Here is a 122,190-nt window from a genome sequence, read left to right on the forward strand (position 1 = left end):
TCCACCCTCCCAGCCCATCTGTAACTCAAGAATACACATGCTGTCCTGGCAGTATATACAGACACACACACACTATACACAGGATACAACACACACCTTACACAAACAGACTACACACAACACACACATTAAACAACAGCGGCCAGCTGCATAACACATATTACATCTCCTCCTTAGTTTGTCCCTTAAGTGCTCCTTGAGTTTAAGGGTGTTGCAGAGAGCAGCTCAACACATTAACTCTAAAAGGCAGAGTAAAAGCTTTACTTACTGTTCCCATTCAAGTCCCAAAACACACACTCCACGGATTCATTGTACTGAGAAAATAAATAACAAAATAAAGATGTCACAGTGTCAGCACCAACATGCAGAAAAAAACTGTGTTCTCGGTTCCAGGCACGCGTACAGTACGTGTCTAGCCTTGAAATACAGCAGCAATTCTAAAAGTGCTCAGGTTACTGTAGGACCTACTGCTGCAGTTGCAGGACGAATGCACTGCTCTCTGACTTTCTGAAGTGCCACAGTAATGTAAATGACATACCATTAACCAAGTGTATCAATGTGGTTTAGGGCTTAGGGTTAGGGGTTAGGGGTTAGGGGTATGTGCATTTAACAGAGGTGTGTGTGGTTGGATAATCTCTCCCAAACTAGATGAAACAGTAGCATATGAAGAATAATATAAGTCCACCTATACTTTACTTTTCTATACTCCAGTGTATTAGTGAGATACAGTGAAATGCTAAATACAAATGTAGTTATTTACAATAATCAAAACAAACAATAACACCAGTCTACTATAGCAAATGGATTATTTAAACACACGGCGAAAGAGAAGGTACTTTAGATGGACTGTTTTTTCTTTTTTTGTTTTAGCCCAGCCTGCACCTGAAACAACATTAGAGTCTTTTGAAGCCCACAACCCCCAGCTCTAACCTGGTCACACTATACCTGAGACCCAGTGCAAGAGGGACTGGCTGTGCCTGGTCACACTGTACCTGAGACCCAGTGCAAGAGGGACTGGCTGTGCCTGGTCACACTGTACCTGAGACCCAGTGCAAGAGGGACTGGCTGGGCCTGGTCACACTGTACCTGAGACCCAGTGCAAGAGGGACTGGCTGTGCCTGGTCATATTGTACCTGAGACCCAGTGCAAGAGGGACTGGCTGGGCCTGGTCACACTGTAACCCAGTGCAAGAGGGACTGGCTGGGCCTGGTCACACTGTAACCCAGTGCAAGAGGGACTGGCTGGGCCTGGTCACACTGTACCTGAGACCCAGTGCAAGAGGGACTGGCTGTGCCTGGTCACACTGTACCTGAGACCCAGTGCAAGAGGGACTGGCTGTGCCTGGTCACACTGTACCTGAGACCCAGTGCAAGAGGGACTGGCTGGGCCTGGTCACACTGTACCTGAGACCCAGTGCAAGAGGGACTGGCTGTGCCTGGTCATATTGTACCTGAGACCCAGTGCAAGAGGGACTGGCTGGGCCTGGTCACACTGTAACCCAGTGCAAGAGGGACTGGCTGGGCCTGGTCACACTGTAACCCAGTGCAAGAGGGACTGGCTGGGCCTGGTCACACTGTACCTGATTAGGCTTTAAGTGCTGGAGAGTTATGGTTACTGGGTCTGTCAGATCACGAATGGTGACGTTGGTCACGCTGGCAGAAACAACGTACGTGTTCAGGATTCTGTCTCTCAGTACTGAGTCCTGAAAAACAACAGAGAAATGCAATTAACACCATGCAATTAACACAAATCAATTAACACCATGCAATTAACAACAATCCATTCAAAGAAAATAAATAAGACCAGCTGCTAAAATTGTTATTTTCAAATGAGTTTTTCCTTTTACCCTGGTTACTCACCTGGAAGAGTACAGTTTTCCCGTAGAAAGTGAACTGGACCCGAGCCATGGTTCTGTTGCGCTGTTGAAAAAGGTGTTTTTCCAGAGAGCGAGGCAGGGAAATGTACGCCACGGTGTCATCAAACGGGTCCTGATTGATGAAAGTCTGGTTCGGGAGATAAGGGTTCAGGAAGGTAAGCAATACACTGAGACTGCTGAAGACGGAGAAGCAGGGGCATGGCTAGTAACAAGCAGGTTCCAAGCAAGAGCGTGTGTGTCCTGCAGCTAAAACCTGAACTGCTTTCTTTCTTCATCTGGTAAAGGAATTATACATGACCATGAAACTGAACTTGACGGTGGGACCCTGGGAAAGCCAGAGAGCCCTAACCATTCTTCAGATCATTACCTGGAGGTCGTGGCCTTGGATGAAGGACGTCACTCCGAAGGCAAGTCCATCGAATTGGGAGGAGTTGATGTTTAAGACCGTCAGGGCCAGCATGGGGGACGTGATGCTGACCGACTCTCCGTCGAAGCTCATCGTGTTTCCAATGCTCTCTGTGATCTCCAGGATTCTGCAGGGGAAGGAGGGCACGGGGTTAAGAGATCAGTGGCTATTGCTGACCGCTTGCTTGCATTCACTTGTGCACATCAAACATATTTGTGAGCTAAAGGAATGCTGTATCACACCTGAATATATCCCATGATATGAGTACTTAATTATTAAAATTTACCCCTTCAGACCGAGGTCTCATCGCAACATACAAATAACAATTACAGTGTACAAACAACACAATAAAAACATGTGCGGTTCAGACTTAATCAGCAGTGTACAGAGATCAAAGAACAGCATAAATAAGACATGTATCTATTTGTTGATGTGGATTGAAGGAGGAGAAGCAGTGGCAGGTTCTAAGCAATTCCCTCCATGCCCATTCCTCCTGCCCCCCCTCCATGCCCACACCCCTGCTCCAACTCACTGGTTGGCAACAGGCTGCAGGTTGCTCTCCGTCTCCATGATGTTTGTGACGATGTCGACGATGGTCAGTCCGAGGGAAGGAGTGACCTCCCCGATCTTCATGACCTCCACCACCTTGCTGACCACGATCTCCACTTCCTGAAGGTTCATCTTAGGGGAGTCGCTCGTCAGGTTATTAATCAGCTCAGCGACCACCAGGGCGTTGTCTGTCAACACACAAACGCGCACGTGCACGCACACACATGCGTTATAACATCCCGCCAGCTCCCTCTCCCTCTCCTCTTTCACTCCTTCCTCTCTCTCTTCTTTCTCTCTAATTCGCTTTCCTTCCTTTCATTCCTCTCTCCCACTTTCTCTTTCTCTCCTCCTCTTTACTGCTCCTCTCTCCTCCATCCCCTTTCCTTCTATCCAGATCACCCTCCCTGCAGCAGCCTGACCCCTGTGGGACTGACCGGTGGTGACATCGACTTTCGCCAGATCTACGATATTGTCTGGGAGGCTGGACAATGTGGGGCAGGATTCCAGCATCGGATTGGCCCACGTGGCTCGGTCAGTCTCCCCGTTCACATCACTGCAGACAGCGAGAGGGAGAGAGAGAGAGAGAGAGAGAGAGAGAGAGAGAGAGAGAGAGAGAGAGAGAGAGAGCAAGAGAGAGAGATACGCTCTTGAGTTACAGCAACTAATTTCCAAGAGTGTCCCAGAGACATCAAACAGAAGAATCGGTCCCAGCAATGATCTCTCCACACAAACAGCATATACACTGCTGTCCTGTGCACACAGACGAAGAAAGAGCACCCCAGGACCACCAACACTGACATGGTAATCCTGCTAATCCCTGAATCAGAGGGTTTCACTGGGATTATATGAACCTGGCTGTATGAGGAAAAAGAAGAGCGAGCCTGGAAAAAGTATCAACAGCAATGTAATAAGCGAACTGGTGGGAATGTTGCTGTGCAAAGTGTTTGCATATTATTACCTCGCAGCTTTATTACCCCCCAGGAAAACCTGGTTAAAACGTGCCAATATTGACACACCTGCCTCTAATTTAAAATCCGTGCCAGCATCAGAACTTTCATTAAGAGCTTCCGAATATGACTTATTGCTCTTAATATCTACTGAATGTCCACATCATTTATGACTGGTAGATTAGAGCTTTATAACCCACTGTGACATGACAATTACATTTTAACTGCATAATTAACAGCTTGAACTTTAAAGAAAATGACAGAGTGGAACCGCTGTCGTTTTCAACAAATAAATACATAAATAAATGAAAGGGAATTTCAGAAGAAGAAATGTTTTACTCTGTGGCACAGCACAGCGCCAGCATCCATTCATGGTGCATTCATGGTTAAGGAGCTTTCAAACTCGTCACATAGCACTGCCTGGTACACATGCATGAAAGACGGCAGAGGGTGACTTCGGTGATGATTCAAGCTCAACTCCAATCTCATTCCTGACAAATAAAGACCAAACTAGACATAGTCTTGTGCTTGACCTCAGATCATCAGGAACTACAGTCATTTTTAAAGTGTAGATATTTTACATTTATATCCAGTTCCCGTTCTGATGGAACTGAAAGCATTCCCATGATTAAATGTGTATATTATGTTTGTAAAGTGACTTTTCCTACCATTTTCTCATGGCAAAGTGATTGGGGTTCCCCGTGCAGCACAGCGAGGCAGTGTGCCCCGCTTTGATCTCGGGCCAGGTGTAGTTCCCCTTGGAGAATGAGTGGGTCACCTCAGCAGGGCAGGCACCTGGGTCTGGGACAAGACGAGGATTAGTTATTTATTAAGGGAGTCTTCTTCACAGTGCACTGGCCCGAATGCATAGCTGCAGTGAAAACGAATAGAAGCAATACCAATGAGCTGGATGTGGATACTCGTGGGATCAGCCCTCATGGAAATCGACCCATCTGTGTAGTTGCTGTTCTGTATCAGCACCTGCTTGATCAGTTCCTTTGTCTCGGCTTCGTTGGCCTCTGAAGTCACCTGCAGGAGAATCTTACAGCCATAACTGCCGGGTGGAAAACATAGATAAAAGAACGTCAAAATTAAAATTCGAATACAGATCTGCTCTGTTTTGTTCAATTTAAACCGAAATGTAGTTTTTTTTCCCCGCAGTGAAATATAAAGAATCTGTAGTAAAGGATGGTGGGGAGCTGCAGGTATATAGGCTGTTAGACTGGATAGCCAGGTGTCAGGACAGAGCTCTCGAGAGCTTGCTGTTTAGTCTCTTCCCTCGAACCTATTTCATTGTGAATACCTGCTCCTGTAATAGATGTGTTCAACCTGCTGGGCAAATAATAGCACCTGCTTCAATTCTGCACTTTGGAAATACATTTTGAAAACTACACAACGTTGTCCTGGCTGTTTTACATCCTGCACCAATCCTGGCTGGTAAGACTACCTTGAGGAAGAACCCCACGGTTCAGGGATGGATTTACTGAATTATCCTACCTGGCTGTGGTCGACAGAGTCTGTCTTCTCCTCTGTAAGGGAAAAACAAACATGGAAAGCAATGTCAGCGTGTCTCCTGTCCAGTGGAGTCTGGTGAGGGGATCTTAGAGAGAGGTCAGTGAATCGGAGAGAATGGTCTCCCAGGGAAGTTTCAGCTCTCTTGCAGGTGTGTGGCAGGCAGCTATCATGGCGCCCCCTGTCTGATCTTGAAAGCATGTGTCTTTAATGAGCAAGTTCACCCAGGAAGCACGTTTATTAACATGCTTTACCATACCTCGCTACTCTTTACAATGCTTACCTGTGCTTTGCCATGCTTTCACTGTGCTTTATTACACTAGGGTTTTACTGTGGTAAGCTTTTGTAAGGGATGGTCAGTGAAGTGCAGAATAACAATAACCTGCTACTCACTCTGTGGTCCCTGAGACTCCTCCCGGCAGGATCAGTCCCATACGGAGACGGCATTCGACTAGAAAAAATACTGGAATCAGGATTCAAGGACCATTCATCCATCTCCTTCACACAGACCAGCCAATCCTACTGTTGCACATAAAACTGTTGCCGTTCCGCTTAGCCTTTTTCAACCTATAATTGAAGCCACCAGTAAGCATGCCCTCTCTCCTGACTTTGCAATCAAAGTCTGTCAGAAACTTCAAACAGGGTTTGCTTAGTTCCAAAAAAAGTTTTACAAATACAGGAAACAAGTCTAATCTAACGTTTGCTCTGATGCCACTAACAAATATAATGTCTAATGCGCTGCGGTCTGCTTCAGAAGTAACTCTAAAGACAACATAATGTACAGACAAAGCCAATCCATCACAGACAGGCTATGTAGAAAGCACAGCGTCGGCTCCATGTGATTTGGTGTACAGTACCTTACTGAATTGTTGGATACAATCAGATGAGACACAGTCATCTTATCCTCAGGAAAAATCCAGTTGAGCTGTTACCAAGCAAAGAAAATAAATTAGCGAATAAATAATGAACACATTAATTAATTAATTAATTAATTAATTAATTAATACAAGGTGTAAACCCTTACCCAGATGATAATTTTCTCTGTTACAAATGCAAGGTCTGTCACTGCATTGCTGACCAGGACATTCATTCCAATTCTATAGAAATTAACTGTAACAGATAAAAACACAGATAGATAACAAAAAATACATACATACATACACACATATATATACATACATACATACATACATACATACTGTAACACAGCAGGGAGGGGGTTAAAGCCTCCCTGAGTGGAAAACATGTGCAGAATGCACATTTGTTTAGTTTAATTGTTTTGGTTTATTGTTTCATTGATTTGTTAATTGTTTTATTATTAATTATCCCCTGCACCTGGTAGCTATTGTTAAATTAAAACCAGGTGCAGGGTATTTAAGAGAGGCAGCTAGTCTGCTCATGGCTGCTAAGGAGAAGGAGACAGAAGAGGTGCTCTGTCTCAGAGTAGCCAAAGTAAATAAAAAGTAAGTGTGGTATTTAACCGGTGTTTTGGTGTAAGGACGGGGAAACAGCTTAGCTGTCCCGTGGTAGTCAGGGTGTACTTGTTTGTTTAGTTAGTGCTCGTAAAGAGCTAGGTGTTTATTTTGTGTTTGTATTTTGTTTTGGTGTATTAAAAATAGCGCACCAGCGCTTAAAAAATCCATTCCAGTGTGTTGGGTCTATTTTTAAAGGGGCAACGAACCGTGTGAGTTGCAATTCTATTACAATACATACATACATACATACATACATACATACACATATATACATGGATGCTGGTCCCACTGTACTAAAGGACATATCTATTTGAGTAGTTTACAGTCTATCTTATATTACCAGCAGGGGTCAACAGAACCCATAATAGCAGCGTGCCACATGACACAGGTCTGAGAATGCTACTTTCAGAACACTGTTCTTCCCAGACCAAAAACTGGGCCAAATTAAAATCTTTTGAAAGCATAAATAAATAAATAAATACTTCTTGCTAGATGTGGCAATGTGCCCCGCCGTTGTGTGCATATTATGTGTTGTATGGTGCGTGCGTGTGTTAATGTTGGTGTATAGATTGGTACACGGGATATAAACGGGTCTGTGTTTCACGTGTGATTTAAAAAGGTAGATTTGTATTTAGGCACGAGGAGGGCACAAATCACTTCACGTGCTGGTTAAATGTAATATGTGAGCACGGGGTTGCACAGAATTAATTCACGTGCTGGGATTCAAGTGAATAATTAATTAGTAATTGAATCCCAGCACAACAGTATATATAGATGCACATTTCATTCAGTCGGGGTTGGGTGTTCGGTGAGTGGAGAACGGGATTGGAGACGGAGGTATTTGTGGAAAGTAATAATAGTTAAATCTGCTCACCGTGTTTTGTTCATCTGTCTGTGCACTGTTTAGTTCGTTTTGTTTGTCTTTTTATTTTGGCGTATAGTGCCGTGTCCTGTTTTTGTGTTTAAAACCTTTTATTTTCTGTTCTGTTTAATTATTAAATGCTGAGCGCGATCACGCGCTCAGCTTCACCAAACCTCCAAGTCTTTGTTTATTTATTTCCTGCTTCTGGTCTGAGTCCTGGAGGCGCTGTAGATCCCACTTCTGACACCACGTGTCACAAAGACGGCCGGAGTGGGTGGCGTCAGACCAGAAGCAGGAAATAAATAAACAAAGACTTGGAGGTTTGGTGAAGCTGAGCGCGTGATCGCGCTCAGCATTTAATAATTAAACAGAACAGAACAGAAAATAAAAGGTGATCTAAACTCACACTTGAAAAAGTTAAGTATACATTGTAAATGGATCTGTGAGTTCAGGTTTAATTTGAAGTTGCAAACTATTTCTGGATTACAAGCAACACTGGAAGGTGAAGTGAAAAGATACCTTGAAGAGTGGGGCTGGGGCCTGATATTGTGATATTGTCAATCAAACTGTGAGGAAAAAACTATCAAAACTAGATTTGGGTAATTGGTTTAAATGGAATTTGTGGCTATTGCTCCACCCTACCTGTGGTGGCACTGTTTGTATTCTGAGCAGTCGTGGTCACAGCTTTTGTGGTTGCTGTTGTGTCCGTGGTTGAGGTCGTGGTTGAGGTCGTGGCTGAAGTCGTGGCTGAGGTCATGGTTGAGGTCCTGGCTGAGGTCGTGGTTGAGGTCGTGGCTGAGGTTGTGGTTGAAGTCATCGTTGGGGTCTTTGCTGAGGTCAGCTTTGTTGCTGTAAACACTGAGGCCATTGAGGTAGCTAAGAAAAAAGAGAAACTAGACGTGACTGGTAATCTTTGGTAAATAAAGGAATGAATAATCCAAAACACAGAACTATAAAGGAGGGTGAAATTACAACAAGCATTCTCATGCCAGTTGAAAGCATTTATCTTGTTTGGGCTCATGGCTTCAGTACAGCTAGTCTACTGGTAGATTTGAGTCATAATTAAAACTCATATTTTATGACATGTTTGGAGCAGAACCTGTCTGACTGGCTCCCTCTGACCTGGGTTCAGTTCCAGTGTTCTCAAACCTCACCAGACCGCCGTAGGGTACAGAGCTCTCCTCAGCCCTGGTTGTGTGGCCCATAGGGGTCGCTGTTGAACACAAACCTGTAGCAGAGCTCGTCCTCCCTGGAGTGGTGGTTTCCGTAACAGTCGACACACGGGTTGTAGTTACCGTGGTTACAGGGCAAGGGAGGCCTGGAGTTTTAGGAACAACAACATTTTTTTATTTAATTAATGTATCTGTTGATTTACTAAAAAGTAAGTCTGCATTTAGTAAGTCAGTGATGCCAATTAGCTTCACTGCTTTAATCAGTGTACTGGTTTGAGGACAGCGAATTCTGTTGCTGGTTTGATTTAGTTTTTGCAGTCCCTGCTGTGTCGCCAGGCTGCGAAACACTTTCTCCACCATTCGTAATTCAAACACTCCTAATCAAAAGATCTTGATAAACGCGAAAAGAAAACAGGTAAACGGCTCCAGCTGTTTGCGATCTTCTACACAAATACTCACTTTGTTTGTTCCCGAAAAAATATCGCGCTGTTTGGGGGCTAGTTTGAATGCTAGCATATCTAGGCCTACAGGCTCACAGAAAGCTCTATGTAATCTGCTGATTAAAGAAGAGAGTTTAACCCCCGTTGGGATGTCATTGTTACCACTGCAGCAGCATCTAGTGCTTTGCCCTCGAAGATCCTTTGGCACGGATACACACCTGGGACTGCAATAGTCTGCCCTGTGGTGGCCGTGGTGAAAGGCAGGGTGAAGATTGTTACCGGAGTTACCTGCCCGGTAGTGGAGGCACCTCTATGCCTCTTGGCTGGGGTACAAGGGAAGAAAAGAATAAATAAGGAAATACACAGTGCAGCAACTCCGAAATAAAACTCAATTGTATACCTGTCATAGGTGTTTCTGTTTCAGTCAAGGGGGAGGGGGTTGGCAGTTACACTTACATTCACAGCCTGTTTGCAATGTCTGACAGGTGGCACTGAAAAAGCCCCCCCCCCCCCTTCCCCGCCCCTCTCTTCCCTAGGGCACCCTTGTAAAGGAGATGGCTCAGCAGCAGTGGCTTGGCTGTTCGTACCGATAGGCTGGATCCTGATGCTGCCTGGCTTGGCTGCCACAGTGTAGATCCCTTCGGTGTAGTTGTGGCTCTCCAGAAGCTGTAGGATCTGTTCCTGGGTTTGAGTTTCATTAGCTTCAGTGTCCACTATCAGCTCAGCTCCACAGCCCAAACTGTCAGGAAACAAACAGATGGAAGAGTGAAAAGAAGAGGTACAGTAGCACCCCACTTGAACTGGTAGAAAGCACAAGCACTGGCTGTGTCGTGTACACGCTCACGATTCTGTTCGATTGGCTGCTTCAAGAGTTCTAACTCGTCCGGGAGAATGATCTTTTCATATCAACTCCCGGGGAGACGTGGAACTGTTTCCATCACAGTATGAAGATGGAATCTGATCATCTCTCCTTCTCTGGTTTTAAACATCGTGTTTGGGAATTGCTTAGAAGCTCCTGCCAATGCTTCTCCTTCAGTCCTTACATTCTTAGTTTACAGTGCTCTGAAATCATTAATTTGCCATTTCATTTCCGCAAACAGGCCCTTCAGCCACATGTATGGATATTGTAATTGCATTACAATAACTGCACTGCAGTGCTGTGTGCAATTACGTTGCGAATAATGGCACCTGAATCACTGTGAGATTAGCTGGTCTACCTGAATTGTATTGGGGATGACCTGCCATGAACTTCCCTCCAATCCTGTTGGGAACAAAACATAGAAAAAGTTCAGTTTTATCTTTCCCCTGCTGCAGAATTTACTACCCATGTTATTATTAATATTTCCTGAGGGCTAACGTTTAAATTGCTGTAATTATCAAACCATTATAAACGTTATAAATAAACCATTTCCATAGCTATGCCCCTGTCAAACACTTGTAGTTAAAAGGAATGATAGGTACACACAAGCCAGTATTAAACAAAGCATATTAAGGGTGGATGTAGGTTTTTTCAGTTACTCACTATTTCAGTGCCTTCCCCAACAGAATCAGCCCTCCTGCTTTAAACAACGAGACAGAAAGTCACATGACTTGGTCCAAATACACAACGACACACTGTACATAAAATAGACACTGTTCCACTCATTGAGTTTCTTACCTCGGAAGTTGAAAAGAGACACTGATGTTCAGCAAAAACATCTCATAGGGAAGAATCTGACAGAGCTGTTAAAAAAAAAGCTAAAGTTAAAGAAATGTATGTATAAATATAAATGACTTAGTATGATTGAAGTATAAATCTTACCCATTTAATAACAAGGCTTGCAACTACATCTAAATCAATATTCCCTTGACCATCCACTCTGGTCATCCAAATGGTCATTTCTATTTGATAGAAAGTCCCAGCTGAAAAAAAGAAAGGAAGAAAGAAAGAAAGAAAGAAAGAAACTATTAACAATCCTGTTACCTCCTGTTACCAAATTGCGTATTGAAAAAACATTGCATATTCATGATAAGAAATGATACTACTACTACTACTACTACTACTAATAATAATAATAATAATAATAATAATAATAATAATAATAATAATAATACAAACCTGAAGGCAGCTGAGCAGGCGTTGTCACTGCAGAAAAAATAAAATCTGTTATCAATCTCCATTTGTATTAACTCCTTTACAATATTAACATACTGGAGCCCTCTTGAGCCAACTAAAGCACTATACGTGTCTCAGAGTACTTTACTACAAAGCAAAGTAGAGAGTTTGCTGCGGTATGCTGTGCTGTGGTAAAAGCACAGCAACATGCAGAAGAGCATAAAGCACAGTGAAAGCAATACAAAAAGCATGGCGCTCTTGGAAAATGCACAGTATATTCATGGTAAATCATAGGGACCCAAGATTGTGTAGCCACAGCAAGACTCTCACCACCCACCCGCGCCCCCCTCCCCCCTCCCCCTTAACCCCTTAACCCCTAACCCCTAACCCCTTAACTCCAATAGAGAGACAGACGGCTGTGAACTGCTGCTCTAGCTAACAGGGATTCAGTTTTAACCTGCTTACAAGCAGCGCACAGGCGGCTCTAAATTCATTAAACTGTGCGCAAGGGAATACTCCTGCACTGCAGCGGGACTGCAACTGTACAAACCTGAGAACAGGACAAAAGCACAGCTCAGTATCCAAGCAGGATAGAAGAGGCTGTGGGGAGCCTTGGTGCAGCATATTGGAGCCCTGATTCTGTTCATGTTCAGTCTGAGAAAGGAAATGGCAAACGGGTTATGCGAAGATTAAACAGCATTTTAAATACACTGGATTTAGGTTCAATATTCTTTCGCTGTATCTAAGGGGGGGGGGGTAGCAGGGAAAACAAAAAAACGAGAAAGGGGGCAAAGGCTAAATAAATCTTTTTTTATATATAGCACTTTCCAAGTAGATGCTATACTTCCTCAATTATATTACGGTTGTCAAAAAGAAAAGTTATTTATAGTATGCAATTCGCAGAATGTTTCCCCATTTCAGCGCTGAAATAACTTTCTGTACAGCAGCAGTGTGTAGAGTACTTTATAATCTGAGAGATGGGTTTTACGTGTTTAAATTGGCCAGTGTTGGACCACTCAGTACAGTGATGATTCCTGTAACCATTACAAATACATCATTGTGTTACTTTCATTTCCAACCTACAGGAAGCCTATTGTACCCTTTGGGGGATATAGACAAACTAGACTGTCAACAAGGTATACTTTGTGATAAAGAGTGAGACTGAGGGGCAATCTCGTAAACAGAATGATTCAGACTGAAGTTTAAATCGAACATGATTGTGGAACATTGGACTGCAGCTTTAAGTAGACTAATTTAGTGTGGTGTGGGTTGACATATTTCTTAAATTGCCATTTACAATGTGTTTATAATTACGAAACCAGTTCTTGTGCTATTAACATAAACTGTGTGTGTGTGTGTGTGTGTGTGTGTGTGTGTGTGTGTGTGTGTGTGTGTGTGTGTGTGTGTGTGTGTGAAACATACAGTAGACTCGTTATATTAAAATAAATGATCAAATAAAAATGTGTATTAGGTATTAAAAAAAACTACTATTTTTTCTTCTTTTTTTACCGCATTATAAAATAAACATTCAGATAAAATAAGCTATACAATGAACATTAAAAAGGAAACTTACCTGGCAGTGTTGTATTCATGTGGAAATCTTTGTATTATTAAAACAGCCGACTATTAATCTCTTCTAACATACAGTGGCGCAGCATTTATCTCGGGTGGAACATTTCTTTTGAAGCCTCTTAGCCGTTCTTACTCTTTGTCACGGTTGTTGCATACAAAAAAAAAAAAAAAGTAAAGCTCTCTCCTTGTCGTGTCCGCGAGCCCGGTCTCGTGTCTTGGTCTCGAATTGAAAATGATCTTTGAAGTGACCTCATCGCTCCATTCCATAAGCGCGCAGTTGTTGTTCACACAGGTAAATACCACGTCAGACACACACCTTGAAAACTCGAGCTATATATAACACATCCTTTCAATTTCTCAATTTGCCTCAGAGTTAGACATCAATAGACTCAGGTTCATATATATATATATGTCTTCCAAGGCTATTTTTTTTTTTTTTTTTTTTTTTTGCAAACAGAAATGTCTACTAACGTTATACCAAAGTAACGCTGAGACAATAACCTTGCTGTGGTACTTCAAAATATCCTCTATAATTATACACACTGCCAGTGCATACAGAAGTGTCTAGACAGACATAGCTAGGTATAGGGCCTATACATCTAGACACTCGGCACATATTGCACACCATTAGTCGTTTGCACTAAATTAAAAGTGACAATGCTGCCAAACTAGTAAAAACAAAACAAGACGTGCATTTACTTCACTCTCCCAGGTGTTACAAAGCGTTATATCGTGCTTTCTCCACAGTATAGCGCAGTAAACCATTATAAGGGGTTTGTATATGCTTATTATTAAGCAATAATATATTTATTTTACCCAAACCAAGATGCTATGCAAAAGTATTCTTTTTTGTTAATATGTTGTAAGATTGTCATATAAAAATGCTTAGTTGTTTTTCTTAGTATGCCTGGTAGCCAAACACACAGAAGCATTTACCTACAGAGTTCAATATGATTTTGATCATTTTTTTAGCTCCTGTTAAATAGAAGATTCATATGAGACCATGCAGCTTCAATCAGTTCAAAATCCAATGTGTTTTACAAAGCTGTTAACTGCATTGATCAGTAGTCCATAGTTCACTTAGAGACTGGCCTGCAAAGTCAGCTATAATTTGACTTGTGTGCAAAATGGCTGCCAAACACAGTATTTTCACTTTTCTTGGAACCCAATAGTACTGGTATCTGGTGTAAGGTCTGCATGGGCCTGAAGCAAAATGTGACACAGCCTACTGTGTGTGTTGTCTCAGCCAATGCAACAGCTGGCACTGTGTGTAAACCCTGAGAGCTTACCTGTGCTGACAGCACGCACACACTCACTAAAGCTTAAATAGCCCAGAAGATGTCTTTATTGGTATTGCATGATAAACACAGACTTAATTAAGAACTCTGTGCCAGGGAAAGGGCAGTGTCTCACCGTCTGTGATGTCACGATGGAAGAGTTCTGTTGCTCATAGCGTCTGGGTGTTGCAGTTAAGCAATACAAGTTCTTTTGCAGTAACCAGATTCTGGCTGGCTGGCTGGAATCACAGTTCTTTTTCCCTTTCTGCCAGAGAAAGTCCAACCCAAAGTTTGCTGGTATGATGAGACTGAGTTCCGCTTTCCTGCTTAGGCACAGTATTGAAAGCTTCACTACACTGTTAAAACCAATGCAGTGTCATGGTTTTTTTTTGTAAATGTCTGGACAATCTATACATTTGCAGAAAAACATATTCCAAATATCTGAAAGGAAAAATCCAATTACAAATCTAAAAGGAATAAGAAACGGTTGCACACTGCCCACAAGGACCTCTCTGAGTTGCTTACTTCTGGTTTAGTAACTTTTTGGGGTTCGTGTTTAAAATCTGACAAAGTTTATTCGGAACATTGAGAAGTCTGTGTGAGTGACACCTGAGCAAGGGTGTCCAATCACAGTCCTATGTGAGTGACACCTGAGCAGGAGTGTCCAATCACAGTCCTACGTGAGTGACACCTGAGCAGGAGTGTCCAATCACAGCCCTGAGAGCCATTCCTGTTCAGGTTTAACAAATACCATGAAGTACATCAGGGTCTGGATGGAGGTTTGATTCAATTAAACCATTTAGAACAGGGCTGGGACAAAGACCTGGACTGGAAGGACCAACCCTGGCCACCCCTGTGCTAGAGTGTCTGTAAATATTTTGACCTGGTTAAAATGAGTTTAGGTAACCATAGGAACAGGAAAAAACAGTTGTTCTGTATTAAATATCGGGCCCAACATGATTAGGAGCTTTATGGTGTTCTGGGAAAATAAACATCCTGCATTGATTAGCGGTTGACATAATCCAAGGCTTATGGAACAAAGAAATCGAACTCCTCCATAGATCTCACTTGGAGAAAGCTGATCTTTGCTCGCTGACCTCTGCATACTGAGTTTTACTGCCTGATTCAATAAGTAACACATTCATTGAACAGAGATACTTCTGCATGATGTGTGCGTTTGAGGCCCTCTCTGGGGACCGAGAGACAGTCCAGCCGCACTCTTCCTCAAAGGATATGAAAGACAGTACTGGGTGAGTTATTGAGTTATCCAGGACTTTAAACACTCACTCGTTCCATGAACCACACACTCACCAAGCCAGGCTCCTCTGCACATTAGAGAGCTTCTCAGGTGCAGTACTCAGCACTGCTTGATAAAGGCTTCTCATCTAAACGAGCTGGCTGGTTGGACTCATTGCGGGCCTGGCTATAAGAACTTGAGAAAGTTTACGTACAAGAGAAAGCCATGCAAAGCCATCACTGCTGGTCCGGGAGCTGGAGGGAGTTTATATGGAGTTTGCATGGGAACACTTTGCAGAGCTGCTGAGAGAAAAACAAGAAACAGGAGAGCAAAGAAACTGAGCAGGAGGAGGCACACAACTCAAAGGCAGCAAGACCACAGAAACAGCAGTGTGGATCATGCATGGCATCCAGCGCCTGTACGTCTCATTGCATGAGCTGTTTCATATGCAACCATTCCTCCATCTGGATCACATTGAAAACATCAGGAGGCTGCATTTCAAAAGCAAGCACAGCACTTTCTAATCCCCTCATAAGAGAAGGCCACAGTGTGTTTGCACAGCTTCTTAGAGCTTAGCCGTGTTTTTTTTTTCCCACGCTTGTACTGCACACTTGCTGTTCTGTACCATGGTTAACCATAATTCCTAGTGATTCCATGCTTTACCATGCTTTTACTGTGCAACTTGCAAATCTTTATACTTTTACCACGGTCTAGTGCAGTAAGCTTTTCTAAGGTAAAGCTCCTGTATCAATAAACACAAGACATGCTATGCCCACAAACACACACACACACTGACACACACACACACACACACACGTACACTGACACACACACACACTCTTCACACACACACTGACACACGCACACACACACACACTCTTCACACACACACGCACACTGACACACACACACTCTTCACACACACACGCACACGCACACACACTCTTCACACACACACTGACACATGCACACACACACACTCTTCACACACACACACGCACACTGACACACACACACTCTTCACACACACACTGATACACACACACACACACTGACACACACACACTCTTCACACACACACGCACACACACACACACTTCATACACACACTGACACACGCACACACACTCTTCACACACACACACACACACACACACTCTTCACACACACTGACAGTCTTCACACACACACGCACACACACGCACACACACACTCGACACACACACACACACGCACACTGACACACACACACACTCTTCACACACACACTGACACACGCACACACGCACACTGACACACACACACTCTTCACACACACACGCACACACACACACACTCTTCACACACACACTGACACATGCACACACACACACTCTTCACACACACACACGCACACTGACACACACACACTCTTCACACACACACTGATACACACACACACACACTGACACACACACTCTTCACACACACGCACACACACACACACTCTTCACACACACACTGACACACACACACACACACACACTGACGCACACACACACACTGACACACTGACACACACACACACACTGACACACGCACACACACACACACTCTTCACACAGCCCTTCCCTCTTTCCTGGGGGCGGCTCTCTCAGCAGCTCTCTTCCTTCTCGTTCTCTCAGACCACACAGATCCCAGGGGGTTGTGCAAAGACAGTGAACTTCAGTCATCACCACACAGAGAGAGCCAAGAAGCAGCCGCACCCAGCCCCCCGGCCCCGACCCGACTCTGCACCTGCCTTCAGCCTGGCAGCAGTTCATATTCCTCAGGTTAAAGAGGGGCTCTGTTCAAGCTTCTTCACTGTATCCAAGAACATTGGGATAATTCTCATTCTGCAACAGCACAGCATGTCATCACTGAACTGCAGTGTCGGAGAACATTTCTTCTACCAGGAACAAATATTTGGACCCTCCAGGAACCATTATTTGGGAATACTGGTTCCCATTCCGAATATTTGTACCTCCTTATTTTTTATGTCTAACAAAGTAATCTTTTTTTGCAAATAAGTCTATATCCATGCACTTTCAACTATAACCTTCATTTCAAGACTTACCTAACCCTGACCCTAACCCTAAACTAGTACCATCCAGGTCCAGTCTCACCGGCACACAGAAATGATACGAAGCTACTGCCCCATGAATTTTTTACCTTTATTTTATTATTTTATTTTATGATCATGTATTCTGGCCACCCGTCATGTGTGTGTATTTTTTTTTCTTTTTCTGGTCACACACTGATAGCTAATCCACTGGGTTCTCTGTCTCCTTATCCATTGTGAATCACCAAAAAGGCTTATCTGACAGATACCTGCTTTTATGAAGCCACTGTGCAAACAGAGATGATCCCCCGATGACGCCAGCTTTGAGTTTATTTAACGTTTTAACTTTTTCATTTTTGGTGTTTGGGGTTTGTGGTGGTTCTTCATAGGGGCTGGAGCCTGAAATCCTTTAGATTGACACTCATGAACGTTGTGGGTGGAAAGCCAGTCTCCTCTGAAGAATACCTTTTGAGATCAGTACTTCAGTTACAGTGTTAAGAAAAATGTTTTTTTTAATGGCGTTCTTGCAATCATCAAGGGGTCACTTGACGATCTCAAAGTGTGATCCGGTTTACAAGGAATAAGTAACTCATCTAAACAGGCTGCTCCAGAACCATGAACCAGGAAGCCAATGTAGTGACCTTCAAACTGAGGAAATACGACAAACAGACTTGCGTGTGCAGTAAGATCCCACCACTTTAAAGGGCAATTGTTTTCAGTGGCTGTGCGGTTCAACTGCAGTCAAGCTACATACACACACACAGCTGATTCTTCCACTAGGGGGCTAGCGCTGCAGTTCAGAGCACTCTCTAACACCAAAACTCATGAACAGCAACCTGGTGGCTTGCTTTCCAAATCGTTTGTCTAGAAATCTCTCTTGGCGTACACGATTACTTTGGCATCTGTTTAATCTCCTTTAGGCTTCAATGACGGACTCTGGACATCCAGAGCTGATTAAACACAGCCCTCCCCTTGGCATTCAAATCAGCTTGGCAAGCTCTCAGCTGCAACGAACTGCCACTGGCAAAGCATAGGGGTAAAGCGTGGAAAAATACGGGAGTCTCGTTAATGTTACCGTGGCAAATTTGCATAGTGTTTGACCCAGCTTTACCTCAATTACTGTAAGTTCTCAAGTTTTCAAATCTAGAGTTCAATTCTAAATGGATCAAAATAAATGCAGGAGTTGATGCATTACCCTCCCAAATTATGAAAAGAGTTATGAGATCTGTTTGCTCATTGCTCATTGTGGGTACAGTGCCAGAGATATGGAAAGTTTCAAACAGCAGAGATAACGTCAGCTTTATGAATTGTAATCCCCGTAATGATTTAATTACGAGCAAAGCAAACAGGAAACTAGATACACTGTCCACCATTTTCCAGAGTGAAGAATCATAAAGCGATTGCAAGTCAGCTATTAGCAGTGATTTATAACAGCAGACATCACCCGAAATAAACTCGATGGCCTCGGGAGAAGAAATCCCTCGATTACTATTCACTCTCTATAAATGAACACACTTTCCTTTAACCGCAGAGTCCATAATAAACCTGAAGCTTAGGCACCCTTATTAAAGTTTACCACAGTAAAAGCGTAGCAAGGTGGCTAATATATGTCAGTGATCAGCCTGATGTTTTAAATTGGACCCCTGCAAGGTCTGTGCTCTGTCATCACAACACAAGACATAGCATTGCTTTTCCTCTGAGGCTGTAAAAGGTTTTTTCAAAGGGGCGTCATTTTTGATCACATGGCATCCTGGGGAAAATGTTAGCATTCAGCAGAACTCCATGGTACAGATCCAACATGGTGCCCAACAAAACCATTTAGAATGCTCATGGAGAAGCTTCCAAACATTCTCATTCTATAAACCTTGGGTGCCAAGGTTAGGGTTAGGGTTAGGGTTAGGGTTAGGGTTAGGGTTTTGAATTTTGAAGCCAAGAGGACTAAGAGCTAGGGTTGCCACCTCTAAGGTACAAAAAACAGGGACCTCCGAATGGGAAGGAGGTGGTGTTAAAAGTTTAAACTGTCTTTAAAAATCTTCTATTCATCCAATAAGAAACACTGATAATATCACCACCATAGTATTGACAACCAATTCATATTGTGCGTCTGTTGCAGGAATATTGTATCCTGATGTATCTACATTGTGCTCAATTTAGTGTCCCGGGAAGGCATATCGAATTCCTAGGACACCTTCCTCAAAACCGGGACGATCCAGGGAAATCAGGGACAGGTGTGAACCCTACTGAGAACAATGGTAACAGTTTAAACTTGCAGCCTGCAGACCACATTGATGTTCGGAGTAATTGCTGTTTTATACAGTTACTCCATTGTACTCCTCTCTCAATATTTGCCTTTCCTTTACACTTGCTTCAAAAGCAGAGCCTGCATCACTTCCCTTCAGACACAGCTGCAAGCCTCCCAGCCTCCAGGCAGTAGAGAACCACACAGTGCCTTTCTCTTACTGTACCCCCCATTGTTAATCAGCAATAATAATACTATGAGATCCTATTCTCCTTAATCAGTGCAGAGCTATTCCAATATTGAGACTGTGATTGGAACTTCCGATAGGGTTTCCATGCAGGTTGCCAGGGAACAGCGAGTATTGCACCCATCAGCCACCAAGTTGGATGTTGCATGCTGGTACCATATATAATGTGTGTAAATATTTATATGCAGTGTGTGCACATTGTCCGTTTCACTGTTCTTGTGCGCTTGTGTAATGTAACTTGTATACTGCATAGAGCTTGGATGAGTGATCAAAGCATTTTCATACCATTTACAAAAGGGTTAATCTTTTAATGCGCATGACATCCTGTCTCATCTACAGTAAGGGGCACGCCGACAGTAGCTTCTTTCTTTAAGAGTTATGCTGTTGTGATCTGCCATCGTGTCTAATCTATACGTTTGCAAGCATTGTAAATTAAGAAAAGCTGTCGCCCTCTTGTGGTGGAGATCCAATACTGCAGCAGGGAGTTCTGAGCAGCAGGCAGGTGTGGGCATCTCTCAGGGAAGAAGGTTTGTTTGGACCCGGAGTCGTGTAGTTTCGATTTCCAGTCTTGAAGCGTTTACTGTACATTTGTTTTTGTATGAGAAAAATAATGGTCCAATTTTGCACTGAAAAACGCTGGCCAAATTCACAAGCATGAGATTTTAAAAATAAATAAATAAATAAATAAAACGTTCAAACTTCACAAAGTCCTATAAAGTTAATATGCAACCTCCATAGCTGAGTATAAGCAGGAGTCTCTAGTGATGCACAAAAAAAACAAAAATAACATTTCTGAGAAATGGGCCTTTTACCCCCCACATGCCACTCCAATATATGTTCACTCAAAAACACACGTCACTCAAACGTTTTAACAATTCAGAATGATCTTTTATCAACAGCATTTTAATTCATATAACACCATCAAGAAGGGCTCTTTTTCAACATTCCTGCGTATATGATGACGCTCTGATGGGTTTTCTGGTGTGCGTTCGAGGCATAGTGCTGAATCTGGAGGAGAAACACAAATAAAATCAACGAGGAACAGTATAGCTTCTGAGAGCTACCATTGAGACTCTACTGTGACTGTGAATTAAGAGTCTTTCATCATCCAGCCGACATGTGCGACAGTTTGAAATGCTGCTTTTTTCTAAAGAAAGTCAAAAGGTATAGATTTTAATCTTGGAGACTAAACTACCTAGATCAGGCATGGAAATAATAATAATAATAATAATAATAATAATAATAATAATAATAATAATAATAATAATAATAATAATAATAATAATAATCTAGGCTATTTAGTATTGAACAATCTCATTTAATGTAACTTTAACTTTGTCATTTTGCACTGTACACACTTTTTCAGTCAAACTACAACACAAGCGAAGACTGTGCTATAGCTGCCCTTGACAAACTTACATTAGGGCCGAGCTAGATAGTCCCTGTAGAATCTGAGGAGGCTAAATAATATTCTCCTAGTAATACCATACAAAGTGTCATATTTGTGTTAAAAAAAAACCTTCCTAGCTTGCAATTTATATCATAAGGGAGTAATTGGCCTCCCATAGGCCTCTTACCCCACCCTACCCTACCTTTGGGGAACTCTTGAAACTATGAAGCTGTGTTGGCATTAATCATCGTTAACAGTGAATATAATTGAGAAGGAGGAACTGAAAGCGCAGTTCATCGTGAAGGAGCCCATTGTGAAGGAGGTGATGAGGTCCTGAAATCAGCTGATGTGACGGACTGATCAGCCAGCTTGCCAGCGGGTAGAAGAGAGCCACAATCCCCCCGTGTATCCCTCCCTGCAACACCAGCACATGGACAAGGAAGTCGTGTGTGTAGCTAAAGGACTGGAAAAAGGGGAAGCTTTTCAAGGCTGTCTCACTTCTTTTTTTTTTTTTTTTTTGGCACAATTAGCTTACCTGTCCGCGCCAGGTGGACATGAAATGCCGTTAGAGCGCTCACAACAAGGAAGCCTGAGTGACTCCAAGCGTGCGTTTATTATTTGCATAGTGGAGTGCGCAGTTGTTTTTGTGTTTAATTCTTTTTTAATCTGACAGTTCTTTGTAAACCCACAACGCCATGCGCCCCACCCACGCCTCTGGTTAGATATAATTCACAAAGCTGCATTGTATCATCTACCCCGCTGCTTTCTGAACACTTCAGAGCTGTGCACATGCGTGTACACCTGCTATGAATCAGTCTCTTTCAGCACACGGTTTGGTTGCTTTTTAAAATGAAATTGATTGTAAAAAGCTATAGAAATGTCTTAGGATAATAATAATAATAATAATAATAATAATAATAATAATAATAATAATAATAATAATAATAATAATAATGAGCTTGCTATCTGAATGTTGGATAGTGAGTCGTATCCTCACAAGCATTGACTTCAAGGGAAATACAGTGTTTGTTTTGTAAAGCAAACAAAAGAAAATGACCATGTACAGCACTTACATTGATAAAGAATGTATCGATAAAGATTATCAAGCAGCTGTGTACACAGTATTTCTTTAGCTTCAGAGCCTACCTAAAAGCCACTGAGTTTAAACTGCCAGTGCAGCGCTTCCCAGCCTTTTTCAATGCAGGCTCCACCTTGGTGTTTGGACCACTAGCATTTTTAAACTAATGTATGTGTATATGTAGAAAGTGCCGTATTTATATAACGTACCTAGCTTAACGAGATCCCGGGGCTCGACTCTTGGTTGCCAGTTCATCAAGGAATGTTTTAATTTTGCGCATGGTTGATAAATAAATTAATTGCGTCTCAATTTTGCAAGTTTAAGTTTGGTTTGACAAAAACTGACACATAACGCACTGCGGCTTTGGGTCGTCCTCGGATCCATGTAAATCACAGCGCCGGTCCCGCAACATTTCAAACGCAACTCGCCATGTGCGTATACAAAACACACCGGAATACGAAGACGATGTAGAAGCAATGAGAACACTTAAAAAATGATTGGACAGTGTTTCCTGAAGTAGTGTTGACCGAATTTCCTTTATACATGTAGTCTTGGGAGATATTAAACCTGGCTGAATAAACCCATATAATAACATGGAGCTGAAATCGATCATTCCAACTACGGTACAGTTCACAAGTCAAGCTACAAATACAGCCTCCTTATGTTTCACGTTACTATTTTGTTGTGGTTTAATAAATATTATGTTTAACCGTCAAATGTTGTGAAATAACATGTTTGTGTGGGGTGGGGCCCAGAGGGATACTTCTTAAAGTAGCCTGATGTACATAGAAAACGTTAACAGTGGTGCAAGCGAGCGAGCGTGCACATGTTTCTTTTGTGAAAAAGTGAGGCAGCTTCCCACGCACACGCACACACACACGCACACGCACACACACACGCACACGCACACGCACACACACACACACTTTTAGGCGCCCCTGTCCACAGCCTCATAGGGATTTCCAAGAAGCTCCGATGCGATACATTTTAGTGATGTAGGAGGAACAGTCACTTAATAGAAAATGACGCACAGTGAATGAATTGGTGATGCGTGCAGGCTCTTTGATTGAGTGTGTTTGAGCGCAAAGCAGTGTGTGATCTTATTTCAGAAGAGCGGAGGCCTCTCTCACTCAGACAAACAGCCTCAGTCTGGGTAGAACACACTGAGGTAAGAGATGACGACAGTGTTGTGTCATGACTGGAAGATGGGAATGTGAGACGCCTCGACCGCACAGCTCGACATCCCTGAAACGCTGCCATTCATTGAAAAAAGTACAACTAATACGTTTCAGAGCTTCAGTTCTTTTGGAGTTCTTGGCGAAATGCAAAAACCGCAGCCTCTGTATACAGACCGATACCTTTTCCCGCAGCAATGCCCCCATTCAGAGGTCAAGCACAGGCATCAAAGCAGTCTTGATGTGGTCAGCCGGGATTGGACTTGTTTAATCAGCTAGCTGCTTCAGAAACGGGTCCCTGAACGTTGCCTGGTGTTTCATTGGCCCAACAGAGAGTGGTGTCAGTTGTGAGCTGCTCTTTATATGGAACTGGTCACAAGACAGGAGTTTACTGTGCAGGGTTTGCAGGGCGAGGTGGATTCTGCATGCAAACTTGGTGCAAGTTGGGGGTAGGATTTGAATGATCTCATTCTTACCTGTGGTACCTAACTTCTGCACAGACGATAGAGCTAAAGAGAGTTTTAACATGCTTGCTAACTTCACCACCCACACACCTACACACCCACCTACACAAATACCTACACACATCTACACACACGCACACACACACACAGCCACACACCTACACACACACACCCACCTACACACACGCACACGCACACACACACCCACACACCTACACACCCACCTACACACACCCACCTACACACACACACCACACACACCCACCTACACACACACACACACACAGATAGACGCTCTCCAGCGTCACTGGCACTCGGTGACATGCAGCGACACATGCAGGTAATGAGAAGGTCAGGTAACTGTGAGTGTTTCCAAGCATGACAGCAGATATACAGCTCCCAGTTTGTAAAGCATCCAGGAGTGTAAATATTACATTTCACTTACAATTCTGCCCTAATAAGATACCAGTTGCAAATGTTTCAGAGCAGTTAGTAACTGATTGTATGAAATGGACAGAAAATATCCCACAGTGTGAAGCTTCCCTAATTCCTAGATGCAAAGGAGCATGGCGCTCCTCTTCGCTTTGGGGACTCTGCTGTGCTAGGACAGACAGCTGAACTTGTTCTTCCACTTGTTTGAGACTGGCAGCTGGCACAATTAGCAGTTGAAAGGGGAACTCCCTTTTGTGTGGGTCATGTGGCTGACTTTAGTTCACCAAACCACTCTCGCCAGGGTGATATAGAGTGGATCCTGCTCTCTATGGCATGCTGAGTGCAGCTGTGTTTTCTACATAGACTGTGTCGACTTGCTTAGTGCTTTTGACCAGTCTGCTGTATAATATGCATAACACTGGCTGCACTCACAAAACTACCAAGCAAAAACTACAGTCGGACGGTTTTAATATTGGCATCGTGACTTGTCATACTGGAAACCCCTCAGCCTCAGAATTAGTCCCTAGAGATTTTAGTTAGGAAGGTGAAACTGTAAGAAAGCTTACTGTACGCAGGCTGCCCCCTGTTTTAAGGGTCAGGGTTAAGCAGGGTGCAGAAGGAAATCCTGCACTGGGACAGAACAGGCACGCCTAGCATACATACAGTACACAGAAACACAATAACCCAACATCACTGCATTTGGATCTGAAAGGTGAAAGCGCACTTCTTCATTTTAATTCTCTTTTTTTTTTAAGACACAATGGTCCCTTATGGAAGCTCAGTATCGAACGCTCTCTGTTTTCAACTCGGTGGCCTTGACTCTGACTCCCCTCTTTGTTCAAGTTCAGGGGCTTGTCAGGGGAATTCCGAAGACACCTGTTGTGTGGGCGGAGACTTGAGCTGCAGCCAGCCAATCCGATCAAAGAGTGCCTCCACTAGCCCCTCTCCTCCTGTTTAAAACAGTATTTCCAGACTTGTCTGGAGAGAGGAGAGTGACAATGTGTGTGAACCAGTTCCTTGCTGCACGCTTGACTGTCTGGGAAGCAGAGACCAGAGACTGCACATGTGTTAGCCTTGCAATTCTTCCACAAGGTAAGACATTTTTAAACTCATGAACTGAACTTGTACTTTTAAATATTTGCATTTAGAAAGGTAAGCACATACACTGATATTAAAACGCAGTGCATTCTTCACCTTATATAAACAACTGTAGTTATAAGTATACAGTAAGTACAAATAGGTTGTTATTACAGTGACTGTAGTTACAATGTAATGCTGTTGTAAACTGAAGTGTAGTTTAACTGCAATGCTCTGAGAAAATGACGAAAAACGAAAAACACTGTGAACGGTTCTTTCCTTTAAGACACCAGAGAGCAGTTCTGCATATGAAATTCAAAGAGGGTTCTGATGAATGCCTGTGGAGTTCTGGGAAGGGTTTGGTCAATTCAGATGGAATCTGGTTAAAATCAACAAAGGCGGCATGCAGAACCGACACCTGCAATGTTCATGTGTAACCAGTGGAGGGCGCAGTCTGGCTCTTCACTGAATACCTCTACACAGTGCGTGTTTGAATTCTCATCATTCCCGGATGGAAAAACACTCTCACTTGAGATACAGTCAATACACAGATTTGTATATGGGTGTTAATTGGATGTTTAGGGCACTGTTTTAGGATGTTGTAACTGATACGTTTTTCAAGCCGATTAAAAGGGGAAGTTGAATGTTATTTCTTGCAGAGCCCCAGCTGCTCAGATCGCAGTGAGAGCCGGTGCAATGGACCTCTCTGAACACACAATATCCCTGCTGGTAAGTCAGACTCTAACCTGAGCTTCATGAGCAGGACATCTCCAGCATTACAGCCTTCCCACACACCATGCAGGGTTAGGGCTTTCAAACTGCAATGTAAAGACACATGGACACGCAATATCATTAGCAATCACATGTTCTAGATATTTTCAAGCAGAGACGTTGCACTGTAGCTGTTGTTTTTTTCTGCAGGTGTGATGCTTGGTGACATTTTATCAAATGAACTGGGGAGCTCGATGGCACGTTTCTAAGTGTTTGCTGTCTGCCTCTAATCCAGCTGTTAGTGTATTTACCGCGGACGCTTTGCTGTGTCCGGTTATACAAAGAGAGTAAGAGAAAGAACACTCAGCTTGGTTATGAGAACGCCACGGAACACTTAGAAACATAGGTTAACTAGTCATTACATTTAAATTAAAAAAAATACTTCATCTGTTTTTATAGAACCTGTTGTGGTTTAAACGTGTAGAATGCTTTGCGAGATCTCCGCGTGGATCAGCGATAGCAACTGCTGCTGGTAATAGTTTCCAGTATTACAGGGGGGACCCCACAACCCCAACACTAAACACAACGTCTGATATAAACGAGGATCCCTCCCACAGTAAAAACGCCTGCCTGTACATATTAGCTTCCATTATACAGCACCGCGCTGTACTGCACTGTGCAATATTGAACGGTGTCCGTGTACCTGTCCGTCTCCAGGTGTGGTGTGTGCTCTGCGGCTCCTGCTCCAGCTGCAGTGATACGCAGTACCGCGCCTCTGACGGGAGCTGTAAGGAGTGCCAGCCGTGTCCCGCGGGTGAAGAGCCCCAGGAGGTAAGATCCTGGAGAAGGGTGTGCGTGTAGCAAGGAGGGCAGGATTGTACCGCTGCATTTAAAACTGAATAAACCGGACAAGCGTGGCATTCCTGAGCTTGGCCAAAACTCTGGAAGAATGTGAACCTGAGCGTGTGAACGTGCAACCACAGCCTTGAAACATGCTTTTATAATCAATTCCATTGCCTCTTATTGGCATTGCAATATGTATGATAGACAGCGGAGTGTTTTCCCCTCTCCCCTCCAGGACTGCGGAATTGACTCTGGGTGGCCGGTACAATGCGTGCCCTGTGAGGACGGCCGGTACAGCGCTGACCGGGGCTTGAACCCGTGCTGGTCCTGCACACAGTGCCACGTTCAGAACCGGGAGGAGCTCTCCCCATGCCAGCACACCGCCAACGCCAAGTGTGGCCGCTGTTTAAAAGGGTAGGTGCTCCAACTCCTGCGGGGGAGGCTTCAAACAAAATTTTCCCTGCGCTGTGATTGAATCTACCCTATTTGCGCAGCGGGACGCACACCTGTAACAAAGTGCACTCCCTGCACCTCAGCGCCCCCTGCTGGTGTGACCCTGCCCCTCTTCCCTTTCCTAGGTTCTTTGAGCTCAAACGCACAGACGGGGGGTCGGAGCTGGTCTGCATCCCCTGTGCCGGCACCGACGTGACGAGCCGCAAGGAGTGCCAAGGTACCCATCACTGAGGGGCACGTTTCTGGGGTGATAAGGCATGGCTTTTTAGTAAGCTCAGAGAAGTATTCTATAGTCCCTTTCCAGGATTGCACCTGTTTCATGTTGCATGATAGAAGTATGGGATATTTCACTTAAATGAAGGACCGTTTTCAATATTAAATATGATGAAGTGGAAAACCCAGGCCTGAGCAACAAGCAGAGAAACCCGGACGAAGCAGACACACAGGCACTGGGAACCTGACAGCAAGTTTAACCCTATCCTGCATTGAGTTCAGTACACTGGACATTGAATTCGGAGGTGCAGCCATGTCATTTATGAGGTTCAAATCTTTGCCTGCATGCATGCATGCATTTGTGTGTGCATTGGGTTCAGCTGAGACAGCAGGGGGCACTTTAGCCATATAATAATACAGGTGTGGAATAGCTGCCGTAGATTAGTAGCTCAAACACTCAGTGAAATACTGCCCTGGGGCTGGCGCTGTGCAGAACGTCGCGGTGTGCTGGACAAGCTTCTCAGGTTCCTAAGAGCTGTTGTGTGCCCCCAGTGACGGAACCCCCTGCGACCTCCATGGCTGTGATCGGCATGGTCTCAGCTGCCTCCACCTTCGCACTGGTGCTGCTGCTCTGGATCCTCGTGTTCATCACCAAGCAGATCAGTGAGTAACAGCCTGGCCAGACACAGAGACACTGCCCAGCACAGACAGCTTGAAAGCAGATCAGAGACACAGAGACACTGCCCAGCACAGATCAGAGACACAGAGACACTGCCCAGCACAGATCAGAGACACAGACACTGCCCAACACAGACAGGTTGAAAGCAGATCAGAGACACAGAGACACTGCCCAGCACAGACAGCTTGAAAGCAGATCAGAGACACAGAGACACTGCCCAGCACAGACAGGTTGAAAGCAGATCAGAGACACAGAGACACTGACCAACACAGACAGGTTGAAAGCAGATCAGAGACACAGAGACACTGCCCAGCACAGACAGCTTGAAAGCAGATCAGAGACACAGAGACACTGCCCAGCACAGACAGGTTGAAAGCAGATCAGAGACACAGAGACACTGCCCAGCACAGATCAGAGACACAGAGACACTGCCCAGCACAGATCAGAGACACAGACACTGCCCAACACAGACAGGTTGAAAGCAGATCAGAGACACAGAGACACTGCCCAGCACAGACAGGTTGAAAGCAGATCAGAGACACAGAGACACTGCCCAGCACAGACAGGTTGAAAGCAGATCAGAGACACAGAGACACTGACCAACACAGACAGGTTGAAAGCAGATCAGAGACACAGAGACACTGCCCAGCACAGACAGCTTGAAAGCAGATCAGAGACACAGAGACACTGCCCAGCACAGACAGGTTGAAAGCAGATCAGAGACACAGAGACACTGCCCAGCACAGACAGGTTGAAAGCTGGGTTGTTATGAATACTGATATTAGTATAGTACGGGTTCAATGTGACCTCAAAGGACGTGGAGCAGGGCTGTCAGTTTGTATAGTACTGTAGGTGTGTTGCTGAATTTCACTCCCGAAGCCTCCCTGGAGACAGGAGTTAATCTTAAACACTGAAACACTTTGTAGACTAGTGCCAGTGAATCTGTGCCTTCGTGGCTGCCCATTGACAGTGTTAAAAAAACAAGTGCATTAGAGAACCATTGACCTGCCTGTTTCTGACCTGTGCTCCTGTGCTCGTTGCGTGCAGGACGAGGGTACAAGGGCTCCCTCCAGCCCAGCAGACTCCCGGACCCTCTGACTGACCTCATCACTCAGTACTCGCCAAAGGAAGTACAGCCTCTCCGACAGGAAGTGACCCCGAAGGACCTGGAGCAGGGCTGTCACTGTCCGGATGACTCCCCCAGGTAGACCCTCGCAACCTCTCTGCCTCCTCCTCCTCCTCCTCCTCGCTCAGATTAGATTATATGTTTAAGTGCTGCAGTGTACTAGGGTAAAAGCTCAGCAAACTGTTCAGCATAGTGCAAGCATGGTATGCACGCAAAAGTATTACTGGGCAAACTGTTTCTGACTTTTCTATACATGGCTACAGAATCCTACTTGTTTTATAACTGCACTGCTTCTCTCTATATATATATTATATATCTGTATCTCTCCGCTCAGATCACTGAGCTCGCTGATTCCAGAGAAGGAGACCCCACCCCATTCAATTGTCATCAACGTCACCACCAATATCAAGCCCCCCTCTGAAGGGGAGGAGCAAGAGTGGGGGGAGGGGCCGGGTGACACCGCCCTGTTACAGGAGGAGGTGAGTGGACAGCCAAGTCTCACCTGACTTTCTTTCAACACCGGGTGGCGCTGTATGCCATCCACAGAAGTGAAGACATTTGCCAAAGAGCAGTAAATTGGGACAAACAACACCAGAGTAAATATCGCTCACAGTATTATTATTATTATTTATTTCTTAGCAGACGCCCTTATCCAGGGCGACTTACAATCGTAAGCAAATACATTTCAAGTGTTACAATACAAGTAATACAATAAGAGCAAGAAATACAATAACTTTTGTTCAAGTGTGACAAACCACAATTCAATAATACAGCAGATAATAGTGATAGTTACATCAGGGTATGATTAAATAGTGATAGTTACATCAGGATATGATTAAATACAAAATACTACAGGTTAAACACTTGGCAGATTACAGTATTCTGAAGTACAGGATTAAATGCAGTAAAATAGGGGGCAGATAAGAGCAAAATAAAGCACATTTAAATGAAGGGTGATAGTGTCCCAGGATACAAACAGAGGAGTTTTACAGGTGCTGTTTGAAGAGGTGAGTATAGACTGTAAACACATTGTAACTGCAATATCAGATGAAAGAGCTAGTACAGATGTAGCAATAACGTAGGTAAACTGACAGCATTATTATATTTGATATACATATATAAATTTGTTTTATTAACGGTTCCCATGCCCTACTTTCCACTAGGCAGGAAGTCTACCAGACAGGAAGGTGATTTCAGGCCTCCCTTCTAAACCCTGCCCATTTATGTTCACGTGGAGGCTCTTGGTCACCATGGAAACAGTCACCCTGCAGAGAGAGGAAAAACACGGACAGGGTTCCGAAGGGAGGTGAGGCATCACCTTCCTGCTTTAAAGGCAAGCCCACAGTACGATGAAATGAGCCCAGCTCTACCCTTTACAGAACGAGAAGGCAGCACACTAGTGTATTGTACCCTAAAGGTATATTTCATATACTGACACACTCTTGTGTTCCCCACAGCAGATGGAACACCAGCTGGAGGAGATCTGCAGATTAGCTGAGGGTATGTTTCCATATACAGGGCAACACAAATCTCTAGCTGTCTCTGCAGAAACCCCAGTGCATTCTAGCAGTGTGCTGTTGATTCACAGTTTCTGAATGGAGAGAGGCTGCTCTGTCAAACCAGTCTGTTGACTGACAGAACTGCTGGAGAGGGTAACAGAGCATATTGAGGAAAGGTTACAAAAGTGCATCCTCCTGGGCAAAATCAGTGGCACTTCTCAGTGTGAATTAGCAGTTCTGAAAACGCTGAGCTGACACAGCCCTGTGCCTCACCCAGTCCTGTCAATGCAATCCACTTCTTTTACCAGAATACAAACAGCCATTGAAATGCAGATCTAGCTTACAAAGGGAGCCCTGGGAGAAAGCAGCACAAAATGACATACAACAAAAAAAAAAGTTTTGAGAGAGTTGAATAACTTTTTCATATTCAACGCTATTGTGTGAATATTGTATTTTCCCTTGATCTTATTTTGGAATTGATCTTGCATTCTTTCAAATCCAGCGACAGAACGACCGGGAGTATTGTGCTGTTCCAAATTACACAGCATTGCATTGCATTGCAAAGTCATTCTCTAAAATGATCTGCTTAATTGACGTTTCCCATATGTTGTGCTAGTTATATAAAAATAAATAAACCTTAGTGGAGTGTTATAGCAATCAAATACATACACATACACTGCCATCAAAATAGTACTGGAAGATCCTGGACTGTATTAAATAATAGCTTTAATTGAGGCACCTGTGTCCCATTGCTGTCCCATTACTCGTAATTGGGTAGTGGATATAGTGCCCCTATATGCTCAGCATTGAGCATGAAAAGAACACTGATCCTAAAGCGAGGCTGTATGATTGAATCCTGCCCTAAGAATCTGAGTGAATGGCTTGAGATGATAGTAAGCGAATGCTCTTTCCTCACCGCAGGACAGAGCCTGGAGCAGCTGGACTATGACAGTGTGCATGAGCTGTCTCTGCTGGTGGACTCTGGGGGGAGCCGGGCTCTGCGCAGGCTGGGCTGGGCTCTGGGGGTCCGGCCTGACATCCTCAATAACCTACACGGGTTCCAGGAGCTCTTCGAATACCTGCGCACCTCCACCTACATTCAGCTGCCAGAGCTGGCCCGCGCCGCTGCACGCATCCACAGGGCAGACCTGGTCGACAGGCTGCACCAGGGCCTGGCCGCCACGGAGAGGGCCCCCGGGAGCTAGGGCCCGCCCCCTCCCACTCCTCCCTCTCCTCCTGCACACAGACAGGTGCTGGTGTCTAAGTGTGGAAGTTACACAGCTTCTCAGGAAGCAGCCCCATGTGACAGAGCTCTGCATTTTATTAAGACAGACTGTGAAAGGAGAAGCAGTTATTCAACCCTTCATACAGAAAGAAAAGACACTGATGTGCAATTTAACACCTTTCTTAAGATAATGCATGTTGATGATACAGGTGTCCTTAACTCGTTATTATTTCCCTCTACTTCATGTTCTGTTTCTTGTCTTGATGCTTTCACTGTAGCCATAGAAAGCACCCTGACTCAGGAATGGAAGGGTACGTTGACTTAAAAGAGGTATGACGTCAGCTTCCTGTCTGAAAAGCAAGCACACTTCAATTTGAATTCATCACTTCCTTTATTTATTTTAGGCAGAACTAGAAGTGGATCTTGGAATGCACTGGAAGTTCTGTCCAAGCGTTTAAAGTTCTAGAATAATCTTGAGACTGCATGCGTTTTTATTTATTTAAGGTTTGCACTGGAACTTCGTTGAAGAGTTCATAAACCATTGCATAAAAGACTTGCTTTTGAATCTGATTGTGTCAAACATTTCACTGATTTTGAGAAGAGTCATTTTTTCCTAATATATCCGCTGGTGTTTAAAAGCCTTAGTGAAACAAAAAAAAACTTTGAACTTTGAGGGTTACTTTGTGAGCTCTTAGGAGCTTAGTTGTTTATTGCTAGTTTTGTAAAATTAGCAAATTGTTGTAAAATGTGCAAGTAAAGCACTGAAGTAAATGGTTTGTAAGAAACAGTGAACACTGTGGGAATGGGAGTCAACCAGTTACCAATAGACATAATAACTACCTGTTTAAAGATAGAGAACAAAATGGAGACCTAAGTTCAAGAAGTCTCTAAATATAGGTTTACTGTGCTGGGAAAATTGCACATAGGATAATTGCTAATGTAAGACTAAGGAAAGGACCGTGTCTCCTAATGTGTTGATCTTCTGAGTTCACACCTTACTGTTGTTGCTTGGTTCTGAGCATTGTCAGGAAAGAGTTTCAGTTTAATGGTTTTTGTAGTGAATTTGTACAGATGTTTGTTTTTTCTTAAAGGCAGCTCTTTTTCATTGTTCCCAAGCCCCTACAGCCACACCTAAAGCCTAAAGAGAAAGATATGGGGTAATTGGGTCATACAATTTAAAGCAGCAGTACCCCATATTACACAGAAAGGTTATTCGCTGATGCACGTTTACCACAGTCTTCCATGGTTTAACCTTCATTGGGTTTAGAAAGCGGTCCTTGCTGTCCAGTTTGTTTACATTGTGTTTGTTTACATTCCCCAGTCAAAGAGTGTTTTGGCAGTCAGGGCAGAGTATTGGAAAACAATTTTCTTGAATTCAAGGTCTCACAAAGTTTTATAGAGTTTTAGACTAGCTCATAAAAAGGCCTGCGTGCTCTCTGAGCCTCTATCCCGTCTGCCTGCCTGCCTGCCTGTCTGAGTGTTAAGTAACACAGTGCTCCTGAATATTTCAAACCCTGGGTAACTGAGCCCCGAGTTCAGCGTGTATTCCCTTATCTCCCATGAAAAATGAATGAGGCAGCTACAGCCTTAATGTGCTGTAATGGAGAGGATGGGGAAGGGGGGAGATGGTGGTGGTGGTGTGGGGGTGGGTATCAATGCTGGTGCATTGCAGGCCTGGAGAGAGGTCCCATCAGCACAACCATCCAAGACCTCCACTGCATCGAAACTGTACTGGCACCAACAGCGGCAGAGTTCAGCTCTGGGGATACTCAATAGTTTAACTACTGCAAGATAACTGTAATCACACTGCCACTGCAATCTGAGATGCTATGATAATGTTGCCAGCTTATTCTGCACACTTTGTCCACTGTACTGCAATTTAGCTGCACTTCATAGCTGCAATTTCAGATTCATTTGTACAATAAGAATAGTGACAGCAGCTAACAAGATTGCTGTTAGGCTGCAGTATAACTACAGTGCTGCAACTGCAGTCTAATGCTGGGGATCCTTGTTTCTATCTTTTTCTGTCTTGGTCCTTTTTGTACATGTTTTTTGGTCAGATGATTTATTGTACAGCAGCATTTTGTATCTGTGTATTGTGATGACATGCCTCCTGCAAACTGAACTTGTGAAGAAACTGTTACTTATTGTGAATAAAATGTACATGTTTCCTTTGTAAATCAATTGTAATAAAAAAGTGTGTAGTCAGTGTAGTCAGATTAATAAACAGACACGACACACAGGATATCCCTCTCGCAGGCACATCGGAGCGTCATCTAATACTTGGGTGAAATATGTGAATTTCCCTTTGATAGAAGTATTTCTCATCTCAGCCTCACATTGCAGGTCATTTGAATAGAACTGTTGTTTCCCGTTCCCCTTTAATTCAATCACTATCTTTGTGGTAATATGTTTATTAAAGGTGTGCATTTGTCTGAAAGACATGAGAGGCTCTTCGCGCATGGTCCTGCTGCTGGGCTGCCCACGTCACCTTGCCCACTCAGACTCTCATTTCAATACGAATGAAACATGAAAGGAAGCACAAACAAAGAATCAGACCCTTTTTGTTTGCCCACAGCTAGCTTAAAAACAAATGGAAATTCTGGAAAAGCTCTATATTTTTACATCGATAATGAGTGATTTCCATTACAATACAAAATGATCCCAGTTCAATTATTACATTTTTAATGCACAGTGAAGGAGTTAATTTAAAACTTGATTTGGATATTCCTTATGGAAAGTAGCCCACGCCCATTATACTCTGTGTTCCTCCTCGCTGTTATTTTAAACAGTTGTTCTGCAAGACGGGCAGGCCCACAAAGGCTACCTGTTTCACAATATATGAGCAATTAGGCATCCTGAGTCATCAAACCACCGAATGTACACAAATGAAAAAATATAGATTGTGCTTTCTTTCCAATCTCTCCTTCTCCTGTCCATAGCAGCCCCGATATAGAATTTTACAAAGAGAACAAGGGAAATGAATTTAGACCATGCTAGGGGAAAGTCAAAAGGGTGAACGTCCATAAAGAGTAAAAGATGGATTACTTTGTTATTTAAAACAGGATAAGCCGTGCTGGTCCATATACCAATATTACCTTCAGTGTGCACCTGAAGAAGAGACCTTGGTGATTGGAAAGTTCATGTTATAAAACTTATCACCAAAAATATAATATGCTGTTTGTCTTTGTATAATAAAGATTGGGTAGTTTTTCAACCTAAACTCATAAAAGAACAGCTATAGATAGATGATAGATAGATAGATAGATAGATAGATAGATAGATAGATAGATAGATAGATATTGTGAAATGCTGTTCTATTCTTGCAGTATTTTAGTACTGTAGTGTTGTAAGATTTCTATAAGATATCCAGTAAAACAATTCACAGTTTAGATTAGATCTGATGTATGGGACGCAATTTGTAACAGAGTATGCATGTACGTTGAGGAGAGTATTTTGGTTAATTATACTGCCATTTATTGAGCAGAGGTGAACGCTCTACTGTTTACAAGGCCTGGTTATGAGGAGGGCTCTGAGCACCCTCGTTGCCATGGCTGCAGGTACTCATCAGCTGCGAATGGCACATACAGTCTCTGAATTAAAAAGGTGCTGCTTAACGGTTTGAGATAACATGCAAATATAGGAGATAAACGCACTTCATATTCAATATTAACAGACCCGATACTTTGTATTGCTATGCATCCCAACTCAGTACATTCAGGTTACAGTGGGTTGGAGGGTTAATTTATTTCTTACCCTTTACTAAAGTACTATCGCTTTGGTGTTTTCGTTGTGTTAAATTGATGTTTTTACAACCCCCCCAGAAAGGACTGCAAACTCACCTGCTACCCGCACATAACCAGTTGGCGGCGCTCTCCCCCGGCCTCTTCTCGAGTTAACCCCGTGCTCGCGCAGTGCGCGCTCCCGGTCAGTCGGCGGAAAATCAGCTGAAAAGATGGCGGAGGGCGCGACGTCTCTGAAGGGACTGCGAGCACAAATGGGTAAGAAATATAATCACGACAAACAAATATTAAGTTAATTGTATCTCTTGAACCCAAGCGACACGCTCAGACCCGACTTTTTCTTTAAACAAAGCGAGGGTTTAAAGTTTAAGCGAGATTTGAAAAGTCGCTGTTGTTTTGTTTTTTTTTTCGACAGAGAGGGGGTGGCTGTAGCCGGGTAGAATGTATAGAGCAAATAAAAAGTTTATTAAATCGATATACTTGAATTGTAGTCTTTTCTTTACCGATCGATGTACTGTTTGTAAACACTTGGCAGGGCATTAGAAGGGAAGTTGGGGGTACAGAGGTAATTTGGTATATTTTTGATGTCAGTGACAGTTACATTTAATTTTGGTGGCACAGTTGACAGCCGGCGTCTGGCGCCAGGCTCGTGATGGAGATTTATGCAGAGATATTACAAGGGTGGTGTTGTAAATAAATAAATCCATATTAGTAACCAATTAAGAAAATAGCATTAAGATTCATCTGTTCCTGTTTTGCTGGCAGTGACACAGTCGATTTCCAAGCGATTCAGGGACTGAAGCAAAACTTAGAAGGTTGCATCTGCTAAAATCTGAATTGTATACTGTATTGAATGTAATGTAAATACTACTGTGTCAGACCGACAGTAGCCTAAGTTCAGTCCCGTAAAGCCTTCTTCATACAGTCACATTGCAATTGGAAGTATTGCTTTGTGGTTGATGCCTTTACGAATTGTTCTTTTTATACACATTACATTTGATTAAACTCTTCCGATTTTAATATTGTGCATGATTACCTACGGGTGGTAGAGTGTGTGGACTTCGCACAGTTTTTTTTATACTGCGATTTCTGTTTTTACAAGGTTTTCATTTTCATGGCAGTCGAATTGTCAGCCCCCAAGCAATAACACGGGGCTGCTGACTCTACCTAACACAATAATTTCATATTTTTAATCATATATGACATTGTAGTTGGTAAATACTGCCGCGTGAATGCATGTGAAACATTAGAGGGATGTATTAAACCATTGACTGCGGGCCTTGCAGTTCAGCTATAACAAAAAAACACATTTATGTGATCATATTTCTTCTGTAGAATATATATTTTTGTTGTTTATACCGCTCGAGAATAGAATACATAGGCAGGGCATTCAGGTGTGTGCATGGTTTAATAATTTCAAGAAATAAAAACAACTGGTTTAACAAACTTATTTTTGTTAAATACCTTCAGTTTGAAGCAGAGCTTTATGATTGTACTGTCTTGCCACTCATTCAAAGACAGGCAGACATGCAAGTGTCTGGAAAGCAGACTCCCAGTTTTAAACTGCACATTAACAATTTTAATTGATCTCTGGGGTCTTCCTTGCATAATGCTAATAAGATTACAATGATGTGCTAGTGTAATCCCCAGTGTGTCACCAATATATACTTTATTGAAAAAGTAGCATCATGAAACCAGGCCTGACTTAATAGCTTAATATGTAAGAAGTCCTGCTTTGAAATTCTGTGTCGTACTCTTTGAGATTGGACTGTCTCGTTGTGGGCATATGTGAGTTGTTGAGAAGCTATCTCAGTTATGCAGTTCCTGTAAATCTGAAGATCAAAAGCTTATCTATAAAGCAAAAGTTTGGGTGTGTTATTGCTATCGGAGCGTAGCAGTTTCGCTCCTAAAATAAAAACTGGGAAGTGACAGAATGTTACCAGCGGTTCACAGGAAGTGGAGGGGATCTGTAGTGCTGGAGGCCTTTATAAAACTGCAGTCTGGAGCCAAGAACAGTGCTGCTTAGATTTTTTTTTTTTTTTTTAAGTCTGTCTGTCTGGAAAGTGTATACTGGCTGTTTTCTAGCCCTGAACAGACCAGCCCTGACAAACTAACAAGTGCAAAATGAAAACAAAAACAAGTTCAATGTGCCTGCAATTGGGGGTGATGGTGTAGATTCATAACAAGCTCATGCAGTTCTACAAATATAAACCGGTCTAATGAACATGCTTTGCCATCAGCCTGGATGTAGGCTAGCTTAGTCATCTGGTGAACACGTTGCTGTTTGCTAGATCTGAGGCATTATTTTAATCTCAAAAGATTTCATTTACATACATAATTTTATAAACGGTGGCATGTAATTTGCTGTACATGCAAACAGGGCTGTTTCAGAAATGTTGTTTTTTGAGTTTTCAAAATGATTAGGCTTGTTCATGTTTAGGGTGTTTATGGTAATGTTAATCGCCGTCATCAAAGTTCTATGTTAACAGCATCAATGATGACATCTGACACTGCCATTACAATGCAGTGTTTTACACTTCTTAGCTGGATACCAATACATTTATTTATACTGTAGCAATACATTGTCGGCTTCAGGTGGAGCATATTGCAGAGACATTTTGCATTATCATTTGCTCCTTGGAGTAAAAGTGGATTAATGCTAGACTTCTACTTCTAATGCTGTCACAAGTGAACATATTTTGGTGATCTCATCATATTTTGGTTTTATGTGAACAGTTGTCTGCAAGAGGTTGAGTGTAGTGTAATCACACAGACTTTTTATGACAATCTGTTGGTATTAGTTTGGAAAAAAAAGTACCAGGGAGCTGGTAGGGAAATTATTCATGGAAAATTGTACTCTTGCACACACCTGAGCTTAATCAGACACGCCATGCATCTTATGCAGAGACTTTAAAGTTTCATTTTCAACCTTCTGGTTTCCTGTTTGTTCTTTTTATCTTTTTTAAGTGCATTGAGATTTAGTTGTCGGTCAGTATGATATAAGAAAGTTAGTGTGACTGTATGTGTGATGTAAAGGAATATAACCAGTTTTGATCTCCCAAGTCCGAACCTCACTACGGCACTTACGTACACAATAATAAATGACTGCTTCCTGCTGTTAGTCACGTATGATCATCTCCACTGTGCTGTAAATAGCACTGGCTTACCACTGAGTGAATGTGTCCCCAGTAATCCTGTACAAATCTGTATTGTGTGTGAGCTGCTGAGCACCGTGCTCGCTGTGGGCGGCAGCTGCTGGGTTAAAGGCTGCATTGTTGGAGCACAGGCGCATTCACAGAGGCAGCTGCATTACGCGACTTCCTGCTGGATAAATCAAGTCAAAGTTTCTGCAGGAAGGTCCTCAGTGGATGAAAAGAAGTGCCTTTAGGCGCGCAAACACATCTCTGGGTTTGAAACATTGGATTCATAATGGATGTTCAGATGCCCATGAATATGTTCTTCAGAGTTTTACTTATTTCTTAGTTGAGTTGGTTTATTATCAGATTGAAATATTGACACTGAGTGTCAGTTCTCTTTGGAGGCCTGTATTTTGCTTTGTCATCTTAGTCTTTTGTGGTAACACATGTAAATATTCTCATGTAAATAAGTTAGTATCATTGGAACAGGATCACTGGCTGCCACTAACCCCTTGTTTGAATGTATGCAGTATTTTGTCCCTTACGCTTATTGACCTAGCTACACCACAGACATGGTTAATGCAGCATGTGAATATACACACCTGTTTAAAATACTTTATAATAGTTTCATAAAATACTTTGCATTCTCACTTTGAGTACCAATGTTCAATTAATTAAGCATATTATTATTATTATTATTATTATTATTATTATTATTATTATTATTATTATTATTATTATTATTATTTAATTTTTCGCTCTGACATTTGTTTTAACAAACAGTATCCAATAGTTGTTAATGCCATGGTGATAGCTTGCCTGGGTGCAGTTTTTCTGTTCTCTGTTTTGGCATTGAAAGGACAGAAGGTACAACATGTATCTGGTTTTGCTGGCAGGTTTTGTAGAACCCTGTATTCCTTTTTCACTGTGTGTTTCTGTCTCCTATGTCAGTAAAATCTCTTTCTGCATGAACTGCAAGCAGGGAAATATTGACTCCAATTTGCACATGATTGAGTAGTGTTGGCTTGTAGCTAGTTTTTGTATGGAGGCTATTTCTGTACTGTCTGCCCTGGTTGGACCCGGGGCCTTTTTGGTAATATACAGCTGTCATAAGTATTTAGGCTGTGTGTGTTATAATCTGCACTAAGGTAAATTGTCCAACACTTGCAGAAAATGTCATTGCTGTTGCTGCGACCCCATTTACACTAGCATTATGGAAAGTGTGTGTTCTTTCCTTGCCCCTAGCATGTGTGTTTGTACTGCTGCATACCTAACTAAGAGTCTAGCTAAACTCCTGCTGATTCTGGGTGTGTCACTACAGAAGTAAGTGGGGTTTTTTTTTTCATTTAAAAGATGCAAAATGCCAGATAAACTATTAGATTGTGCTGGTAATAAATATTTTGTTATCCCGTCGTTGTTGTTGTTGTTGTTGTTGTTTATTATTATTATTATTATTATTATTATTATTATTATTATTATTATTATTTTGTTGAAATTTGAACCTATTGCAGTTATAGCTTTGGTTGTGATTTAAAGTATGTTTGTCAGTTGTGTTAAGCAGCAGTGTGTTGGTGCAGGAAAGGTCGCTCTGCTCTAAAACAGGATCTGTCTTAAACAGCAGCTTCTACAGTCTGCACAAATAATACCATTGGTCATGGCAACAGTTGCTATGCAGATATTCGGAAAGCAGTGTTGTGGGTGAACTTTGCGAGTTTGTCTCTAAGCCGTAACACGTGATGATGAGAGTCAAAAGAGTCATTCTTTTTTTCTTTGTTTATTGAACTTTGGGAAAACAGAACAAAATGTGTGAAATGGAGAACCATGTTGCAGCATTAAAAATACATGTCTATAAAACCAGCTATATAATTCTTCGTGGGCATGTTAACACTTTTGTAAAGTAAAAGGGCTGAAAGCAGTGGTGTCTCATGCTTTATATCTATTAATCAGGTATTGTGGTCTGTACTGTATTTGGCTTCTGTCAAACGCACGCACATTAATCATGTGCTTCTACCTGTCAGAGTGAGAGCCCAACACCAGGCCTGAAACCACTGTCCTGGTCTGTGCCATGGAAAAGAAGACTCCTGTTGCATAGCAGTGTTCCATTCATTCCAGCTTTTACTATGACCCTAAATCCACAGTGTAGGGCCTAATAGATAATGCATTTGCATGTGTCTAATTGCCATGCTTGAAGATGGATTGGCTCAAGATGTTTTTTTAAGGTCCCTTTTCCTTGTCTGTCCTTGTTCCTGTGGGACAGTAATGCAGCTGACATTTTCTCATGCAATTTCTCTGGGAACAAGCAGATCGCAGTGGTCCACATGACCCTCTGGCATCTTGCATGTTGTGTCTTGAAATTTGAAGTAAGCCCCTCTGCATTATAAATGAACAGGCATAATACTTACCAAGCTGTACTTTGAACACCAAAAGCTATTATTGCATACACTTACAATGTTAAATATCTAATAGTATTTATCTTGCTAGGGGGCTGGTTGATGGGGTATGTTCCTATTAGCGCCACCCCCCTTTCCCATAATGCACACTGCCTGTTCTGGTACTGTAGGTGGAGCTGGTCTGGGTCTGGTTCTGGAGGAGATTGCCTTCTCAACTTCCCACATGTTCCTAAATGCTTTGACTTTCAAACATCAAAAGGGATCAACCATTAAAAAAATCCAGCAGCAAGTTGGTGGCCAGGGGCTAGGGCTCTCGTCTCCGTGTAAATAGCTGTGTAATTTCTCCCCGGCAAATGAAAATAGAAAATCAATGTGTGTTTCGCTGGTAATCAAAGGGCCATTTCATCCGTTTATTGTGCTTTGGTTAACAGCTAAAGTATTTGACCTGCAGCAACTTCCGTGTGATTCAAGCCTTGTTGTTCAAGTGATCCGCAGAAGCTTTTAAAAGATGCAGTTCCTTAGTCAAAATTGGTATGTTTTAAGATTTGTTTTTGTTTTGTTTTTGAGTTTTATTTGAAGACTTGTTTATTTAATAAAAAAATGTTATTCGTTAAGCAGTAATTACCACAAGCAATATAGTCATGAAAGCTGTGAATTCTACATACAGTGGATAACAATGCACATTTAATATGAATATTGTGGTCCTAGTTTAAACCTTGACCATTTACAGCCCATATTGAAAGATATGCAGTAAGTATTCAGCCAGGTCTGGGGGGGTTTGTTCATGGATTGATTTTGTGGCCATGCTGGACCAGTTCAGACTCCAGAGTTACCACTGCTGCTCTTCTGAAGTAGAGATTGACATGTGATCTTAAATGTACACATTATGTACAGTATCTTCCTAAAGAGGAGATTGTTCATCTCGCATATTAAATGTTATGTAAATTAGCACAAAAAAAAACATTCCCAATATTTCCACTTAAACACATAAAGACACTACACAGCATATAACATATATTTACATGCATGCACTCTTCTACAGTACTGAGATAAAGAAAGCTGTCGCAAGCAGTTTAAAAAACCCAGGGTTTGTTGTTTGGCTGAGGTATTTGATTCATCTACTTCTAACTATAAAGAAATGAACTGCTACCATGCACTGTGGAGTTTTCTGTTTTAATCACAAGCGTACAGTTCTGGGAAATGGCTCACTGATCTATAGGGGGGGAATGCAGCATTACCAAATTGATCCGAGGTGGTTCGATAGAAACTTGCTTTACAGATTTTGTTTTCAAAGCTGAAAATGAATTTGATTATTATGTCCAGCTTCTCAAAACGTGTCTTGGTTAAACATGTTTCCAGTTTGACTTCTTATTAAATTCATAAATGGTTTCAGTGCATAAATAATTGGTGATCTGTAAGTTACTGTAGCAGTCTGAACATTTTGTTATTGTCAATTATATGGGAACCCTAATCCCCAGATGGTGTACATTTTCAGAGTAGTTGCTCTATTGAAGGATATAACAAGTAATTGCTCCATTGAAGGATATCATTTGGAACCACTTGAATAAATCTGATTAAAATTGTCACGATGACACAAGAGTCATGGTGACCTACTGTTTAAAGCACATAACAAAATAACTCCTATAAATCTTACCTAATACAACGTCAGACTGGTTTTGTATTTATAACAATGCTTATATTATGATAAGCAAGTATTTGATTTCCCATAGCTGTTATCCCTGTGCGTGTGCTTTAGGTACACAAGGGATACCTCCCTAGTGTTACTTGTCAGCCCCTCATTTATTACCACTGGAAATGAGGACAATGACCTTGCTTGCAGAAATTATTATTAACGTTTGGGGTGACCTCCTCAAAGAGAGCCTCCTGCTGTGGTTAGCAATTATAAAATGACACACTGTGACTTTAACTGTTTTTCTCTTATTGTTATGATTTTGGTTGAGGCCAGGTGGAATACAGAACGACTATTTTAGGGGGAAACGCATCCTTTTCGTGCTGCTGAATTAATCCGAGGTATTGAGCCTAGCTGCAGAAAGTGACGGGTGAGGAGAGCATTGTTTCCAGGCACTGTGTTACTGAAACCAGGGTCCCCTGGAGTCAGCTCAGATCTGCTGAAGCAGCATTGTGCTGCTCAGCAGTTTAGAGCTCCTGGCATGATCACATGAGGCAAGACGGCGTGACTGAGCTTCATGTCCAGGGACACAAGCCAGAGGAAAGGATTGTTGCTAAGACTGAAACGGTTGCCATAGAGATTTTGCTTTTCGTCCTTCCTTCATACTTCCTTCCTCTCTCTCTCTCTCTCTTCAAAACACTTGGGGGATCGAGCTAGACACTCGGTTCATTTGTTTGTTTTAATCAGTAGAAAACCCATTAAGGTAAAACCTTGTAGAAGAGAATTCAGTTTTCTTCAGATTTTCAATTGAAAGCAAACGGGGCAGAATCAAATGGTTCCAGAAAGGTAATGTTTTCCTTAATAATTTTGAACGGTGTGGAAAATGCAAACCCAGCTTATCTGCCATTTTTAATTTGCTGAAAAAGACGCACATTCACTTTTAATTCATAGTAATTATTACAATGGTAGATAATAAAATGAAATAACTTTTCAGCAATGTCCTGTCCTCCTAGGGAGGTCTTGTATTCAGATGCATGAAATGGCCATCCCTGCATGGCTTGAGAGAACCAACCAGATCACAGTCCAAGGCGCTGTGGGTCCAAGCCAGATATGAACAGACCCATTTATTGTGCAGTTCAGATCTGGTAGTTTATCAAAGCCCTTGACAGAATTCAGTCGCAGCTGCACACTAAAGTCAGAGCTTCTTTACGTTTTCAATGCCTCTGTCTTTTGCTCTAAGTTTGTTGTGTTTATTTATTTCTCCCTTGTTTGGTGCTGTTTGCAGTTGCTGCAGCCGAAGCCCAAGCCGAGGAGAGGCGGGGCCAGACTGGAACCAGTCCTCTTCCAGCAGCGTCACCGACAGGAAGCAACACTAGGACAGGCGCCAAGCCAGGTATTCATTGTATTCATTTATTTAAAATGCATCGTGAAATGATAACATCTGTTGTTCCTCCGTAACTCCAAACACTACATTATGAACTCAAATAGTTTGGGCTAATGCCTTTAGCGTAAGCCGGGTTGCAATAGAGATGACCAATGAAGCCCCACTGGTAAGAACAGTTTACGTTATCGACAAAGTGAGTCTGGTAATTTGTTCTTGCAGTACTCGATGGAGCAACACTAAGGATAGACGACAGGCTGAGGGTGGCTAAGGAGAGAAGGGAGGAACAGCACAAGCAACACGGTAACTCCCGTTTTACATAATATGCTGCAGAATGGTGACAATACTTTTGTGTGTTTTTTTTCTCTTTTGTGTTGGATTGCTATTCACAGGGACGGGTTATAAGAATTAGACTGAGCTTCCATTTGAACACAGGGTCTCCTGGCTCTTTAATTAACATATCCACATTGCCCATTGCCCATTGTCATATATTTTTTGGGGGGGAAATCCTGCAATTCTAAACTAGACTTCAATTTGGGATACATTTCTTAGTCAACTTGGGATCAATTTCCTTTCCCAACTGGTGACCCTTACCCCACGTGTTGCACAGTGTGGAGTGCAGAGCATGCAAACAGATGGGGGTCATTAACAAACACGTTGATTAATTGGCTGCCTTGGTGTGTGTTTCGTTTCCCTGTCTAGCTGCTAGAGAAACCCAAATACTTGAACGAGAGAAAAAGGCAAAGTTGCTGTATGAGAAACAGATGGAGGAGAGACAAAGAAAGCTGGAAGAACAGCGGAAGAAGGAGGAGCAGCGGAGGTCTGCAGTGGAAGAAAAGAGAAAGCAGAAAATGGTGGAGGAGAAGGTAGGAAGTCTTCGGATCCAGCATTACCCTCCCTGCCTAGCCATTTCTATTGAAGAAAGATCAGTGTACTGTATGCTTAAACATCAAATGGACATTCGGTAATGAAGGATAGTGAAAGATCGAGAAACTGGTTTTAAATCACCATTACCATGCAGATTTCATGTCTGTTTTAGAATCTAAGAATCAAAGTGTGTTCATTGGTGCTGTATGTTCCAGTTCTCTCTAGTGTTTTGTTAGGCAGGAAATTGGGAAATGTTATGATTTACATAGAACAGGTCGATCTCATTTCTCAACTAGAATATAACATATTTATTTTAATAAGATATATAAGTAAGGATGGGGGTTGCTTGTTTGAATAAGTTATTTGCAATGGCTTAGTCTTTGCATTTTGTTATCAGGATTAAAGTTAAATTAAAATGATTTCCTTCCTGTCAGGCATGCAAAGTATGATCGGTGTCTAGCAGTGTATCATGTCTACATTTGAACATTTAGTGCTTAGTTTAGCTTTTTGGGGCTTGAATAACATCTGAGAGATTAAATGCATATTTGAATTTGTAAATCATGACTAAAGAACTCAAAGACAATAGTTGATCACTTGACATTCAACGCAGATAGCAGGATGAGGTAAAACAGCTACAGGGAAGAAAATAATTAAAACTCACTATTGGAGGAACAGAATTGAAAAAAAATTACAAACTGTGGCAAAGGGGGACACACATTAAAATGGCTTTTGAAGCTGCTTAATTATTAAGGTCCATGTACATCCTGGGGCGGAGCAGTGACACAAGCCATCTATTGCTTTTTACTAGTGTTGTTTGATCTGTTAACCACAAAGCAAACAGACCATACGTCATTTTTCATTATGAATCTCTCTCTATAGATGGTTAGAAATGACCTGGGCCAGAATCCAGATTACAAAAGCCAGTGTTCTGGAAAGAATAAGCTCGCTCAGCCACCAAGAGCTCCCTTCCTGCCCCGTCCATCTCAATCTCTCTCTACACTCCCACAATCACCCTTGTGGCACAGCAGACTTTTGAGGTAGCGTTCTGAATGCAGCTCTCTGTAACTGCTTCTTGGCATCTGTAGGAGCACTACGAAGCAGTGATGCTGCGCAGTTTGGAACGCAGCCAGCGACTGGAGCAGAGGCAGAAGAGATGGTCCTGGGGTGGAGCTGTGACTGTGGAATCTGACAGTAGAACTGGTAAGGAATACAAGTATTACATTTATTTTATCATTTCTTAACCTTTTATCCTGTTTTATACTGGTATATACAGAAAGAGACTGTTGAGAGATGTGCAATGGCATGCAAATGTTTCATTGACTGTGTACCTGTGTATATATATATATATATATATATATATATATATATATATATATATATATATATATATATATGTCAGTTCTTCAGGAATTGTACCTAAATCCAAGGGTTGCTTATGCTTTCAGGAATAATTTGCTCGGTTCTAGTGATCTATTACCAGTAAATACGGCAGAAAGCAATTCAAACTGTAGCATATTGTGCTCGGTTGTTTTTCTGCTGGGTGCAGAAATGTGACATTAATCTGAAAGTATTGCAACGTTCTGGCCAAATAGCAGCCTAACCCACGGAAGCCTGATTTGAATTGTTCATTGAAAAGCTCTTGAAAGTAGGCTATTAATATTAGCAAGTTGAATTTGTAATTGGAGTCTGAATTTGTGAGGTGATTATTTGAACATGTCACAGGGCTGTTGAGTAACTGCGTAGTTACATCATAGGGCTGGTGCAGTGCAATCGCACATCAGATTAAAACAGAAGGCTCTCCACCTCCATTCAGCCCTCCTGGTGTGTGTGTGTGTGGACAGAAAACAGGTTTATATTATAAAAAAGGCATGGGCTTTTTTACTGTTGAGATTATCTACAGAGTTGAGTGCACAGTTTTGTTTTTCAACAGTATAATGTCACAATACAATGCAGTCTTTAGCAGTACTGGACTTGCTTTTACATGATCGTGCAACTTTCATAACTTAAAATAATTAGAACTTATAATACTATTTAAACTGTCCATTTCAGGCATTTCTAGGCTTTTGAAAACACAATCTATCAAACCATTAATAAAGTGTCCCAGTGCATCAATAGAATGCATATTGGTTCTAGGTTATTGATCAGTCTCCTCCACTCGTGAGTAAAGGACTCTATAACTAGATCATGGCTCTGCCACTAGTTAATATCAGGCCTTCCCTCATGGCTCTGGCAAGCCTGACAGGGCTCTGTGCACTGACTGACTTGTGATTAATGTTCTTGTTCGTGACACTGATTTAGTTTGTAGCTTTTCTTTTTTTTTCCCCCCCTCTGTCTTTCTCCTGTCTAATTTCTCTTTTGTCCAGGTGATCAAGGAACAGACCCGACACATCCTGTAGATTTAATTGACTCTTCCTCTCCTGCAGAGCCTCAGACCGTGCAAGAAGGTGGTTCTGATGGTTTATCAAATAATCTCACAGATGGCTGATAACCTGCTGCCTGCTCTCACACTAACTCTCAACTAACTTGTTTATTATATTTTGAGTTTTTATCATAAGCAGTCCTTCAAGCTGTCCAGTCAATGAGCACTTAACAAAGGCCACTTTTAAGTATCAAATGCACTCACTTGATCTTGTTTTATTTTGGATGGCTTGTTTTGCATGGATATATGTATGTGTGTCTATATATATAATTTTTAACTGCTCACATCATCAGCTTTTCACAGGTTTGGTTTTATTTACAAACTAACGCACTTTGCTCTTATTAACACAAATGAATTGCAGAATATAATCCAGGATATCATTAGACTGATTTGACACCTCGAAAAAAAAAATGAATTTGCAATGTCTGAGTGGTTTTAAGCTTTATTTTATTTTTTTTACTGCTGACAAACAAATCTATTTTTATATATAAAACTGCATATAAAACATAGAAATGTGCAATACTATATTATTTAAGGACTCCAGGATCCAGTTTTACTTTATATCATTTGTACTACTGTAAAAGTCAAAACACTGTCCTGAGTGGAGCAGTGCAATACACGCCTCTTTGGACAAAAATATTAAACAAACATATTAACCAGCTGGAAACTCCAGAGGAATCTGATGATCTTTCCAGGGTAAAATTAGCCTCAATGCATGCCCAGCTGATGGGCTGTATTATTTAAATTCAGTGAGCCTCTTAAATAAATGTAAGTTTGTAAGGACATTCCCTGAGAATTTTTTTCTCTGACCAATAACAACCACTAAGAAACTTTCTTTCTCTTGCATCCAGTTGACAAACGCTCTGCATCCACAATGAACCTGAAACAGACAGATTCTGTTATCAACAAACGTCTTTCCTCATCGTCTGCTACCCTCATGAATTCCCCCGACAAAAGTAAGTAACTTTGGTACAGGCCGCTCATCATGAGCACAAGCACACAGACTTCTTTTCACAGAGCCTTTGAATTCCAGTGTTCTTTAATCTATCTTGTTAATGTTTAGGTTGTGCAAGGTTTAATTCCAGTTTATCACGGACAGTGCACCGTTCTGCGAAGAAAAGATGCCCAGAAAACCTGGTAAAAAAAAAAAAACAAACAGCTGTCCTGCTGCAGTATTTCTTGTGTGCTGCTCTGGATCATACACAAAGACTGTCCTTGATCACAGTCCTCCAGCGTGGCTGATTATGAGCCTGCATGCCTCTTCGGATCAAAAGATAGCGTTGTTATCATTCATGCTTCACAGATTGATTCTATATTTTACTAAAATGAAAAGAGCTGTGGCTATACTATATATTACTTCAGTGAATTTTGAAATCAGGAGTTTGATACCCTACGGAAGTCTACAGTGTATCGTGGGTTGCTAGAGGTAACAGTTTATTGTAAGGTGCTCTTTAATGAACACAGAATGCTGTTTGTCTTTCATATATCTACTGTATATGTGTATCGAGTGATATTTGTTATAATAAACAAATCAGACAAGCTATAAATGTGATGTTTCATAGGTGCTAGACCTCAGTTAATTTAATAATTAACCATGGTGTCAATTAACTTTATATAGCTACTGATAAAATAGCCCCCAGTATTTAAAACCATGTACTGTATTCACAGGAAATAGAGCTTTGCTGATTCTTGTCATCATTCTTTAACAAACATGTTCGTGACCCTTAGAATGTCTGCTTCGGTACAGCAGAGGGCTCTTGAAGGTCATACACAGTTTATCTATTACCTGTCAAACTAATTTACTACTGCCAAGAGAGAAACATTGACAAGGTTGGGCTTTATCTAAGTGAATGACTTTAACACAATAAAATATGTTCCTCAGCATACTGCTAGATTAATAGCCACTTGTTTAGCAACTGTGAAAGCTAAAACCAAAATCCTGTTACTGTGAATTTGTCAGATTCACTGATTATGACTAAAAATCATCAAAAGTTTTGAAAATTCATTCAAAAATTCATTCATGACCTATAGGTGCCCATCCAGAGCACCTGAACTATGTACCTCTCTCTTCCTCTTCCATTCAGGTAGTAATCATGGTTACGGGTTCTTGCATGGCCGCTAATGAGTTTATTAATGTTGGTATTGGATGCTGTTTCTCCTTCCATTGTCAGGATACAAAAGAACATGGGCCAGCACAAGAGATTATGAGATTGTCTTTGATATATTATTGTACAATCTTTCAAGGGACATGCAGTACCATTTTTTAAAGCGACATAGTTTTCTTTACCCTTTTTGTTTCAGAATGTAACAAAACTTGCTGTTTATTCTCAGGTGCCCAAAGGAGGAGTTCTTCCCTTAACAGATTGGCTAATAAGGCCACCCAGCCCCCTAAGGAGCCCCAAAAACTATCTCAGAGGGAGCAGACAGGTGCAGGAACCCATTTCATATAGATTATTATTATTTATTATTATTATTATTATTATTATTATTATTATTATTATTATTATTATTATTATTAATTTACTACTTTTTTGTTTGCCTCGGATGGAAAGATAGCCCCCTTTGCATAACAGTTTGAGCAATTTAATGTTTTACTTTGAACTGTTAGGCGTGAAAGAAACTAACAAATAGTAAAGAAAAAACATTTAACTATATAACTTAACCAGCATCTTTGCAAGACATTTCAGTCAATTGTGGACAGTTATTCTGGACCCTTTTTAAAGCAGTTCAACTCATAACCACATACTGTGCAGCCCTGTGTAGCGTGTGTGTGCTTATAAAATATAGGATAGATAAGCAGGTTATGTGCCTGGTGAGATTACACTCATATCTAATAATCTGTCATTCAGCTGTTAAAACAATGTACCTTTCATCCAGTATCTTCTATAACACTTTACTATGTGTGTTCTTAACCAGGAAGTTTGATTGAGAGCACGCTTATCATAAAACATGACCAGATTAAGAGCGAAAGGTGACAGTCATTTACATAGACGAAACAGGATAGAAATAGAACTGTTAAAGATACAGGCTTTTGATTATGGTCTGTTTGTTTTAGTGTTTAAATATATATATACATATACACACACACAACTGTCGCATAGTAGGTGGTGAACAGCTTACGTCACTAGAAGACAGTTTACGACTATTTATAAATACTATCCCTTTTATAATGCCTTTTGTGTACAACCTTATAATGAAGCCATGACCATCCCATTTTATAAAGGGCCTCCTTATAACGAGGTAGCTCTGTACAGTACACAGATACATTTAAGTAACTGTACTATCATCAGTAACATTGTCACCCTTGGTTACTTATTTGTAGGCTCTGTCCTGAAGAAGAGGAGCTCTTCATTAAGTAGACTGGGAAGTAAATCCCAGGCCTCTCCAATGCTAGAGAAAGGGACAAAGGAGGAAGAAAAAGGTGCTAGCAGCAATCGCTCACGCTTCCTATGCATATTAACAGCTATAAAATAAAAAAAGAAACCTATGTGGCAGCATTAACTTTACCATGACATAGGAGCCAAGAATAACTGGCTTACATGCTAAATGCTTAAGCTGCAGAGAAGTGCTGAGGCCAACACACTGTGGAGCATTTTTATCCCCACATAGGCTTGCTTGGGACCCACGTTCCCTTTGTGCTTTCTATGGCTTGCTGATGTGCTTCTTGTGACTGGTGCTTCAAGGCACAGTATTGGTCTGTACGTCTGCAGACACTAACAACAAACTAACAAATGCGCTTTATTTATTCTTGAACAGGAGGAGCTTCTGTGGTTAATTAGCACGCCACATTCTTTAACACAGCTTGTGTGTGTTTGTGTTTACTTTGACATGGTTCAGCTAAATCGTGCAGGTTTTATTTCTTCTTAATTGCTTGCTACAAAACAAGTGTCTACATCCTGCTTAATTCAAAATCAGCAATTGCTGCCTGTTCTATAAACTGTAACTAACAAGCTTTTTACAGAGGCATTCCCCAGGTATCAAATTACCACGCTCAGGAGTTGTTTGAGATTTTGTATCACAACATCAGCTGTGAATTAAACATTTTACAAGTATTAACATAAATAATGCCATGTACAAATAAAACTTCTTTAACTCAAGTCTGAAGGAAACAGAAAAAAAAAAAAAAATTGTAACACAGAACTTCTAATTCATCGGTTACAGCATGCATTTATATGTGTGAAATCAGTGAATAAAGTTTTATTAACTGCAACATCAAGTTATATTTCCGGTTTAAAAGATAATTAACATTAAATACATAGTGGGGTAGGGAAGGGATTTGTAGTTATTTTGTTAGTTTTGAGTTGAAGAAGTTTATTGTAATAATTTCAAAGATTTTGTTTTAATTTTATTTATTTAATAAGGTACAGGGTATGCATAAACTCAACTCTGAATACTGCCGAGTAATGTATAATCATCTCCGAACACTAGGCTTTCACTTTGAGAATTTAATTAAACCAGACCCTCATCAAATTCCAAACCATCTCGGTCATGTGATTGTCCTATTGCAGCTTCTCTGCAATGGATCTGACTGCAGCCATTTTAAGAAATGTGTTTTGCAGATGTTTGTTTTTATTTGTTTTAGTAGTCCCCTGTTCTGAAAACCTGTTTGCTAAGCAATGTTTTTGGTGCAATCTAATCTCCTGCTCTTCCCCAAGGATAAAGAGCATTTCAGAAAAAGACTGCAGCTAACATTTGCTGCAGATTTTTGTTTCCCCTTTGTCTTAACCTGGTGTTTTTACACTTTTTATTCTGGGCTTTTATTAACACCACTACTGCAAAGAAAGCATTTACATTTTTATTTAAATGTTGTTTCTGCAGAAAGAGCATATCACAGATTGGTTTAATCCTTTTCCCTACATTACAAACCTGCTCTTCATCTTTTGATTTCTTTGGGTTTGGTTTAATTGGCATGTGTTGAATGCAATGCACCTGAACCTAACACTACCTTAATTATCACAATGCACTGGTTTCTGTTTGTTTATTTTTTATTTGTTAATTTATTTTTTCCATTTCTCCTGCTTGGTTTATTCACGTGGACTCCTCTGTTTCCCCCCTGTTTGTTTGTTTGTTTGTTTGTTTGTTTTCTTTGGTTCGGTACTTGGGTTTAGCTCGTCGTTCTCACGCCAGTGCCCTGGATAGCGGTTTCATCAGTCGCCTGCTCACTCCCACACAGGCCTCCTTAGCTAGGAGCAAGAGTACAGCTGCCTTGTCGGCAGAAGGATCAGTTCCCCCAGGTAATGGGCACCACGCATAGAGAAAGAAGCCAGCAGGTTCCTGGCCAGCGCTTGTGTTGTGTTGTGTGTGCATACAACTGCATTGTAGTGATATATACAAGTTAACAGCCTGCTGTTCTATGCAGAGCATCCAAAGTGAAGCACCCAAAATGAAGCTGCTATTCCTCTCGTAGTCGTTGGTCTTGAGTGAGTATTAACTCCCCAGTTCATCGATGAAACGTAGATCAAAGCTTAAGCACTTTTATAGTATTAGCATGTCATTATCTCTCTTGACACCCTTTACTTTCCAAGGTCCTGTGGGTGCAACTCAAGTGAACTCATTTTCTGTAAGCAATAAAGTTTATTTATTTTTTTTCCTTGAGGTGCGAATTTGGATTAAAACAACAGTCACAACTTCAGATTAAGCACTCTGGTGATTTGTACAATATAATAGTATCATGCAGTTATATACCAGTTTATTTAAAAACAAAAGAGAATTTAAAGTACAACATAGCAGCCTCTGCGTAGGGTAGTAAATGAAATACTACCCTATCCACACTACCTAAATAATACCATGAGATTGCCATTCACTTCATTCACAGTCCTGTTTTCAACACACGATGCTTGTGCGTTATTTCGATAGATATTAGTCCTAGCTGGATGGATTTTAAATGTTCATATTGAGAAGATCTACTGAGAATTCTATTCATTCAAAGTTTTAATGTAGTTTAGTACTGTGTGCATTTAAATGTAATTATCAGTTTGTATTGTTGGTGTGCAGCAGATGTGGCTGGATATGTGAACTAAGGCGAAGGCTATATGAGCAAGTGGATTAATGTGTAATTCCCTGAATCTAGTGTACCAACTCTCCCTAGTTTATTTTATAGAAAGGTTATACAGGATTGAAAGTTTAATTTAATTAGAAATGCAATCAATGGAAATCAGTGTGCATTCTGATTGAGTTTCAGCTCTTTCTCCGGTTTAAAGGACAGCCTGGCATGCACTGTGCTGCTGCTGCTCACATGCTAACTGTGTTTGTGATTTTGTGGGTGGGGTGCTGTTTTGTGCTGTGTGAGCTATTGTTTTTCTCCGCCATCAGCTATATTTTCCTTGAATTTGTTAAAAGCGTATGTGGTCTAACGTGCCCAATCTTGTTTTGTATTTTTCTTCCCCTCTCCCCCCCGCTTGCTTGCTGTCTTTCTCTCTGCGCTTGTCTCTTTTTCCGTTTGGCTTTTCTCCAATGCCCTAACTTTATCAGAGTCTCACCTCTGTCCTCGTTCAGCCTCTGCCAGCTCCATTCACCCCCCCAAAGGACCCCTGCGCAGCCGTAGCATCGACCGGCAGAAAGGAGGCCCCCCCTCCACAGCCTCCTCCGATGGAGCCCCTGAGAATACACAGGTGAGTCCAGGGGATAGCGTGCAATGTGTCTGGATACATAACCTGGGTCCCTACTCCTTTGTCATGTAGCTGGGTGTAGCGGCCGGTGCTTTGCATATGTTTATCGGATTATCTAGCTGCAGCACAGATTTATATTAAAATAATACACATTAGGTCATTGAACTTTGTGTTTATCTGTCGCAGTTATATAATGATAATGAACTAAAAAGATGATATGGTTATCAGTATTTTTTCAATGTGATTTTAGTAATTGATACTAAAATAATTGATCATAATCTATTTTGAGCCCAACTCTGGTGCATTGTATACTTGCTATCTTTAGTTTCAAACTGCAATTTGGTCTTGTTTGTGCATGCCAGATATTATCTGTTCATATGCGTCTGTGTTATTCTTTGTACATGCAAGCATGTGTGGGTATCCGTGGGGATATATAATAATAGTCAAGGGTATAAAAAAAAAACTAGATAATGCCTACATATATATGTGGCCATGGCAACAGCTTCTGCACAGATCCACCCCTTGTACTGCAGTCTCTGTAACACAGTGACAAGGCCATTTCACATGAGATGGCTGAATAAATGAGGTCTGTAATCTGTAGGAAATTATTTTAACACCACATGTACGACCCATTTCCGAACACCATAAATAAATGCGGTTCTGTGCCTGCAAGAACTTGGGCCTGGATTCTTCCACAGTTCCACTGTGTAAATCAAGCCCTAATACATATGCAAAAGATACTCCAAACATTACAGTTAAAGAGTAAGTAGCGGGGTTCACACAAATATAGCGTTACACGTCCCCACATGTTGCTACATCTGTTTAAATCACGTACCTGTCATTTTGTTTTTCATTGTTAACATCTTGACAACTTTTTACACTTATAACTTTAAAGTCTGTTTCAAACCTCTTTAAAATGGCCTCTCCAGTGCACTGGGGTTTGAGATTGTAGAAAAGAAAAGAAAAAAAAACAGAACAGGTGCTCTGGCTTTTCTGTTCCGTACCACACCATGGATCGTTATTGCTGTGTTACCTGTTTGACAATGTGGGCAATAATCCTTACACTATCAGGTGGTTGTATTTTTATTGTACGGTGCCTTTCACATGAAAGTCATCAATCTATAAATACATTAGAGACCCTGTTCTCAAACAAAATCATTGCCAGCTCAGACATTAGTAGCAATTTAATTATTGTTTGTTTTTAACATTTTCCACAATCCTGGCATTTATAGTCATACTTTCTGATAGGTCATGAAATATTGTATGTCAGGCGATGAGATCAATGCTTTTTTTTTTATTCTTCTTTAAAACTCAGAAACCAGAAAAGCAAAGGCGTCCTCCTTCTCCAGCAGGGAAGAGGCCCCCCTCCCCTTCCAACCTGCCAGGGCGGCGCCGATCTCCCTCTCCCTCTCCGTCCCCAGCCACCACAGCCAAGAGACCGCCTTCCCCTTCCACAGCCAAGTAAGATGCTGATTTGTATTTTATAAAGCTCAAGTTCTTGTAGTAGATAAATTACTGTGCTTTCTGATTCGATTGATATAAACAGGTGATATTTTGCATGCATGTGTTACACAGTTTCATTACAGAATTCACTTAACAGCATGCACTCCAGAATGTCAAAGCCATGCAGGTCAGACACACAGATCTAAAAGGCTTGCTTATCTTCTCTAACTCCTGCTTTGGCCTTCTGCAGGCCAAGCCCCCGGAATCGCCCCCCGTCCCCCAGCGGGGTGAAGCAGCGCCCCTCTTCTCCGCAGCCTGCTGCGAAGCCAGTCCCCATCCAGCGACCCGCTCTCACCCCCACGGGACCCCCCACCCTCCGGAAGAGGGAGCCCAAACCAAAGGAGAGCCCTGCAGTGGCGCCCGAGTCGCCCCAGTCCCCCGAGCCTGCAGTGGCCGCCAGCAGCAAGACCAAAGAGGGTGAGCGACTGCTTCAGTCCCGTTTACAGTTGCTTACAGTTTGCCATGTTAAAAAAATTTTTGTTCTGGGAATCACGCCAGATTTGAGGTCTTCAAGTACGACATTTTATAAGCTTGGTGTTTTAGACAAGGTTTTTTTTTTTTTTTATAAAATAAGTTTTATTAAAAAAATGTAAAAATACTGAGCTGAGTGATGGAGAATTGTGGCCTTGCACTAGAACAGAGCTCCAAGGGTTAACTTGACGGTCTATCTTTACTGATAATAAAAAAACAGTTCTGTCTTTTGTCAACCTACTGTAAAATAAAAATCTAGGTAGCTCCATCTTGTGGTCAGAATTAGGTTTTTGCAACCTCCATCTCACTGCTGAAATAATGGAGAAAAGCCATCTAAAAGCACATGCTAGAAATTATAAAGATCGGTTTGCCTTTACCTTTTATTCTGTTTTATTATTTGTATTTTAAGTCTCTTTTTTTATTGGAACTTCACATTGTATGTCTAATCTGGTGCTTCCTTGCTATACTGTACATCTTGTCATGTGTTATTACTATTCATTATCTGCCTGCTCTTACATTGTGCCCCGCATGTGTGTCGTGCTTGAGAATAGATATTTAACATTCTCTCTCTGCTCACGTAGATCGCTGGCTCACGGCACACTGCAGATGTTATCTAGGGAAACAAAGAACCATTGATGATCGATGCAGTTTACTGATACTGTTTTAAGAGGCCAGCAGCTTTCATATAAAGACTTGATACAGCACAGACTAGCCCATTTTGGTATTTTTTTCTTCTATAAATGAATCAATTGAAGAGGTTATCTGCAAAACCAGCCACCTCACTAGAAAAACTGTGAAATGATCTGTTGGCATATTCTTACAGATTCGATGGATATAAAGCATTGTCCGCTGGGCAATATCTTCAAATTGCGATATCTCAGTTAAGAGAGAAAAATTGGTTGATAAATGCATCTTGACTTGAAATTTTGTGTTCTGACAATTTGCCAACTGTTAGAATTCGGCTGCCTAAGGGTGTAACTAGAATGAATTATTATACCTAACATGACCACTGGGTAGCCATTCAGCTGTAGAATTCATTTTTAATATTCTTCTCATCTCATGAAGCTGCAAAGCCTTAGGTGATATTATAAACATGAGCTGCTGTCAGTCTGCAGCACTCAGTCCTGCCTCTCACCTATGAAGGTTGTTCTTTTCTTTGCCTTTAAAATAAAAATGATATTCTCTTGCTGTAAACAATTAAACAATGGTCTCTTTCTTACAGAATTATCCATTTAACTAGAAATACTAATTAATGTATGCACATTTTTGGTTGTGTGTCTAAAGTTATGTATTAGATAAACAATTCTATTAATGTGTTTGTTGTTGTTGTTGTTGTTATGTATTATTAATATGCTGCTTGTTGTTGTCTAGATCCGAGCGCCAAAAATATTGCAGGGACCACGTCTGCTGAAGAGGCAGCTAAAATCCTGTCTGAGAATCGTCGCTTGGCTCGAGAGCAGAAAGAACGAGAGGAGCTGGAGAGGGTGCAGAGGCAAGAGGAGGAGAGGTAAGCATCGAGCAGGTCTGCAGCCAGACCGCCTTGCACTCTGATCTCAGAAGCTAAGCAAGGATGGGCCTGGTCACTGCATGAGTGTGAGTCCTCCAAGGAACACTAGCGTTGCTTCTGGGCTGCAACTCTTCATGGTGTTTGAAGGACACGTTGCTGCTGGAGATGGCACTTTTAAATTCAATTTGCTATCTAATATGCGGACTCTATGGCATTGTTAAGAGAGAAAAAAAAGACATCTCCTCAAGTCTTTTTAAAATGTAATTTAAAAGCTTTAAATTCCCCTAACCCAATTTTAATTGTGACCGGTTACCCTGGAAATAAGAGGCCAAATTCTGGTTGCTAAAATATAAAAAAATTGTAAATTCAATTCTGCTTTTTACTGTGAGCTTAATATTGTGAACACTGTGCAGAGATCACAGAGAAGACACATTGTAAAATGTGGTGTATCTGGAGCTGCTGGGCAGTGAGAGTCGTATTCCCCACCCTGGATGTTAACACTCCCCTTTGACTTCGCAGGATAAGGAAAGAGGAGCAGCAGCTGCGTGAGGAGGAGGATAGGGCCAGACGGGAAGAAGAGCAGCGCAGACTGGAGGAGGAGCGGAAGGAGGAGGAGGAAGAGAGAGAGCGCCTGGAGGAAGTGGAGAGAGCCAGGCTTGCGAGAGAGGAGCTGGAGAAGCAGGCTGAGCTGCAGCTGCAGGTGAGTGGAGCAGGGTGTGTGGCTGCGTCAATGTGTCTGAGTCTGTCCTTGTGACGTTCTCTCAGTCACTGCACATTTCTGCATGCCTGTTCCTGAGTCTGTCTCGTCTCTTGGGTTCTCACAGAGAGAAGAAGCCGATGCTCTTGCTCTGAAGGAGGCTGAGAAACAGAGGCTGGAAAGAGAGAGGGTAATGCAGAAGAACCAGCAGGAGCGTATTGCGAGGAAGAAGGTGGGGATCACAGAATGGTGTGGGGTTGGGTTGTGGTGCTATACAGAGAGAGAAACAGATTTTACATTCCCTGTACAATATACAACCAGCAGGTGGCAGCATGAGACATACAGCTGTGGGGCAAAAGTTTTGCATCTCCCTATAGAATTAACTAATTTTACTTCATGAAGTCAAATGAATCCTGCTGAATAATGTTATATTAAATTACATACCGCTTTTGTACTTTTCCATATACTTAGAAAAACTGACAAAAAATTGAAAAATGTGACATTTTGAAATCTTAACATGAAATACTGTACTACTGTTATGGCTTCCTGTAGACTTGCAATATCATGTTGTAGTTTCTTTGATTACATGATGTTAAATAAAATATCTAAATTATATTCACATAGTTGTTTTTTAACTTTTATTGTCTCAATCCTAAAATTTTAGGTGATGCAAAACTTCTGGAATAAAGCAGGTGTTACAATGCAACAACATTTTGTGATTTGTGCTTTGTAAAAACATGCCATACCATAATGGACTACAGTAAAAAAAAACACACATAGTGTAACTGTAAGAACTCAGAGTATGTATGATATACTTTCTGTTTTTTCATAACTTTTGTAACAGAGGATTGAAGAAATAATGAAGAGAACAAGAAAGGGGGAGCAAAACGATTCAAAGGTATGTTTTCTTCTATGATACAGTATTTTGTATGAATATTTATATTATGAACAACGTTTGAACTTACAAGTTATTTAAAGAGCAAATATCAAACTTGATCTAATCCTGGAAAACAGAGAACATGTACTGTGTTACAGCATTTGCCAAAAACCACAGAGACAAAAGGTTCCCTGTATACTGAATATTGTGTGGGAATTAGAACCGTTCCAGTTAGCGTTCATTATGAAGGCCTACATTGTAAATAGAAGCATAAATGACCCCTGTTATGTTAAAGCAGCATACCCATTTCAGATATTCTTGCTACTTTGTGTTCGTCCAGCAGCTGTTCATCATAAGTTAAAATAGTTTTATTTTTCTACAGAGAGATGAGAAGTCTGATAACCAGGGCTCTGATGATAATGATGAGGACAAGATGTCAAATACTGAGAGTGATGACAAGGGTAAAGAGTAAACCTCTCTTCCTCTTCCCATGATTACCTGGAATCTGGCCCACTGTTAACTGTGTATCTTTACTCACACACTTATTAAGTAGACATTATTAAGTGTGCACAGTCAGTTAGTTATTTCCTGGAGAACAAGAAGAAAGGTTTGTTACAAGGAAAAATGTGCAAATGTCAGTGTAGCTTCTGCCTTTTTATGGAAGAGTCCTAGCAAAGTGCTTTAACAGATGAGGTAGTTTGTAGTGCTGTCCTGAAATGTGTCTTGTAACAGATGGAGAGGAGAACGAGACAGACGACTTTGAAGAAACAGACGCCCTTGAGGAAAGTGAGACTGAAGTTGTGAGCATGCCAACAGAATCGGAGACTGAAACTCAGGGTCTTCCTGAAGCAGAGAGTGTGACTCAAGATAAGGAGGCTGTGCCTGAAGAGGGAAAGGGAGCTCCAGAGGAAGCGGAAGCGAAGGTTGTATCTCCTGATGAGGGTGTGGTGACTGGGAGTGTGAACGGAGGGATGGAGGTTGAAGACAAAGAGAACAACAATGGGAGATATTTAGAGACCGTCCAGCCTGTAGCAGTCAGGTTTGTAAACTGCTATTCCTGTGATGTTTTTTTTTTTTTTTTTACATATATAACTGAGTTGAAATATAAGTAAGTGATTAGAAGGTTTAGCTTTTTTTTTTGTATAGAATCCTTTTAAGTGGGCTAGTTGTGCAAGTTTAGTGATCCTCTAGACATATTAAACACATTTACTCATATGTGAAAGAAACTGGACACTTGCAGAGTTTTCCAGATTGATAGTTGGCAGAGTATACAGGTCCAGGATGTATCTGAACTTGTGTTTTAATCGGATAGCTCAATAATCTTTATCGCTTCTACTTACTTGATGTGAGAGCTGTACTTGGATGGATTCAGTGCAGTTAGTTTTATGTTCTTCACTGTCATTTTGCTCTTTGATTTTCAGCCTAACCCCCAAATCCAAACTGGTGGAATCCTCCGAATTCCTGCATGTGAACGAGGATGACAAAGTGGGACATTTGTCGAACCTGAACGGGAAGTCAGGCTCTTGGACCTTTGAGGAACTGATAGATCTTGGAGTTCATTCCAAGACGGCCGTAATAACTGTAGACAGCATGAACCAAAACCTGATCGACGCTGCAGGCATTCCTGAGGGCCCCAAAGTTGCTTTTGAAGATAAGACTGTGATGGCGATGAGCAAACCCATGGAAGCTGTGTCAGGTAGGGTCTCTTCAGTCTGTTCTGCTAGTGACATTGTTTTCTGTTTAAATCAGAAATGAACATAAAAGAACTTCAGTTTTGCGTTCTCTTTTTAGTTTTGTAGTCTTTCCGAGCAAAAGTCATGGAATCGACTCCTACTCTTAAGCAAACATTTTTCCTTGGGCAAATATACTTTCTATCCCAATTACTACATTTTTTTTTCTGTCTTTTTTTTTTATCAGAAATGTAATTGCTGCCGGCCCGGAAGGTCTGTGATCGTTGCACTCCAAGAATCCTGTCTTTTACTGAGTACTGGAGACCTTTGATAAGAAAAAACTAAAAACGATGCTGCTTTGAGGAAGAGAATGAGAGAGAGATAACCGGGTAGCATCAAGATTGAAACCATGGCCAGGAAGCCCGCGTTGAAGAGCAGCAATGTGGATTGCTCATTTTGCACCTCGATATACATATAAAACATGCTTCAGGGAATTCATTCCTTTACTGTGCTGTGCTTCTTTCTCTTAGATTTCAACTTAACATGATTTTTCTTTTCTTTTTTTTTTTTAGGGGGAGCAGGGGGGTTCATCATAATTTATTCAGCCAGTTTCGTAACATACATTTTTTGGTTTTAGTCCATAAAATGTGTACAGTAATATTCTCTTGATTTTTGCAATGTAAAAATAGGCAGAGATCAATAACAGCAAAATAAAAAAATAAAAGTAAAATTCTCCTTTTTTAGATATTTTTGGTTTTATTGGCCAGTTTTCCTCTATTGCAATCCCCAAACCTCATTACCCCTTACCCCCAGCCTCATACCACTGCCTGAAAAACTCCCCAAGGAAAAGTGGGATATTAGCTTAAAAAGGCTTCCGCACATGTGCTCTGTTAGTGCCTGTTTCTGGAAAGCACAAGCTGAAGCGGTGATCCGGAAGGGGTACTTTGATGTGTTTGCTCCCTGCATATTCACTTCTAAATACATAGCAAGTTCACGAAGTTTCTGGGTGCCTAAACGCAGTATGTGTTCTAAATAGTGTCTGGAGGCTATGGCTATTGTATATGTTGCCTTGCTGGTATAAAGACTTTCATTTTTATTAGTTGTGTTCAGGAGACAGGCCACTGCATCTTGCTTAGTACTTTACCGGCTGCCGCAGAGTGAATGCAGCTTAGCCTTACCAGAGGCCAATGACTTGTGCTTAGAGCTGTGAGGTCTGCTGTCTGAGCCGTGTGCTGTTGCCATGTCTTGGTGTTTTAGGTTGAATGTCTTGTATACTGTACAGTACTAACAAACATTTCACAGAAAAGATGGGTAGGTAGGTTCTGCCTTCGGGCACTGCTAGAGTGTAAACCGTGACGGTAAAAAGGGCAACCAGGAAGCACATGCTGTCATTTTTCGGTCCTGGACCAGCTGTTGTGTTTTTTTGTTTTTTAAAATTACGTGAAGAAACGTCTTGTGTTTCTCTTGGTAAACTTAGCAGCTGGCGATATTCTGCATGATTTTGAGCTCTTTTCAAGCTCTTTGATAGAACAGTACTTCAATGTTAATATTGCATACAGTCTTGTAGTAATTGTACAATTGTGTTTCCCAAAGTTCAGTGTCTGGAGCTAGTAATGAGAGACGGTTTCTGAAGGGCCACAAACACACACAGGAGGGGCTGAGCTTCAAATGCCGGTGGCCTGTTTTGAATGAAAGGTTAATTGTTGTTGTATGTGTAAGTCTTTTCAATGTTATGTTCTTTTAAGTAGTATTATTGCAATATTACTGCACTAATAAAGACTAGGATAAACTCAGTACTTTGCCGCTTACCATTTAAATATTGACTTATTTTTAAATAAATATAATTTTGCTTATCATTTATATGTATTTAAGTATATTTCTACATATTTTACGTGTGTGTGTGTGTGTTATTGTATTGTGTGTACATAAACAGTATTAGGCCATGAAGCCATTTTGTTGCTGGTGATACTGTATTTTTTTTAACTGCTTCCTAGTCCTGCATCATTTCAGTTTCGCCTTGTTGGACTTGAACCTTTTGTTTTGTTTTGTTACTTAATTGTTCAAGAAAAAACACGTCAATTGTACTTTAATAGAATATTTTGTATGTAAACGTGTGTTTGCACGGGTTCAAAATATATCAGCTATTGCAAGTTCTTTGGATAAAAATGCTTAATGCTCTGGCTTGCGTAATTCCAGCTGGTTCCTGCTTGCAATACCGCATGTGAAGTTTCTGTGTCTGCAGCAAGAATTATACGGATCAAGCCAACACTGCTGTGAGATTTATTTATATTGATGCCGTAAAACAGTGCGGATTTAAAACATTTTCCTTCCCCTTTGGGAAAGGAAAAAAAAGCCCTGGTTGCAATCATCCCCATTCTCTTACAGGAGAGCCATTTCAATGGCTAAAATACCATTTTTTTTCTGTGTCCTCTCCCCTCTGTTTGATTCTGAGTTGAGCTTATACTCCTGGGGATACCCATTATCTCTGAGCAGGAGATATGTAGTATCCAAGCAACTAGTTCTGCAGAGTTTCTGTAGAGTTTTATACTGTACCACAAATGTAGGGTACAGCCTAGGAACTTTGGGGCAGCTAGCTGACTGCCTCAGAGCGCTGCTGGTACTTCTGTGCCTCTCAATTTAAACTTGTTGCATGCATGAACCTATTACTAAAATAGCCCTACATCTGGCTAAATAGCATATGTACTACCTTTGTAATTTAGATGCCTTACTACATGAGTTAATGACTTGCCTGTGTTCTGTTGGGAAGCCATTTGTATATAATGCAATACTAAAATATGAAAGTTGTCAACATTGTTTTCAACCATAGAGATGAATGCCCCCAATTTCCTCTCTGAGAATGTAATGCTTAGAAAAAATACATATATTGCAGTCTTGTTAAAGTGTTTGTATCCTTAACCCCCCCCCACCCCGCTATTGACGAAACATTGCTTTCACATATAATAAATAAACAAACACAAACGTAGTGAAGTGTATATATAAAAAGTAATAACCTTTCTTGGGCTTTGAAAGCATGCACCATTAGACCTATATGTGTGTGTGTGTGTAAAAACAATATATAAAAGAACTTGACTACGTTTGTTTATTTTGTTTTGTGTGCTTTCAATGTTACATAAAATCCTCAGACAGGAGAGACGCTGCTTAAAAAAAGCACAGATTTGTCTTGTTGGAAACCCTTTTTGTCTTTTACAAACAATAATAATAAAACCCCATTCTGGTTGCAATGTTTTAGACTAGAGCAGTGCCTTAGACAAGAATCGGTTGTGTATTTTTGTAAAATAGCTTACCCTGGACATGACAATCATTTTGCAAGCGGTCTCTGAAGATGTCTCTTGCTGTGCAGATGTTGTTGAATGCTCTGTTCACAGCTCTATGTAAATAGATCTTAAATGTACTGATAAAATATGAAACGTTTAAATAAAGTTTTGCAAAATTAAAAAAAGGATGAACATATTTGTGTGGAGTATTTGATCAGCTGCTGCCTAGATTGTAAATAAATACACAGCTGCATGTGCATCATTTTCACCCAGTTTATTCTTGCATTTAATTGCCATTTCACTGGAAAATGTAATGTTACTCATTTCGAATATTCATGATTACAGCAAGTCATTAATATGTGTGGTTAGAGTATTGACACAATGTTTCACCATGCTCACCTGCCCTATTGTAAGATTACTGTTTGCTGCATTAGGTGTTTCCATATACTTAATATGTTGTATAAGCTCAAGGTGCTCCAGCAATGCATTTGATGCTTTATCTGCATAACAACTATGTTCCACTAACTTCTGCGAAGCGGCCGTGACAAACAGTCATGGAAACTGGTTTTTATAGTAGCTGGCAAAGCTACACACGAACACTTGGCCATTTTAAAAGATAAAATACACAGCAACACACATTTTCTTGAAATGCAGAAGAAGAAAAATAAAATATATATTTTTATATCCCTAAATGTTAGCTAATATATGTGCTTACATAAAGTAGTTGCTTACTGTTATTTAGCTAACTGTCATAAATCACCCTTACAAATGCTTAAAGCTGTATTAATGCTGCTTTCAAGAAAATCCATACTACTGTCAGAGCAAAAGCATTCCAGAAAAAAGGCTATTAATCATAAATGCAATTCAAAACCTTAGCAAAGATCCATAAAGTAATTGGTTATCATGCATGCTTACAAAGTCTGAAACAGTGAATTACTTCAATAGATAAATGCTGATTTCTTGGGGAGGAAGCAGTAAAAAATAAAATCATTTCAAGCCTGCATAGTGAGCCATCACTTTGACACAGCCACTTGATTGCTGATGCTTTTGGTTTGTATTCCATTACATCTGCAGCTGACTCAGTTCTAGTAATGCAGGTGCCTGTCTAACTATAATCATGCAAGGGGCGTGCTAGTGCAACTTGAATTACAATATAGGCCCACTATACTGAACTTGTTTCAAATCGTTTCTTCTCCCCTCTCGAGGTGTACAGGCCTGTACCCCTGCTGCTTGATGCTGCTGTTCACAGCTTCTTGGCGCAGTCCGGGCAGTAGATGGCTTCACTGTGGGTGACGAAGTGCTTGTTGGCTAGCGAGAGGGAGCACTTCTTGCAGGTGAAGCAGTACTCATGCCAGGATTGTCCCTCGTAATTCACCACATTGGTCCCTTTCCCAAATCCTTGAAAATGAAGAAAGACATTTTTTTATATACATTAGTTAGCTTGCCTAATGCTTTCTCTTTTAAACCCTGTGGATTGTCTTCGTTCGCATTCCGCTTTCCAGTTTCTAAGCTGGCGTCTATCGCTGGGGATAATGACTGCTAAGCTTCTAGTCTTGGAACTGTAATAGGTTTTGTATTAAGCATCCTAAACACATTAAACATAATTCACCTGAAAATTGTAACACACTGGGCTTTCCTGCAAGATAATGAATCCTTGGGATGTGTAACTGTGGCCATGGTCAATTATCTATCTTGTATTGCTAACGGAGTGTCACTCCTTAAATACTGCAGTGCTGTGACGTGGCTTGAGATCACGTAGCCTCTCAGAGGCATGCCCAGGAGATGGATTTTGGTTCAAAAGCTACAGAAGGTTTTGTGACAAGACTGAGGGCTATTTGTAATGGGATTGAAGGGGTCTGGTGTTTCGGACTCTTAGATCGGGTCTGGACCCGAATCACGGAAATGGAACCGGAACACCGAGTGAAGAGCGACTCACCGGTGATGGGGTTGTCGCAGCCGGAGCACTTCTTGGCCACGGTGGTCTTGTAGCAGTCCACGCAGTACAGGTGGTCCTCGTGGGCAGTGAAGCGCTGCCCAGCCAGGGGTTTCTTGCAGGTGTTGCAGACGAAGCACTCAGAGTGCCAGGGCTGGTCCTGGTAGCTGACCCCACCAGAAGTAATGGCCTGTGAGCAACGACAAACATGACCACATGCCGGCTCAGACAACAGGGCCCCCTCCCTCTCAGAACTACATTTAAACCGCATTCATTTCTTACGATAGGTTCTAGTTTAGCAGCTCTGTATCGGTATAAAAATTGCTGCTGTGTAACTTTTTTTCTCTCTCGGGCCGCTGACACATGCAATACACTGCTAGCCGTTGATGAGAACACCCCTGTACCTACACGGTCCAGTTTGAAACGGAGGTGCCCGAACACACACAGATTACCAGCTGAATCTAGCCAGGTTTGTCAGCTGGGAGAGGGGAGAGGGGAGAGCGTTACCTTCTTGCAGTGGACGCAGATCTTGGCAAACTTCTTCTCGTGGCAGGAGGTACAGTAAGTGTCCTCTCCCTTGGTCAGGAAGCTCTGTGATCCGATGGGCAGCTTGCACTGGAAGCAGGTGAAGCACTCCTCGTGCCAGGTGTTGCCCTTGTACGCCACACTCTGAGTTCCTGCACAGACCATGTGTTTTTACATTGGTTAGTTAGTAACGTTTTCTGAACAATCAGGTACAACAGTCGTCCTTTTACTCGTTGCACACACACACACACACACACACACAAAACAACATCTTGAGAAATCAGCAACACAGGCATGCCTAGAGGGGTCAGCACTGGTAACACATAGGATGCACAACAGCAGGAGCCAGCACTTGATATGTGGGTGCTCTTGCAGGCGTGTTACCTGGCAGAACGGGTTTGTAGCAGCCGTGGCAGCGGGCAGAGTCCTCCCGGGAGCTGCACTTGTTGCACAGGATCTTGTCATCCTTGGCGGAGAAGGGCTCGTTGCCCAGGGGCTTGTAGCACTTAGCGCAGCGGAAACAATCCTCGTGCCAGTACCGGTTCTTATGGTGCAGCTCCTGCAGAGACAGAGGAGCAGGGCACGGATTGAGACAGCCGTAACACTGCGTTAATAAACCCTACCATGGATCGCACAATTGATATGGGTTTTTTTTTAATGCTGTTTTGGGGATCAGTTGATTCCACACACAGATGCAAGCAGGGAGAAATTGTGTAAAACTGGGTCCTGTTTTATCATACTCTTAACACCCAAAGCATCGGAAGCGTTACACTTTTAATAAACTTCCATTTAATTATTGAAAAAGGAAACGTATGCCCAGACCCTAACACGAGCCAGTTTGTTGGGATCCTGCCCCCACCTTGGCGTCTGATCCGATGGGGCGCCGGCACTCTGCGCAGGTGTTGGCGCAGAACTTGTCGAAGCAGCGCAGGCAGCAGTGCTTCTCGTCCTTCTTGATGTACTTCTTGCCGTACAGAGAGTCGTGGCAGTAATGGCAGTCGAAGCGGTCCGTCATGGTGTTGATCGTGTAGCTGCGCGGACCTGCGTGAACAATGGAAACGGCCGTACACACTCACTACAGTAGCATTGTGATCATCGCCCTGTTCATTCTCTCGCTCTAGAATGCTTGTGTCAAATAGCTGCTTACTAGTTTCTAGTATTCATACATATTCTACCAGTTACAGACCTACTATACAAGGATTACATTATTACCAATATGTTTCATAATGTCTTTATAGATTTCCTCAACCTTGGTAAAATCTTTACAAAGGTAAACAATAACACCTTAAGTTGGAAGTGCTTGTAACTCCTGAAATGAATAGAAGTAAAACATAATGTTAAAATCCTGGGAATTAAAGTACATGACCTTACAGGGCCTCCCATTTAGTGCATGTTAATAACCGTCCATCCTTAAATACCACGTTTATAGACGTCTTATAAATTTATCTTTGGATTGCAGCGCATTCACAGGTTTCCCCCTTGTCCTGCAGTTGTACATTGCAGTACCAGCATTTCACCAGCGAGAGGCGCCAGAGTTCAACTCAGCTGGACGCTGCCTTGCAGAGTGAAGCTGCTCTGTTTTCAAAAGGGTCCAGTGCAAACCACTCCCAACAGAAGCCTGCACTGATCTTACACAGTAAGCTTAGCAACAATCAAAAGAGGGAGCCGAACCCTTCCAGTGGTACGAGACTCGCACAGAACTTCAACGGCTGCTCTGGATAGCCCAGGGCTGGTGAATCTCTACGGAGCAACATTTCTTAACAGTTGTGCAGTTTATACTACCAGCCAGGCGGATTAAAAGACCAGCACACCCACACTTTACTTTCTTATGTTTATAAATCATGTCCCCGTTTGTCATTAGTGGAGCCTTGGTACTAAAATAATCTGTCTGCGTCTTGCCATGACATTTCTAAAGAAATCTAACAGATGGCACAGTTTCTTTTTTTCTGAAAGCTCTCTGGTAGTGTGCAGGGCAAGGCCTGTAACGCTGTCTAGCGAATGTCACCTTTACACTGTCCACCTCCCCCAACAGGTTTGAATGTGACAGGGGGTGCCCATTAAACCCTCTCTCCAGTCTCTTTATTGCAGTCCTGTGAAATTATAAAATCCTATTGTTTTTCATTGAATCTGTTTAATTAACCTGATGTTGGCGTATAAAATCTCTGATGGAACAACAATTATGATAACATGTTGTTAGCCTGTAGTTCTTCAGCAAATCCCAGCTTGTTCCTTGAAATCGAAGTCAAGCAGACCAGCGTTTCAGCTTGTGTCTTTGTTCAGTGTACATGAGCCGGATGTGTAGCATTTCAAAAGATATTAAAAGAGGTGCCTTTTAAAAAGACGCTACTGAAGCCAGAAAATACCAAGCTGAATTTGAGACAGCAGGCGGCTTCACTGCTCCAAACTGCCTTCTTTCTTCTGTCTGCCTGATGCCAGTGAAATGCAGCCGAACGACATTAGGTCATAGCACAGTAAAACTCTGTGCATAGCTTATAACTGCACACATAATTACCAACAGATGCTGTAACTGCCCACGTAATTACAAACAGATGTCCATAAATCAGAGGGTTTCAGCATTGAGCCATACAGAACAAGTTTCTAATAACACGTTTCCATGGGGGGGGCATCATTGTATTTATAGAAAACATAGATCACCCCTTTCATGCTGCCAACATATCATTATCACCATCATAAATCACAGAGTCCCTTTCAACCAATAAAGAACCTCACCCACGAGCATTCCATGTTCCAAGTTCCAAGCACAAGCAGCCAGCCAGCCTCGCACACTGCAGCCTTTCTCATTGAGCAGTGACACATACAGCAGCATTAACCATCCTTGGCTTGAGTTTCACGTGTTGAAGGTTAAGACCCCTAGTGCCCTGTATTCAAGGTACCGAGTCAGAGACAGAACGAGTGAACTCAGATCACACACAGGCCTTCGTGTTGAAAACCTGACTGTGAATGAAGTGGAATGGCAGACTCCTGGTTTCAATGCATGGCTCGTTGTTCAGGCAGCGTGGACAGGCTCTCACGATACAGCTCTGCACTGGAGCAGAAGCTTCACCCACACCCAGGTCGTGTGCACTTTGTTAGACCCCCAGCTGGGTTCTTCCCATTCTACTGAAAAAGCTTTTGGACGACCTGTTCTCCTCCAGCCCTGAATCCAGGGAATGATTTCAGTGTCAAAATATGAATTCCCGAGTGGATAACGACTACAGCTGTGCAGTAGGGATCACTTGCAAGTCCAGTATTAGTCATCCTAAATCCTAGTGCTGGGGGGGGCAGACAGTGCCAGATTCTGCTGTGAAGTGCCCACCTGCCACCATGTCAACACTGAAGAGCATTAAATGCCACGCAGGCTTTAGAGGGGATCTAGCAGTGCCAGAGACAAATACAGAGAATTGACAACACAGAGCCAAGAAATGCAATTGAGTATAGCATAGAGAGCTCAGGACTGGGGATCTGAGAGCAACCAAATTCAATACAAGAGAACTCCGTACTGGGGATCTGAGAGCCAGCTAATTCAGTACAAGAGAACTCCGTACTGGGGATCTGAGACACAGCAAACCCAATACAATACAGAGAACTCTGAACTGGGGATCTGAGACACAGCAAACCCAATACAATACAGAGAACTCTGAACTGGGGGATCTGAGACACAGCAAACCCAACACAATACAGAGAACTCTGAACTGGGGGATTTGAGACACAGCAAACCCAACACAATACAGAGAACTCTGAACTGAGGGATCTGAGACACAGCAAACCCAACACAATACAGAGAACTCTGAACTGGAGGATCTGAGACACAGCAAACCCAACACAATACAGAGAACTCTGAACTGGGGGATCTGAGACACAGCAAACCCAACACAATACAGAGAACTCTGAACTGGGGGATCTGAGACACAGCAAACCCAACACAATACAGAGAACTCTGAACTGGGGGATCTGAGACACAGCAAACCCAACACAATACAGAGAACTCTGAACTGAGGGATCTGAGACACAGCAAACCCAACACAATACAGAGAACTCTGAACTGGAGGATCTGAGACACAGCAAACCCAACACAATACAGAGAACTCTGAACTGAGGGATCTGAGACACAGCAAACCCAACACAATACAGAGAACTCTGAACTGGGGGATCTGAGACACAGCAAACCCAACACAATACAGAGAACTCTGAACTGGGGATCTGAGACACAGCAAGCCCAACACAATACAGAGAACATTGAACTGGGGGATCTGAGACACAGCAAACCCAACACAATACAGAGAACTCTGAACTGAGGGATCTGAGACACAGCAAACCCAACACAATACAGAGAACTCTGAACTGGGGGATCTGAGACACAGCAAACCCAACACAATACAGAGAACTCTGAACTGAGGGATCTGAGACACAGCAAACCCAACACAATACAGAGAACTCTGAACTGGGGATCTGAGACACAGCAAGCCCAACACAATACAGAGAACATTGAACTGGGGGATCTGAGACACAGCAAACCCAACACAATACAGAGAACTCTGAACTGAGGGATCTGAGACACAGCAAACCCAACACAATACAGAGAACTCTGAACTGGGGGATCTGAGACACAGCAAACCCAATACAATACAGAGAACTCTGAACTGAGGATCTGAGACACAGCAAACCCAACACAATACAGAGAACTCTGAACTGGGGATCCCAGCCTGCAAGTCGAACAGAAAAGTAAATATCAAGCTTAGCGAGCAAGTTTCTGCCTCGACCCTGATCACTGCTACAATTTACAAGGAAAAACATGAATTACAATACAATCCAGAAACTTCACTCAACTTCATGTAAACCACAAGCAAGTACCGAGACTCCGCTTCATGTAAACCACAAGCAGTAACAAATAGTAACCACCGCTTGCTTACCTGAGTGCCTCTGAGTAGCCATTGTGTAACAGAGAGAGACAGAGAGAGAGCGACTGTCCAGCCTTCAGCTGATTAGGATCAGGGCAGTGTGGTGGCTGACCCTTCCAGGGGAGGGATATTAATATACCCTCCCGTCCCCTCCCAGGATGAAACCTCCAAATCCGCCTCTAAACCATTCAGACCATTTTAGGATATCCAGCAAAAGAATAGGAGCCAGGAGAGAAAGGGCAAGAGAGAGAGGGGGGGGAGACCGGGCAAATACCTCTGGTATTACTACAGACAGAAAAGATAGTGTGAAAGAGATGTGTGTGTGTGTGTGTGTGTGTTTATAAGTGTCCGGTGGCTGCCTCTAAGCAAGCGGAGAGTGTATTTCTCATTCACTCTTTGCAGTGTCTGGTCTATCACATAAAGAGTGCAGGATCTCCTCTTTCAGTGAGATTGCTGTACAAGGGTAGCTGTTGCCAAAAGGCTCCAGTGGGGAGGTGATTATAACGTGTGTGTGTTGCCTGTTAGCGTGTGCATCCCTGTGAGTGCATGTACACGTAAGATATCCATCAGGAGGACATCAGTGTTTTACTGTATTGAAGAACAGGCTTTACTGAGGACAACAGAACCCTTTTCATTTGTACTGCTGTGGAGAACCATGAGAATGCAGTTTGAAATTTAGCCTTGCTGGTGTGTGTGTGTGTGTGTGTGCGTGCGCGTCGTGTGGGCCTGTTTGATGCACACTCCAAGACCTGAGAGAAATCCCTGTTCTTATGGAGTCCTCCGCTATTTGGGTGTTCATATGGGGGAAAAAAACAATATGTGAACTGTTCTGATACTCAGACTGAGAGCTTGGGGTTCTCTTAACAACAGACATACCTGGGAGAATGTGTGTGTGTGTGTGTGTGTGTGTGTGCATGCATGTCAGTGAGTCTGAGTGGGATGGAATGACTCGTACAGGAAACTATGTGATTGTGAGTCTAGCCAAGTTTATACAGCCAAAAATCCAACATGAGTTCAAATATATTAAACACAGCATTTATCAATCTGACGTTTCCCCAAACTTGACCCACACCGTATAAAAACTTTCACTAGAAGGAATGCTGCAGACAACGGATTCAATAAAAATTCACAAAAAGAGTAAATTCAGTCCGGCACATTGGAGCCAGCAAACTCAACTCTGCATCGAGGCACACTGAAGCCAGCAAACTCAACTCTGTATTGAGAGGCACATTGGAGCCAGCAATGCAAATTCAATTGTAAAAATGTAAAAAGGGGCTTGAGGGGATTTCGGCGAAGCCCATTTGCAGAAATAAGAAAACTAATCTAAACAAATGGGGAGTGAGTTTGTGGTCAGTCTAAATTCTGCTTTCGTTGGAAATGCTATTAGAAGGCTCCGTTTGTGCCAGATTGTATTAACCAGACCTCTGGTTTACAGTAATATGTTTTGGTAACGAATGCTGCTTCCTCCCTGGAGATCTAGTTATCAATAATGTATTGCGTCTGCTGGACCCAATTAGCCAGGATACAATCCCTCTCCCTCTCCCCTCTCAGTAATGCTCTGTCCTCACTGATAGCAGCTGAGCTGCTGACTAATTCTTTTCCCTTTCAATCCATGCTCTGGACGACGAGGAAGCCAGCAGCATTGTGATCATCGCCCTCCTCTCTCTCCGGAATACTTAAGTCAAATAATTGTTCGCTAGTTTCTTTTAGTATTCATGCATACCCTACCACTGACAGCTTCATAGTTCTGGACAAGCATTCTATTCACTAATTATTTGCAATGTCATTCCAGAACTTAAAATAAAATCTTAACACAGGAAGGTAAACAATAACACCTTAAGTGGGAAGTGCTTACAAACTGAGTGAGTACTGGAAGAACAAAGAGCTGGCGAGCCCTGTGGAACCCAGGGAGGGGAGGGAGAGGTGGGGGAGTGGGGTGGACAAATACAAAGAGAGAATCGGATACATAGAGAGAGAGTAATGAAAAAAGAAGAGAGAGAACTACTACAAGGAACTTGGGAACCTTTCCACTGTATGTCTCTCTCAAGTCTTCTGGATCCTGCATCCATCCTAAATCGGTGCTCAATTCTGACCCCGGGATCCAATCCAGTCCAGTCCAGGTTTTTACTCCAAGCAGGTTCTAAAACAATGAACTAGTTCAGGACCGGCTTGGAATAAAGACCAGGACCGGAATGGATCTCGCGGTCCAGAACTGAGATCCACTGATCTAAACGTATGTCATCGACGTTTACAAAGTTTCTTCTAGGAACGTCAGGAGCTGCAGCGGTATGATCTGTTCCTGGGAAGGCCATCGTTTAGTTGGGATCTGTGTATTTTTCAGAAGGGAGAGCTGCTGTTTTGCAGCTGTTTTTTTCACTCTGTTTCTGCCACTCCGTGTGCATACCTTGGCTGCTGTCCTGCCCTTTGCTGCGCTGTGCATTGCTTAAATGGGTCTGGATGGAAAGGTCTGGTCTAGACCACAGGACAATGTTGCATTGTCTTCCAATTAACTAGAATTACATCCCGATGGATGCCAGTTCTGTTCTGGAGAGCACTGAAATCATAAACCACTCTCTCGCTCTCGCTCTCTGGATGTGGAGCGTTTTGCTTTAATTGTGTGAATAAAAATCCCCTCGGCGGAACAGGAATGTGTTTTTGAGAATTAGCCAGAGGAATCTGGCTAGAAAGAAACAGCTGTAGTTACCAACAAGGAGCAGTTGATTTTATTCATTAGTTTTCTTGCAAATTATGCTGCTCAAATTGTTACAATACAGTTTGCTTTTATATAGTGTTCTTCATGCAGAGCACCCCAGGGCGCTTTACAGTAAAAAAGATTCAACTGTGCCAGCATTTCTATAGACTGGGGCAGAGTTCCAGAGGCACGGGGCAGAACAACTAAAAGCCCCTCCTGATTCGAAGTGACTTCTTGGAACCCCCAATTGTTCAGCATTTACTGATTACACGCTGAGACTAGGAGCACAGGTACCAACAGCTCCTGCAAACACTAAGGACCAAGGCCATGTAGGGCATTAGAAATAGTGAGCAGAATTTTAAACTCAGTCCTGAATTTAACAGGAAGCCAGTGCAGTGACTGAAGAATGGGAGTGACATGTTGTGAACGGCTGGTATACGTCAGCAATTAAAGGAGATGTTTATTTACTGAAAGGAACACTGCTCAGCACACTGGAAGGTATTTTACGTGTTATCGTTCCAATCAGGTGGTACAGCCTGTGGTATGAGAGCACATAGTTGAGATAGCTTCCTGTCTCCAGAGCACTCTGCACACTGTGGAGGCATCCTTGCAAACAGCAGTCTGTGCTCCGACCAGGGGCTACAGAAATAGCCAGTAATCCTGCAAGCCAGCCCACCCACCAGAGACAGAAGCACTGCAAACGGGGATCGACAGACGAGCTGCACAGCTGAAAAGGGTCACTTCAAAACAAAATCAGGGAAAATAATCTGATTTACTGTCGGTAATCTGAATCTGCATCTCACTAAAGTTTTAAATTACAGGAAAACATCAGTATTGAGAACTTACCTTATTACAAAGCAGCCCTGCGTCTCACAACATGATCTGCATAATTAGAGCACGCTGTTATACATATTGTATCATTACAGTGTGCTGTTATACATATTGTATCATTACAGTGTGCTGTTATACATATTGTATCATTAGAACGTGCTGTTATGTCTCAAACGGACAGGCAGGAGCTCTGAGACTCAGACAGCTGTTGAAATGTAAGAAACGGCACTGTCGCAGTTAGATTACTCTAGCACTTTCTCAATTGTTTCATACTGTTTAATTCCTGCCCTTGGGTCTCTTGTGGAATTTGCTTCTAGAGTTTCGGGTTGCCTCACCCCTCCCTCCCTCGCCTGCCGTCCTGCCAGAGCTTCATCGACAGCAGCACAGGGGCGCAATACAAACAATGAGAAGCCCAAATGGAAACGCAAACTGACCTGATCCTCTTTACGTGATGAAACTGTGAACCCTCTCTGCAGGATATGCAGCCTGGAGACTGGCCGAAACGCCCAGGATATGTTGTCTTGCTGAAATGAGAGATCACTTCAGACTCACGTTTAACACACATTCAGCAGGTCTTGTTTTTTATTATTCTTTAATCCTGCAAGGATACAAGCTTTTTTTTATGGACCCTTTTTTAGTTTAGTTCAGCATTTCATTTGTAACAGATCTATTCATTGAAATATGTAGACACCTCAGTATAATATAACACTATAGAGCAGCTCACTGCTGTATGCTATAATACTCTCCGCATTAGAGTCTCTCTCCCCCAAAAAGTCATTTGCATTTTTTTTTTCTTCTTAAAAGTAATGGTTTGGTTCCAGGAAGTGGTGCATTGTCTGACAAAGAACCCCAGTTTTCTACAAATGACATTTCAAGATGTTAACAGCAATAGAATGTTTTTGGAGTGTCCCCTCTGAACCTGGCCCCCCACTGAGGGAAGGGGGTTTGATGGAGTTTTTATAATGGAAGTTTTATTTTGGCTAAGGCAAATGTCTTGAAGAAAAAAGAAATAATAATAATAATAATAATAATAATAATAATAATAATAATAATAGAAAACGGAAACTAACCCCCGTTGCTGTGTGGGGCTGGCTTGAACTTGGGGTTCTGTATATGTAAGGTTACACCTCTAAAGTTGTCCACAAACCCAACTCCAATGACTGGGATTGTGCAACAAAAAGAAATGCAAAGTTCAGAGAAACGTTCCCTGCCCTGCGCTCCAGTGTTGGTGTGGTGAAGCCCCATTCCCCTGACATGGAAAGAGGCCTGCACTGTATTCAAACACCAAAGGAGACCAGTTCATCTGTAGAGTGTGCGTGAGGGATGACATCACGGTAAAGGCAGCGATTGAGAAGATTCGTCAAGATCCGCAAGAACAGACCTGCTGCTCCCAAGCTCTTAACTAACAAACAGACAGCATCTAAAATAAACCCATTCACAGATCTGTAACGGGCAAAGGAAGCATTACCGCTCCCCTGAAGAATGCTGTGGATAGGGAACGGGCCACAGCGACTCCAGCAGCTGGTGTTAAACCAACACCATGAACGGTTTCTATTTCTGAAACATATTCTTTAGTGTTTCCTCTCCTCCTTTAAGGAAGCCCCCCCCCACCCCCCCCCAACCCAACCCAACCCAACCCAACCCAACCCAACCCAACGGACAGTCAAACCAAACATTTATCTTGTCTCTTTTTAGCATCCCCCCCCCCCCAGCTCTCCCCCGGCTGCTGGCTCACTTCACTGTTGCCGGGCGACTGTTGTTCTCTTTGACTTTTTTACTATCTGTGTAAGAGGGCTATAAAAACATCGACTGACTCACTGACTCAACAGAACACAACAGGCCACGGTCACCACGGCAACCCTGAAACACAGCACTGTGCCAGAGGGGTGACTGGGGGATAGCTGGCCTTAGCGCTGCCTGCAGTCTGAGACACTAGAGCAGGCGGGACAGCTGTTAATCGGTACCAAGCGACCGGGGGCTTTATCAGCTTACTGAAGAGTTATTTGTATCCCTCACTGCGACTGCTGTATGATAAGATATTGGTTTTTAAAAGGGACACAACGGGTTATTAATATTGCCATCAACAGGGACATAAATATGTTTATATGAGGAGGTCCATGCAGCAAAAACGGCTTTTTGAGGAAATTGCCAGTGTTGCCTTTTCTACACAGCGTGGCTGACTTGGACAAACCCTGAAGAACGTTGTCACACTATTACATGAGTTTTCAAATATGAGCATTCAAATGCAGAGGTCGGCTTTCCCAGATTGCGGTTCAAAAGAAAGGGCCCTTGTTATGTGCCAGGACGGATCAGAGGATTGAGGCTTCTTCCCATTACCGCCTTGAGTCTCGTTTCTATCTGCCAAGCAGCCTACTTGGCACAATGTTCAGTAAGTGACCGAGGCACCGGGAATCACCTTTCATTCAGCCAGCGTCCACAACGGGTCACATTATTGCTCCTGAATCTCGGGGGTCTTACTGCTCTTATACGTCAGTGCAGCACAGGTATTGCAGGTATCCCATGTAGGCTACTGAAGGTTAAAACAGAGGATTTATATTTTCAGGCTGTTGGGATAGGTCTAATGAAAGCAGCGTGATTTGATTAACAGCACCTGACTGTGTTATCGTTGTTTAGCTTATCGTGGTTTAACAACACCTCGTCTCATTGCTTTGGCCCTGGTGCACACTCATGCTCCTAGTGTGGTCCCTCGCAACAGCCCAAGAGAACGGACATGGGATTTGAGATTAGCTTGTCAAATACCATGTATCTGAACAAGTGAAAAAACAAAACCACAAAAGGTCGAAATTTGATCCCAGGGTTCCGGTGACTTAGCTCTTGTAGTATTTTAATTTGCTAAACACTCCTATAATAAGCTTTCTGCCTCACAACTGCACGCAATCCTGGACCTTAATCTTGGCAAACTGTGCACATTGTTTCAGAGAACAAAGAAGATCAGAAAACATGGAGCCAAAACCAGCAGAATAATTTCCCTTTTGTGTGTGTGCGTCCTTGATTGATGGGGAGGTTTGTTTTCAAACTTGTATTCTAGAGATTGCACTGTGATATCATGCTTACCAACCACTCAGAAGTCACACCTCAGCTGAGTGCCAAGCAGTCATACAAACGTGAGAAATCTGAGCCGGCTCTTTCCCACGATAGTTCAAGTTGACGATCGTTTTGGTCAACATCTTCGTCTGTGTTATACAGCCACCGAACGTCACTCCTTTACAATGATTTTTAAATTGTATTTGTTTGTTTTTTTATGTCATCAGGCTCCTAGTTCAACCTTATAAAAGTGTAATAAAGCACAGTGAAAACATGCCAAAACACAGGGAAGCATTGTAAGGGACAGCGAGGAATGGTGAAGCATATTAATCGACATGGAAAACCAGGGTAAACTATTCTAAAAGCATGGTAAAACTTCAAAGAATCTGTGGCAAGCTTTTAGAAGGGCGTTCCATTGATACAGTATATCCACGGAGCAGCAGAGCCAGCCTCGCTTCCAAACAGACCTGCTAAAATGTCATTAGATTTTCTTTGAAACAATATTCTGGCCGGCCTGGATTTCCAATCCCTGGATGAAACCTGCACACATTCCCGCAGTAGACCCCATCTGCAGGAAGGCGCAGGCGGAGCAGTGGTGTTCCCCTTGGGAAGCCTGCTCTAGGCTAGTGCCCACACCTCTCATGCCAATCTCGCCTCTATAAACCTCCAAGAAGGGGCCGGATTACTTTGGGTCTCAATTAGGGTGTTAATGGTCTAGCATTTAAATGTTATTCATCTTGCTTAAACAAAGGTTTCATTTCAGTTCAGATCTGCTGTCCATTTTAAACAAGAGCCCCACTGTCATCTACTGATCAGCTACTTCAGAACAAGAAGTCTACAGCACACATGTCTGCGGCAGCAACGCAGATTCTGAACTCCTGTAGAAGCAATTTGTCATCCACTATATCAGTAACTGCATTCAGATCCACTCGCTGTCACCATTGTGAATAGTATATATATATTTGTGCAGTGTTTGTACAGCAGCATGGTTGCAGTACAGAGGGATGTATGTTGTCTCACACAGTTTTGCAGTAATGTAACTGTTCAGGTATTATTGCTGGGTTTGCTCAGCAGGAATGACATCATGTACTTGGCTAGCCTCACAATAGGAAACAGAGGCAATAAAACGGTCCTGTGGGTTTGGGTGGGACAGGAACAAGCAGATTGACCTGCACTCACAGATTCCATTACCGACACACACACACACACCCCTGGACTCAAACACACACAGTGCTCTTAGTACAAGTGAAAAGAAAGTCGTCTCAGTTATTCTGTAGATCAGCCTAAAACACTCTAGCACCGACTCCGCCAAAACCATCAATGTGCTGATTGCGATCACATGTTTTCAATCAATCAATCAAGAAGATGCTCCCGACACACACACACACACACCAGCGATGCAAACCTGGTAAGATTCTTTACACATCCATAAACACGCTAACAAACCCTAACTTTATCATTATTGACAGTTATTAACAGGAAACCAATAAACCCCAACCCAAACCTTAACCTGAAAACTGTTTTAATGAGATTTATATCGCTCTAAATCAAGCGATCGGCGTAAATAGCGTTTTCGGGAGAGATAAAAGAAAAGAAACGAAAACGGGTCAAATATTTTAACTAAAAAAGGGAGTCTCCAGCTAAAATAAAGAGCGAGACCTGGCGGGTTTGCAAAAAGCTAATTATAGTTCTGGTATGTGTCTGTGCAAGGATGCAGCGCCTTCACCAGTGAGAATCGGCACGTTTCACTAGAGATGGCTTTCGCTGTCTACTGCTTTCATTCAGACAAGAACCAATAAATAGATTGAAATGCAGCCGCGGAACAAATTAACTTTTAAGAGCACCAAAATCGAAAAGTATTGTTTCTAAAAAGTTTTCTAACAACTCTTATGTAAAAGTTATAATTCCACCCCCTAAATAAATAAATAGAATGTATATATTGTATTGACACAATCTGACAGCTTATACGCATAGCCTACGGTACAGAATGCAACAGGTACTACAGGCAGTTTTTCAAGTGAATATGTTCGGATATCCTTAGCTGGTCTATCAGGGTATGCTGCAAAAAAAGACTTTACTTAAAAAAAATAATAATACATACATAAAATGCAAATTGCATAAACATAAAACAATATCTACAGGAGGTCATCTCTTCATCAATGCTATTTAATTGTGAACCGCTCACTTACCGACACCGTGCGCTGTTGCAATCCTGCCACCCTCTAGCCTCCGAGGGGATCTGAAAAGGGGAAGTCGCGACTGCCTGCTTTCTTCCCTGGTTTAATCATTTAAACGAAAAAAAAACCCTCGAGTGGTTGCCACCGGAGACGGGATTTGATCCAAACCCCACTAAATGCATATGAACGATGATCTCAACATCACGAAGTTACGAGCGCTCGCTGCCATTGGCCAGCCTCATAGGCGCTACCAGAAGGAGCGCGTCTCCAGATCCAGTACAAGCGCAAAGCAAACATCTCAACACACCCTGATCGAAAGGGTTCACTTCACCGCTGCTGCAGTATCACTGGGGGCGGCTAAGCACGTAGGGTACACAAGGAACTGAGCGCTTCTTCAAACGGGTTATTCTTCAGGAAACTGACCATTTGGGTGATCAGATCCAAAAGTAAATTGCAAAAAAAAAAAAATAAGTTGGCATTTTTTGTGGGATACAGATGTTCCGTTTAACTTCAAGGGTTCAAACAAGGAGATAAACCCGACTTCAGCGCAGACAACCGAACAGACTGTAGGAGGAGATATCAGGTGTATAGTTTCTCTCTTAAATGAACAAGGAAAAATACAAAATACAATACATACTCCTTAAAAAAAGTTGTTTATGATTTTTCCAAAAACATTTATTTAAGTGTTTGTGGAAAAATCATAAAAACTTTTATTATTATTATTATTATTATTATTATTTTATTTAGCAGACGCCTTTATCCAAGGCGACTTACAGAGACTAGGGTGTGTGAACTATGCATCAGCTGCACAGACACTTACAACAACGTCTCACCCGAAAGACGGAGCACAAGGAGGTTAAGTGACTTGCTCAGGGTCACACAATGAGTCAGTGGCTGAGGTGGGATTTGAACCGGGGACCTCCTGGTTATAAGCCCTTTTCTTTAACCACTGGACCACACAGCCTCCTAAGGAGTGTTTTTTCAGGTAATAAAATGTAGTTGTGTTATCGCCAATCTCCCCCTTTGAAAATAAAGGAAGGAATCAGCTGGATTCAAAGAGTCAAATACAAAGAGTCTTTTAATAAACTAGTCCTGACACATTTACAACCCTGCCAGCTTTACTGTAGCGCTGCTAAAGCAAGTTTATCTTACCAGACTGCTTCAATACTAACTGTGTGTCTCAGTGAGGCTGCAGCTTCACTCTCTGTTGGCAGCGCCATGTAAACACTCTGAAGTGCCTGGGCTCTGACTTCATAATAAATAGGATGACAATAACTGCAAAGCCATTGAAGGGTTTAACTCTTCAAGTGGTTAGTGGTCTGCACTGAAGAGTCTTCTTCCTCACTGTGCAGCTCATGCGTTACAAGCTGTAGCGGGAGGCTGGGTTTGTGTTGCATTAGCATTAGCACACATTGCTGTAGACTTAAATATATGCTGTAGAACCAAAAAGGTCATTTTAGGGTGGACTGAGGTCAACCGTCCGTGTAATTCAAATTCAGATGTATTTATTTAACTAGGATAGAACTCTTGAGATCTCATTTTCATGGGGGTCCTGGCAAGAGAAGGCAACAAGAAACAACTTTATATAAAAAACAATTTAAAAAGCAGTCAAACAACTTAAAAATATAACAAAAACTAAAACAATTCAATGTATTTACAGCACTCTCAGCCCTGGTCAGACTGAAAATAGATGCTGAGGAGCGATTGAAAAAGGTGTTGTGAAGAGGCTGTTTTCAAGATGCTTGATATACAAAGACACGCTGGCTCGTATTAGATCTCAATTTGGGCATTTTAAAAGTAGGCACATGACATGATCTTTGTGCACAGGTATAGTTATGCGTCTCTAACAGAGATGTAAGGTAACTGGAAGCATCTCCAGCGTACACCTTATTAAACTAAACACACAGGCTAACAGCCTTAATCTCGTTTGGCTTCTGGGATCTGTGTAATGCTCTGCTGAAGGCTGCAGGCAGCAGCAGTGTGCAACACTGACCCAGGGAGTCCATTCAGTCTCTCTACACAGCAGCACATCTGAATACCGCCACTGTTCAGATCAGCTGGCTCTTCCAGTCTTGGTCTTTGTTCCAACCCTGGAGTGCACTGGCCCTCCAGGGCCGTGATTGGACACGCCTGGTTTAGATTGTTATGGGCAGCAGTGTGGAGTAGTGGTTAGGGCTCTGGACTCTTGACCGGAGGGTTGTGGGTTCAATCCCTGGTAGGGGACACTGCTGTTGTACCCTTGAGCAAGGTACTTTACCTAGATTGCTCCAGTAAAAACCCAACTGTATAAATGGGTAACTGTATGTAAAAATAATGTGATATCTTGTAACAATTGTAAGTCGCCCTGGATAAGGGCGTCTGCTAAGAAATAGATAATAATAATAATAATAATTGTTAAAATAAGGCTCCTGCTTAGTGTACCAACAATATGTGACAATCCTCTGAAGGACCCTAGTTTAATGATTAAAAACCATGGCAGTATTTCCATCAGTCAAACAGGCACCCTTCTCTGGGTTCATACCACTTTCACCTGTACAGGGGGCTCCTCCAGCCACGTTCCCGTGTTCCAGAATCACCTGTGAGTTCAGCTGCACAAGAAGGAGGTGCTTCTCCAAGGCAGAGCCTTTCCACAGCAAACACTGATAATGGAGCTTTGCGCAGGTATTGTGTGTCACTGGCAGCAGAGTCAACAGTTCATCGAAACTCCAGCGAAACCAGCTAGCTGCTCACCCTATCGATGACCTGAAGATACAGATGTAGGGTGCATCTACAATGAGTAACACAACATGCATCTGGGAGGAAAGAGGGCTGGATGGGGAACGAAAGAATCAGTTCAGGGGGAGGTTACATCTACAAATAATAACAGTATTCTTGTATTTAATGCATCACAAAAGCAAAAAACAAAACATAATAATAATAAAAGGATTGCTCGGTGTCATCTGAAGTTACCAAATAAAACTAGTTTCAGGCATCAAACCCCTTCAAGCTGTCTCTGTGTTGAGAGAAGGAACCGGCTAACTTCCAGCACGCCTTTATAAATAAACCAAATAAAAAAAGTGACTTCAAGGCCCACTGCGGTGAATCACATCAGCGATGCACATGCTTCAGTGCTCAGGCTTTGGGCCATGTTATTACTAACAGACTGGAACAGTTAGAAAGCAAGACTTTAAAAGAAGGCTCTGCTAAAGGATTTTTTTGGGGAAACTCATTTTTGTGGCAATCCCAGATTATTAGGGATAGGGAATAAAAGCACGGAGACTAGACTGTTGCACAGAATCAGAAAGAAACGAGAAGAGAATCGCCTAGAAAGAGTGGACTTGGCCCTCCCACTATCCAGAGTGCACGGAATTATTTTTTTCAATCTTACTCAGGGCAAAGTAATTTCACTTGGACTGCAACCAGGAGTTTTAAAATGCCAGCGTTTGAGAGATGATCCCAAGGTTAGGACAGGGGACACGTCAACAGGATTCAGTATAAACTCATGAGTTTCATTAACTGTGTAAAACAGACAAAGGCCCCTTTCACTGAGCCAGAAAAAAAAACTGGATGCCTGTAAATTCTACAAGATCGCTTCATCTAATCCTTTCTTTTACTCCTTTTTCCTCCCACTGTATCCCAAAACCAGAAAAGAAATATCTTGCAATACAACTTGATTAGTTCATTCTGAAGGCTGATGTTACTTAAACTGTTTCAGACGGCTGTTAGGAGCTCCTTAACACATGGCCTGGAAGAGTTGTCACGACTGTGATGCTGCTATGAGACCGCACTTCTGTATTGAACAGGAGAGCTGTTGCTATTACACAGTACACACTGGTTTCCTACCAGGGCTACAGCTGCAGGAACCTTTGCAAGTTCACTGGTGCAAAGGCGAGTCCTGTACATATGAGAGGTGGCTGTCAGTTCCCTCTTCAGATTGAACTCTGTGCCCTGGAGACACTTTATAAAAGTTTACCATGTAGTTCTGCACAGTATTTCTACAGTTTTCCCCACGCATCTACCGTAGATTTCCCTGGTTTGCAGAGTTATTCTTTACAATGCTTACCTATGCTTTACCATGCTTTCACCGTGCTTTATTACACTTTGCAATGCTTTCTGCAATGGGAAACGGTTAGGAGGGACCTGGTGTGTGGTTTAACTGCTGTATTAACTCTTTCTGGTGCTGGAATCCTGAAGATCAAGCCTCGCTGTAGGAGGTGTCATTTCTGCACTGTGTGTGTGTGTGGTGTCGGCAGCCAGAGGAGGAAATGGTTTCCATATTCATCTAGATGTAGTCAGGGCTTTTGTTTTCTGCAAAAAAAAGTGCTTGGGCTAGCAAGAGCTAACGAAATCCCCAGAGCTTCCCTCGCATGTTAATATTTCCCTGTGTTATTTTATCAAACGCGCATAGCTTAGAGTCCTGCCCTTATAAGGACGTGCAGCCCGTTACCTGATTCTGATCCATGCCGGAGAAGGCCCCTTGTGTAAAAAAAACGTCCCATTTGCTTCGGCTGACAAGAAACCTGCTTTACATCTCCCTCTCCTCATCTGTCTAGGAAACGGAGAAAGATTTGCAAAACAAAAATCCACCTTGACTGTGATACAGAACATTAAACAAGACAGAGGCTCTCAGATTCCATTCACTGCTGTCATCAACAGAAACCCTGTCTATTATTATTATTATTACTACATGAAAGCCATCTTCAAAGTGCAGTGATATATATATATATATATATATATATATATATATATATATATATATATATATATATATATATATATATATATATTCCCCATGCAAGAACAACAGTGTATTTATGGGAGACACAAGGCTGAGGATGGTCACCACCATCGTCCTGCACTGCAGATAACAGCCAAACCATCAGCGAGGCGCTAACCCCTGGCAGCGAAGACGTTCTTACCTGTAACAAGAGGATCTGGCATGATGCTTCTGCAGGAATCAGAGGTTCACTGTCACATGTACTGTTCCTTTGGTGAGGCTGCTCTGCTCCCGATCTCTGAACCCCTTTCTATACCATCACCTCTGGCATTGAGGGGCACCTGTTCAAGCACCTGTGTACCCCCGGGGCTCGGACCCTCGCTTCTTAGGCACACAACGCTCTCATTCCACACCGATCAAGACACTGCTGGCTTACAGCAGCTGATAGCAGCATGAGAACAGCTAATCTCCCGCAGACCTTGTGAAAATGTGTCACAGGAGTTAGAAGCCTGTTGTGTTTGTTGCAGAGTTGACTAGGCTTTCATTGCTAGTTGTGGTCTCTTTTTAAACTCAAGCACTTCCCCATATTCAAAACCAGACTGAATTCTGAACACACGCCATAGCAATGAAGTGCTTTGTCCAGTTGGCCAGATTGTGGCCCCTAAAGCCACAGCCAGTGGTTCATGCTGCACAGTTATCAAGAAGAGCAAAGATTTGCTCCGCGTCCCATTTGTGTTGTGAACTGCCGAGCTGTGTCGTACTGTTTGTGCCGTGCAGTGCAGCATCTCAAGGCTCTTCACAGCTCAGGGACTGCATTAGGCAAACACACTGCAACAACCATTGAGCACTCGCCAGCAAAAACCAAGGAAACCAAAGAAAGCAAAACCAGAAAAAAAAACCACAACATTCACAGTAAACAGCACCAGCATTTTAAACAAAACGCATGGTTATTTATTCATCATTCCATGCGCATCAACAATGACGTTATATTTACAGTTAGTGTGGAAAACAAGTCAGTAAATGCAACATGTTAAACAAGAAGCACATTATCAATTCAATTCAAACAACCCACAGTCAAATCCAACACTGATCCACCGTATCTTAAAGCCCACCTCTTGAATGTCTAATATTAATGTGTAGGAATACTTTGCGGGATAGAAAATGTTCAACAGACAGATTGTAAAATAAAGAAACTGCGTTAGTTCTGAAGCTTCTGTACCCCGGGCGCCTGACCCATCGAATCGCTACTAGATTTGGAAACAAGACTTCTTTGCATTGCAATTTGAGCCGTCCTGGGTCTTAGTTCCATCCACTTGAGATGAACTGGGTAAGGAGTGGAGATTAACACCTCAGGGGGGCTTTGATTCACAGTGAAACCTGGACTGCTTAATGCTCAGAGTAAACACCCAGTTCTGGAGAAGCTGTACATTCACCCCTACTGCAGAGCAAAAGGTCAACAATACCAGTTAAATCATTTGAAACCCAGAATATTCCCATGTTTTGCAATCTCTACTGAAAGGTTAACCGCCTGGTGTTTTAGGAAGATGTTGAACTCTTCCCCCAATCACTGAGGAGGTGAAGTTCTTAGGGGTTCAAAGTACTTGTATTGGGTTCCGATTGCTCGTGCTGAATCAGAGGTTTCAGGGAGCTGCTGGAACACAGTGAAGAAACCAGACTGCCTTCTGTGGGCGTGAGCAAACTTTAAAACCATCTAAAACTGAGAAATGGTAGAACCCCAGTGAGGAGGGGTGGAACAAACCAGGACATAACCACCAGTGAATTCCAGGTGACTAGCTTTCAAACACCCCGGCACGTACACACCTTACAAGGCCAGCCGACTACAGCAGCTTCAATACTACGTCAAGTTTTACAACAACCCCCACCCCCCCAAAAAAAAAGTATTAAATAATTCAAAATATACAGACAAAATGCTTTCTACACACTAGTTATGGTTAAGATGCACAAAGCGTCTTTTAAAAAAAAGAACATCCTTATGAAGTTCCTGCACGGCAGGAGATAAAGATGTCAGTGGCTGCTAGGGGATACTCGGTGCCATTCACAGCCCTGTCAGGCAGCTTGCAGGATGCAGGCACTGCTGTGAAGTCACTTTCTTTTTTTAATTTATTCATCAGCAGGAAAATACTGATGCAGCTTCCTGCGATAGCTGGGCTGGGAGGGTTTGTTCCTGTTTTCAGTATTCTTTGGCTGCTCAGGGCTATTTTGAGCTACACTTTCCGGACCCTTCATGATTTCAGCTTCAATAGAATACATATTTATTACTTCATAAAATGAGAACCATTATAATAATAAAAAAAGAATGCGGTTTAAGCTCTCACTTTGTTAACCCAGCCATCACGTGTGAGAGCAAAGTCATTCAACTCCTGTTTCTTGAGGCTGTGTTTTGTATTTTTATCGTTTTTATTATAAAAACACGACTTGTTTTTAACATGACTGAAATAGAATAACTATTTCCTTGGAAGTGGAAAGAAATGCAGATTTAAAATCCCTCCAGGACGTGGAGTTGAGAACCACAGCATTTCAACAAAGCGCTTTTCATAGTGCGAGGATCCGCAGGTGAATCAGCAGAGCAGTCCTACACCTGCTGAGCAATCACTGCACACTTTGCATGAGCAGGTAACACTCAACACACAACTGTCACTAACTAGTAGTGTGCTTGTGCCCATGGACGGGTTAAAAATGCTCTCTCTCCTCTTCATCGCTCTCTCACCACCCTATTTCTTCATACAGGACTCTGCTCCTTTTCACAGACATAAATAAGACTCCTGTTGCACAGCAGTTTCACACATTCCAGATTTTACCACGAGCTTGATTAGCCACAGTGTATAGGAAACAAGTGCAGGTGTGAAAACTCAATAGTAAAACCAGGAACGGGTTGAACTTCTATGCAACGGGAGTCTTATTTCCACTGCTGCTTTTTATCCACACTCTCTATCTGTTCATTCTTTTCTTTTAGCGCACAGTCACAAAACACGACAACGTTATTAAGCGGATTTGACAAAACACAGCATGCCAATCGCTGAGGAGTGAGCAGAAAGCACAGCGGCTGCAGATACGACATCACAGGCCTCCCAAACCACAGAGCCGGGGACATCACCCCTCCCAGGCAACGCTACTGCCCTCTGCGCATCGTTCACCTTCAACAACACTGAGCAGCTCGCTTCCATTCTGCAATTCAGAATATTACTTTACAGAGATTGTACACCAGCCAGACTCTCAATGACAAACTCATTTTTCTAGAAAGCGCATTTTTACAAAGTTCCAGAGTACAGCGCAAAGTCCTGGGAAGGGGGACTCTCTAAGATGCCACATAAAAATCACTGGAACATGAACGAAAACACTTTTGCACAGTAAATACGGATAGTGAGAAGTTGTGTTTCCTATACAGTACTCCCGCTGGGGACAGTTACTGCAGTAGTTTCCAGCACCATGGTGCACAATGACCTCACATGGCAGCCTCAGGCAAGGGCGGCTGTCTTTGCCATTACCGAATCCTGCTCTATTCTATTACCGCGATCTCGTTTTAGCAGACAGCTTGCACAGGCATACAGCAAGGTAAGAACACAGCCCAATAGCATCTGATAAAATGTATTAAAAAAGAAATAGAAAATGTTAATAATCAGACACACCACCTTTTAAGTGCTGTTGCAGTCACCATCAGTAAACCCCAACAGACACACCCAAGAAAATAAAGAAAAAAAGGTGTACACTTTGTTATATTTATACATATATATATAAAAAATATTCTGAACTTTGTTTCTACACATTCGAGGGACACGCATGCATGTTCGTTTTCGTTTTTTTACGCTGCGGCACAACAGATGAGACACTGGCTGAGCATGGATGGGCAGACAGAAGCAACGGCACAACAACTTTTACAAAAGGAAAGGAGAGAGAGAGAGAGGTGTTTGTGGGGCTGTGTGTCTGTCTCTGTCTGCAGAGCGAGGGGAGGGGGGGTCCCGGGCTCACAGCCTGTGGCGGCGCGAGGCTGCCCCCCCGTCAGGGAGGGTGAGGGGGGGCTCCGAGTCGTCCATGGGCAGCACCAGCCGGGTGCCACGGATCACCAGCTCGTGGTCCCCGAATGCCAGCTCGTGGTCCAGAGCCTCGTCGGAGCCCACAGGCCCCTGCCGGCGAGACATGCCCGAGGCGGACGAGTCCGTGGTGACGGTGGAGTCCCCGAACGTCAGGCTGATGTCACCGTCGTTCAGGATCAGGTCCGAATCATCGTCCTTCAGCTGCTCCTGGTTCTGGAAGCAGACCCAACAACACCACACAGGGCACGAGCGTTAGGACCGGTATGGACAAGATCGGCTCAATTCCTGCCTTTCAATTCCAGTTCTTTCAAAGGGATTGGAATTGATATTTTAGAGACACAATCCTCGTTGCGACTGTTCAACTGCTTTCATTTGGAAGCCAATTCAACTGACTAACAGTGACTTCGATTTCAGTGATCGGTTGCCACCACAGAGAATACTGCCGACTGCAGTATTTTTTTTTTTTTAATCGATGATGTGCTGGAATTGATGAAAAGGGAATTGGATTTGCTTAACCGGAATCGAGCCCAGCCCTGGTTACGCAGCAGCGAGGATAGCCAGTCTGGTCTGAAGCCCCTTGCTTTCAGAGCTGCCCTCCAGTAAATTATGAAACAAGGAGAGTCCTGAAACCCAGGACCGGACACAGGTCTAGGGTGAGTTTTAACCTTGTTGGGACCTCTCTGTTTTGTGAATGCTTCTATCAAGCTCTTAGTAAAACCAGGAGGGGCTCAATCCAGTTATTATCAGATCAGGGTCCCTGAACACCTTCTGAACAGCCCGAGGAGGACCAGGGTCACTGGAGCGCTTGCAATGGAAGCTACAATAAAGAATCATTAACGGCTATTTCTTAAACACTCAGCTCTTCAACACAGCACTGTTCATTCCTTAAAGAACAAAAAAATAATCGAAATGTCTGCCACTTCATGGAGACTTTCCAGAAATACGAAATTAAAACTAAAACCACACAGACATGGCCAAGCAGGCCCTGTCCGGGGTTTTGTTTTGTAACCATTGGAAACTGGTTACTCATTATAATCCTCAAACCACAAACACAAACAAAACAGCTTTTTAGTGAAAAATGCAGTTCTGTTACCAGCAACCACAAAAATGTTTCAAAAGAACTGCTCTCTGCCAAAAGCATGACCCGTTTCAGGCATGGTGTCTCTTCTTTTATTTACAGTGTATAGAACAGCTACAACCCAAGATCACAAGATAACAACTCCACTTCGATATTCCCAGAGTTTAAGACAGAGCAAATCCATTATAAAGAAAAGCTCAACAGATAGATTAAGTGTGTGTTAAATTCGTCTGTTGAGTGAACTTGCTAACCAACATGTCATTGTTAGTTAGTAAATTAGTCAGCATGTGTATTCTGGCTTAATGATTAATGTGAGTGTTGTGTGTTTAACCAAATGCACTGAGAAGAAACTAAACGTGTCTAAAACTGATTTTCTTAAAATAACTTAAAAAAAAAAAATCTCAGCCCCAGCCTCTCCTTGGACCCCCTTACCTCATAGGCCTGAATGCTGGTAAGACACCGTGCCAGGGGCCCGCAGCAGGAGGGCAGGGTGGCAGTGAGCGGGGGCCCGCTATGAGTCAGGATGGGCTTCAGATAACTGGGGGTTACTGGAGTTAAGGGTTCTTTACATCAAGCACAGTGATGTGCATCATCAGACACTGAAGCCCGTCACTGTCTGAAACAAAGCTGCATTGAACTGTGCACTTGAAAAAAAACACAGCAGATCATCACAGCATGCTGAACCCCATCAAAACTGCAGCTCAGCACAGCACAGTGAGCACCCATTTTAAAACCTTGTCTTTCTACGTTTTCAAATTGCACAGATAAACAAGGTGACACAAGTAGTAGAGAGAGACAGGCAAGCATGTGGTGTTCTTGCATCTTGCTGCTCCTTCTCGGGCATGAACCATAGGGGGCAGTGCAAACACAGTAACTGCTCCAGCCCTGCTGAGAGATTCTGTACAGCACTGTTCTGCAGGTGTAGGAGCGCCCTCTGCTGCACAATATCAGGAACTGCCATTTATTCACAGTACAAGAGTGCAGCTTCACTCTTTCAAATGGATACTTGTGGTCGAAGTTGTACCACATTCTGAACAGCCAGGCACTCTCCTGTTTGGTGCTTTGACGAGCCCCTCCGTCCGCCACGATCTGCAAGTTTGATGTAGTAAAGAATCATTTAAACACTTGTATATGTGTATCAACTGTATTATTATGATTGCTGATCATTTTGAATGCTTACACAAATGTAATAATAATACCACGCCACTGCGGATTCACTTTGTGTTTTCTATTACACAGTTCTGAACTCAAGTAACCACATAGCTTACATTTTCAGTGTGTACAGAATGGTCGTGATCCGAATCCACTCCAACCCTAAAAGACACACGAATAAAAGAAATATAAGTCCCCTAGTAGTTCACAATGTCTCTGTTTAATCGTACGATTCTCTAGTGTTGATTCTGTTCAGATGATTTGCCATGCTTACTAACTACACCAGAAAGACATGCTTCTGAAAAGACTCCCCCCCCCCCCACCCCCCTACAAATCAGCACGGAGAAGTGAGATGGGGCGTGGGGGATATCGTGGAAATGTAATTTCACAGGTTTTCAAAGGATGAAAAAAAAAAAAAAACTGAGGTATGAACCCCCTGATCCACAAGCAGATATATAGGAGCTTCCATATATCAAGGGCAGTGCATTAGGTCTAGAAACAAAAACGCTGTCCCTGTTCCTTGATTAGAAGATCCAGTACATTTTTGTTTACAAATGAACACCTGTATTATATCAAGGCTGGCTTCTGTTTACTAATGCTGACCGTGTGTAAATAGTTCCTGCTACTTGGCTATTCTGTACATTACCCCCAGGCCCCGCCCCTCCTCCCCCAGGCCCCGCCCCTCCTCCCCCAGGCCCCACCCCCTCACCGGATCCTGAGCCAGGACAGCATCTGTGTGGTGCCGCCCCCGAACACCCAAACAGTGAAGAAGACGATGAGCAGGGTGGTGCTGAACATCATCTGCCTGGCGTAGGTGGCCGTGTCCCGGATAGACAGCGCGAACGTCATGGCTCCACGCAGACCTGAAACACAGCAAGACAGACCCCAGGCCAGGCCCTGTAACCAAGCAGCACATGCATCAACGCACACAGCGGCAAACACACCTCGGCTCACATCCTCAAAGCGTTCACTCCAGTCTTCACCAACTCCTTTGAAAAGAGGTTTCACAAAACTAGAAGCAAACAGCTACGTTACTCTCAGGGTGTTTGTTTCTCACTTTGTAACACACACGCTCGCAAGCCAACAGGAACACGCACAACTCGACACACACATTTCACAAAAGACGTAGACCTTGTGTGATCAGATTACCAAGTTCCTTTTTTTGAGACTTTAGAATATACCCTGAACTTAAATCAATGTATCTTATCAGAGCTCAAGAAAACACAATTAGGAAAACAGAAGAGTAGTCAAAGACACACCAGCACAGACACACAGACCCAGCAGGTACCTGCAAACATCATCATGTGCTGGAAGTTGGATCCGATCTTGTTCCTCCGGCCCAGGTTCAGCAGGAAGGACAGCGGGTAGATGTTGGCGGCTCTCCCCAGGAAAATAGCCAGCTGGAGGCAGAGCTGTTAAAGAAAACCCCCTCACCATGCACAACACCCGTCACACACACAAACACACACACACACAATCTAATTATGCACGAGATGGGTAAAACAGTGACGGACAGCAATACTGTCACCCTAAATATCATAAACCCGAGGACTCTTTCCAATCCATTCTTATGGTACAGTATGTAGCAATGTGAATGGGCAAGTTAATAAATCAAATTTCAAAATGTACTAATCAGGTTAGAACACTTGAGATACACATCTCGTTCTCAAGGGGGTCTTTGAATGAAGAACCAACGCTGTGTAGATCATTCAAACTGACCCCATTATATACCAAGAAGGATACAAAAGCCCCCACGATGAAAGTGGGATTGAAGACGTGGTTCTGAAAAGTGAACAGTGTCAGGCCCATGTAGGAGAAAATGAAATTCTCAGCCAGGAAATTCAGGACTTCGAATAACTAGACAAAACACACAAAAACGGGTTTAACGCTGGGCACAGAAGACCTGTTCATTCAATCACTAGCTTCCCTACTAGCTGAGGAAAGCAATGCATTAATATTTGCAATGGAGACCGACATGCAGTCAATACAACTCATAAATCCAGATTACCTGGAAGTCTAAAGATCAGTCACTTTTCTTTAAAGTGTGAAGCACACTAATTTAACAAAACTGGTACATTGCTCATTGTAACCTGCACATTCAAAACCTGGCAAGTGAATTCCAAGTCAATTTACTCTCTTAAAATCAATTTCAAAAGCATAAATCTGCTTTGCTTTTGGATTGCAATTGGTTTGGTTTGTAAATATGCTAAAATAAAAAAAGATTGGTTTGTTTAGTTTAGCTAGAGCAATATTATTTTCTAAGATTTTTCTGGGCATCAGTTACCAAGCTTTTAAAAACCAAGCCCCGAGTCTGTCATTGTCAGGCGAGAGGTATGCATCAGTTTGAGAATCAAAATCCTTTAGATTTGAGCCGATGCGCGCCTTAAAGATGACAGCATTGGAGCGGATCTGATGCGCAATGGCAGATCGCAACTTCCGTTGAAGTGCTTAGAAAGCAATGCATACTTGCACCCGCCACTGAACGCTGGCCCACCCACGCCGCCCTAGCTGTTAGACTCCAGTTCAAGCTGAGCTTTACCTGCTTGGTTCTGTCCTGGGACTCTGGTGACAGGTTGTTGTAGGTGTAATGAGCCTGAGTGATTCCACAGAACAGCACAGCTACCACGCCTGTAGAGTGGGGATACAGAGAACGACAGAGCACTCCTCCAAATCACATTTCACACTCCCCTTTATCTGAAGCAGCTGGCCAGCAATGCGTTCTTACAGCAAGCTAATTAAAAAGTTCCACCAAGGTCACGTTTTTGACAAGATTATTATTATTCAAAGAACTTTGTATTTCAAACAAAACGTTTTTCTGTTAAGTGGAGATCATTTAATCTTGTAATACGCTTGTTTCTATTTGAACTGGTACAGCGGCCCTGTGCACTGATATTACAGACAGGTTAACACTGTGGGTCTGGCAGATCTGCTGCCCTCCCACAGCTCTCACTAGAACTGCCTTTCTTCCCAGGTGCCCTCTGAGAACACAGATAGCTGGGGCATTGTATGGTATTGCATTTCGTTGTATTGTATTGCATTGTATTGTATGGTATGGTACTGAATTGTACCATGCGAGAGATAGGGTCAGCCGCTCAGATTCGGCTGCAGTCTCTCTACCTGTGAATCCGCAGGCCTCGGCCAGCAGGAAGGTGCTCCAGGACATCAGGAAGAAGAGAGCCGTCTCCAGCAGCGGGAAATCCCGCAGCTTCGTGAACTTGGTAACGTGCGGACAGAGAGAGGGGGAGTCAAGGAGCAAAACCCTGCCTCCCTGCGTGCACGCGGATCTCAAACACCAGGTCTGTCTGCCTCGCTGATCTCAAACACCAGGTCTGTCTGCCTCGCTGATCTCAAACACCAGGTCTGTCTGCCTCGCTGATCTCAAACACCAGGTCTGTCTGCCTCGCTGATCTCAAACACCAGGTCTGTCTGCCTCGCTGATCTCAAACACTAGGTCTGTTTCTGTTCTTATGAACTGGCTCCATAAAGGAGGAGGAGACTGTGGTAATAGTAGACCAGTTAATAATACTATGACACTAAAATAAAATGTAATTAATAATCTTATAGCATTTACAATATTTGTACATGAATGAGTTTCTACATATTTTGGGTGCAGTGTGCACTTCTTCATCTGCTGTTTTTTCTTTGCACGTGTATGCTTGTGTGTACAGCTTGTGTTTACTTACCAATGGTATAAAGCAAGAACAAAGAAGATTAAAAAAAAGAAAAATAGTTTCAAGTTGCATGTAAAGAAACATTTAAACGTGGTTTTATAATAGAGTACTGTGTGTGTGTGTGCGCGTGCGTGCGTGCGTCCGTGCGTGTGTGTGCGCGTGCGTGCGTGCGTCCGTGCGTGTGTGTGTGCGCGCGCGCGTGCGTGCGTGCGTGTGTGTGCACAAGGTTCCCCAACAGTAACAAAGGATATCAAGGCAGTCATGACTCCGGTTGCCGCTCCCAAGGCGAAGGAGCCGCTGAAGATTCCCAGGAAGATCCCGAAGGATTTGAACACGGCACTCACGTCGAAGGTGTGGTTGTTGTCTCCGGCTGGCTGGTAAGCGACGATTGACCTGAGAACCCACAGCAATGACAATGAGATCCAGCTCCTACCCGGGTTCTACAGGGCATCTAACCTCAGTGTAAAGCAAGGACCGTTTCCTGCCAGCTGCTGAAGGAACTAGTTGGAGGTAGGTGGTGTTTTCAAGCAAAATTCCACAAGTGAATCTAAACACTACAACATGGAAAACTGGATGGGACTGGACAAGAACGGACAACTTTAAAATTGCCCAGTTGTTAAAAATAACTTTGACTGGCTGTATAAAATCACCCTTTGAAATAAACTAAAAGATTAAAGCACTACTTGACAGGCACATCATAACATTGCTCATGCAGAATAACCTTGCAGAAGACGCAGCCTTTTCTGAGTCTCAATTTACATTTCTAGATTCCTGCCATTAACTGACCATCAGGGAGAAGTCATTAGCCACGGTGCTGCCAGTCAGAAGTTAAATAGACCGAGGCGATTTTTTATCTGCACACTTACTGCCTAAACTGCTTCGTTCTGATCCTCGGGGGGGGGGGGGGGGGGAATACTGGGTTTTGTTCCAACCAGTTTAATACAGTTAAATAAATAAACAACTAAATAAATAAATAAATATATTTGAGGCTGCCAAAAACAGGTTTCAGTGCATTTATAATCAAAGCATACAGTACTGGTTGTAACAAACACCTGGACTAAAGACGAGGCTTTAGTGCTACTGGTCTAAATGATCCCCTCCGTTTCTCAGGAGGAAGGGGAGCTGGTAGTGTGGGACTAGCAGGGATAAACAAGACCTGATACTCCAAGTACATTCAACAGCGGTCTCAGGAGTATGTTTGCTAGTAACATACATGTTAGGATGTAACAAAAAAAAATTGAAAAGGTATCTGCAAAGACCAGTCACCAGGACGCAGACTCTAACATCTTTCATGAGCCAAGGGAAGCCCTCATGAAGTTTGATCAGGTTTGGGTGAGCGTTAATCAAGATGTAGCCGATTGTTTAAACGGGACATACAGCGCGTTAGGGGAAGCCAAGGGTCTTAAGATAATATTAAAAAGAAAGAAAGCAGGCAAAGACAGAGGACCTTATTCATCAAGCCTTCACACACACCAGTACATTCAGAAAAAAAGGTCCTTGTTTAAGCAAACCAGGACGACAGGGGGAAGTCTGATCACTCAGGAGTCGCAGTTAGGAAACATCTGAAACAAAACAGCAAATTACCAGGATTTGTCATCACCCCCCCACCCCCCACCCCCCACCCCCCACCTGAAACACACAATACGTGATATAAATGCCCACCAGAGTTACTTTGCATTGAATGTACTAGTGATGTGTTACACTGCCAGTACCAGCAGTGACTGCTGGTAATTTGCTGTGTGCAGATCTAGCACTCCAGCAGTGTCACTCAGGAGGAGCTGCCCTGATAGAGCAGAGCCACACAAAATGCACCACAGCACAGCTCATCGCAGCACAGCTCATCGCAGCACACCCATTAGTCATTATCGCCTGCATGTCCGCCAGGCTGCGAACCGTTTCCGAAACTGTGGCATTGACCTGCTCCACGTGAAGCCTGTGGGCGGAGTGCTTTCCAAAATAAATAAGAATTCTGCAAGTAAACAATGCGCGGGTCAGGGGTTAGTTATCATCACATAGCACAGCACAGCACAGCACAGCATAGCATATTCCACTGTGTTAAAACATGCATGTGATACAGCAGCGTTACATTTCAGAACATTGCACTGTGTTAGAACATGGGATTTCTACAACAGGGTTCTATTTCAGAACATTCCACTGTGTTAGAACATGGGATTTCTACAACAGGGTTCTATTTCAGAACATTCCACTGTGTTACTACAAACTTAGACACACCAGAGGTTGCTACCTTTGTGCGGTGGTTTGTCTAAAAGCACATTTACAAAGTCCATAACAAAACTGAACTGTATGAACCAGTGGGGCTCCACCCCATTTAAAAGAAGACAGGCACATAAACGTACTGCACTGTGTTTGCCAACACTGTATTGCAGTGCTGTTAGGGTCTCTTGAGGTAGTAAGCGGCTATTGCAGGGACAAAAACAACACAATTCCTACACCACAGCTTCATTCCCTTCCTGTGAAAACACAGCGATTCTCTTTCATCTGAACCAGCAGCAGGTCTGAAAGCTGCTGCCTTTTACATCGTGGGGTTAGGCCCTTCTGTTTACCAAGGTTATAAAAATCATCACAGCAGAGAGGGCTTGAATCACTTCTGCAGATCCGAGACTCAAGACACTGAGAAAGACTTCTAGTCGAATCACATGGCATTGAATGTGTTCACATTTCTTAACTTTCTATGATTTAGTGTTTAATAGTTACAGACAGCGTTGGGGTCAGTTCCTGTGTTACAATTCCAATTCCTTTTCCAATTAGAATTCCTTTTTAAAATCACTTCGAAGGAACTGGAATTGATATTTTAGAGTCACAATAACGGTTGCGATTGTTCAACTGCTTTCATTTGAAGCCAGTTTAATTGACTAACAGGGACTTCAATCGAAGTCATTTGTTGCCACTGCGAGAAGCTCGTTTCAGCAGAATTTGGATCAGTGATGTGCTGGAACTGATGAAAAGGGAATGGGAATGGATTTTAAAGAGGAATTGGAATTAAAGAACAGGAAGTGAGCCCGACCCTGGCGACGGATGGGGTTCAGATCCACTGTGTTGTATTTGCATTGACTCACGAGGACAGCACGATGGCCACTGCGTCGTTCAGGACACTCTCTCCGAAGAGGAGCGCATACAGATCCACGTCCACCTGCAGCTCGTGGAATATCGCCAGCACCGTCACTGCAGGGGACAGTTCAAAATCCTTATCAGAAATGCATGACACGTCACATTCTGCACAGAGAGTAGAACCAGGGGGCAGAAATGGAAGCGAAGTAAAAAGCACATTTAGAACAGGAGTCAGGAAGCACTTTTATACACAGAGCAGCTACCAGGTGACGTAGTAGGATCTAAAACACTGGGAACATTTACAAAGAGACGGGATTCTGTGCTTTTAAATGAGAATGGTGTGCTAACAAGGGACCAGCCTTGATGGGTCGAATGGTATTTTCTCGTTCCCAAACTTTTCTTATGTTCTCCAGTTCATTGCACATCACAAATTCCTACAAGTAGCCATACATACCCTTCTTTCAAAGCAACTTTCACAGGCGATTCTGGAATTGTTTTATGAGCGAAATAATGTTTGAAAAACGCTCACGATGTAAAACTCAGCAACGTTTCAGGGGCTGGATAGGGGCTCATTTATGAGCACTTGTATGCAAAGGGATAGGTGTGGAGGCTAAGTGCGGAGATAACAAGGAAAGCGAGTTGTTGCTCAAGAAGGCTCCTGCTGACACAGAATTGCGATACTTCCCCATGCACTGTATACTGTATCCATCCCTCTCCCAGGTACACTAGAAATGTCCCTCTGCTACAGTACCTACCTGGGTCAGTGGCGGATACAATGGCACCAAAAAACAGGCAGTCTGTGAAGTAGAAATCTCCTCCCAGCTGACCGACCCAATTCATGAGCATTACACACCCATACATAATCGACCTGGCCAAGAAAAACAAACAGAAAACAAACTCCTAACAACCAAGAGGGCTTGGCATCCTTAAGCTGAGGGCACACCAAGCCATGTTTCCAGGGACAGCGGCTTGAAACCTGGTTCCAGGAGACCTCGTTTGAGGCAACTCTGCCGTATCAAACCCCAAGTCTCCCCTGGTGCGCCGTGCAGTGGACTGAAACCAAGTTCCAAGACACAAAGTGGCTTTGTGTTCCCTCAGCTTTAAAATGCAGCAGAAGTTATTGACGAATCACTTACTGTACTATAAAACTAAACAAACATCAAGTTAGCATCTTAATAAAACTGAAACTTGGCAGTTTGCCACCAAACAAGGCTTGGTATGAGTGCTATATTGTGTATGGTTGATCTGAGGGGAGAGTAACTCAAAGCAGACTTGATTTCTGTATGGTTTAATTACAATGTCTTTGTGGCACTGCACTTACCCAATAACAAAACAGGACAGGATGGTTCCAATAAAAGCATAGGCGAGAATAGATCCCAGATTCCTGAAGAAATGCCTCTGAAACACACAATGAGGCAAGTCGCTTTCTTACACACCACCCCAATCATAATCTCTGCAACCTGCTATTAAAAGAACCAGCACAAGAACAACTGCAAAAATACATTGTGTATGGCCTTGTAATACCATCCTTCTTCTCAGCCTGTGTCTGCGCAGTAACGGAACAGAACTGGAGTGCAGAACTAGAAGGGAAACCTGCAGTTCAGCAGAGGCTCAGAAGCACCTACCCTTTTGAGACTGTATCCCGCATTGAATATAATAGGAGGGAGCAGAATGTTAAAGAACACTTCGGGGTCAAAGGTCACCTGAAAGCAAAAACATAAAACGTGACGTTAACGCCCACTTGCATACAACATCCAGCAGATAACCCCAACACCAGAAACGAACCACTCGCCTCTAGGATTTCCATGAGTACACTAACCAACTGCAGGGATACAAAGCAGACCCCAACTGCATAGCAGTTTAACCCATACTACCATACTTCTACTGCAGTCAAAGTGTACAGGTAACAAGTTCAGGTGTGTCTTATTAATGGATCACAGTGCTATGCAATAGGAGTCTTATTTCCATCTCTGAAATGACATATAATAGTAACTCTATGTATCCACTACAGACAAAGTTATGAAGCTGTATTTAAGAGGGTAATGCATATAAACACATTTAAGGGTGCCTTTGCTAGAACGGATTAGCCCGCATCACATGATTGTTCAATAATAATCATTCTTGTTTGTTCAGGTGACAGAAGAGTACTTTGCTTTAAGACTCCAGACCCGAGCTGAAGGCGCAGCAGCAGCGCTGCTCCCTCTGTGTAGAGAATAAGCCGTGTTTACCTTGCGGAGCATCTCGTTGTCCTGCACATCGTTCACCTCCTTGGGGTTGATCTCTCCCTTCAGTGTGTACTCATAGAACTTGCCGCTCATGTTCACCAGCAGCGTGGCAGGGCTGGAGTTCACGTGGCAGCTGAGCGTCACGTTGCTGACGTCCCGGGGCACGTGGATTCCATAGCGCAGCACCACGCCCACCAGCAAACCTGCACGCAAACACACAGATCCAGACATGGAAATGAGACTCCCGTTGCACAGCAGCTTGATCCATTCCTGGTTTTTCTAGGAGTTTAATAAGACACACCTGAGCTTGTTACCTGTACACTGTGGCTAATGCAGCTAATAGTAAAACCTGGAATGGGTGAAACTGCTATGGAGTCTTATTTCCATCCCTGTACTTGACAAACATCAGATGAAGGGGCTTGGCTCTCAGCACATTAAACATAAAGAAACAAATGAAATTCACAAAAAACTTGAAGGAATGTTTTTATAAGCACTGTTTTTGCAGCTCATGAAGCCCTGTTTAAGAGACGGTTCGAAGTTTATCCTCATTTTTCCAAAGCAACGTTTAGTCTAACAGTATGACAATAAATGCTCAAAAAATAACAGTCCCTGGAGTCTGCTGTTGCCATCAATATCAGGGGTTCAGAGTTGGATCCAAACTATTTTTTATTTGATTGAATAAAGACTATCAGGAATAATCTTTGATGTGAAGTTAAATAGCGAGTGTTAAGGGGCATTGCACTTGGCAAAAAAAACAAAAACAAACAAACACCGCAAAAAAAGCAGTGGAAAGTTATTGTTACTCAAAATATGTTGTTGCTTTTCTTGTATACAGTGAAACCTGAATCAACCGGTCTCTGAACAGCACAAAACTAAGACCATCTTCAACACAATGATCTGTGGTTTCATTGTTGCTGTTTTACAGTATGCAGTCTGGTGAGCATTATCCAGGCACAGCCAGGATAAGTCAAGCTAAGTTAGGAGTGCATATTTCCTGCCAAAGACGTGTTACATGTGACACGTGTCAATACTGTGAAAAAATAAGGTCACCATGACCTACACCAACTCCAGGGACAGACTGCATAAATGCACACATGGCTTACCTCCAACTAAACTGGGCGGTATATTGGTTCAGTACTGGGAGATCATTTGAAAAAGCTGATCTGAATGTGGAACCGTCCCAAACCCAATCCAATGGAAGCTTACAGTTTGCCTCTGATGACATCACAATGGTCACTTTTCAAGGCGAGGTCCAGTAGAATATCTGCTGGAAGTTTCGTTTTTTGCGGGGGGAGGGGGGGGGGGACTTTCCAAAGCAACAGTATTCACTGATTACATGGTTATCATCACTTTAATTATAAACAACAACAAACTGCCACCTGCTGGCAACTGCAGAAAAAGATCATTTATTTACACTGCAAGCACAGTCTCCCCAAAAACACATTGCACAGGACTTTATTATATATATATAAATACTAGACTCTGTGTATAACAAAAACAGGACTTTGATTGGAAGAGCCAGACAGGCGACCATCACATGTTTCTTGACAATGATTGACTGGCAGTGTTTAAAAAAACCACCACACCGCAAACCCATTGCGCTTATCTTCTCAATTGCAAACGCTGCATCAGAAACACAGCATGCGATATTGTTTTAGGGCATTCCTCTTGCGTACCAGATCAACAAGCTAGTCTGGCCTCTCCTGTTAGCAGAGCAGTGCCTACTAAGATTGAAAAACACGCAACCAACGAGACAAAGCTACCGAACCTGCGGCACGGTCAGCAGTTGTCAACATTATACCCGCCACACACTCACAAGCGGTTCAGCCACTCCAGTGATAGGCCTATGCTATTCTGTGCTGGTAAGTGGTACTTTATGGTCTGAGATTATGAATGTATCACGCCCCTGTCCATAGCATGCACACGCATACTGACCAGCCTGCCATCACAACACATGCATTTAATTAATGAGCAGTGCAGTCCCTCACCGTAGATCATAGCCAGGCCGGTTTCGTGCAGAAACCTGAAGCGGCGGTGTTTGAAAAGCCAGATGGTGAGGATGGTAAGGGTCAGGAGCATGATGAAAATTAAGAGATTGGCGCTGTCCTGCCTGTGGCTCGCCTCAGCCTGTTTCTCTGTCACAATGTCTTCCATGGCACTGTCGTCCGCGCCGCACGAACACAGAGACGCCAGCAGCAGGCAGGCTAGCACGGAGAAAGGCAGTGTTCGCGAGCCCCTCGGAGCCGCGGCTTTTCTGGTTTTGGAACCCATGGCCAGGTATCCGCTCTCCGCTTCCCTCCTTGCTGGTTGTCGTTCCTCTTCCAGCGGGGGCCGGGGTAGCTGTTCCTGTTTCGCACACTCACTCCCCACTCTTCCAGAACAAACATGTCATGTGACAGGGGAGTGGCTGGCTTCGCAGCTCACCCACCGGAAGCGCGCTGTAGCTATGGAGACGGGTTATGAGCGCGCTGTAGAAAAAGGGAGGATACGTAATCAGTGCGCGCCCACCCCTCCTCAGCGCTGTACTCCGGACGACATCACGCTGCGCCAGCAGTGGCAGCTCTCTCTCTCCGGTGAAGATGGCTTCGTCTGTTTGGAAAGGTCTGGTCGGTGTCGGGCTCTTAGCGTTGGCTCATTCGGCATTTTCAGCGGCTCAGCGTGAGTAGAAACCCCAGTCTTTAGTATTTGCAGGACCGGATTTGTCCGAAGGGATGCCAGGTGTTGCTAGTTTCAGTGGAGCATTTTCCGGAGGATCTTTTGCATTTAGGGACTCGGGCCCTGTTGCCGGGTTTATTCCCATTAATAGTACTAATAATATTATTATATACACAAATAAATGCCGATATTGTCTTATTTCCCTCAAACAGAGGAACAAGACCACCTTGTTTACCGAACTATATGCCACGGTGTATTCTGCCCTCGTTATGTGTTGCTGTATGAAGTCACTGCTACACAATGCAGAGTCGTCACCGTACGCTTTGTTTTCTTGTGAACGGGAGGCTCCGCAACGTACTGATATCGGTGTGCGGTGACTTTATTTCATGGTGCCCGGATATAAAATAAACACAAACATTTAGAAACCGCTTAACGGACTATACCCGATTCCAGTGTTGCGTGACAGAGATCGACGGTGGATTCAGTTGACGTTTGTTAAAATAATCCTCTCGCACTAGTGTGTATTTGTGAGCCCTGCTGAGTCACCGCAGGAAGAAACCCCGCAAGGAAGCAAAACATAACGCAACGAGTCGATGTTTCAGCGGTTACAGGCTGCAGGTGTAGATATAGGGAAGCGAGTACAGTAGAAACGCGACGCCACACTCGTTTACAGCTTCAGGCCCCGGTGTATTAAACGATCGTTTCCAAAAACCATCACTCCCAAATGAAGTTTCATTTTGCCGTTCCCTGCTGTAATTAAAAAGAGTTATAATAACGGTTTGCTTTTTTACATGGCATGTAAACCATGCGCCACGATGTGTGTTAACTACCACAGTGTGCATACGCAGTGCACGGCATTTTCAATGTGTCCAGGTTTTACTGTGAGCTAGTCACACTTGAACTTGTTATACCTAGATACACAGTGGCCAATTAAACTGCCAGTAAAACCTGGAATGGATCCAATTTTGATGCAGCGTCACTTTTATTTCTTTAATATAATTTATTACAGCAGAATATACTTCTAATTTAATGTAACGAATAGGGTTTGTTTGTAAACCTGAATCACACAACATAATCGGCGGATTTTACAAACCCCAGTTACTGCTAACCATCGACGACCTTACATTAGGTAGACCAATATTCGGGCTAAATTGGGTCTGTGAAATCAGACCACTCTGGGCTTTCCTGGAAGCATAGAGAGAAGCAGGCGAGGAGTGACTACTTCAGCTCAAACTAAAGTTGCTCAAAGTGCTATGCAATGGGAGTCTTTCGATTCCTACAGAATGATTTGCAACACAATAATAAAACAGAACCCTAAAATGTTGCTTCTGCCTGAAGGTTAGCTCTATGATTTGATGCTGGTGTCTGACAGGTGAGTATTCTGACTGTGTATACTGACTGTGTAGACCTGTAAGCACGTTTTTAAGCGGTGCTTTTAATATATATGCCTATTTTCCTTTCTTTAGATCGGTCCTATATGCGACTAACGGAAAAGGAGAATGAAACACTACCGATCGATGTAAGTGCTTGCTTGTTCAGATTTGTTTTATGTCTCTCTTGGAGTTTAGTGTCCAGTGATTACTGTCCTGGGATTCAACAACTTCTTCAAGTAAAACTTGAACTGTTTGAACAATTGTTGAAGTCAGGTTCATTCAGTTGGTTCAGCTAGTGATGGGCATGGGATCAATATATCCAAATCAGTCATGTGTGACTTGTCTTCATAAAAATGATAATCCGCACAGTAAGAATTTATAATCCTGCCATGTTCCGTCTGAGCAGAAGTACTGTAGTTTACTGTTGATGCTGGTTTGCTGTGCATTGTTTCAGCTGCAGTTACAGTACCAGTAATAATCACTCTGTGTTTGCTTTTGTAGATTGTCCTTCAGACACTGCTGGCCTTTGTAGTAACTTGTTATGGCATTGTACATATTGCGGGGGAATTTAAAGACATGGACGCTACGTCAGAGCTGAAAAACAAGTATGTTTGTTTCATCACCAACACTCCACCCTTTATAGATATTGTATGTATATTGTCTATTATACATTCTGTAATATTGTCTTCTGTATAGATATTGTATGTATGTATATTGTCTGTTCTTTTGCGATTGATTTGAACTTGCAGGTTAGTCCCATTTGCCCAGGTACTGTTTTAAGGTTGCCATTTTTAGCCTTCAAGTCTTGGCCAATTTTAACTAAATTTCTTCCATGTAATCTTGTATGCACATCCCCACGGCCATTTATTACTAGACTGTCTGATGTGAAAGTGGTAGAAAAATATCTTTGTGAACCTAGTGTGGCTTTCCTGCTCTATATACCCTGACAAGACCTTATGCCTAAACCAAACCCCTGCTTTTTTCTGCTATTTTCAGGACTTTTGACACGCTGAGAAATCATCCTTCGTTCTACCTTTTTAACCACCGGGGCAGAGTGCTTTTCCAGCCCCCTGAGACCACCCCCGTCCCCAGGCAGCAAGCGCTGAACTGCAACCCGCTGAGGTTACGGAAACTAGAGCATCACTGAGACTTCCTTCCTTCCACCTTTCTGTATTAAATATTAAAATCTAACTCTCCGGGGTGTAAAAAAAAAAAGAGTATCTGCTTTAAAAAAAAAAAAAAAATCTTCCATTACTTACCTTATAGTTGATGTGTTTTTGTTTTGTTTTTTATTTAGACTGTGCTAACTCCTTTGCGTGGGGGAGGGAGGGGGTTGTCCTGCTTGTATTAGTCCCACATAAAAGTAAATTAAAGTGACTGAACCAAGTCAGGGATCTGTGATCTAATGATCCCCTGCCCTCTGCTCTAATCAAACTGCCTGCTCAACACGTGTTGTTCGAACCTTAGGCTACTGAACATTTTTGTCTGCCTTGCTGTTAAGACTGTGAGGTATTTAAGGATTTTTTTTTTTTACACCCTGCTAAGCAAATGTGATAAGATACAGTACAAGATGTATAACTTATTTAGTGACAGTATTTATACATTGCTGTGCAGGATTTTGTAATACAGTAGTTGAGAAAAATTAATAAATCATCTTCATTGGAAATGAAACAATAAAACATGCATTTGTGATATTGGGAAATAGCAATTTAATATTGCTAATAAATTATGGGGTAATATAAACTAAGGAAACTTTCATACATTTTAAAAGCCAATACTGCAGGTCATTTTCTGTTCCATGTTTGTTATGTACAAAAGAAAAAATATGCATCAAATCATTTTTAACTTAATAAAGTCTGTTTTGAAAATGTGTGCTCAAGCATTATGTTTTAAATGGATTACATAATAAAAAGGTAAGAACATAAATAATAACTTGCTTTTAACTATCAGTGAATTGTACTGCTTAACAAATAGTTAATCCTGATTATATTGTGAATTGATCACTGCTGGCTTGAGAGCTACTCTATCTCCTGCTGTTTAAAGTCCCAGAGACTGTCAATAGGCACAGTTTTATCGCACTGGAAAACAGATCCATGTATAAAAACCACATTTTGCTCCTGGTTGAAATAAAAACTTGGGAGAAGGTTTGCAATGAACACTCATGATTAAAATGAGTACAGTGGTAGACCCATGGCCCGTAGTGGATATAGAACAAAATGCATGCATTATTATTTTTAAAAGAAAATAAACTAGTAAGGAACTGCTTCAGCAGATTTTAGTGCTTGATACTAGTTTCATAACACTTGAGTTTTGGTTTCCTTTCAGACATCCTGGAGGAAACAGCTTTGACTAACAGTAACCAAGGTGTTTTGTGACACTGGGACTTGGCATGTTGTGTAACAGAATAAAACAGAACTGGATGACATCTGTAATAAGACTTGGGAGGATAAAAAGATTTTTAAAAAGTATGCTAGTTAACCCTGGTGTGTTTCTCATCCTGGCTACTTTTACTGCTGCTCTTCATGAGCTGCCTTCACAGATACGGTTAAGAGGAGACAGCGAGCACCCAATGCACACATACATTCACACTGTACAGGCAAACCTGCTTACAACTGCTCAAGGGACCAGCTAAAAGCTGCCCTAAGACCCAAGTCATTTATCACAGGTGGGGCTGAAATGACACATAGCACGTGTGATGGAAGGCTGCAGAAAACAGGTACTTTGTAGTTTTAAGTTAGGTGCCCACACATGGTTCATCACTTCCACTCTACCTTGTCTACAGACATGTGGTTAATACAGCATCCACTCCACACATGTAAACGGCAACACTTTTTTTTCTCTGACATTTATTTTTTTTATTTTTTTAAAAAAAGATTTAATAAAATGTTCATTTATATTATATAACAGTTACAAAAAGTTCTTCTTTATACAGTTTATTATTTTCTTTAAAATATTTTTTATCTTACGGTCTGGTAAGAATACTGTCCAAAAATAATCTCTTTGTTATTTTTTTTGTATGAATATTAAAAAGTAAAATACACTTTCATTAAAAAAACAAAACCATTACGGATTGCTTAAGTACTGGAGTACTGGGAAAGATTGGAACAATCAAACCAGCCTAACTGAACCGAACCAAACAGACATGGACTGCAGTTCAAACCTGACCAGATAGACCCAGACTACCTTTAACACTTTCCATCAAACCCGTCTAAATATCCAGCTATGTGCTTCCGTTTCCATCATAACCTTGGGAAATCAAAACTCTGAGCTCAAAGCGATGTGTGATCACGATCAAGCACAGATCAATCAAACTGAAAACCTAAAATTGTATTTGAGCAAACAGAATGCACAACCGAGTTACATTCAATGCGTTTGTTTATTTTACAGCCAATCATTACCGTTAAAATAAAAGCAAAAAGCGCAGATTTACGCACTTCTGCCTCGTACCAACTGCTCGAGCGATCTGGGCATGCCTGCTGCAAGCTGCAATGGACCAGATTAACGAAAACCAAAATGCAGGATTGGGTTTGGAGCTTTAGGCAACATGTTGCAAATTTCAAAGGAAACCTTATTTTGCAAGTGCTGCTGGACGCTTCAATCGATTAGAACAGTCTTGTTGGTCAATAAAGGCCTAGTCTGGTCAGGTCAGGTCGGGTTGGGAGCTGCCCAGGTCCATTTTTTTTTTTTATGTTTCTTTGCCTTGTACGACCCAATTCTAAAAATGGTGGAAAAAAAAACGAAAAGAAGTTGCAGACAGAGGATTAAGAATGAAAAACAAAAAGCCTGAGGTAGATTAAAAGTTTCCTCATCGAGTCACAGGGTTTTCATTGGTGTCAATGAACAGGAGGAGCAGGGCTGTGGGTAATTACTCCTAATCTTTACAAATCCCCACACCCTCACCCCGCCTTCTCCTGCTCACTGCTGTGACACAGGCCCGTCTCTTGGGTCTGGGGAGGGTGCAGCTCTGCTTAACAGTCTGAAGTCTTATTAAAAATCACAGTTGCAGATTTGAACTCTACCCTGTTGCTTGGATGTAGATGACGGTGGAGGGTATGTGGGTGTGAGATGGATTAAAAGAAGCTGGGATGTATTTCTGCAAAGCTGTGACATCCTCCACTCACCTTTTCAATTATCATCAAGGTAACCTTACTGATGTGCAATATTTATTATTTCAGGCATTGGTCCTATGTCCAATGTTGTCATCCTCCCACCCCACCTTTACCCTCACGTGGGGTAGTAACAGTCAGTGGCTGCTCTGTGCCATAGCCCTTGGGGCAGGTGGAAGTCTAGACCACCCACACTTGGAACGTGTTTAGACTTGTGAGGAAACTAAGAGTCCCCCTGCTACTCCCTCTCCCTCCTCGAGTCATTCAGTCACTGCGGAGGTTATCCTGAGCACCGAGGAGCCTGGCTTATGCTGGCAGGATATTGGCAAAAAAAGGGGAGGCGGAGAGGGAAGGTTTGGCTGGCCAGGCCCTTCTCCTCTCGTGCCCTCCTCCCTCTCCGGTAAACCGCTCCGTCTTCGTCGAACTCTGGCGGTTCGTCCGTGGCGCTGGAGCCTTTGCCCGCTGTTGGGCAGGCGTTTCTCCACAGGTGCAGCGCAGGGCCCTGGTTACCTGTCGTGGACGTTGTTCACGCTGTTGGGCCGGTACTTCTCCTCCATCTCCTCCAGTGCAGTCTCCAGCTGCTGGATCAGCACCCGCTTCTTAAACCTGCAGCGAGGGAGATGGGGGGGGGAGTTCATGTGAAGAGGCATTTTCACTTAGTCAATTCATCGGAAAACAGGATCCCTTTAAATCCACCCTACTGGTCCCTACCTGGGAGTTTTCCAAAATGCACTACAGGAGATTCTGTACACAAAATAATTCAGTTTTGACATGCTGCTGTTTCCATCAACCTAATACACATCCATTATCTCACAAGCTCATCTGAGTAAGGGTTTATTGCTTACAATGCGTGCAGTAAAACTGAACTAGTATCTGCTGACACCTTCACACCTATGGACCAGTGTGCTCCTGCCCCTTATCAGAACGGAATGAAGGGTAGCGTACCTGGCTGCCTCCTTGATGGTGTGGTGGATGAAGTATCTCTGCACCTCCAGAGGTCCCTTCACTTCTTCAAGTAGTTGGAATACTGTCTCATAATCTGAAAACGCAGACAGCAGAGCTCAGGTGATGAACAATGGTGACAACTTTAAAACCAACAGTGTTATTGCAATATGCCTTTTAAATGCACATATTTATCTCCTCTAGCACACAAATAAGACATTCAACTGCGAAACACCAAAATCTACAACACAGCATATCGTCAATCGGCACATTTTTATATGCACTTGTTTTAAATGAATGAGGAACGTTGCTTCTACAGGAAGTGTTAAGAACCAAAATTTAGGAACTGAATAAGTTTCAAAAACTGCACAGAAACTAGCTAGAGCTTGAGGATCTGAGATTAAAATAACATTAGAAAAATTGTGCATGGGGGTCACATGTGCAATTTAAAGATGTGTGTGCGTAGTGCTCCATACTCACTCCTGCCTGGCTTGCGAACCTCCTTTAAGACCCGAGACCGGAGCTCTGCATTGGACCCATCAAGAGGCAGGACACTGCCAACCCTGAGTGCTCCGGGCAATGCGGACTCGGCACTGCTCTCCATCGCCCCCTCCTGGTTTGGAGGAGCCCCTTCCTCACAGTTCTCAGCAAGGCCTGCCCCTCTGTCCATAGCGACAGGGTCTGGCCTGTCGTCCAGCCCGTCCTCACTCAGACACCCCACATCCTCCGGCTGGGACTCCGCCTCAACCGCTGTCCCCGTCAGTCTGTCCTCAGGGGTCAGGGACGTCACTTCTAACCCGTCCAGCACCGTCCAGTTCTCAGGCTTCCTCTCCCCGTTACTCTCCACTACCATCACGCTGTTCACCTCCACGCCTGGAAAGAGAGAGCGAGAAGAACCAATGCAATACAGATCACAACACATACAGGGCATGTACCGTTCCACACACTCCTAATGTCAGGGATCCCACAAGACAAGACCGAGTCATCATTCCAGTAGGACTGTGCAAATAAAGACGACTGTCACACAGAGCCATCGTCTGGTTTCATTAGTTCTACCTGTTGAGGTGGTTACATTTAAAGGAAAATAACAAAACGCCACACTCACACAATCTAATTTGTTTATGATGATCCTCAAACTAATTTAGAATAATTTAGAGCCAGGTCGATCACGGTGTGGCCCTACCTTTTTGCAGTGGGATGGGTTTGATTAAGTTCTGGTGGCTCTGTCCCCCGGGGGAGGAGGGTGGCCCCTTGCCCACCACGTGGTTAGTGATTATGGGGGGCGTCTGCGGCCGGCGAAGCAAGGGGGACATGCTCCTCCGTCTCTTCAGGGCCGCAGCAGAGTTGGGGTCTCCTGCGCTCCTCTTCAGCTTGTTCTGGGGGCTCGCCACAAACTCGTCCGCCTCATCAATCATCATTCCCTGCAGGGGAGGAAAACAGGAAAGGTTTAAAACAAAAAAACAACAACATGAACGAATGAACGGCAGTGCAGGGCAGGATGAAACTACTGTTCTTGGTCAAGCTATAGCCCGAAGCCAATATCACGCAAGAGAGTTTTGGGTACCTTCTTGTCCTGTTTAAAAGGGTTCCCGAATGTGTGCAGGCGTTTCGGCTGGTCCGGGTCGATTTCTCGGAGGGGTGACGTCATCATCTTCAGGTACTCCTGGTAATTCCCCATCTGAGCCACAGGGATGCTGTGCAGGTAGTCTGGAAGAGGTAGGACTTACTCAATAACAAACTAACAGTGTACAATGCACCTTTGTGCACAATGCAACTATGTTCTGCCACACAGCTGATGCATATCCACTCCCTGAACTATGTTTAGCCTCAATTCAGGCTTGGATTTGTATCATTTTAAACAGAAGTTGACCCAAAAACTACACAGTTTGAATGAACTCACATCTTAACTGTAGAGAAGTTATTGTAGTCTTATTCATTTATAAAAATAAATACATGCTTAATAAACCCCACTGCTGTGTTGCAGTCGGGTCGAAGGGAATGCGACAGTCACCTTCATCTTGTCCGCGGATGAGTTTCTGCGTCGTTCTCAGCAGGTTGGACCTCATTCGGGTCAGCTGATCCAGGATATTCCTCCGGGGAATGTCAAATGCGTTCCTGTACGCCTGCGGCTTCAGGTCCTGGTGGGGCAGCGAGAAATTAGAACACAAGTTTTAAAAAAAAAAAACTGCCAAAAACAGTTCCATCAGCTCCATGTGTGAGTGCATCACTGTACCTTGTTCAATAGTGCTATCTGGAAGCCTGCAAACTCCTTCAGGTTGATATCGGTGAGCATGAGGGGGGCCTCCCCAGTGATCCCCTGCAGGAGCTGCTTGAAATCCTTGCGGTGTGCCAGTGAAAGTGCATTGGAGTGGTTCTTAACTTTGATCCCTGTTTCCTGGGGAGGCTTTTTACCAACAGACACTATGAGCCGGTCCGACTCCATTTTAGCCTGCGAAGTACAGAAGGGGGAGGCGGAGAAGAGACATGGTTAGACAACGCCAGTGCAGCTGGTATAATAATACTTTTGCTGTAATCGTGGTGTGTGTGCAAACCAGCAGTAAATGTTACATTAAACAAAACTTACCATGTATGCAATAATGTCTTAAAATCCCCAATACAACATATATATATAAAATATATTGGGTATTATTTTGCTATGTTATCTGAATATTGTAAAGTATTGTGAAAGTTTCAGAAACCATTCTCTCATATACACACACATTATCATATTGTCCAACAGTTAGACAGACTCTGCGTACCTGCTGGCTGAGTTTCTTGAGGTAAGAGATGACGCTGTAGCTGAGCCCACAGTCCATGTTATCAGAGATCAGATTTGGGGCTCCCATCATTCGTAACGCCTTCTTTAATGGCTGGGGAAGAAAGCAGGAGAGTCAACGGTGACCACAAAGAACCCGTAATTACTTTGATAAAAGCAATTCAAATTGTAACTATATAATGCAAACTAGTGCAAATCCTGTTAGAAGAGCTAAGAAAAATAAATAAATAAATAAATTAATTAATAAGCAGTTAGTGGGGCACTCTGCTTGTTTAAAGTCTAACAGTAATCCCAGGGCAATGGTAATTCACAGGCTGCAGCAGGACCTACCAATAAGAAGTAAGGAGGCATGTTCTTCAGGTACGTCTCAAAAGCCTGGCGCCATTTCATGTTAGGTTTCAGTTTATGCACTTTGAACAAGTCATCTGGAAAAAGAACAAAAATAAAATCAAACTGGAGACAACTGGAGATGGGGGGGGACTCAAACTGTATTGAAGCAAGACGAAAGATTTAGCTGTAACCATGATTATCAGACCGCCCCCCACCCCCAGACACACACCACCTACCTAACAATGGCAATAAGACTGGGTAGTTGTAAGGCATCACAAAGAGGTTGACGCAGGTTAAGGTAGTGCTGGCTTTCAGGTACCCGAAAGGCTGCCCCAGGTCACTGTACTTCCCACTGCTGTTTACAAACACCTGCAGACAGACAAGAAAGACTGGAATATGAATGAGCACTCTCCATGGACAGCACAGCGTTCTGTACTCTGGCATGCCATGGAAACCCATGCTGCAGGCTTACACTTGTGTGGGTGGTTTATTTAACTCTATTACTAATGTACAGCTATGGCCAAAAGTTTTGCATCACCTAGAATTTTAGGATTGAGACATAATTAAAACTACAAAGCGGTATGTAATTCAATATGTTAACGGAACATTATTCAGCAGGTTTCATTCGACTTTATGAAGCAACATGTGTTAATTCTACAGGGCGATGCACAGCTTTTGGCCATAGCTATAGATCTTCTCATAGTGGGGTTTCTTGTAATCACATCTGTTACAAGCTTTCTAAAATACAATAAACCTGAACCAAGCAGCCAGTATTCCGCAGCAATCCCATGCTCAGTCTCTTTGGAGACTCGCTGATTCAGGTCTTCACTGTATGAAGTTACCTGCCAGCACACGTGCGGGGACTTGCGCTCCAGTATGTACTGTGTGAGCGGCGAAGGCTCCAGCTCGTATTTGTCGAAGGGCAGCTTGTCGATCACCATGGGCTCACAGTCCACACAGGAGAACCGTACAATGGGGTGGGACGTCCGGGGAGGCTGGAGGACAAACACAAGCATACTTAAACCATAGAGAAGACAGAAACATGACGCACATCACAGTGCTTCCTCATTCTAAAAGTAATCTATTATAGTGCGGAAACTGTTTCTGGACTACGAATCACATCAAATGATAAAATAACACTAGGACACTCCTGCAAAGACTGCATGCATGTATCCTTACCAGAGTGGGGGAGTTCTGATCGGGCCAGAAGGATTCGGGGATGGGCCAGTGTCCGACAGGTACGCCGGTTTTGGGGTTGGGGCGCACGTAGATCACTTTGTGGCAGCTGTGCCATGGCTGGGGAGAGAACGAGGATGTGGGCCTGGCTGGGTCAACAAGACCGTCTGTGGAAATACAGGTCAGACACAGGTGTAAAATCTGCAGAGTGAGAAGTGCTTATCCTATGTACTGCAATAGATGTTGGATCACGCTTTATGTTAAACTGCTAGACTCACCTCTTCAAACAGCACCTGTAGAACTCCTCTGTTGTATCCTGGGACACTATCACCCTTCATTTAAATATGCTTTATTTTGCTCTTATCTGCCCCCTATTTTACTGCATTTAATCCTGTACCTCAGAATATTGTAATCTGCCAAGTGTTTAATCTGTAGTATTTTGTACTTAATCATATCCTGATGTAACTACCACTATTTAATCATATCCTGATGTAACTTTCACTATTATCTGCTGTATTATTGAATTGTGGTTTGTCACACTTGAGAATTATTGTATTTCTTGTTCTTATTGTATGACTTATATTGTAACACTTGAATGTATTTGTATTTGCTTGCGATTGTAAGTCGCCCTGGATAAGGGCGTCTGCTAAGAAATAAATAATAATAATAATAATAATAATAATGCAGTGGGAGTCTTCTTTCCATCCCTGTGATGTAACGGCTCGGTTACCTTCCCCCACAGGCGGCGGATCAGGTCCTGTCTTCTCAAAGTTGATCACCACTCCGCTCTGCACCTTCTGCACCAGCGACTCCAAGCACTGATTCAGCATCCGCTGGGTTCGGACACAATAGGACCGGCCTGCGGGAAGAAAAATTTTAAAAAAAAAAAAAAAATGAAATTAAAGGCTTCGAGCCAAGGCAGGCAGTGTTTAGCCATCGCACACATTTACAGCAAACTCTGAACTGTATGCTGATGGAGAGTTGTGAGAGTGTGTCAGAGACAAAGAGTTACTGTATTTGCTTCCCCAAGACGAGCTGCATTCACAGAGAGAGAGAGAGAGAGAAAGAGAGAGAGAGGAGACACAGAGACACAGAGAGAGAAACAAAAGGAACCACACTGTCTCAGTTAAAGCAGTGCTGGCTCACCTCCAGTGACCTCGCACATCTGCGTGATGGCAGACTCGTCTGTGGGGACGCTGCCCAGCTGCTCCGGCTCGAGGGAGGAGGCGCCCGGCAGACGCAGCACCAGCGCAAACAGCCTCTGGTCCCAGCGGAACGGCTCCTTCGTCAGCTCGCTGCCCGGCAGGGGCGAGTTCAGGGGCAGGTGCAGCTGCGGGAACAAAGAGAGGAACCGTTCAACTTCCAGAGCCCAGGTACACGAGAATCATATACACCCACTCCCCCGAACAAAGAACACAAATAAGACAAAATAGGTTTTTGTTTTCTCATGATGAGATATACATTGTATAGCACAGTATGTGAATTTATTTTCAGGCAAACCATTCAGTATTAGCGTTACAATCACAAGTCAAAACACATTTTAAACACATATACTTGGAAGCTAGATGCAACATTTCAACTTACATACATACAACCGCCAGCATATTACCAAGTCACAATCAGCTCTGACCTCTAAAGACGCAGCTTTTCTCCCAGCATCTCCACAATAACCACGCTTGCACACTCACCTCCTCTTGCACGCCAGAGCTGTGAGTCAGCTTGCTCCCATCAGTGATGGTGATGATCACCGAGGGCTCCAGAAAAAAGGGGTTTCTTCCCTAGAATGAGAAATTGTATTTAATATAAAAAAGATTTCACTACAACAAGCAATACTGTTTGTCGTAGTTGCGTTTGTGGAGAGCGGCTGGGTTTACCTGTCCGTAGTTGTCGATGCCGGTCACCAGCCTGTTGAGGTTGAGCAGGTCAAAGGAGGAGCGCAGCGCCTGGCCCAGTGTGGTCAGCCCCAAAGCATGCAGGTTCTTCAGCTCGTTCATAAAGGTGGCGTGATTCTCCTTCCAGCCAGCCTAACAAACAACAACACAGACTTATAGGGCTTCTGATTTTCGCTTTTAAGAGATTAAAAAACGATAAAACACCCCCAATACAAAAAAAAAAAAATCTGTGCATATCCAATGAACACCGGAAAAACACTAGGAACGGTTACTCAATTCATGCTGACTTCACCCCTTTCCCTGTGAAAATGTCCCTCCTTCCTGACTTGTATCTATCATTGATTTGTTCTGAATACATTAAACCCACCCCAACTACTCAGTTGTAGCAAATCCCTGCATTTCTATTTCTAGCTCGAGCTATAATTGCAGTACTAGAGGTAGTATTTACACGTTCAGGGAATTGAAAACACAATTGCAAATTGCGGCAAAACATAAAAAAACACACAAACACCCCAGAAGAATATGCCCGTGACCAGAAGGATTTCGTTGTGGCTGACAGCAAAGGAAAGAAGGTACAGTTGGAGTGTGCAAGTACTGTCGAGTTACTATACATATTGGAACAGAAAAAAAAACTAAAAGTTACCGAAAATAACTTCATGCAGTAAATAAAATGAAAAAGCCCCGAAAAAAAAAAATAAAAGTAAATAGCACTCAAAAACAGCTAAAAATAAGCACCGAAAAATAAAATTTATAAAAACAGAAGCCCTAATTCTTATTATTCGTGATATTGAATCAAATAATAATGCTTTTTGTACACTTCAGGATTTGCTGATTTTTGATCTAGTTAATTATTTTATTTACTGTTTTAAACTTGTCACAAGACACACAGTACTCAGGGGGGATAAATGTGATACTGTGTGTGCCCACGTGGAGCAGCCTGTACTTCTGTAAGGAACATGAGATTTAGATTCCTGGAGCGTGCTTTTCCTGAATGACCAAGCATCCCAGAGCACTTCACAATACCTTAAGTCAAGGCTGGTTAATTGGAGATGGAGTATGCAGAGCTAACAGTGTCAGATTGATGTCGCAGGGAGTTCCAGCCGTCACATGAATGCAGTACAGCTCAATCCATCTCCCTACCGGAATACTTCCACATAAGAAACTGTCCTGATGACATGCGCGACCGCTTGCAGAGCGCAAACCGATTTATATTCTGCAAGTTGCTTGTCTCTTGTGAATGGCTTGCTGGGTTGATTTGAAAACATGTATATTCCATCATAATGGTGGGGGAACAAAAACGCACAGCTGCATTAACTTTGGGTTTAATAGAAGGCAAGTGCTTAATGCCATGTAATGGGAAGCAATGGTGCTGGTGCTGTGCACTGGGAGGCAGCAACAAGTGAAACACACACGGCAATGTGTTTGGTAGGTAATGGGGACTGCAGTGTGATTGCCCAGCACTGTCATGTGATGGAAGAGGATCCGTACACGACTGGTTTGTCTGCAATGTGATTACAGGAGTCTGGAATGCAGTTCAAGAGGCTCCGCCTCCGCAGACTGGGGAAGGGTTAGGATTTGTTGTGGGTGGCGTCACATTTAGATAGACCATTACTATTATTATTATTATTATTATTATTATTATTATTATTATTTATTTTTTAGCAGACGCCCTTATCCAGGGCGACTTACAATCGCAAGCAAATACAAATACATTCAAGTGTTAGAAACAAAACAAAAAAAAACAAACCAAGGCTGCAGTTGGTTGGGAAGAACACGTTCCTGTGGTTTTTGTGCGCCTACAAGATAACCATATCTTTTAAATACATCTGCAGAAAGCCTTCCGATCCACATCTCTCTGCAACAGCAATGGCTATCCGCTCATCAAGTGCTGGGAGCAGCTCCACAGTGATCTGGGAGTGGGAATCACTACCCATTCTGGAATGCTGCCTTTCTTATCAATACAGTCAAAAAGAAGGAGTCAGCCTGCGATCAGCACCCACCAGGCAAGCCCAGGCACTTCCAGTCCAGGTCTCTCTCCCAGCAACGTCTTTACAAACATTGCACTGAACCAATCAAACCTCTGACCAGGTCCTTGAGTATTTGATTGTTAAATTCTGCCACTTACACCCTGGAATGGGCTCAGGTTACACACACCTTGTCCTTGAACTCCACAACGGAATAGTTTCAGTGAATCCCGGAGCCCTGCGGACCAGAGGGGTGTCCCGTTGAAATTGTTCATATCAGATTTCTCTTAACAGGGAAGATTAATCGGAATTATCAGCAACCCCAGTTGTGTGGCTGGGGTTAAATGCAAGGCAGTGTGCTGCTACTGTACCAAGTGATTGCTGTAGAGTAATAGGCTTCACTCAACAAGATCCAACACAGCCATCAATCTCTCCCTCACCGCAGGCAGTGCTGCTAGAGGGCAGAGGAGAGGGGAGCATCGATTCACACTGTGAATCTTCAAGCTCTCACGCTGCTGTGGCTCCTGCCAGCACAGCTCCCATCTCCTCTCCTCCAGGGCTCATCAGGAGCAAGCTAACCAGAGTAGCCATGGAAAGGTTTCCTTTTTCTTATGCAAACAAGCTGCATTCACCAGACATGTATTTTCTGGACCGGTGGGTGGTGCCCACCCTGGAGTCCTCAGATTCATTTTGGCATTGAGATTCCACAGCCAGCTGGGATCAATAATTTCTGCACGAAAGATCTTTTGAATCAAAAACAAGTAACACACATTCCTCCGGCTTTAACACAGTCTTGGCTGTGCTTGACATTGCGTAAAAAAAATACAATAAATTTTTAAAAAAAGCAAGCAGGAGACTTATTTTAGATTGCGAAATACTTTCGACTCAAGGCACTACTGCAAAGTGTTAGGCAACACTTATTTGAAGGAGAACATTTGTGCTCCAGAACCGCATCTCAGCGTCACAGGAAATCACAGGTGGTGGTTTTGCCACATGCAGGCTGCAAAGTCATCTTATCCCTGGTTAGCCTTCCCTCTGTGTAAGAGTGAACTCTAGTTACTCAAGTGCACCTCCCTCTCCCTCTCCATGTTACTTTGCTGAAGTGATGTCATCCCTTTCTGCTCTGTCCCTGGTGCTGTGTGGCATGTGCTTCTTTCACCCATGCGTGCAATTGAGTTTGTTTCATCAGTGTAGCGCAGGCCTTCTCTGCAGCTCTGAGGCAGGCAGGCAGGCTCTCGGGAGCTCAGCTGAAGTGCTATTCATTCACATCGGGCCCAAGGAGAGACAGAGAAGATCTCAAACGAATGTGATTCGAACGGGTTCAAAAATCAGAACAAATACTGCGGAACACGGTTAAAACTAAATGCACCGTGGGAATGCTTTAACAAAACAGGAGGACCAGACTCTCCCAGAACACTGTGGAGGCTCAGCATTCGGATGAAATCTTGCATCGGTGCAGACAGAGGAGGCTAGAACACCCGGGGGCTGCCTGGCACTCAGCCAGTAAAAGAAAGCGAAAACACTGACAGAAACACAAAATCACCACCTCTGGCAATGTCACGTCTGATTGCTTTGTTTTATAGGGTGGGGGGCAGAAATATGTAAACAAACCAACGGATTTAAAAACAGTAGTGCATTAGCTGTCGCTTGCCCCTGGGGCAAATGTTGGGCAAATGTTGTAACGTTTTGCAGGAGCAGCACGGACGTGGAGCATGGGGAGGGGGGGTTGGGGGGGGAAAGACAGTTTTTTATTAATACTAGAGAAAGCACTAGGGATTGGATAACTACCATGTGTCCACATAGAGACAGACAACAAGACACAGGGCTGGGCAGTTCCTCAAGGTGCAGTATCAAACAGTCACTGCATGGAGGTGTATCCCGACTAGTATTATATCCTACTGTTGCTCATTTACTAGAAAGCCATGCCCATCAAGGCCATGGATTAAATTATGAAAGATTTTGCTGGTCTATGATTACAGTGGCTGTGTGTGCGCATGCTGTTGTGGGGGCAGATGGTTATAACATCAGCACCTTGTACATAAAATGCCACAAATAAAAATAGGTTTGGACTGCCTTGTCGCCTTTTACCAATAAACCTGAGCCATTGAGACGATATGCGAGGGGAAGACACGGGAGGCGGTGCAGTCGCCAACGTCCAACCAGGTCCATGCGTGTCCCCCAGCACGTCACGCGTGACGTGACGGCGGCTCATAAATCTCCCCGCCTCCATCTCAGCGCTCGAGCTCCCCCAATACAAAAGCAAAATGTCCGCCATCTTCACAGGCTGTGCTGCTCCGGCTCTGCGGGTATTTTGATCAAAATTAGCCGTTTTTCGCCGCCGTGGGGGCGCCCCAACCCCGTATCTACGAACCAGAAGGGCTTTAGAGTCTCAATGTCAGAAAAATATTTCCGGTTAACCAATAAAAACACAATTTAAGAGGATTTATTTACCTTAACTCCGTATGGTGGCTCATCAAATGTAACTAGCATGTACCTGTCGCCTCTACTAGCAGGGTCTCGGGCACGCAGCTGTTAAAGAAAACGAAACAATACACGTTAATGCCGATTTTTTTTTAAAGGGACCCTGAACTCCTCAAAAGGCAAAAATAAAAGTCGGGGTAAAATGATCCTTTACCTTCATAAAGATCTCAACCGCGCCTTTAGCGATGTCCAGATACGTCGTACCCAAATAAGTCCGCTGGTTCATAGAAGCAGACGTGTCTATCAGAAAAAGTAAAATAGGCATTTTTTAAAATATGTTTATAAAAAAGAAAATCTAGAATAAACATAGGGCCTATTTTGCGGCCTGGGTGCGTGTGTGTATATATATATATAATGTGTGTGTGTGTATATATTGTTGTTATAATCTGCCCCCCCGAGAGGGTCGCAGTGCCTCCCCTGCCGCCGCCTGTCTCTCTCTGTCTTTAACTGAGCACTGCTGGGGCTCGCGCTGATAGATAACTTCTCTTCCGAACCCACCGGAACGCCCGAGTTCGCCTGCCACTACGCCATTGGCCGGGGACAGGTTCGGTGGCCACGCCTCTGTTCTTTTTTATAATTTTAATATTCAATGAGGCTGGCGAGCCAGCGCGCGCACTCCACAACGTTTTTTTTTTTTTTTTGTTTTTTTTTTTTTAATCTCCGAAGAGCACGAGCATATATTTTTTGCATATTTAATGAGATATGAAGGGGCGCGCATGGATGGGTCCTGCGGTTTAATTATTTGTAAATTATAAAAGAAAGTAGGTGGGATAAGTTTATGATATTGAGATATATATATATATATATATTTTTTTTTTTTTTTTAAACTGATTTTATTTTAGGAACGGACACGTTGTTGCACGTGTGTCTGGAAAATGCATATTTAAATACTGTGCAATTCACACACACAGAGGCCACGATACTCGTTGTAAGCGCGGTCACGTCTTTGAAACGGGAAACGCAAGTACTCTCCCGCTCCAGCGTGACATGGCTTCTTGTGCTGATAGTTTGGTTTTGGTTTGGCAGCGCATCTGCACAGCGGTCATGTGAAGGAGCACTCGGGTAGGGGAATGTGGGCTGGGAGGGCTCTGGAGTCAGGGGGACATGCCGTGCCAAAGTAGCCTGTTTTACACTTTGCAGAGCTCCGATGTTTACGTGTATCACTGTGACTCACGCATACCACACTACACTTCGTAAATATTGTTTCATGGTTCTGTCTGACTAAATTAGTTCTGATCTGAACCGCACTTAAACAAGGGTGAAACTTAAAATGAGACTAAAAGAGGTGTCCAAAAGTTGTAAAATATAATGATATATAATATATACCTCCGAGTGTGTGTGTATTTATTTTTCAGGACTCACTTTCTCTCATTTACCCTTCTTTAACACAGGAAGCTACACTGGTTTAGAGCACTGAATTTCTTTAGAATATGTTTCTTCCTGTGGAATATGGTAAAATATATTTATAAAATAGTAAATAAATAAATAAATAAATAAAAAATAATTGCAGCTCAGACTGTAACTGTCTTGTGAAAACGTATGTATAGTAATAGTGACACTCCTGTAACATTGTTAAAAAATGTTTTTAAGTGAACTCGCTGACAAACTATTGAGTACTGTATGTTAAGTACTTATTGAGTACTATGTTTTAAATACACCAAAACTGTTGTTATTAATAGGAAACAACAACAATGACATTATGGCTGAAATTGCTTCCCCTTTTACTCCTATGATTTATACTGTGGTTAGAACTCCTACTGAACTAATACATTAAAAAGTGTGTGTGTGTGTGTGTGTGTTTAACCAGTGAATCAGCCCCTCTAAATAAGTTCAGCCGACAGGACCACTGCACATGCAGTCGTAGAGTTCACCTTGAAAATCTTTATATTTAAAAGAACAAACAAATAAAAAAGAGGTTTTCAGTG

At 42.8% G+C, this 122,190-nt stretch overlaps 7 protein-coding genes across 25 annotated transcripts in view; 3 read left to right on the forward strand and 4 right to left on the reverse strand.

Annotated features, from left to right (window-relative positions):
• Positions 1 to 11,402, reverse strand: part of LOC131697841 (adhesion G-protein coupled receptor G2-like) — a 15,507-nt gene extending 4,105 nt beyond the window's left edge. Inside the window, exons 1-22 of the mRNA XM_058989429.1 lie at positions 11,338 to 11,402; positions 11,041 to 11,141; positions 10,897 to 10,961; positions 10,762 to 10,798; positions 10,457 to 10,500; positions 9,827 to 9,978; positions 9,458 to 9,562; positions 8,856 to 8,945; positions 8,270 to 8,503; positions 6,315 to 6,400; positions 6,148 to 6,215; positions 5,684 to 5,741; positions 5,276 to 5,307; positions 4,678 to 4,832; positions 4,447 to 4,579; positions 3,266 to 3,384; positions 2,815 to 3,019; positions 2,244 to 2,409; positions 1,860 to 2,003; positions 1,580 to 1,702; positions 269 to 314; positions 1 to 18 (exon numbers count right to left, since the gene is read on the reverse strand). The exon at positions 1 to 18 is cut by the window's left edge and continues 86 nt beyond it. Coding sequence (XP_058845412.1) covers positions 1 to 18; positions 269 to 314; positions 1,580 to 1,702; positions 1,860 to 2,003; positions 2,244 to 2,409; positions 2,815 to 3,019; positions 3,266 to 3,384; positions 4,447 to 4,579; positions 4,678 to 4,832; positions 5,276 to 5,307; positions 5,684 to 5,741; positions 6,148 to 6,215; positions 6,315 to 6,400; positions 8,270 to 8,503; positions 8,856 to 8,945; positions 9,458 to 9,562; positions 9,827 to 9,978; positions 10,457 to 10,500; positions 10,762 to 10,798; positions 10,897 to 10,961; positions 11,041 to 11,118 — 2,158 coding nt within the window. The 5' untranslated portion in view covers positions 11,119 to 11,141; positions 11,338 to 11,402. The remainder of the gene's footprint in view (positions 19 to 268; positions 315 to 1,579; positions 1,703 to 1,859; positions 2,004 to 2,243; positions 2,410 to 2,814; positions 3,020 to 3,265; positions 3,385 to 4,446; positions 4,580 to 4,677; positions 4,833 to 5,275; positions 5,308 to 5,683; positions 5,742 to 6,147; positions 6,216 to 6,314; positions 6,401 to 8,269; positions 8,504 to 8,855; positions 8,946 to 9,457; positions 9,563 to 9,826; positions 9,979 to 10,456; positions 10,501 to 10,761; positions 10,799 to 10,896; positions 10,962 to 11,040; positions 11,142 to 11,337) is intronic.
• Positions 11,403 to 25,505: 14,103 nt separating this feature from the next.
• Positions 25,506 to 34,531, forward strand: LOC117412112 (tumor necrosis factor receptor superfamily member EDAR-like). 2 transcript variants are annotated; one of them, XM_034020114.3, is made up of 11 exons: positions 25,506 to 25,617; positions 26,262 to 26,331; positions 27,031 to 27,144; positions 27,392 to 27,570; positions 27,735 to 27,826; positions 28,375 to 28,485; positions 29,549 to 29,705; positions 29,962 to 30,106; positions 30,791 to 30,933; positions 31,085 to 31,127; positions 32,048 to 32,185. In XM_034020114.3, the coding sequence occupies exons 2-10, from the start codon at positions 26,299 to 26,301 to the stop codon at positions 31,119 to 31,121; spliced, it is 1,011 nt and encodes a 336-aa protein (XP_033876005.2). In that variant the 5' UTR covers positions 25,506 to 25,617; positions 26,262 to 26,298; the 3' UTR covers positions 31,122 to 31,127; positions 32,048 to 32,185. The 2 variants fall into 2 exon arrangements, with proteins under 2 accessions (XP_033876005.2, XP_033876004.3); XM_034020113.3 differs by lacking the exon at positions 30,791 to 30,933 and having other exon boundaries at positions 32,048 to 34,531.
• A 1,667-nt stretch (positions 34,532 to 36,198) lies between these two features.
• Positions 36,199 to 64,722, forward strand: LOC117412198 (ensconsin-like). Of its 15 annotated transcripts, none has more exons than XM_034020317.3 (21): positions 36,199 to 36,352; positions 44,537 to 44,644; positions 44,855 to 44,935; positions 45,335 to 45,498; positions 46,585 to 46,699; positions 47,863 to 47,943; positions 48,770 to 48,874; positions 50,250 to 50,345; positions 51,241 to 51,339; positions 53,027 to 53,152; positions 54,390 to 54,529; positions 55,842 to 55,987; positions 56,220 to 56,446; positions 57,872 to 58,007; positions 58,527 to 58,707; positions 58,832 to 58,936; positions 59,549 to 59,602; positions 59,964 to 60,042; positions 60,314 to 60,620; positions 61,003 to 61,277; positions 61,499 to 64,722. In XM_034020317.3, the coding sequence occupies exons 1-21, from the start codon at positions 36,307 to 36,309 to the stop codon at positions 61,504 to 61,506; spliced, it is 2,679 nt and encodes an 892-aa protein (XP_033876208.3). In that variant the 5' UTR covers positions 36,199 to 36,306; the 3' UTR covers positions 61,507 to 64,722. The 15 variants fall into 15 exon arrangements, with proteins under 15 accessions (XP_033876208.3, XP_033876209.3, XP_033876210.3 ...); XM_034020318.3 differs by having other exon boundaries at positions 54,414 to 54,529; XM_034020319.3 differs by lacking the exon at positions 47,863 to 47,943.
• Positions 64,723 to 64,785: 63 nt separating this feature from the next.
• On the reverse strand, positions 64,786 to 80,892 carry LOC117430592 (four and a half LIM domains protein 1-like). Of its 4 annotated transcripts, XM_058989434.1 has the most exons (8): positions 80,640 to 80,892; positions 75,840 to 75,929; positions 75,421 to 75,456; positions 67,844 to 68,025; positions 67,369 to 67,543; positions 66,967 to 67,136; positions 66,463 to 66,649; positions 64,786 to 65,924 (listed from the first exon to the last, which is right to left on the reverse strand). In XM_058989434.1, exons 4-8 carry the CDS (start codon positions 67,997 to 67,999, stop codon positions 65,770 to 65,772), a joined length of 843 nt encoding a protein of 280 aa, XP_058845417.1. In that variant the 5' UTR covers positions 68,000 to 68,025; positions 75,421 to 75,456; positions 75,840 to 75,929; positions 80,640 to 80,892; the 3' UTR covers positions 64,786 to 65,769. The 4 variants fall into 4 exon arrangements, with proteins under 4 accessions (XP_058845417.1, XP_058845416.1, XP_034759705.1 ...); XM_058989433.1 differs by lacking the exon at positions 75,421 to 75,456; XM_034903814.2 differs by lacking the exons at positions 75,421 to 75,456; positions 75,840 to 75,929.
• A 5,337-nt stretch (positions 80,893 to 86,229) lies between these two features.
• On the reverse strand, positions 86,230 to 103,022 carry LOC117412382 (sodium/hydrogen exchanger 6-like). The gene is made up of 16 exons (XM_034020727.3): positions 102,559 to 103,022; positions 100,574 to 100,773; positions 99,971 to 100,048; positions 99,667 to 99,743; positions 99,101 to 99,213; positions 98,354 to 98,459; positions 95,528 to 95,669; positions 94,723 to 94,828; positions 94,145 to 94,233; positions 93,349 to 93,462; positions 92,894 to 93,005; positions 92,315 to 92,468; positions 91,722 to 91,767; positions 91,460 to 91,542; positions 90,886 to 90,991; positions 86,230 to 89,588 (listed from the first exon to the last, which is right to left on the reverse strand). Exons 1-16 carry the CDS (start codon positions 102,839 to 102,841, stop codon positions 89,307 to 89,309), a joined length of 2,091 nt encoding a protein of 696 aa, XP_033876618.2. The 5' UTR covers positions 102,842 to 103,022; the 3' UTR covers positions 86,230 to 89,306.
• A 44-nt stretch (positions 103,023 to 103,066) lies between these two features.
• Positions 103,067 to 106,470, forward strand: LOC117412383 (ER membrane protein complex subunit 5-like). Its single transcript, XM_034020728.3, has 4 exons — positions 103,067 to 103,228; positions 104,692 to 104,744; positions 105,100 to 105,203; positions 105,595 to 106,470. Exons 1-4 carry the CDS (start codon positions 103,150 to 103,152, stop codon positions 105,743 to 105,745), a joined length of 387 nt encoding a protein of 128 aa, XP_033876619.2. The 5' UTR covers positions 103,067 to 103,149; the 3' UTR covers positions 105,746 to 106,470.
• Positions 106,471 to 107,515: 1,045 nt separating this feature from the next.
• On the reverse strand, positions 107,516 to 120,765 carry LOC117430812 (integrator complex subunit 6-like). Its single transcript, XM_034903156.2, has 18 exons — positions 120,420 to 120,765; positions 120,236 to 120,313; positions 115,803 to 115,952; positions 115,617 to 115,706; positions 115,075 to 115,258; positions 114,659 to 114,787; positions 113,932 to 114,095; positions 113,595 to 113,747; positions 112,989 to 113,121; positions 112,753 to 112,847; positions 112,406 to 112,516; positions 111,880 to 112,095; positions 111,658 to 111,784; positions 111,211 to 111,353; positions 110,830 to 111,067; positions 110,127 to 110,519; positions 109,650 to 109,743; positions 107,516 to 109,310 (listed from the first exon to the last, which is right to left on the reverse strand). The coding sequence occupies exons 1-18, from the start codon at positions 120,528 to 120,530 to the stop codon at positions 109,211 to 109,213; spliced, it is 2,709 nt and encodes a 902-aa protein (XP_034759047.2). The 5' UTR covers positions 120,531 to 120,765; the 3' UTR covers positions 107,516 to 109,210.
• Positions 120,766 to 122,190: the final 1,425 nt, after the last annotated feature.

This window comes from Acipenser ruthenus, chromosome 16, assembly GCF_902713425.1.
Source record: "Acipenser ruthenus chromosome 16, fAciRut3.2 maternal haplotype, whole genome shotgun sequence".
Lineage (NCBI taxonomy): Eukaryota > Metazoa > Chordata > Actinopteri > Acipenseriformes > Acipenseridae > Acipenser > Acipenser ruthenus.

What these genes read in the sequence shown, in the direction of transcription:
- LOC117412382 (XM_034020727.3), bottom strand. Translation starts at nt 102,841, where the DNA reads ATGGGTTCCAAAACCAGAAAAGCCGCGGCTCCGAGGGGCTCGCGAACA. An exon ending in GTGGCCATCGTGCTGTCCTC is followed by an intron (nt 95,670 to 98,353) that starts GTGAGTCAATGC and finishes GTGGGTTCTCAG; the next exon opens with GTCAATCGTCGCTTACCAGC. An exon ending in ATTCTGTACACACTGAAAAT is followed by an intron (nt 91,543 to 91,721) that starts GTAAGCTATGTG and finishes TCAAACTTGCAG; the next exon opens with ATCGTGGCGGACGGAGGGGC.
- LOC117412198 (XM_034020317.3), top strand. Translation starts at nt 36,307, where the DNA reads ATGGCGGAGGGCGCGACGTCTCTGAAGGGACTGCGAGCACAAATGG. An exon ending in GGAATCTGACAGTAGAACTG is followed by an intron (nt 46,700 to 47,862) that starts GTAAGGAATACA and finishes TCTTTTGTCCAG; the next exon opens with GTGATCAAGGAACAGACCCG. An exon ending in GCCTCAGACCGTGCAAGAAG is followed by an intron (nt 47,944 to 48,769) that starts GTGGTTCTGATG and finishes TCTTGCATCCAG; the next exon opens with TTGACAAACGCTCTGCATCC.
- LOC117412112 (XM_034020113.3), top strand. Translation starts at nt 26,299, where the DNA reads ATGGACCTCTCTGAACACACAATATCCCTGCTG. An exon ending in CGGGTGAAGAGCCCCAGGAG is followed by an intron (nt 27,145 to 27,391) that starts GTAAGATCCTGG and finishes TCTCCCCTCCAG; the next exon opens with GACTGCGGAATTGACTCTGG. An exon ending in GTTCATCACCAAGCAGATCA is followed by an intron (nt 28,486 to 29,548) that starts GTGAGTAACAGC and finishes CGTTGCGTGCAG; the next exon opens with GACGAGGGTACAAGGGCTCC.
- LOC117430812 (XM_034903156.2), bottom strand. Translation starts at nt 120,530, where the DNA reads ATGCCTATTTTACTTTTTCTGATAGACACGTCTGCTTCTATGAACCAG. An exon ending in ATCAGAACTCCCCCACTCTG is followed by an intron (nt 113,748 to 113,931) that starts GTAAGGATACAT and finishes TTTGTCCTCCAG; the next exon opens with CCTCCCCGGACGTCCCACCC. An exon ending in ACCATCAAGGAGGCAGCCAG is followed by an intron (nt 109,311 to 109,649) that starts GTACGCTACCCT and finishes CCCTCGCTGCAG; the next exon opens with GTTTAAGAAGCGGGTGCTGA.
- LOC117412383 (XM_034020728.3), top strand. Translation starts at nt 103,150, where the DNA reads ATGGCTTCGTCTGTTTGGAAAGGTCTGGTCGGTGTCGGGCTCTTAGCG. An exon ending in GGCATTTTCAGCGGCTCAGC is followed by an intron (nt 103,229 to 104,691) that starts GTGAGTAGAAAC and finishes TCCTTTCTTTAG; the next exon opens with ATCGGTCCTATATGCGACTA. An exon ending in ACGTCAGAGCTGAAAAACAA is followed by an intron (nt 105,204 to 105,594) that starts GTATGTTTGTTT and finishes TGCTATTTTCAG; the next exon opens with GACTTTTGACACGCTGAGAA.
- LOC117430592 (XM_034050803.3), bottom strand. Translation starts at nt 71,916, where the DNA reads ATGGCTACTCAGAGGCACTCAG. An exon ending in CCATCGGATCAGACGCCAAG is followed by an intron (nt 67,544 to 67,843) that starts GTGGGGGCAGGA and finishes CTGTCTCTGCAG; the next exon opens with GAGCTGCACCATAAGAACCG. An exon ending in CTGCGACAACCCCATCACCG is followed by an intron (nt 65,925 to 66,462) that starts GTGAGTCGCTCT and finishes TTCATTTTCAAG; the next exon opens with GATTTGGGAAAGGGACCAAT.